This window comes from Neovison vison, chromosome 12 (genome assembly GCF_020171115.1).
Source record: "Neovison vison isolate M4711 chromosome 12, ASM_NN_V1, whole genome shotgun sequence".
Taxonomy (NCBI): Eukaryota; Metazoa; Chordata; class Mammalia; order Carnivora; family Mustelidae; genus Neogale; species Neogale vison.
This window is the reverse complement of record NC_058102.1, coordinates 123,266,356-123,410,534: the sequence shown is the minus strand read 5'-3', so window position 1 is coordinate 123,410,534 and position 144,179 is coordinate 123,266,356. Positions and strand designations below refer to the sequence as shown.

The following is a 144,179-nucleotide window of genomic DNA, read 5'->3' as shown; positions in this document are numbered from 1 at the left end:
CACCCAGGCACCCTAAAATATTATTTTCTGAAACAGTATTAGAAAATGGATTGTCAACAATTTAAAGGCCATGTTGTCCAATTCCAAGGGTAACTCCCAGAATCGTTTGGTATCCACAGAGCAGGTCAGCCAAATTTCTATGAGATAGGCCCCGGGGCAATTTTACAGGTTGAGAAATTAACCTTCCTTGCCTTAAAAAATATAACAATTGGATAATTTCTACTAACATATATAAGGGTATATAAATCTTTGTTTCAATATCAGCCAAGATGTTAGATACATTGAAGAATTTGGAGCATTAGCAAATATTTCTGGAACTTTAGATAATTAGATAATAATAGTTTTCAAGAACAAAACTCAATTTACTTAATCTACCAACAGGCTCTAAATTCACTGATTTTGAGTACAAACTAGAACACCTAACTTTGGGCTGGAGATCTTCGCTTGCTCTCATGCTACCAAGAACGATGGAAAATGGCTTATGCGTGATTTTCTTGATGGTAAGGACCTTATCTTATCTTTTCATGAGATATAAACATACTAAAAATAAAATAATTCCTACTCTCAAGCACACTCTACCATTCTTTTTTTTTTTTTTTAAAGATTTTATTTATTTATTTGACAGAGAGATCACAAGTAGGCAGAGAGGCAGGCAGAGAGAGAGAGAGAGAGAGAGAGGAGGAAGCAGGCTCCCTGCTGAGCAGAGAGCCCGGTGCGGGACTCGATCCCAGGACCCCGAGATCATGACCCGAGCCGAAGGCAGCGTCCCAACCCACTGAGCCACCCAGGCGCACACTCTACCATTCTAACACTCCTTGAAATCAGATAGAATCTTTTTGCATCAGCAAACATTTTTAGCAATGTCCTCTTCAACTTGATTCTCCTGGTATTAAAAGCATTCATATTTTGGAAGACACCTTACCAAAGCACTGTTAGCCTAAGCCTTTATTTGACAGTGCCTGGCAGGGAAAGATTCTCTAGAGGGGTCTTTTCCTGGGAGAGGAAGACAAGATGTTTTATAAGGCAAGAGAACATCACCAATGTGTAAAAGAACTGCTTTGGGATAAAGTCAAAGGAAACAGAAGGTGGAGAGGAACAAGTAGCAGAGGCAAAGATAAGCGAATGCCAGAGTGGGAAACACTCAAGTCTGAATTCCTTCACAGTTTTCACATCATTGGTAAGTGTGTTGAAAGTAAAGTCCAAAACAACATAAGAAAATCAAATTTTAATAACAAAGAACAACAAAACTCCATAGTATGTAAATAGCTTCTAGCTCAGTACATGTGTCATTTCTAATATGGATTTTGTTAAAATGCTCATCCAGCTCCAGCTGAGTAGAGAATATTAATTTTTGTTAACATTTTGCAGAATAATGGACTTATTTGTTGGTAGAAATCAATTTCAAACAATGGTTACATGAAGTCTTTTTGTGATTTAAAACAATATTAGGTTTGGTTACATGATTTTTGTGAGTATTTCTGTTTTGGTTGCCATGTAAACTGCAGAATTAACTTTTATGCATTTTGTATTTACTTGTTCATTTTGAAAATATATATTTATTAAACCACTATTATAAGTAAAATATTTTGCTAGAATATCATAGAAAATAAAGTGTTTGATTTAGAGGCTTTGACCTACTTGGGATAAAATAGAGATAAAAATATTAATGAGAATCATTGGCACAAGATAAACATCTATATGTTTATTTTCCATATTGTGAATTTTTTAATTTTTTATTTATTTTCAGCATAATAGTACTCATTATTTTTGCACCACACCCAGTGCTCCATGCGATCCGTGCCCTCTATAGTACCCACCACCTGGTTTCCCCAACCTCCCACCCCCCGCCCCTTCAAAACCTTCAGATTGTTTTTCAGAGTCCATAGTCTCTCATGGTTCATATGAATTTTAATTTATTTTACAACTAGTACATTTTTATCATTTCTAAAAACTAGAAAACCAGATAAAATGTTTTATATTTCATTTTATTTTATGTATGTAATCTCTTCTTCTTGATAGACAATATTAAGACTTTATCTTTAATCTTTCAATCCTTTCCCCCACACATATTAGCGAATCATATGTAGGAGGGAAAAAATTAAGCATCCATAGTTCTGTGATGGCTTAGAAGGATACTGTTTGTCATCGGAGCTCTTTGTTGTTCACAGTGCAGAATGAAGTTGTAGGAGATAAAAAGTTATTAAAAAAAAAAAAATCAAGACTGTAGTCCTAACCATCTCTTCTCTGTTTGTTCTCTATTAAGTCTGTTTCTTGGTCTCTTTCTCTCTCTCTCTTTCTTCCTCTTTCTCGCTCTTCTTTTTTTTTTTTTCCTTTCCTTATTTGGTTTGTTTCTTAAATTCTACATATCAGTGAGATGGTTATCAGAGGGGAGGTGAGTTGGGGGGATGAGAAAAATAGGTGAAGGGAATGAAAAGTACACTTACCATAATGAGCACTGAGTAATGTATAGAGTTGTTGAATCACTACATTGGACATCTGAAACTAATACAACACTGTATGTTAACTATACTAGAACTGAAATTTAAAAATTAATTTTAAAAAAAGGCACCACCATGGAAAGAAGACTGGAAGGAAATATACCATTCTTTGGATGATTTTTTTAAAAAGGCTCCAGTCTTATGTCTATTTTTACTTTTTTCTTTTTTTGCTTTTATTTTTTTTAAATTAAATTTATTTATTTTCAGCATAACAGTATTCATTATTTTTTCACCACACCCAGTGCTCCATGCATTCTGTGCCCTCTATAATACCCACCACCTGGTACCCCAACCTCCCACCTCCCCCCCCCGCCACTTCAAACCCCTCAGATTGTTTTTCAGAGTCCATAGTCTCTCATGATTCACCTCCCCTTCCAATTTACCCCAACTCCCTTCTCCTCTCTAACTCCCCATGTCCTCCATGCTATTTGTTATGCTCCACAAATAAGTGAAGCCATATGATAATTGACTCTCTCTGCTTGACTTATTTCACTCAGCATAATCTCTTCCAGTCCCGTCCATGTTGCTACAAAAGTTGGGTATTCGTCCTTTCTGATGGAGGCATAATACTCCATAGTGTATATGGAACACATTTTCCTTATCCATTCGTCTGTTGGAGGGCATCTTGGTTCTTTCCATAGTTTGGCAACCGTGGCCATTGCTGCTATAAACATTGGGGTACAGATGGCCCTTCTTTTCATGACATCTGTATCTTTGGGGTAAATACCCAGGAGTGCAATTGCAGGGTCATAGGGAAGTTCTATTTTTAATTTCTTGAGGAATCTCCACACTGTTCTCCAAAGAGGCTGCACCAACCTGCATTCCCACCAACAGTTTAAGAGGATTCCCCTTTCTCCACATCCCCTCCAACACATGTTGTTTCCTGTCTTGTTAATTTTGGCCATTCTAACTGGTGTAAGGTGATATCTCAACGTGGTTTTAATTTGAATCTCCCTAGTGATGATGAACATTTTTTTCATGTGTCTGATAGCCATTTGCATGTCTTCATTAGAGAAGTGTCTGTTCATATCTTCTGCCCATTTTTTTATATGATTGCCTGTTTTGTGTGTGTTGAGTTTGAGGAGTTCATTATAGATCCTGGATATCAACCTTTTGTCTGTACTGTCATTTGCAAATATCTTCTCCCATTCCGTGGGTTGCCTCTTTGTTTTGTTGACTGTTTCCTTTGCTGGGCAGAAGCTTTTGATTTTGATGAAGTCCCAAAAGTTTATTTTCGCTTTTGTTTCCTTTGCCTTTGGAGACATATCATGAAAGAAGTTGCTGTGGCTGATATTGAAGAGATTACTGCCTATGTTCTCCTCTAGGATTCTGATGGATTCCTGTCTCCCGTTGAGGTCTTTTATCCATTTTGATTATCTTTGTGTACAGTGTAAGAGAATGGTCAAATTTCATTCTTCTACATATAGCTGTCCAGTTTTCCCAGCACCATTTATTGAAGAGACTGTCTTTTTTCCACTGTATATTTTTTCCTGTTTTGTCGAAGATTAATTGACCATAGAGTTGAGGGTCCATATCTGGGCTCTCTACTCTGTTCCACTGGTCTATGTGTCTGTTTTTATGCCAGTACCATGCTGTCTTGGTGACCACAGCTTTGTAATATCAGAAGAGACCCCGAATTGCTAAGGAAATGTTGAAAAACAAAAATAAAACTGGGGACATCATGCTACCTGATTTTAAGCTTTATTTTTACTTTTGATGGCATATCCAAGAAATCATTGCCTTGGAACAATGTCATGAAGTTTTTCATCTAAATTTTATAGGTTTAGATTTATAGATTTAAATCATTAATTCATTTTGAGATGTTTTTTCTTCTGTGTGGCATAAGAAATGGTCCTATTTCATTCTCTTGCATGTAGATACCTAGTTTTCCCAATACTTGGTTGAGATTATACTTATTCTGTTGTGTATTCTTGGTACCCTTACAGGAAATTGGTTGAGGGTTTATGCATTCTGTTCCATTGGCATGTATGTCTGTTTTTATTCTAACACCATACTGTTTTAATGACTGTAGCTTTGTAATATACTTTGAAATCAGGAAATCTGATGCCTCCAGGTCTGCTATTCTTTATCAAGAATGTTGTGACTATATAGAGTCTTTTGTGATTCTGCATCAATTTTAGGGTTTTTTTTTTCTCTTTCTTAAAGCATGCTATTGGGATTTTGATACAGATTGCATTGAATCTATAGATATCCTTGGGTAATATGAACATTTTAACAATATTAAGTCTTCCAATCCATAGATATGAAATGTCTTTCCATTTTATTAGCTAGTCACAGAAGGACAAATATTGTGTGATTTCATTTATATGAGATATTTAAAAGTCAGACTCATAAGCAGAGTATAGAATGATGATTGCCAGAGGCTGAGAGGAAAGGAAAGTGGGAAGTTGTTGTTCAATGGATATAAAGTTTCAGTTATAAAAAATAAGTAAATCCTGGGAATGTGCTGTACATAATTGTGTCTTAGATAATGATACTGTATTATGTACTCAAAAGTTTGTTAAGAGTCTAGATCTCATGTTTAATGTCCATACTACAATTTTTCTTAAAAAGTGAGAAATATTGGGGCGCCTGGGTGGCGCAGTTGGTTGGACGACTGCCTTCAGCTCAGGGCGTGATCCTGGAGTCCCGGGATCGAGTCCCACATCAGGCTCCCAGCTCCATGGGGAGTCTGCTTCGCTCTCTGACCTTCTCCTCGCTCGTGCTCTCTCTCACTGTCTGTCTCTCTCAAATAAATAAAATAAAAAAAAAAATCTTTAAAAAAAAAAAAGTGAGAAATATTGGGGCGCCTGGGTGGCTCAGTGGGTTAAAGCCTTTGTCTTCAGCTCAGGTCATGATCCTAGGGTCCTGGGATCGAGCCCGACATAAGGCTCTCTGCTCAGCAGGGAGCCTGATTCCCCCTCTCTCTCTGCCTGCCTGCTGCCTCCTTGTGATCTCTGTCTGTCAAATAAATAAATAAGATCTTAAAAAAAAAAAGTCAGAAATATTGACTTGGATCATTTACATAGAAAAGGGCACTGAAAAAGGAAAAAAAAGACAGATGTGGAATATGAAAGGGAAAAAGAAAAGTGTAATGAAAATGAATGTAGGTACTGTGATAGAGGGAAATTAAGCTTTGACTATAATATGCAGTGTGTGTGAGAGAAAGAGATAAAGGACAGAAGAAACTTTAAGATGTGTGTGTCAACTATGCTACTATAAAGATTTAAATATCTTTTCAAGTGTTTGGAATATGTTGTACTAATATTTACTTAAATGAAGACCAAGAATCATATATTTACATGTTTTTATATAATGCCTGTGGAATTTCTACCCATTCCATAATCTTTCCCCTTTTGGGAGCTAAGATGGAAACATAATAGAAGGACTCCAGGCTTACCTTACCCCTCAAACACAGCTAGATCACTATCATATCATTTCAAATACCCAAGAAGTTGATCTGAGGACTGACAGAACAAGATGTACAACTAGAGGGAGAGAAGAAACCATCCTGAGGAAAGTAGAAGGTGAAGAGACATGGTTTGGAGGAGAAATGGATCAGGGGACTGCAGAGGGGCGGAAGCCTGGTCAGGTGTCCAAGGGAGCATGGAGTGCACGGGAATGTGCACAAGAAGAACACTTTCCCAAAGCCATCTTCTGGGAAAATAAGAGGGGTTGGTTTTCATGAGTTTTTGCAACCAGTAGGACTCAAAGAGTGGAGTTTTAAAGGTTGGCAGGCTTGGCTGGGATAGAGCCCTGAGGGCACCGCCATACTCCTGGAAAGAAGGCAGACAAGCAACACCATGGCAGATTGCATGATCTGAGAATCACCTAGAGTGCATGAAGAGAGACTCTTCAGTCTTTGTGGAGTGCATCTGTGGGAGGTGGTGTTCACAGAGATGCCTTTTGAGGGACAAAAGAGCCATGGGGTGTTGGAGGGGATGTGGAGAAAGGGGAACCCTCTTACACTGTTGGTGGGAATGCAGGTTGGTGCAGCCTCTTTGGAGAACAGTGTGGAGATTCCTCAAGAAATTAAAAATAGAACTTCCCTATGACCCTGCAATTGCACTCCTGGGTATTTACCCCAAAGATACAGATGTCATGAAAAGAAGGGCCATCTGTACCCCAATGTTTATAGCAGCAATGGCCACGGTTGCCAAACTATGGAAAGAACCAAGATGCCCTCCAACAGACGAATGGATAAGGAAAATGTGTTCCATATACACTATGGAGTATTATGCCTCCATCAGAAAGGACGAATACCCAACTTTTGTAGCAACATGGACGGGACTGGAAGAGATTATGCTGAGTGAAATAAGTCAAGCAGAGAGAGTCAATTATCATATGGTTTCACTTATTTGTGGAGCATAACAAATAGCATGGAGGACATGGGGAGTTAGAGAGGAGAAGGGAGTTGGGGTAAATTGGAAGGGGAGGTGAATCATGAGAGACTATGGACTCTGAAAAACAATCTGAGGGGTTTGAAGTGGCAGGGGGGGTGGGAGGTTAGGGTACCAGGTGGTGGGTATTATAGAGGGCACAGCTTGCATGGAGCACTGGGTGTGGTGAAAAAATAATGAATACTGTTATGCTGAAAATAAATAAATTAATTTTTTAAAAAGCCATGGGGGCACGATTTCCCTCCCCTGCACCTCAGCATAGGCACACAGATACCTGCTGAGGGCAGCTAACCCAGGCACTGGCTCTTTGGTCTGCTTTTGTTCCAAATCCCATGCCCCTGTGCTTTGGCACAACTGCCCTTCTCAGTCAAACCTGCATCTGTCCCAGTGCAGGCCACTGCCATGTATGTCCCTGGAGTTTGGAATTTTAAAAGTCCTCATACTTGGCTGAGATAGAGTCCAAAGTGTACTGCACTTGCTCCAAGGAGGTAGGCAACCTGGACACAGTGTGAAAACAGAAAAATGCTAGGATGCATAGGGGGGCAGTTATTCACTCTTCTGGGAGTGCTTTCCTAAGAGCAGCAACCACAGAGACTCTTCTCCCAGGACAAAAGAGCTAGCTAGCACCATTTCCCTCCCCTGCCCCTCAGCATAAACCAACTTCAGTAAACAACACAGCACCAACACTGGCTACCTAACCTGCTTACACCAGGTCCCAAGTTCCCCCCTCTACCCACCTTGATCTGTCAGTACTGCTTTTCCCAGGCAAGTGTGCCTAAGACTAGCACAGCAGGCCCCTTCCCCAGAAGACCAGCAGAAACCCTGGCACATACCATGTCTACCAACCACAGAGTTCTGCAAGCTACAGTTCTAGTGGCAGTAGCACCAGACCATGCCTAGTTAAAACTTGCCACACTCTGGTCAAGGTCCAAACACTATCATTGCAGGCAAGGAGAGCCTCTATAAATGACTGACCTAAGGGATAAAGCAGCGAAAACACAGCAGCAGAATGTGCACAGCACAGCCAGAGACACTCCCTGAAGCACTAGGCCCCGGACACTATATGACCTCTTCTACAGAAAGGCATTACATTCAGGAGCAGGAAACATAAGAGACTTTTCTAACACAGAGAAGAAGACCGAGATATAGACAAAATGCCAAGACACAGGAATTCATGCCCACAGAGAGAACAAGAAAAGTTTACAGCCAGATATCTAATGGAAACAGATAGAAATAATAGGCCTGATGGAGAATTTAAAGCAAAAATTATAAGGATACTCACGGGGCTTGAGAAAAGCTGGAAGATATCAGGGAGACCCCTACCATAGAGATAAAACAGTTGGAAATGAAAAATGGAACAACTGAGATTCAAAACCATCTGGATGTAATGACCACAAGAATGGAAGAAGCAGAGGAATGAATAAGTGATATGAAAGATATAATAATGGGAAATAAAGAAGCTGAATAAAAGAGAGAAAGGAGAATTATGGATTATGAGAATAGAGTTAGGATACTCAGTGATTGCATAAAACATAATAATGTTCCTACCATAAGAGTCCCAGAAGAAGAGAGAAAAGGGGACAGAAGGTTTATTTGAGAAAATAATAGCTGAACACTTCCCTAATCTGGGGAAGGAAAGAGACACCCAAATCCAGGAGGCACAGAGAGCTCCCATCAAAATAAGCAAAAGTAGGCCAACACCAAGACATATTATAGTTAAGTTTGCAAAATAGAATAAACAAATAAAAAACCCTAAAAGCAGCAAGACAAAGGAAATCCCTAACTTACAGGGGAAGACCCCTAAGGCAGATCTCTCCACAGAAACTTGGCAGGCCAAAAAGAAGTGACAGGCTATATTCAACATGCTGAATGGGAAAAAATATGCAGCCAAAAATACTCTATGTAGCAAGACTATCATTCAGAAGAGGAGAGATTAAGTTTCCCAGACAGACAAAAACTGAAGGACTTAGTGACCACTAAGCCAGCCCTGCAAGAAATATTAAAGGGGAGTTTTTGAGTGGGAAATAAAGACCAAAAGTGACAAGTAGAAAGAAACAGAGAAAGTCTCCAGAAACTTATGACAAAACAAGTAACAAAGCACTAATAACTAATAAAGCACTAGGAACAAGTACTAAATACATATCTATAAAAAATTATTCTGAATATAAATGGACTAAATGCTCCAATCAATAAACATAGGGTGTCAAAATGGATAAACAAACAAGACCTATCTATATAACCCCATAAGAGGCTCATTTTAGTGCTAAACACAACTGCAGATTGAGAGTGAGGGGATGGAGAAATACTTATCATATAAGTGGATGTCAAAAAAAAAAAAAAAGCCAGAGTAGCCACACTTAAATCAGACAAACTGCATTTTAAACCAAAGACTTTAACAAGAGATGAAGAAGAGCACTCTATCATCATAAGGGAACTAACTATCCAACAAGATCTAACAATTATAAATATTTATGCCCTCCAAATGGGAGCAACCAAATATATAAAGCAATCAGGAACAAACATAAACAAACTCATTGATAATAATACAATAATAGTAGGGGACTTTAACACCCCACTTACATCAATGGACAGATCATCTAAGCAGAAAATCAAAAAGGAAACAATAGTTTTGAATGATACACTGTACCAGAAGGACTTAACAGATACATTCAGAAAATTACCTCCTAAAGTAGCAGAAAACACATTCTTTTCAAGTACACATTGGACATTCTCCAGAATAAATTGCATCCTAGGTCACAAATCAGGCTTCAACAAGCACAAAAAAAATTAAGATCATACCATGCATCTTTCTACCCCCAGTGCTATGAAACTTGAAGTCAACTACAAGAAAAAAAAAAAACTGGGAAAGACCTCAAATACACACAGGTTAAACAACATGCTACTAAAGATGAATGGGTCAACCCAGAAATCAAAGAAGAAATAGAAAAAAATACATAGAAATGAAATGAAAATATGACAGTCTGAAACCTTGGAGATGCTCCAAGAGTAGTTATTAAGAGGGAAGTATATAGCAATACAGGCCTACCTCAAGAAGCAAGAAAAGTCCCACATAAACAACCTAACCATACACCTAAAGGAGCTAGAAGGAGAACAAAAAAGAAAGTCTAAAAGCAGCCAAAGATAGAAAATAAGAAAGATTAGAGCAAAAATCACTGATACAGATACTAAAAAAATGAAATCAAAACAAAAACATTAGAACAGATCAATGAAACCAGGAGCTGGTTCTTTGAAAGAATTAATAACATTGATTAGCCCCTAGCCAGACTTATCAAGAAGAAAAGAGAAAAGACTCAAATAAATAAAATCACAAATGGGAGAGGAGAAGTAACAACACCAGAGAGATACAATTATAGAAGAATATGAAAAACTATATGCGAACAAACTGGACAATGTGAAAGAAGTAGATAAATTCCTAGAAACATATAAACTACTAAAACTCAAACAGGAAGAAATAGAAAACTTGAACAGACCAATAACCAACAAAAACATCAAATTAGCAATTAAAAATCTCCCAAAAAATGAAAGTCCAGGGACAGATGGCTTCCCAGAGGAATTCTACAAAACATTTCAAGAAGAGTGAATAGCTACTCTTCCTCAAACTATTCCAAAAAATAGAAATGGAAGGAAAACATCCAAACTCATTCTATGAAGCTATCATTACCCTGATTCCAAAACCAAAGACTCCACTAACAAAGGGAACTATAGGCCAATATTCCTGATAAACATGGATGCAAAAATTCTGGACAAAATACTAGCAAATCAAATCCAACACTACCTTGAAAGAATCATTCACCACAATCGAGTGGGATTTATTTCCAATCTTTAAGGGTGATTCAATATTTGCAAATCAATCAACATAATACACCACTTTAATAAAAGAAAGGATAAGAACCATATGATCCTCTCAATGGATGTAGAAAAAGCATTTGACAAAGTACAACATCATTCAAGATAAAAACTCTTAACAAGTAATGATAGAGGGAACATACTTCAAAATCATAAAGGCCATAGGTGAAACAACCCACAGCTAATATCATCCTCAGTGGGGAAAAACTGAGAGCTTATACTCTATGATCATGACTGAGACAGGGATGTCTACTTTCACCACTGTCATTTAACATAGTATTAGAAGTTCTGGCCTCAGCAATCAGACAGCACAAAGAAAAGGCATCCAAATTGGCAAGAAAACAGTCAAACCTTCACTCTTTGCAGACAACATGATACTCTAAATAGAAAACCCAAAAGACTCCACTGGTATGCTAATACAGTAGAATCGCAGATCAGTGATGTCCAAGATCAATGTACAGACATCTGTTACATTTCTATACACCAATAATGAAACAGCAGAAAGAGAAATCAAGGAATTGATCTCTTTTACAACTGCAAAACTGTAAGATACCTAGGAATAAACCTAACCAAAGATGTAAAAGATTTGTACTCTGAAAACTGCCAGGAATGGCCAGAAATCCCTGTCTCGATGGATAAGATTACTCCAAACTTTGCTGGGAAAGAGAGAAGAAGGCAAGGGGGTCAATGCTCAGAGACAAAGACCCTTTGCTCTTCTTTCCTCCCACTTTTATTGGTGCTTCAGGATAATCACAAATCCTTATCACTGTTTCTTAAGCCAGTGATTTGTGACAAGCGGTCTTACTGAAACTAGGAGGATCTGTTTACAGGAAAGATATCCTGATATGCTAATCTGCATCGTCTACTAGTTCTGCTAAACATAGCCCAAGGGACAATGCATACATCTCTCTTCGATCACCTGGCTGCTTTTGGGCTAAGAAAGCTTCAGGGAAGGCAGTTCCGTGGGGGCACTCCTACTGCAGAGTAGTCATGTAGGCTTATGCCCTTTTCCAAAACCTTCCCTCACCCCCAATGGCCTCTGTGTTACATTTTATCAAGCCAGGTATTATGGCTGATTTCATGTCCTAGATTAACCCCAACAGAAAACTCTAAAACACTGATGAAAGAAATTGAAGATGACACAAAGAAAAATGGAAAAATATTCCATGCTCATGGATTGGAAGAACAAATATTGTTAAAATATCTATCCTGCCCAAAGCAAACTACAGATTTAATGTAACCCCTATCAAAATACCATCAGCATTTTTCACAGACCTATAACAAACAATCCTAAAATTTGTATGGAACCACAAAAGATCTGGAATAGGCAAAGCAATCTTGAAAACAAAGGCAAAGATATCACAACTCTGGACTTCGGGTTATATTACAAAGCTGTGGTGATCAAGACAATATGGTATTGGCACAAAAACAAACACATAAATCAAGGGAACAGAGTAGAAAACCCAGAAATGAACCCACAACTGTATGGTCAATTAATCTTTGACAAGCAGGAAAGAATATCCAATAGAAAAAGACAGTGTCTTCAATAAATGTTGTTGGGGGGCAGAGGGGTCAGTCAGTTAGGTGTCTACCTTCAGCTCAGGTCATGAATCAGGGTCCTGGGATCAAGCCCTGCATCGGGTTCCCCGCTCAGTGGGAAGCCTACTTCTCCCTCTCCCTCTGGTGCTCCCCCTGCCTGTGCTCTCTCTCAAATAAATAAAATATTTTTTAAAATGTTACTGGGAAAAGCAGGAAAGAATAACATAATGGGGGAAAAGATAGTCTTCAACAAATGGTGTTGGGAAAACTGGACAGCAACATGCAAAAGAATGAAATGGGATCACTTTCTCTACACCATACACACAAAAAATTAAATTTAAAATGGATGAAAGACCTAAATGTGAGACAAAAAGCATCAAAATCCTAGAGAACACAGGCAACACCTCTTTGACATGAACCACAGTAGCTTCTTACCAGATATGCCTCCTGAGGGAAGAGAAACAAAAACAAGTGAATTATTGGGACTTCTGCACTATGAAGGAAACAATCAACAACACTGAAAAGCAACCTTCAGAATGGGAAAAGACACTTGCAAATGACATATCTGATAAAGGGTTAATATCCAAAATACATAAAGAACTTATAAAACTGAACACCCAAAACCAAATAATCTAGTTAAGAAATGGGCAGAAAACACGAATAAACATTTTTCCAAAGACGACATCCCAATGGCTAACAGACACATGAAAAGATGCTTAACATCACTCAACCTCAGGGGAATGCAAATCAAAACCACAATGAGATATCACTTCACACTTGTCGGAATGGCTAAAATTAACAACATAGGAAATAACATGTGTCAGTGAGGATACAGAGAAAGGGGAATCCTCTTACGCTGTTGGTGGGAATGAAAACTGGTACAGTACAACCACTCTGGAAAACAGTATGGAGATCCCTCACAAAGTTAAAAATAGAACTGCCCCATGATTCAGCAATTACACGACTAGGTATTTACCTAAAGAATACCAAAACACTGATTCAAAGGGATATATGCACCCTGATGTTTATAGCAACATTATCTAATAATAGCTAAGTTATGGAAAGAAACCAAATATCCATCAGCTGATGAATGGATAAAGAAGATGTAGTACAAACACACACACACACACACACACACACACACACACACAAATACAATGGAATATTACTCAGCCATAAAAGATTGAAATCTTGCCATTTGCAATGATGCAGATGGAGCTAGAGGATATTATGCTAAGCTAAATAAGTCAGTCAGAGAAAGACAAATACCATGTAACTTCACTCATATGTGGAATTTAAGAAACAAAACAGATAAACATAAAGGGGAGAAAAAAGAGAGGGAGTCAAACCAGGAAACATACTTTTTTTTTTCCCTCAGACTCTTACCTATAGAGACGAAACTGAGGGTTACTAGAAGGGTGGTGGGCAGGGGGATAGCTGAACTAGGTGAAGGATATTATAAGGAGGACACTTATTGTGATGAGCCCTGGATAGTGTATGTAAGGGATGAATTACTAAATTCTACACCTGAAACTAACATTACATTGTATGTTAACTAACTGGAATTTAAATTAAAATTTTTTTAAATAGAGTATTTAGAGCCCCCCAAAACTAAGACTAAATTTCTGATATCTCCTTAAGCTAGTATTTTTGGACTTGACCCAGAAGTTATAGAAAAAAAATTTATGTATTTCTACATATATTTTAATTAACCCTTTGATATTAATATTTATTTTATTGTTTTGGGACTAAAATGTGTCCTGTGAAATTTATACATTTATTGTGAAGTATATTTGTGACCTAGAATACCATTGATTATTACAAATGTTCTAAGGCAGTGTTAAAGAAAGTATATATACCCATTTTAAGAAGCAAAGCTTATAATATCCATACATATAAGTATGTATTTAATTGCAAAATTAACCTGGTTTATTATATTAATCATATGTGTATTTTTGGAAATATGATACACAAAATATCCTGACATTTTTTTCTTTATTCAGAACACCTGGAAATGATAGATAAAACCAAACAAGCCCCTTTAAATTAAGTGCTGAGATTTCCAGAAGTAAGGAAAATTCTTCAGAAGACAAACAGAAGTAGAATGTAGGCAGCAGGAATCAGAGAGGTAGCTGAAGCTGAAGCTTATTGACTGTGTTTTTTTATGAGACTTTTAAGGGACAGGAAACATACCTTGTACTTACCCAAGGGAGCTGGAACTGAGAACCTACCACCCACATTTGTTAAAAGTTGTGGGGCTTCCAACACGCATAGAAGTGAAAGGGATGACGGTAACAGCACAAAGGACAGTAAAAGGAAACAAAAGTTCACCATTTCAAAATCAGTACACTCCATGTGAAGAGGTAAAGGCAAGCTTTGATGACTTAAAGGTACATAGTAAACCTAGAGCAGCTACTGAAAGGTAAAGCTAGCCATGGAAACCAAATGGCATTCTAAAAAAAAATACTCATTTGTTACAAAAGAGGGCAAGAAAAAAGAACAGATAGGACAAACAACAAACAAAGAGCAAGATGATAGATTTGAAGGTGCCCAAATTGATAATGACCATATATGGAAAGTAGATGGACTTAGAAGACTTGGTGAAACAGACCTGGACCAGAACTTCATTTATTACTTTGCCCCATATATGTGCACTCAAATGAAGAGTCATGTCATTATTTGGGGTCACTCATTATCAGCATCAACTTGGACCTTATATCCATCAGTTTATAAATGATCTGGGAATTTCCCTTTCCTCAGTCTACATTTGTCAAAATAAAAGGTCATAGTTCTCTTTAATAAAAGACTGGGAGAATCACTATCTCTACATTTGCTGTGGAGTTGCAGAATTTTTGCCAAACCAAGAAAAAGAAATAAAAAGCTATCCAAATCAGAAAGGAAGAAGTAAATCATCTCTCTTTGTAGATGGCATGATATTTTATATAGAAAATCCTTGGAATATCACTCAGCCATTGCCATTTGCAAAAACATGGCTAAGCGAAATAAGCCAGAGAAAGATAAATACCATATGATTTTACTTTTATGCAGAATCTAAAAAACAAAACAAAGGAGCAAACAACAACAACAAAACAGAAACAGACTCACACTGGTGATTACCAGAGGGATGGCAATAGGAGGAGGGCTGGGCAAAAGAGATGAAGTGGATTATGGGGTACAAACCTACAGTTATAACATAAACAAGTCATGGGGATGAAAAGTACTTTTCATAGGGAAATTAGGGAATACTATGAATAATATTGTAATAACTTAATATGGAGACAGATGGTAATTAAACACAGTGAGCATTGCAAAATATACAGAACTGTTGAATCACTATGTCTTACACCTAAAGTAATCTAATATTATCAACTATACTTTGGTCAAAAAAGAAAAAAGAAAATCCTGAAAACTCCACCAAAGGCTTTTAGGACTAATGAATGAATTCACGGAAGGAAGGGAAGGAAGGGAATGGAAGGGAAGGGAAGGGAAAGGAAAGGAAGAAGGAAGGAAGGAAGGAAGGAAGGAAGGAAGGAAGATAGATGGATAGATGGATGACTGGAAGATGAGTTTTGTGCCCCAGTGGAAAATCATGAACCTGTCTCTGAACTCAGTAACTGAGAAAGAGATCTGGTTCCCATGAGGAAGGACTCTGCAATAACTCGATAGATGATAGAGAGATGATTAGATAGCTAGATGATAGATAATAAGTAGATGATAGTTAAGCAAACAAACAAAAAACTCACTTGATCATAGTGTATGATTTTCAGTGTATTGTTAAATTTGGTTTACTAATATTTTGTTGAGGAATTTTGCATCTATAATCATCTGGAATATTGGAAGGTAATTTTCTTTTCTTGTAATGTCCTTATCTGGTTTTGGTATCAGGGGAATACTGGCCTCATAAAATGGTTTGGAAGTGTTCTATCTGCTTCAATTTTTTGGAACAGTTTGAGAAAGACTGGTATTAATTCTTTCTTAAATGTTTGGTAGAGGGCGCCTGGGTGGCTCAGTGGGTTGGGCCGCTGCCTTCGGCTCAGGTCATGATCTCAGGGTCCTGGGATTGAGTCCCGCATCAGGCTCTCTGCTCAGCAGGGATCCTGCTTCCTCCTCTCTCTCTCTGCCTGCCTCTCTGCCTGCTTGTGATCTCTCTCTGTCAAATAAATAAATAAAATTTTTTTAAAAATGTTTGGTAGAATTCACCCGTGAATATGTCTGGTCTTAGACTTTTGTTGGGAGGTTTTTTATTATGGATTTAATCTCCTTACTAATAATTGGTCTGTTCAGATTTTCTTTTTCTTCATGACTCAGTCTTTATTCTTTATTTCTTTTGAATACATATATTATGAATGTAATATTTAATGCATATGTAATATGTAATACATATATTATGTATCTGCACCACTCAGATCCCTCTTCAGTGAAGGACTTGATATCGCACATGTTCGTGCCAATGGCAATGACAGATAGTTTTAGTTTCCCGCATTTGCAGTTTTCACCTGAGCTGCAGAGACACCCTCAACTAAGGTCATGCCCTTCTCAAAGTGGTGTACACCCAATGACTTCTCGAATCAGGAGTAGTAAATGCTAGCACTTTGGGGCACTTGGGTGACTCAGTCAGTTAAGCATCTGCCTTCTGTGCAGGTCATGATCCCAGAGTCCTGGGTTGAGCCCTACACCACTCTCCCTGCTCAGTGGGAAGCTGGCTTCTCCTTCTTCCCCTGCCTGCCATTCCCCTGCTTGTTCTCTCTCTCTCTCTCTCTCTCTCTCTCTCTGTCAAAGAAATAAAATCTTTTTTATAAAAAGTGCTAGCACTTCTCCTCAACTTAAGGCAATTCTATAGGGCCATTTTGGCTCCAGAGCTCTCATGTGGTCAGCCAAGATTGGTGTTGGGTCTGCTGGATCTCCCTCTGCCCAATCCTGCTTCGATGCCCTCCCTTCCATAGGTGATTATTCCATGTACACCTCTAATTGACATCTGGAACCCTAAACTCTATCTCACAGATTGCTTCCTGGAGAAGCAAACTTGCAACAATTGGTACTAGGAATAGTCTGTGAAAGCAGGAGATAAGATGGGGTTTTGGAGCTGGGTGACTTGCCACTTTCCAGCAATGAGGACAATATCACTGTTAGTTGGCAAAGCATAGGTAGTTCCACGAAAAAAGTAACAGTCTGGTCATTCAGACTTTCACTGGTGATGAACTGGGATGGTATTTCAGTGGAAGAGAATGCACTAGCCGCTGTGGTGAATCAAGCATCTGAGAGATATGCTGAAAGTAGTAACTACAAAGATAATGAAATGGGTGAGTCTGGTTAAACCATAATTAATGCTGGAAAAAAAGATAACAAAAAAGCTTAGAGTGATTAGTGGCCAACTGAAAGCTAAATCTGAAATCCAGATGGTTTTCTTTGTAGTTTATCAAGTATTGGGAGGGCAGTGAAAGCTTAGGATCATGCCCAGGAATAAATTTTCAGTGTACAGTTACACTGAAACTCTAAAGAATGTTGAAGTTGAAACTGAGACAGGTCAGGGTTGGAGTTTGATTGAGAAGGAATGGTCCTGACACATGAGAAGGGTACATCTGGCTTAATGGTATCAAAATCTTGAATTCCAAGATTCCCCTGAACCTTCTGAACATGCACAAGGGTTCCACCCCTATTAAAAGCTAGCATCCTTTTAAAGAGAATGCAAAAGCCTTCTTGGGAGCTGAGCAACGTGCATCCTACCCAAGATCTGCCCCATCTCCTCTCTTGGTGTCTAGGTCTGTAACTAGGATTATGTCACAATATAACCCAGTCAGGAACATGCTGGACCTGATAATAAAAAAAATTAATTAATTAATTAATTAAAAAAAAAAACTATACCTCAAAAGACCTACAAGTTAGCTTACATATTCTAGAAAGAATAAGGAATATGCTCATGGGAATATCTTCTAAGGGAATTGTGATGAAATGGGCTGGTGCATAAAGATGAATGCATATTCTAAAGATCCAGGATTAAATATCCTGGCAAGGACCCCAGAAGATGATACCAGAAGCACGGACAAAAGCAATGGACCACACTAAAGGATTTGAAATACCAGAATTACCATAGAATACGGTAGAAAAGGGGATGCAAAGGCTCAAAGAAGTGTTCATGCTAGAGTGAATATATCATGTAAGGCCAGAAAACCTATCAAGTTATTCCATTCTGTTGGATATCCAAAAGAGGCATTATTTCAAGTCCATAAGAAATACACTGGTGAGAGATCACCAATATCATTAAAAACTTCAGTAGTACATTTCCTATGTAGTCTGGGACTGACAGCAGGAGAACCCTTTAAAGAGTCTCTCTGGTGACCATGGAGTTGATCGAAGCCCCTATATGTTAGAGTCCAGGTGCAAGTACATAATCATAGGAAACCAGTTGGGTGCAATTATAATGGGTAGCGAGTTTGGAAGGGCATTTAGATGGACCTGATACATAGGGAGTTGTGGAGATGGTTTAATAGAACATGGACCCTCAGGGGCAAAATGAATGGATAACCAACAAAGTTACTACTCAATTTGTCCCATCAAAAGAAAGAAAGAATTGATATTGAAGGCATTTGCCACAATCTTTTTAAAGTGATGATCTGTACACCAGCTTCCAGACATCAGTCAGGTTTTAAATATGGAACTCATTGCCTTAAAAGAAGACTGGGTCTCTAGGAAAAGGGATCTTGGAATAATAAAGCAAGTGTACACAGTCATGATTTTCCTTAGTGCTTCCCCAACAGAACCCACAAGTATTTACTCCTATAACTGTGACCTGGGAAAAGGGAAATATCCAGACATTTCTAGAACTCTTTAAAACACAGAGTCCAAGTTAACAGTGATACCCAGTGACCCAAAATGTTAGGACCCCTAGTATTTCAGGGGCATATGGGGAAAAGACAATAAAAAAGTTCTAGACAGGGTATTACCCTCAGTGTGTTCACAGGGTCCATGTACAAACCTGATGGTCACTTCCCTAGATCCTAATAGCAAAATTGGAATTGGCATTACTTAGAGATTAGCACAAACCGCACATTGAATTCTTGGCCTATAGCGTAAGATCTATCAGTGGAAAAGCCCAACTAGAAATCTCTGAATTTGCCCCCCATTCAAGTAAAGGTAATAAGATTTTTTTAAATGTCATATTGAACATGCGTCAGGTGCAGAAATGAGTGCCACTCTTAAAGATTCAGGATGAGGGAGTGATGGACCCCATTACCTAATTCACCAGTCTGTCCCCTGTAAAAATTAGATAGATCCTAGAGAATAACAGAAGACTACCACAGACTTAACCAAGTGCTAGATTTAATTATGGCTATGTTGCTAGATATGGTCATCATTGCTAGATAAGATTACTACAGCCTCAATTACATGCAGCTGTTGATTTGGTCAGTGAATTTTTCCATTGCTATGGAGGGTCAGAATCTGTTTACATTCCCATGAAATGGACAACAGTATATACTATTAATTTTCCCAAGGACTCTAAGTATCCCACCTTATGTTAAAATATTGTCTGAAAAATATGAGGACATCCTTCAAAATATCACATCAATCCACTATATTGAATATTATCGCGCAAAACACCAGGTGGCTGGCATGCTGGATATCTTTGTAAGAAACATATACTCCAGAGGTGAGAGATAACCCCTCTAATACTCAGGGCCCTACCACATCAGTAAGATGTTTAGGAGTTCAGTCAGGGGCCAACCAGAATATCCTATCTATGATAAAGGAAAACTTATGACACCTTATAACTTTCACCAAGAAGAAGGAAGTACAAAGCCTGATAGATATCTTTGGATCCTAGAAACAGCATATTCTATACCAGTATATGCTCCAACCCATACACTGGGTGGCAAAAACCTGGAGCAGGAAAGGACTCTACAGCACATCCAGACTGTGGTGTAAAGAGCCCTGTTCTTTGGTCTAGACTATGAGTTAGACTCTGATATTAAAATGACCAATATTGGGAAAAGTTGCCATGTGATATTTTTGGCAAGCCCCACAAGAGATTCACAACACAGAGCCTTAGAGTTCTGTAGAAAGGTTATTCCACCTTAAAATATGCTCTTGGGACCTAGTAAAGACAGGGTCCAAATGATGAGACAACAAATGATCACATGGCTACAACTGCCCATCTTGAGGAGGTTTCTGTTAGACCCAACATTGAGTCTTAGAGTTGGGAGGCCCAAAAACAATCCATCACAGTAGCAGCAGTATGCCTGGGATCAAACCAGAGCAGCACCAGAGAGCACAAATCAGCTCCATGAGCAGAAAACCCAGATCTCCCATCATCACCACAGTTGTACGAGTACCTGTGTCTAAGTCCCACTGAGGGATTCCTTATGTCCTGGTGACAGGGGAGGAAAAACCTCAAGCTTGAGTCACAGATTGGTCTTCTTGGAATGTGGTTGCAAACTGAAAATGGATGGCAGTATAAATCCACTCAAGTACAGCCTTAAAAAACAGGAGAGGGTGGCCCAGTCAGTTAAACATCTGCCTTCAGCTTGTGTCATGGTCCCAGAGTCCCAGAATCAAACCCTGCATCAGGCTCCCTGCTCAGCAGGGAGTCTGCTTCTCCCTCTGCCCCTCACCCCACTTGTGCTCTCTCTCTCACTCTCTCTCCTTCTCTCAATAAGTAAAAACAAAATCTTTTAAAAAAAAGAAGGAAAGAAAAACAAGAGGGAAGAAAATATCCTTGTGGCCAGAGCTTTTACAGTATACATTGTCAGTTATTTTATGGCAAAAGAGACATTGCTTAACGTTAAAATATATATTGGCTCTTGGAAAGTGAAAATGGCTTGGTCAGCTGGCCATGGACATGTAAGAGGAAGAAAGATTAGAAGATTAAATATAAGGAGGCCTGGCATAGAGGCATGAAGATGGGCATATCGAAATGGCAGGAGGTATGAAGACTTTCATGCTCCTGTCCATCAGAAAGCATTAACTATGGATGAAGTATGACTCAACCAGTGACGCCAGCCATCTCTGACATCAGTTTTTCCACTACTGATACAATGGACACATGGCCATAATGTCAGGGATTGAGGACTTTTTGTGGAATAAACATGGACTCCACTTACCAAATGTACCACACACCAGCAAAAAACTAAATCTGACTCACGAATATGGCACCATTTTCCAGCCATTCACTGGAAAGATGGACCTTTTCAACCCTGGAAGAGATAGGAATTTGTTTTAGTAAAAATAGATACAGCCAGTTCAGCTTACGCTATCTAAGTTCTGCAGCTGCTTTAATGAATAATCCCCTTCTTTCCTTAAGCAAACCCATAAATTCTCCAACCAGGTTATGTAAAAACCTTCAGGAAGAGGCATCCCCTGGCCAAACTGGAGACATTTTGGGTATCAGAATAAATAATGATAACAACATATTCAGTGATGCTTTAAATGACAGCAAATATACCAGAAAATTAGTTACTTTTGTATATGATGACATATGAAACACATAGTTTCAAAGTATCCCATTATAAAATACTTATTAATGACAAAAGAGGAATAAGTAATTTTATGGTAGACCTGGATGTCACTATTTTGATCAGTTGAATGACCAAAGTGAACCTCCCTAGTAATGGGACAAATTGAAATTACATGCCATTTGACAGGATCCCATGAAGAGAACAAAGCATTACTATCAAAGACGTATAACTTGAGTCTCATCATGGGCAATATTAAACAGATGCAAATTGATTAAAGAGATGCAAATTGACTGATACTCCACAAAATAAGTGTCCCATATTTCTGAAAGTGTCAAAGCCATTGTTATAAACTGAGACATGTCCCTCACAATTCATATGAATTTTGGATTGAAGCCCTCTGGTGTGACTGTACTTAGAGATAGGGACTTTAAGGACATAACTGAGGTTTAATGAGGTCACAAGAGCAGGATCCTAATCTGATTGGGTTTATAAGAAGAGAAAGAGAGAAAGGGAGTTAAGTAAGGAGTGAGACAGAGAGAGAAAGAGAAAAGGAGATCTCTTGTTCTCCATGCAGAAAGGAAAAGCCATATGAGGACACAATAAGATGTCCACAAGCTTAGAAGAGAGAGAAGTCTTATCAAAAACTGACATTGGGGGTGCCTGCGTGGCTCAGTGGGTTAAGCCGCTGCCTTCGGCTCAGGTCATGATCTCAGGGTCCTGGGATGAGTCCCGCATCCGGCTCTCTGCTCAACAGGGAGCCTGCTTCCCTCTCTTTCTCTCTTCCTGCCTCTGTCTACTTGTGATTTCTCTCTGTCAAATAAATAAATAAAATATTTTTTTAAAAAAACTGACATTGACCTTGACTTGCAGCCTCAAGAAATCTGGAGTTGCACTTGGACTTGCAGCCTTGATATTGGACTTGCAGCCTCCAGAAATGTGAGAAAAATAAATGTCTCTTAAGCCGGTCTTTCCTATGGCAACCCTAATAGACTAATACAGTGCAAAAATCAAGAAGACTAAGTAACTGTCTTTGCCTTTCTAATATGTACACATGAATCTTTCTTAAGCAAAAGAATTCCTAAGTTTTATTAGCTATACTATTTTTCTCAAATGTCTTCTTTATGAGTTTTGTAGAGAACATTGTGGTTAACTCCTCAAAATCCAATTCCACCTTTCTGCCACTATATATCAACAATATGGTTGAGTAAATTGCTTGAGCTCCAGGAAGATTTCTGATTAATATAAACCAATCATTGCAATCATAAAGCTCTTCTTGCAGAGTGGTTAATAACTTCAAGATTAAACCAACCACAGCATACCAATCCCCTGGCAACAGAGATGGATTTCTAAACTATTAGCCAAATTAAGGAAGAACACTTCTTCAAAGGTTAAAGAAGAGATGTTCTCTTTATTCCACTCGATACCAATGAGGAAATAGCCATCATCCTTAAACTCCAAGAAAAACAAGCCTTAAAAAGAAGCATATACTTTGTATACCAGAGAAGAGCAATAGTGAGGATATAGTTCCTGAGGACATTCTTGAACTACTGAATCAACCCATCTTGACTTTTATTCTGCTTCTGAACTTCTGGTTATGTGAAACATTTTCATTAATGATTTAAGTCAAATTGACTTGTGTTTTCTATGTTGCAGATTAAAGCATACTAACTGAAGCAGTAAGCAATTATTTTTTCAGTAAATACATAATGAATACCTACCATGACCCAGGCACTCTCCTATACATGAACAAAGCAGAAGCCATTGCCTTTCCCTCAAACAGCTTATTCTAGCCAATTATCTTTATTTTGATTCTCCATCCTTTCTACTTTATCTACAATCACTTTACATATTGCTCTGATCTTTTGTGTGCATGCCGGAAGACTTATTCGGGTTGTCTACTTCAGTGCTTAACTGATTTTCTACACCACTAATTGTGTTCTTTATCACCTCTATGACAGATCTTTCTTCTTCCCTCTATTTTGCTACTATGTTTTTAGTTTCTTTATAATCCTCTCCCAATGTGAATCCATTTGGTATCATCCACCCTCACTTTCCTCCTTTTCTATAACATTTTATCTCATATTTTCTATCTTCATCAGTTTTTTAATAAATAAAGGGAATTCCTTTTTTATACTATTGATGATGAAAACAATATCTTAAGTTGACCTCCTACAGTATTCTCCACTGAAAGCATCTTGTCTTCCTTGTAACTTCACCTGTTCTCTTTGACCTTCAATAACAACAAAAAATTAAGTCCTCTATTTTCCCCAGTTTTTTAAGTTATACAAACTTCATTTGTTATATGTTTCTATGTAATATACAATATGAATGTATATAACTACTGTGCATAAAATTTCTGTGAAAAAATGATAAGCAACAACTTTTTCAAAGAGTAAAAGCATGTTTTCTACTATCAAGGAATAAAAAGTCCAACCTGATTTTAAAAATCATTGTTCATTTCCCTGGCATAAAGAAAAAACAGCAAATGTAAAATCTTATGATCTCTCATAGAATGGATAAGTAAATGCAAACAAACTTTGAAAGAGCATAATGGCAGATAGGAATTGAATATTAATAAAGTAAGTCTGGAATATACCTTTATTCTGTTTTGTGCCAGGAGAAATGATACTCCCTCTCTTAACTACTCCAGCTCAAAGAAGAACCACATCTGAAAATCAGAAATTTGCCTTCAGAATTTAAACCCTAATGAAAACAGAATCACAACATGGTAGGATAATTAATGAAGAAGATAGGATACATATCATCTGTTAACACAATTTAATAGAAATAACATTTGTACTATTCTATATACTACCTTTGTTCTCTTAATTTCCTCATTTACTATACAATAGAGTAACTATAGTTAAAATTTAATCCTTTCAATCCCCATTTTGTAATGAAAACATAAATTAGAGTGATCTGGCTTAGTCTAGGCTACAAGAGTTAATTTCGGTGTAACTTCTGAAGATTTACCTTAATTGCAAATTGCAAAAAGAAATGGATTGTTAGAGTGGTATAATAAGAAACAATGAGAATAAATTTGAACATATGTCTTTAAACCATAGAAATATGTTTAAAAATAATTACATATTAAACTTTTCACTAAAGTAACATAGTTTTAAGAATACCTCTTAGTTATTCATAAAATGAAACAAAATATGTTTACTGTTTGATAATTATATCACTTAACATATAGCCCTTAACTTGGGTCTCTGCTCCTAAATGGATTATATTTTATCTACTTTGAACTGAAATTTCCATCTGCTGACCTACTCATCTAGCTGATACAAATGATTTTAAATATTTTGTCTCATTTGTTGATATTTGTGTTGCCTCCACTTTTAGTACTGCTAAAGAACTGTATCATTTTCATTTACTTTTTCTCAGATCACCCATATCAACAACACAGGACTAATTAGCTTAGAAGAACTACCTGTTCTGAAACCACTGAGGAGAATCACAAGAAGCCTCAAAGTAATCTCTGTCAATGAGTTCCCACTTTTTATTACCACCTTCTGTGATCATGCTGTGACTTTGACAACCACCCTTGAGGGAATATTTTTGCCAGCTTACACAGTGAATCAAAGGCAGAACTAGGAAGGGGATGGAGCCCACTATTTGTCGTCTTTATACCAGTGTATACAGTGTTTCCTATTCCAAACTGACCCTGCATGACTTTCTGCAACACGATAGGATCCCCACAGTGGTGTTATTTCTGGGAACACTTAAGTACAAAGAGAGCTCTTGACATAGCTTAACCAATGTAATATTTAATAGCGTCCATAAAGGAAAAAATCACAAATGGGTATTGTCTTGATTTTCTCAGTATTAAAAAAATAGTGTTTTTACAAATACAAAGGAGTATTTTGAAACTTATAAAATTAAAATGAGAATTTGTGATCTAAAATATTAAATCATATATTGTAGATAGATATCAGAATACATAGCTACCTGTCACAAATATTATTTTTTGGGGCATCTGGCTGGCTCAGTGGGTTAAAGCCTCTGCCTTTGGCTCAGGTCATGATCTTAGGGTCCTGGGATCAAGCCCCGCATCCAGCTCTCTGCTTGGCAGGGAGCCTGCTTCCTCCTCTCTCTCTCTCTGCCTACTTGTGATCTCTCTCTCTCTCTCTCTATCAAATAAATAAAATCTTTTAAAAAAACAAATATTATTTTTGGTTATGAATTGCTTTCTAAGCAAAATAGCATACAAGTGCTCCTACAATTTCTAAAAGTATAATGTACATTAGAAGAATCCAGCCAATTTTATTCCACATGATTTTAATAATATAACAATTTTTTTTAAAGAAAACCTAAAACCATGGGGTGCCTGGGTGCCTGGGTGTCTTGGTTGGTTAAGCAGCTGACTCTTGATTTCAGCTCTGGTCATGATCTCAGTGTCCTGGGATAGAGCCTCGAGTTGGCTAAGTGGGAAGTCTCCTTGTCTCCCTCTTCCTCTATCTCTCTCCCTGCGCATTCTCTCTCTTTCTCTCTCTCTCTCTCACACACAAATAAATAAATCTTTAAAAAGAAAATGCAAAATCAAGTTTTCTTAAGGTGTAATAGCAATGACAGAATCATCTAGAGAAGGTGAGATCCTGGCTGATAGGTGCAAATATTCCAAAATGTTTTTTCCCCCTTTTGCAATATTCAAACCATAATACAATGCCACCACCTATTGATGGAATGGCAGAATTGAAATTCCAAAATTGAAATTCCAAAATTACAAACAACACAGTATCAAATATTTATAGGAATTATAAATCAAGATACAGATCATAGTTCATTAATCAATGATTAGATGACATATATCAGTAATACATTTAGATGGTAATAGATTTGTTTACATCAATTGCTTCTTTGATGTTCTGGCATTCTGTGGAATGGCGCAATCTTTCTTTAAGTGCCAATTATTGCTTGAACATAAGAAAATATATAATTAATGTTAGTTTCTTTTCATACATTTAAAAGTAAATGTTAGAAGAAAAATATTGTAAGAATTATTTTTTCACACAACACATAGTCACACTGGATTGAATATTAGGGATCTGCAAAATACATTTTGGGGAATCTAAAATTCATTTTCCAGAAATGGATTGGATAACATCCAGTAAGCACATTTAAAAATAAACTTTATGCTATGGAAAATATACTCTCCAGTGCTTACTAACACTTGCAAGAAAGCAAGAGACATCCCACAGACCAAACCTAAGGAAGAATCCCAAGAGAAGAGCCATAAGCCAATGAGCTAAATATCTCCCAGATGCCCTGAAAGAACGTGTATCTGTGTTTGGATGGGGGATGGAGGGGATATTGCTTTCAAAGTTCTTGGGCTTTAAGATGTCAAATCAAAAGACAATAAGTTGAACTTCTGTGATGTTGTTAGATGAAACTGAAACTTTCAAATAGTTATATTTTTAGCAAATGTGCAGAATAGAAAAAAATACACTCACCAACTCAGGAAAATAACAAGGAAGTAAGGTTGTGTTCACCCAAAATCTAGACAGATCAGTAAAAAGTTGGGCTTGAGAATTTGTGATATTGGAGTTTTCCTCTGACAGGATGAAGTTCTTATTTCCGTTATCTATATGGTCCAAGAATGTTTCAGCTGAGAAAGCAGGATAAAGTGGTCTATAGCTGCATTACTATACAATATCACTGGAACATCTGGATGAATCAAATTGAAAATCTCTTTAAAGGACAAATAATCTACATTGTAAAGCTATACCAGATTCTCACAAATAAAGCTTCACAGAAAATATGCTTATAATACAGAATCATAGAGCCAACAAGGAAACATTTCATCATAAGTGAGTAAATTAAAAAAAAAACAACCAAATATTTTTGTTGGTACAAATTAAAATCAATCATTGATATTTAAAATTCAGTAAGTTTGTTAAAAGCAGGTAAAACAAAGCTAAGTAGAGAATTAATAAATAGAAGACTGTATTTCCCATATACAATGCTGCAAAGACATATACAATGCTGCAGAGACAATATCATGAAAGAGAAGTTGAGACATAGAATATGAAATGACTAAACCTAATGCGTGCTTCTTTGGATTTCCAGAGATAGTAAGTGGAATGACTGAGAGAAAATATTAAAAATTAAGTGGTTGACAAATTTCCTAAGCTGATGAAAAACATAAATCCCTTATGGACATCGGGTAGGGTGTGTGCTATGGTGAGTGCTGTGAAATGTGTAAGCCTGATGATTCACAGACCTGTACCCCTGGGGCAAATAATACATGAGATATTAATAAAAATAATTTTTTAAAATACAAGATTTTTTAAATTATTTTTTCTAATTTGAAAATGTACAAGGTACAATTAACACCAAGGTAGATAAATACAAAAGAAACATACCTACTTAATACAATGAAACACAGAAAACCAAAGGTAAAGAAGTGCTCTCATGTGCAAACAGAGAGACAAGACAGGCTTCCTAAAAGAAATGACAATTACATAAACTACAGACTTCCCAAAAGAAATGGTAGATAGCAGACAATGGTGGAATGTTATTATCAAGAAATGGGAGAAAACAACTCTCACATTATTCATTTATTATTATAGTATATTAATATTATATTATATTATATTATTGATGTAGGGTTGACACATAATGTTACATTAGTTTCAGGTGTACAGCATAGTGATTCAACAAGTCTATAAATTATGCTAATCTCACAAGTGTAACTTACCTTCTATTGCCATACAACACAATTAACAATATCATTGACTATAGTCCCTATGCTGTATCTTTTTTCCACATCACTTTTTCATTACGTAACTGGAATCCTGTATTTCCCATCCCCTTTACCCATTTTACCCATCCCTTTTCCTCCTTCACCTCTGGCAACATTCAAATTGTTCTCAGTATTTATGAGTCTGTTTCCACTTTTTGTTTATTTTGGGTTTTTTAGGTTCTACATATAAGTGAAATCATATAATATTTGTCTTTCTCTGTCTGACTTATCTCACTTAGCATAGTATCTTCTAGATCTACCCATGTTATTGCAAGTAGCAAGATCTTAACCTTTTTATGGCTGAGTAATATTCCATTTCATATAGCATTTCTTCTTTATCCTTTCATCTGTGGATGGATACTTGGGTTGCTTCTGTATCTTGGCTATTGTCAAAAATGCTACAATTCACAAAAAGGTGCATATATCTTTTCTATTTAGTGTATTTGTTTTCCTCATGTTAATACCCAGTAGTGGAATGACTAGAGCATATGGTAATTCTGTTTTCAATTTTTTGAGGAATCTAAATTGTTTTTGATAGTGACTGTACCAATTTACAACCCCAGCACAGTACACAAAGTTCCCATTTTTCCCACATTCTCACCAACACTTGTTATTTCTTGCCTTTTTGATTCTAGCCATTCTGACAGGTGTAAGGTAATGTCTCATTATAGTTTTGGTTTGCATTTCCCTGATGATTAGTGATGTTGAGCATCTTTTTATGTATCTCTTGGCCATCTGTGTCTTTTTTGGAAAAACATCTATTCAGTAGTTCTTCTGCCCATTTTTTACTTGGATTATTTGTTTCTAGAATGTTGAGTTGTATGAGTTCTTTACAGATTTTGGTTATTAATCTTTTACCAAATCTATCATTTTCAAATATTTTCTCCCATCCAGTAAGTTGCCTTTCCATTTTGCTAGTGGATGGTGTAGTCCCAATAGTTCATTTTTGCTTTTTTTTTCCTTGCCTGACAAGGCACCTCTGGAAAAATGTTAGTACAGCTGATGTCATAGACATTACCACCCCTGTTTTCTTTTAGAAGCTTTATGACTTTTTTCACATTCAGGTCCTTGATTCATTTTGAGTTTATTTTTGTATATGGTGCAAGAAGGTTTAGTTTCATTTTTTGCATATAGTTATCCAGTTTTTCCAACACCATTTATTTTTTTAAGATTTTATTTTTATTTATTTAACAGACAGAGATTACAAGTAGGCAGAGAGGCAGGCAGAGAGAGAGAGAAGAGGAAGCAGGCTCCCTGCGGAGCAGACAGCCCGATGTGGGGCTCGATCCCAGGACCCTGGGATCATGACCTGAGCCGAAGGCAAAGGCTTTAACCCACTGAGCCACCCAGGCGCCCCTCCAACACCATTTATTAAAGAGACTGTCTTTTCCCCTATTGTATATTCCTGCTGCCTTTGTCATAGATTAATTGACAGTGTGGGTTTATTTCTTGGCTCTCTATTCTGTTCTCTTGATTGATGTGTCTACTTTGTGCCACTACCGTATTATATTGATTATTACAACTTTGTAGTATATCTTGAAATCTGGAATTGTGATGCCTCCAACATAGATCCTAGAGAATGTTCCACATGCACTTGAAAGGAATGTGTATTCTATTGTTTTTGGATGGAATGTTCTGTTTATATTCATTAAGGCCATCTGATTAAAGTGTCACTCAAAAGACATTGTTTCCTTATTAACATTTTTACCTGGATGATCTGTCCATTGATGTAAGTGGGTGTTAAAGTCACCTACTGTTATTGCATTACTGTCAATTTCTCCCTTTATGTGTCTGTTAGTATTTGGTTCTGGAGCCCTCTGCACCAGGGGTGCTCTAGGAAGCTGTCTGGATTTGAAGTGACAGAGACCTGTGTTCTCAGTGCAATGCCTGGAGCTGTAGAACCAAGGGTGTCGTGGTATGTGCCATGTTGGGACCATATAGGTAGAATGGCTGGAGCTGGTGCGGTCTAAGTAACCAGGACTCGCTAGGCAGTGAGTCCTGCACTACCAAGATGGAGGGGGAAAATAACCTGGGACACTTGCCAACCTGTCTGACCCAGAGAGTTCCAGCAGCTCCTCCAAAGTCTGGCACAATTCTAGGTCTAATTCCTTTATATTCTTTTGCTCTTTTAAACCCACAGCTTTTTTTTCTGTGCCCCAGAGCATCCAGGGCTAGGGTGGGCTAGGGACCTTGCTCACCAAGGCAGCAGGCCAGCTGTGGCATCTAGAACTAAATATCAGATACTACCACAACTCACACAAATTCAGATCATTACTTATAGTTAAAGGAATAATTTTCCAGATAGAGAGAATAATTCTAAATTCATGGGCACCTTATATATAATACAGCAAAATATGGAGCTGTGTCTGTCACAATAAGAAAGATATTGACAAATCCTCCTTAACAGTGGGAGATTTAACATTCTCTCTAAAGGACTGAGCAACTAGATTTTTTAAAAAGGTTTTCAGACTGTGGATAGAGACAACAATGAATTAACCTTTTAATCTATTAATGATACATAGGATGACACATTAAAAAATCAGGGAGGAGGGCGCCTGGGTGGCTCAGTGGGTTAAGCCGCTGCCTTCAGCTCGGGTCATGATCCCGGGGTCCTGGGATTGAGTCCCACATCGGGCTCTCTGCTCAGCAGGGAGCCTGCTTCCTCCTCTCTCTCTCTGCTTGCCTCTCTGCCTACATGTAATCTCTCTCTGTCAAATAAATAAAATCTTTAAAAAAAAAATCAGGGAGGAGATACTCCTGTCAGTCGTGGACCAAACTTTTGCAAAATTTGACCATGAACAAAGCCTAAAAGCAAGTGTTTCCAAATACCAAAGTAACAAGATCACAAAATGTGTGTTTACTAAACAAAATATAATTAAAGTAGAAATTCATAATAAATAGATTAAGAAATACTTAAATATTTAAAATTTACTTGTAAATAATAAATTAAGGGAGAGAAATAATGAGAATATAAGTATGTTTAAATGAAGGATGATTATGAAATAGTATATATCAAAACTTGTTTAATTCTTACCAATTTGTAGCACTAAATACTATATTAGAAAGCATTAGAAAATTAAAAATTAATGACACTAACAATCTAACTCAGAAAATAAGAAAAAAAGAACAACAGACAGAAGATGATCATTTTGCAACTCCTAATGAAGTAAGTGATTCGGGCGAAGTTTTTAGTGGATGCCAAATCATTTGATGAAAAGCTGACATAAAATGGAATTGATACAAAACTCAAGTAGGGCCCATGGATTCCTTGCTAGTAAGTGGGATCACCTTTCACTGTGATCAATATTATTAATATTAATAATTAGACAGCCAGCTTTTTGATGTAATTAATAAGAAACAATTAGTCTTATAATATTCTCACAAAGAAGCAATTTATCAACCTAATAATTACTCAAAGTAAGTCAAATAAAATCTTTACACTTAAACTTCTAATTTATAGGAAATACCAAAACCTACAGTGATAATAAATACCACAAAAACGAGCCACAAAGGAAACATATATACTTTAAAAATCAGATGTTCTGGGACACCTGGGTGGCTCAGTGGGTTAAAGCCTCTGCCTTCGGCTCAGGTCATGGTCTCAGGGTCCTGGGATCGAGCCCTGTATCAGGCTCTTTGTTCAGCAGGGAGCCTGCTTCCCTCTCACTGTCTGTCTACCTCTCTGCCTACTTGTGACCTCTGTCTGTCAAATATATAAATAAACTCTTTTAAAAAATCCGATGTTCTAAGGGAAAACTGATCTGATCTCTTCAAAAAACTAATGAAATAAAAAAGAAGAGAGGGGAATGCTCTGTATTAAAATATCCTTTAGAGAAATACTACATATTGCCATTGATTGAATCATGGTCTGAAGAAACTAGATTTGAAAGAGATTGTATGAACTAATGGAGACGTAGATAATATTAAATAATATTAAATTATTTTAGGGAATGATTAATTTTGTTAGGTGTGATAATCCTGTTGTGGTTATGTAGAAAAGTGTCATAGTTTTAGAGATGGATACTGAAAGAATAAGGAGTATCTTGTGGGGTTTTTTTGGTTTTTTTTTGTTTGTTTGTTTTTCCATTTATTTATTTTCAGCATAACAGGAGTATCTTGTTATGACATCTTTAATTTACATTTAAAAATTTACCAAAAACAGATGAAACCAATGATTTAATTGTTAAATCTGAGATAGGTGTTTATAATTCCCTTTATTTTTTATGTGTTTGAAATTTTTTATAACAAGTTTCAAAAATAAAAAGCAAAGAAAATAGAAGCAGCCTCAGAGATCTACTATTCTTAGCTAATGTGAACCAGACATCAGCCCATCCAGGCTCCAGTCTCACCGAGAGCTGCCTCCCAATGTTGCACGATGTTTGGCACTGAAAGTTATAGCAGCAGAGGTCATTCATTCCTCAGCAAGCATGGCCTTGTACAGTGAGTGATCATGACATTAATTCAACCTTCTCTGGTCTTCAACTTAGTATTCGAACATAAACCGGGAGTCAAGCAAATTTGGACAGCTCCTTCTTGAAATAACCAAGAACACTGGGGAGACATTCTATGATTAAAAGCAGTTTCAACTCTAGGAACCAACTTTCCTTTCCAGTTATACCATTGCTGATTTGGCTTAAATCCTGCCAAAAATTTCTTTTCTGGCTTTATCCGACGGAAATTGCCATTCTTCTTTCAGAATATGGGGAAAAGAATTATATTCTTATATGGATAAAAATTAAGCAGTCCAATTTCATATTCATTTATTCAAGCCTCAATCTATCCAAAAGATATGCAGTATGTGCTACAAGGGACCCATAGATAGGCAAGCTCTAGAAGAAAGCATAAGTGACATTGGGAGAGAAAGGTCTTAAACATTAAAGGCAAAGTTTGTTGCAGAAATCCAGAGAAAAAACACTATCTATAGAATAAACCATGGGACAGCTATGAATAATGATAGTTTTGTTTCTACCTTATTTACCCTTTCATTTCTTTTTCTTGCCTTGCTGACTATGACTCCTTTATTAGGCTGAATAAAAGTGACAATAGCAGGCATCCTTTTCTTGTTGCCAATCTGAAAGGGACATTTTTCTAGTTTCTCCACTAAGTATGATGTTGCCAAAGGCTTTTTTATTTTTTATTCCTGTAATGTATTCTATTGGTTGCCACCAAGGTTCTTTTCATTAAATCAGTCAGTGTATCCAACCCCCAGCTATTGAAAATTAACTGACAGTTTAAGTTTATAGCTGCCTTTTCCACAAAGAATTATCTGGATCAAACTGGAGCCAGTGGGGCAACTAGTGTCTACTCATTGAAATAGGATTACCAAGACTGACCACTTTGTAAATACCGTTGAGACATTGAAGAAAGAAAATTGTAGGCTCATATTGAGTAATCAGCAATCTAAGACAAAGTATGAGACTCAAAATTCTCCATGGCAGCATTAAAAAAATATTTTTGCCATAAGGTAGTAAATAAAGCTAAAGGCTAGATTTAGAATTTATTTGTGAGACTATCATAAATTTAGAGGAGGTCAGATTCTCCTTGCCTAGGTCAGTGCCCTCATAATAAAGTGGGACCCTGAGGTTTGTGATGGGCCATGTAGCTTCACTTCCTCTCTACATGTGCCTATCCGCAGATGCCTTGGATATCTTCCCATTATGGCAGTTGGCTTCCCACAAAGAGAAGATCCAAGAGATCAGGCAAAAACTTCAATAACTTTTATAACCTAGTTTCAGAAATCAGGTACCATTACTTTCACAATATTGTATTGGCCACAAGTTCAGCCCCATTCAGTGGGAAGAAACCACTCAAGGGCCTGAATATCAAGAGGCATGATTCCTGGTTGCCATCATGGAGGCTGAGTCCCACAGACCACACTTTGATTTTTAATAACTCAAGTCTCTCCTACACATGAATTCTCATAAAGTCTCATACCCTTGCAGTATCAGCTTGAATTCCATGGACCTCATCCTCTAAATCAGGGACAAGCATGTATGTGCTTCCTTGAATGTAGTTTCTAAAGACTAATGAATGAAGAGACAGTTATCTGTTCTGCACACCCATTAAAATGGCGGGGCAGGGACAGGATAATCGCCATAGACTCTTCCATGTAAAACTGGAAAAACAGGAGGTACAGAGTTTGGGGCCCATAACATTCCTAAAATCTAGAATGTCAGACACGTGTTCATAGTGCCTTGATGAGGATTTAAGTTTTGGGAATCGTTCACTGTGTTTCTGGATCTGCCCTCTGAACTTTTTGTTCTGCCCTTCCTTCACTATAAAATGTGTCTCATGTTTATAATTGGGTCATGTTCTCAGCCTTCTTCCTATATAAATTTGAGGATTCAGAGTTCAATTTTTAATTTTATTGTCCCTGTTCCTTTCAGTTCAAGTTAGTGCTACTTCCATAGTATGGTAATTTTTTAAATTTTACATTACTGTTTTCAAAAGTTTTTATTTTAATTTCAGTTAGTTAACATACAGTGTAATATTTGTCTCAGATATACAATATAGTGATTCAACACTCAACAGTGTGAGAAATGAATTCACAACTATATGGTCAATTAATCCTTGACAAAGCAGGAAAGAATATCTAATGTGGGAGAAGATAGTCTCTTCAACAAATGGTGTTGGGAAAACTGGACAGGAACATGCAAAAGAATGAAGCTGGACCATCTTCTTATACCAAACACAAAAATAAATTTAAAATGGATTAAAAGTCCTAAATGTAAAACCTGAAACCATAAAAATCCTAGAATAAAACAAAATATGTTTATTTTTAAAATCTTTGTGGTTCTCCTAGGAATCTTACTAAAGTTTAATCCTGTAGCTAAAAGCCACACTGCAAGTCTCTTTGAGATAAGCCTTTTTCTAATTGGACTTCCCAGTGAGGCTATTGAAGTATAACACACTTTAGATTCTTAGAAGCCCTGCTATTTAAAGTAGAAGGTCCATGAGACACAACATTAAAACATTATAAGGATTTTGTCTGACTGATTTTTCTAAGGTCTTTACTGGCATATTCTCCTCTTCATCTTTAGACCATGTTTTCCTGAACTTTTTCTGTACTTAATCTTTGCCTGGGAGCCTTTTTTTTTTTTTTTCCTTGAGGTAGAGAGGTTTACTTTTATTTATTAATTTCTTTTCAGCATAACAGAATTCATTGTTTATGCATCACATCCAGTGCTTCATGCCATATGTGCCCTCCATAATACCCACCAGCTGGCGCCCCCAACCCCCCACCCCCCGCCCCTTCAAAACCCTCAGTTTGTTTTTCAGCCATTTTAAAATGTTTACATCGTTCATCGTATGGAAAGTCTAGGAATTCTCCAAACCAGAAAATCCTTGATTTTCATGTTTAACAGTTATTTCCTGAGCATATCTCTCTCTTCTTGCATTTTACTACTGGCAACAAGAAGCAGCCAACTGGCATGTTAAGTAGTGTGCCTGGAAGTTACCCAGTTCACTAAAAAAAATTTTCTACTCTCCATGTTAGTGCAGGAAACAGCATATTACACAGGGAGTCCCTTCACTCTAGTTTCCAGTAGTTTTTCTCACTGTCCTTTAAGCCCTCACTGTCCATCTCCTTGGAATCACCTGGCTCCCATAAACAAACTCTTTGCTTCCATTTCCCTAACATTCCTTTTAAAGGCCTTCCCCCTTTTACCTCTTTCCTCGTTTCAAAGCAATGCCCACATTTTTTAGATTTTTCTTAGGGTAGTATCACAGTCCCAATACCAAAATATCTACTGTCTATTGCTGCATAAACAATTACCCCCAAATGCAGTGGTTTAGAATAACGATGAATATCTTCTATCTCTTTGTTTCTTTATACAAGAATTTAGGTGTAGTTTGGCTGGGTAGTTCTGACTCAGGGTTACTCATGAGGTTCCGTCAGACATCAGCTGAGGCTGCAGTGATCTGAAAACACAAATGGGCTGGAGATTTCACTTGAAGATTGCTTGCTTACATGGCCACCAAGCTGATGCTGGCTATTGGAGGACAGTTTCAGTTCTTCTCTATGTGGGCCTCTCCACAGGACTATCTCAGTGTGTCATGACGTGTTAGCTGGCTTCTCCATGAATAAGAGATCCAAAAGAACTAAGGCAGAAATTTTAACACCCTTTATGACTTACCGTCAGAAATCACACACACCACTACACATGACATCATGTTAATTGAACCTGATAACTGAGAAATGGCAAGTACAGCAGAGCCTTGAAAAATGCAGGGGTTTAGGGGTGCTGAATCCTCATGCGATTGAAAATTTGTGTACAACTTTTGACCCTCCAAAAACCTAACTACTAAGAACTTTCTGTTGGCTGGAAGACTTACAAATTAAATAAGCAGCCAGTTACCACATATTTTGTGGTATGTGTAATAAACTGTATTTTTACAATAAAGTCAGCTAGAGAAAAAATTATGAAGAAAATCAGAAGAGCAAATTTATAGTACTATACCATATTTTAAAAATCCACATATTAAGTAGATCTGTGCCATTCAAAACTGTGTTATTCAAGGATCAGCTGTACTCTGGATGTCTGGTGAGAAATGTGTTCCAGACGATGAGGGATAAACTCTACAAAGATTCAGGGGCCTATCAAATCAGTGAAACGTTTCATTGGTTCATTGGTCTGGCGCTTCTGGACTTCCCTCCAAAATAATGGACAAGTTATGTACCTTGTACTTCCAACCACTAAGAAAAGAGAACAATGCTTAGTAGCTTGCTTTATGCCTCAGAGGCAGTACGTTCCATATTTGAGCATAATATTCTGTCTCATTTATCATGTGGTCCATGAATTCTTGAGTGGAGTCAGATGCAAAAATATACCTTGTTGCAAGGTCAGACCGCAGTAAAACCCCTCTGCCCCTTCAACCGTATAATCTTAGAGGATTTTTGGTTCTCAAGATACCTGTGGTAGAGAAAGAAGCTGGGTAGACCCCTAAAAAACCCCAATAGGAAAGTTACAGCACTGAACAAAGGCTATTTCCTCGTTTGTCCCCAAACTCAGAGTGCACCCTGCAGTTCTGTCAGCAGTTCTGACTATCTCTCCATTTGTCTCTGCAGGTGATATTTCTTCTGTCTTAACTATTTTATCATTGTTTATCTTGGCTCACTCTTTTATGTCTCTATTTACATGCTACTTTATCATGAGTTAGGGAAGGACTAGATAAAATTGGAACCCCTACTCCTCACCCAGAGCTCTCCTTTATCCAGAGGATTTAATGTAATATACCAAATACTTCATTTATTTGTTTTTTTTGTGTGTGATCCACATTATAATGTAAATTTGATGAGCATAAGAGTATTTGTCAATTTTTTAACTGTTGGATCCCCAAAGTATATATAGAAAAGTGCCTGTATAGCAGAGAGTAAGAAAATATTTATTGGGTGAATAAATGCTAGACTCCCAAATTTTAGTGAACATCTAATGAACATATTCATATCAATGCCCTTGAAACACTGATCATTATCTGTCATTCCATACAGCAGACAGAAGAATAACTCCATCCAAAGATGTTCATGTCCTAATCCTTGAAAACTGTGAATATAATTTGTGTAGATTATGTGGAAAAGGAGAATTAAGAGGAAACTAAGATTGCTAATTAGTTGACCTTAAAATAAGGGCATTATCCCAGAGTAGCTGGGTGGACTCAGTGTAATCCAAAGAGTCCTTAAACCTGTAAGAGGGACAAGAGGAGGAGCTCAGAGTGATGTGATGTTTGAAGAATGCAACGAGGTCTTGCTAGTTTTAAAGATGGAAGAAGGGGGTGACAAGCCATGGAATGCAGGCAGCTTCTAAAAGCTGGAATAGGCAAGGAAATGAACCCTTTGCAAAGCCTATAGAAAAATAATCCTTGGATTTAGCCTGGTGAGATCCTTTTCAGGCTTATGAACTTCAAATCTAACGTAATACATTTGTGTTAAGTCACTTAATTTTGTGGTAATTTGTTATGAGTGCAATGGAAAATTAATATACTTCCTCCCTGTTCTCTTTAGATCTATTTATTCTCTCCTATACCCTCTTTGTTACCAGGGACACAGTATAATACAGTGTTATAGGTTTGTCTTTTTTTTTAATTTTTATTTATTTATTTGAGAGAGAGGGTAAGAGAAAGCATGAGAGGGGAGAAGGTCAGAGGGTGAAGCAGACTCCCCATGGAGCTGGGAGCCCAATGTAGGACTCGATATCGGGACTCCAGGATCATGAGCTGAGCCGAAGGCAGTTGCGTAACCAACTGAGCCATTCAGGCACCCAGGTCATAGCCTTCTTTCAGGAGCAGTGTCGGCCTCCTCAAATCCAGTTTCTATGTAGTAGTTTCAGGAAACTTCAGTTCTCAGAAGATAAACTCTTGCTCATTTACTCCTATATCCATATCTGGAACCAAGCACACCTTATAGTTTTGATCCCCATTTGTGTTTCTAATCTGTTTCTGATACACAGAGATGCTAATCTTGTATTTAAACATAGTTGTTCCATTGAATTTTTAATATCCCCTTACTTTCATAGTAAATAACTAAGTTTTATCCATTCTATTACTAAAATGTCTTGTGGGATTTGCTCCTCATTGAAACTGTCACTGATAGTGTTCTCCTCTAAGTCCTAAGCATCTCTTCAGGGATTATTGCAGTTAAATTCCTAACTGGTTTAGCTGTTTCCAGGCTTTCCCATTTTAATTCATTGTCCTCTGCATACTGCCAGTTATCATTATAAGATATAAGGATGATGTTATTACTATACTGTTGAAAAAATCTTAACTAGCTCCTATTATATTTAAAGTCCATAGTATTAAGAACTGAGTAGTATTAAGGCCATAGGCTCTGAAATCAAATTTCCTGTGTTCTGCACTTTGTTTCAATTCAGCTTCTGGCTCAGAAAAATCTGGGTGTAATAAATCAAGAAGAGAGAGTCAATTATCATATGGTTTCACTTATTTGTGGAGCATAAGAAATAACACGGAGGACATGGAGAGATGGAGAGGAGAAGGAAGTTGAGGGAAATTGGAAGGGGAGATGAACCATGAGAGACTATGGACTCTGAAAAACAATCTGAGGGTTTTGAAGGGGAGAGGGGTGAGAAGTTGGGTGAGCCTGGTGGTGGGTATTATGGAGGGCACGTATTGCATGGTGCACTGAATGTAGTGCATAAACAATGAAATCTGATACACTGAAAAGAAATTAAATTTTAAAAATGCCTTCATTTAAAAACAATAATAATAATAGATGTTCCTTCACCATGTAGTTTAGGAGTCATGGTGAATAGCACATATATCTTAATTTTATTAAACATGTTTTTTAAATTTTTAAAAATATGTTTTCTTAAATCAAAAAAAAATCTGGGTGTGCATCCTAGTTTTTCCATGTATTGCATGACTCAGGGAAAAGTTTTTATCCTCCTAAGAGATCATTGTAGTACTTTCTCCAGAGTGGTGAATACTGTACTGTAATACACGGAAATTTCTTAGACAGTAACTGGCATGAAATGTGATCAATAAATATTAACTGCTTAACTATATAACGTAGTATTCAATGTTATTAAGATTCTGGTCCTTTATATTAGTCTGTCCAGGCTGCCATAACAAAACACCAAATATTGGGTGTCTTAAGTAACAAATTAATTTTCTCACAATTTTGGAGGCTGCAAGTACAAGGATCTAAGTGCCTTCAGGGTTAGTTAGTGGTGAGGCCTCTCTTCCTGGCTTGTAGACAGCCTCCTTCTTAGTGTGTTCTCACATTGCCTCTTGTCTATGTGCATGTGCAATCAGAGAGATTTCTGGTGTCTTCCTGTTCTTATTAGGACACCATTGGGTTAGGGCTCCATCTTTATGACCGCATTTGGCTTAAACACCTCTTTTACAGAACAGTCTCTAAATATACTTATATCAAGGGCTTCAACATATGGATTGGGAGGGGACACAATTCAGTCCATGACACCCTCCTTAACCAGACATTCCGGACTCATCTCTTTCTAGTGATACAAATGCCAGACTCCTGCCATAATAGTATTTTGTGGCAAAAATGCACATCCTCCCATTCTTTTCAGAGTTCTATCTGGTTCCAATGCAGAAATAACTGACCTTCCATCTTTGCTCCTATGTTACTTTGTTCAGACCATTAACATAGCTAACATGAGATTAGTATTTTTCAGGTACCTATTTCTTTTCTATATAATGTTTTCTGTTAAATTTCATAAACATTGTATAATGTAATTCTTATTAATGACCTTCCTTTATGAATGTAGCAGCTGAGCCTCAAAGAAGTTCTTTATTCATCTTATCAAATTTGAGAACACTAAAAATGTGCTTGTTTATGGGACGCCTGGGTGGCTCAGTTGGTTAAGCAGCTGCCTTCGGCTCAGGTCATGATCCCAGCGTCCTGGGATCGAGTCCCACATCGGGCTCCTTGCTCGGCAGGGAGCCTGCTTCTCCCTCTGCCTCTGCCTGCCTGTGCTCTCTCTCTCTCTCTCTTTCTGACAAATAAATAAATAAAATCTTTTTTAAAAAATATGTGCTTGTTTGTAGAGGATGGTACTATTCATTGATTAGGAAATACTGAAAGAGGAGTAGGTTTTATGGGAAAAGATGTTTTATTTGACACATACCAAGTACAAGGTGCCTATAACTTATCCAAGTATGCAAATATTCTGTACCCATTTAATATAGCCAGTCTTGGATTAACATACAATTTGGGACTTAGTCTTAGTCCATCATTGTTAGTACAAGTAAGTGTTTGGTGGCAAATAATCTCTTCTAGTGGTTAGTGAAGAATAATGTGTTAGTGAATAATAATGCTAAATTATTTGTTTATTCTATATGTTCAACATTCATTCTCTTCTCGTTTTTACCATATATCTTAATTTCTAAGCAGACAATTTTTTAAATCATAGAAGTGGACAGGATCTGAAGTGAATGACACGAGATAATCTAAAGGTAGTTCTTTTAATTTATAGATGAAAAAACACAGTTTAGTTAAAGTGGCTCATCCAAGGTCACAATTAGTACTCACATAAGAAGTAACACTCATATTAAGTTTAAGTTTGTACTTCTTAATCATATTCATAATCATAACATTCAAAATGTTTTCTCATTCCAATCAAAAGCCTATTCTACCAGTGATTCTCAAGCAGTATTCTGCAGAACATAAATTATGTGAGCTCAGTGAATAAAATCATTCAAATGTGTTTGAACTCTGAATACAATCCTCTCTTAGAGAGTTGCAGTGAACAATTAACCCAGAATTTAATTTATTTTTATTTTTTTTTAATTTAACCCAGAATTTAATGATAGAACCCCTTTTCCAGCATGTATTAATTTTAGTAGAAGATTCTTTGGAAATTATGCACTATGCCATATTTGAGAATGACAGTGGTCGGCCTAAATGCTTGGTAGGAAAATTTCCTGCTGAGATGAGGTCAGGCTAATGCAAAGGTAAGAATTTCATCTGTTTGGTAGATTTACACTGTTATTGGAAGATATAGAGCATATTACAAAAGTTTCATTAATAAATGAGTATGGGATCATTTGAGTAACTTCCTTAGAATGTATTAATCATATTGTAAGGTAGGTTTTTTAAAGATCTGATTTCTTTTAGGTAAATGGAATGTAAATACACTAAACTGGGTGTTTGAGGGCTTCCGGTTGGAGAACTGTTCTTTCCATGGTAATTGCTGGAAACCAGGTAATGAAGTCATTGTTCTTTGTTTGACAAAGAAATGTTGGGAAAGATGGGAAACTAAACACAGAGTTAGGATTTGACGGAGTAATTAATTCTGTTGCTGTGAAGTAGTAAAGAAGCCTCAAGGGAATTAATCATGATGGAAATCTCAGCCCAGTTTTACGGCTGTGCATTGACTTGAATTTGAATTAAAGGGAAATATTTCTAATAAAATTTACACATGAACAGAAAGTTTCTGATTTTTTAGAGCTGTCGTTAGGACTAAAGATCACTCATGCAAACTGTGTACATCTTAATGATACACATCACTTCAATCAAAACCATGGTGCTAAGAAAAAAATATGTGCTAAAATATGGAGCAATATAAATACTTCAAAGTAAATTTACATAATTTTCGAGTTATTTTGGTAAGAGAAAGGCATTATTGTCCTGTGCCAGTTGTAAATGCAACAAACTTGACTACTTTCAATATGTATTATGTTTATATATAGTGAATAAGAAAAATTTAAATATTAATTTGCATTTCTATTATCTTTAAGCAAGTTCAGATTTTAGATGTTATAACTAATGAATTAATCAACATAAATAATTTAACATTAATCAAATATTCCTTGTTAAAAATACTCCCTAATTAAAAAATTTTAAACGTTGCAAATAAAGAATATAACCTAAAAGTGGAAAGGACATACCAATGTACTGAAGATTTTGCCAGCTTATTGTAGCTGGAAACTTAGAAAAATCACAGATCAAGAAATATTCTATTTTTAAAACTACATTTGGAAGTTTAGCCTTTTTCCCATATCTATAGATACATAATCAAATATACAACTACAACTATAATCTATAACTATATTAATGGAAAGAAAAAAATTGTGGCAAACACCCCTGAACTTAGAGGTCTGCCTCTTACATGCTCTATGAACGCAGACTCTTCTGTGTCTTTCAGGAAGTGAAATAAATCTATAAATTATAAACAACCAAGCAAACATTAGATATTTAACTGGACCAGTCAGTGCTACTTCCCCTGATCCCTACTTCTCCTGCAAGATAATGAATTTTTAAATTCAGTAAAGGCAAGCATCACTCCTTCTACTAATTCTTTTTGATCCAGCAATGTTCAATGCGCCATACTAAGTACTATGAATAAGACAAGTCCTTGATCGCCATAAATTTATATCTCAGGAAAGCAAGTAATTCTTTGCAAATACCAGGACGAAGGTAATTATCATAAGCAAGTTACAGAGAAGTTATCACGAAAATTTCAGACGCTAGAATTTTTACTTCAAATTGTAATGACTGGAACCAGCTTTATTACAAAATGGCATTTACAATATGTCTTCAACAACAGGTCAGATTTGTTTTTGCAAAAATAGGGGTAAAGAGAATTCCAAAGGGAATAAAAATTAGGAGGGTTATCGGTACGGTTCAGGCACTTTGAAAATTCCTCTTTTAACTACAGCAAAGATTGTTGAAGTCAGACATAAAGTATAAATTAGCAAAGCCCTCTTACTTGCAACCTGTAAGGAACCCATGAGATTTTGCCGTTTTGTTGTCAATTCAAAGGTTAGCCAATATGCTCTCTTCTTTTTCACCAGCACAAATACAAGGTTTTACACAAACTAAATTCACCTGAATGCTTGTCAATAACTAAAACCTGGACTTCAGTCCAGGTGTTGTCCGCACACCCTACCCTCTGGAGAGGGTAATGCTGTGGAGATGAAAATGCTCTACCAGCTCCAGACAGGCTGTTTTCAATCTGTTTTCCCTATAAATAGCTTTGTAATTCTGCATTACACCACACCCTTTGGTTACATATAGAATAGCTGGTTGGGCTTTATGATTTGTCGAGGCATACAGGCTGACAGCCTTCAAATTATCGGTGGTTCTCCATACAGACATGGACGTTTCCTCCCTGAGACTCAACCATCCTCTTAAGAGTTGTAGTTCAATGTAATCAATAATACAAATTTTAAAGAAGGGGCTATGTTCCAGGCCCTAAAGCTTGGGCCTCAGAGCCTACAGCTAAGCCCAGAGCAGCGCGCGGAGGGAAGTGTTTCTGGATGGTAAAAACAGGCCAACGCCCAGGGAACCGAACCGCCCTGCCTATTCAGAAACCAACACCGCACCGAAGGCCCGGGGGGAGCTCCAGAAGGCTGGCCGACTGCACAGATCTCCGAAGCCCTTCCTGCCCCCCACTTCCGCTTCCGGGGAGGTGACACCCGGGTCCTCCCGGCGTGAGGGGCGGTAGCAAAAGGGGAGCCGGAAGTGGCTCGGCACTTCCGGTACGGGAAACTCCTTGCTGCCGCTCGGGCTGGCTTGACAGGCGCGGTCTCTGCAAGTAGCTCTGTCTCCTTTCGTCTTCCTCGCGTCCAGCCTTCCAGCTCCTTCGCCGCCGCCGTCCCGCACCTCCTGTCTCCGCAGGCGCCCCTTCCCCATGTTCCGGGGCAGGAGTCCTGAAAGCGAAGACCCGCTCGCCGGTACCCCATCATGTCCGAACTGACTAAAGAGCTGATGGAGCTGGTGTGGGGCACCAAAAGCAGCCCCGGTCTCTCTGACACCATCTTCTGCCGCTGGACGCAAGGTACCCTGGCTGGGCTCTGACTTCCAGCCGCTTCCTTTGCCCTGCGAGAGGCTGGCTGGACGCCTCTGGCGCCACAGCTCCCCGGCTTGCCCCGCACTGTGTCCCAGTTGCCCAGCTCAGCTTTGAAACTGGACTTTCTAGAAACGTCCTGCCTGCCTTGGGGGGAGTGGTTGAGTAGGAGAATGGTTACAGCTGAATGGGGCCACTAAAGCCCCGAAGCGCCTCTGCCACTTCTGAGCTCCCCTCGGGCTGGAGAGCAAGGGTGGTGGTTGGGCTGCAGTGTGTGACCCTGAGGGTGTGCCCTGTGCCTCGGTGTCAGCGTCTCAGGAAGTGTTGTGGCCCCCTGAATCTTGACCGACCCCCGCCCCCAACAAGGCTTCATGAAATGGGTGTTCGGTTTAATTTTGGAGAGCGCCAAGTCCGCACGAAAGTCAAAGTGGCTAATTCCAGAAGGCAGCTCTGCTCTTTGTATTTTAATTATGTGATTAGACGTAGTACTCGGGTGTACGAATTTAGTGTTGCTTGCTATCAGGTGCTCTTTTGACCCAGAGTATCCCCGGCTTTGAGACGCTTTACGTCTATTCCAGTTAAAAGCAATGTGGATAATAGTACTTCCTGTGCTGGTCTAATTATCCAGATAGGATTTTGAGTTTTGTAAGAAATTTTATTAATACGAATACTAATGAAATAAAAATTACCGTTTATTGAATTTCTGCGCTGTGCCAGGCTCTGCGTTAGGTACTTTATGCTAGTAATTATATGTAATTCTGAAGTTATAATAAAACACAACGTGGCACACTGCTTAAGGTTGACTTAAAGACTGGTGAAGTTAAGAGCCTTTGGAGTCAGAAGGATTGGTAATGTAAGTATGTAAAACATCACAGGCCGGTAAATAATAGCATTTCATTCTTATTAAATCAATTTTTTAGTAAATACCTGTTCTCAAAGGATTTGGGGGAATTTTAGCATAGTAAATCCAAGTTCCTACCTCATAGTGTGTATTTTATAACAAAAATGCAGGATTTATGTAAATCCCTTCCTCTCTCCCACATATGCCTCATTTAAGAGCTGGTAAAATTAGACTCATAATGTTTTACAGTCAGCTTATTTAGCCGATCCCTCTTGTTTTCACATCTTGCAGATGAGGAAAATGAGTGGTGGGGCCATAAACAGGCCAGAGTTGGGCAAATTGAAAGAATGGGAGTGAATTACAAGTCTCCCAATTCCTAATGCAGCTCTGTTTTCACTTTATTCCTTTGAGTTTCCAAACCTTAACATGTAATTAGTTTGGCTTTTTTTACTCATTTTAATTATATCACTGAAGTAATATTTTCTGAAATCTTGGTCTCCTGCATTTGCAGATTTTAAAGCTTGCTTCCCACTTTGACTGAGTTTATCCTAATAATGAACAGCCCAGAAGTATACAAGGCGGTGGAGGATTAAGAAAAATTTTACTTCCTGTGTAATTAATTAGCATTAATTAAGCATTTACAACATAGAATAAGATAGTATTCAGCCTTGTTTATGTTAATACTGAGATGGAGATTCCAGGAGAATTCAGACGCAGTTCTAATAGTGGTTAAGAGAAGGCTTTGGAACAGGTGTGCTTTGGTCCCAGATTCAAGTTATTTAATTTAGTTAAGCCTCAGTTTCCTTCTCTGTAAATGCAGATAATAGTAGTGTCAACCTTACAGGGTCGTTGTGAGGATTGAAGGTGTGTAACCCATGGAGGCACTTAGCACGATATCTGACATACGGTAAACACTCAGACAATGGACGTTCTTGAGACTTAATTTAAAAAGTGTTTAATTGTAAGCTAAGCCAAAGATCACTCTCTAGCTGTGACCTGATAATTACAAGAAATTATTTGATGAATAACCATTATTTGTTTACTTTTACTAATTTTTTATTGAAGCATCGAGGATACATGATAATTATTATCTAAAATACAACTTTATAATGACATTAGAGAGTGCTGGGCCAGGAAGTTCCTTAACAAGATTCATTCAGTCACTGCCATTTAAAAATAAAGAATTTTTTTTTCTTTTTAGAGTGTGTTTATATTGTGGATATATAATTCTTCACGGTTTTACATTGATCAGGATTTTCAGGCAACTGAATTTGTATTTTTAATTTACCATCTCTGAGAGGAAGGTTGTTATTGGTTTTGCGATGTTAACTGTTGTATTCATCTAGAGGCAGAAATCATTGCTGAAGATTGCTTCGGCCGTCATTTGGGATTATGAGACTAGGCACAAGAAACTGCTGTGCTGCACTTGCCTTACAGCGTTTGTAATGGGACACCAACTTTGGCTTTATTTCCTAGTCTGTAACTGCTCTGACAACTGTATTCTTAAGAGTTTTTTGGAAGCTATTTAAAAGTGTGAGATGTTTAGGGTGAATATTTGTAAAATTATGTTTAGGCATAGTCCATTTATGAACCTACATTGACCACATTAAAAGTTTTTTGATACATTAGAAAAAGCTGCAGGAGTTGCTGCAGCACAGAGTTGGGTTTTTTCCTGAATTGATTTAACAATGTCAGATAATACGTGAAATCAGTAAGCCACAGAAGTGGCACATAGTTGTTTTAATTCATTTGGCAGTTTTAGATAATTCCATTCTATAATTCCTTTTTCTTTGGGGGAACAGGGATTTTGTGGGATTTTGGTTTGGGGTTTTTGGTTTTTTTTTTGTGGGGTTTTGTGTGTGTGTTGAGGGGGGTTGCCAGTTTCTCCTTGAAAGACTGTAAGTCACATAATTGAAAGATTTGCAGCTGTTATTTTCTTTTCCTTTTTTTTTTTTTTTACTTTATTTATTTACTTGACAGAGACATAGTGAGAGAGGAAACACAAGCAGGGGGATTGGGAGGGGGAGAAGCAGGCTTCTCTCTGAGCAGGGAGCCTAATGCAGGGCTGGGTTCCAGAACCCTGAAATCATGACCTGAGCCGAAGGCAGTCACTTAACAACTCAGTTATTTTCTAACTTGGAAATTGAGTCTCTGCCCCTGCCTCCTTTTCTCCTGCTCAGTTGCCTATGATCATTTTTTAAGAAAAGTGTATATTTTCTACCTCTTACTCAGAAACACCATTTATTCTCCTTGCCCTTTTTCCCACAGACTACAGCAGTGTTCCAGGCCTCTGCAGGTTAGGATGGGAAGGCAGACAAACAATAAGCATAGCACAAATGAAGTCCATGTAATAGAAGGTAAAGAAATAGGGAGTTGTGGAGTGGGGTGGCATGGCTAGCCCTTATTTAAGATGAGATTTGAGCAAGCACTGGAAGCAACTGAGTTAGTTATGCACTTACATCTGAAGAGTGTTCCAGGCAAAGAGAATAGCCATTATAAAAGACTTGATGGAGAATATTCCTGGCTTTTTGTTCAAAGACCAGGAAGGAAACTAGTTCAGCTGTAAAAGGAATGAGAGAAGGGGAGAGTAATAAAAGATGATGTAAGAAATAATTTTCATACAATGGCCAGTAAAGCCTTATAGGCCATGGTAAGGACTTTGGCGTTTATTCTGAATGAATGAGAGGTCATTGCAGGGTTTGGAGCAGAGAAGAGAAACAACATGACAAGTTTGTTTGTTTGTTTGTTTAAGATTTTTAAAATTTATTTGATGGATCACAAGTAGGCAGAGAGGCAGGCAGAGAGAGGGGGGAAGCAGGCTCCCTGCTAAGCAGAGAGCCAGAGGGGCTCAATCCCAGGAACCTGAGATCATGACCTGAGCAGAAGGCAGAGGCTTAACCCACAGAGCCACCCAAGCGCCCCTGACATTACAAGTTTTTAAAGGACTGATCTGACTGCTGTGTTTGAGGATAGACTGTAGTGGCTTGAATGAGACAGCAAGATCAAATGAGAGACATTTGCAGGAATCCAGTGGGGTAGAGATGGTGGGTCAGACCAGGATAGTAGTACTGGGAATGGAAGCTAAGTGGTGCAATGGACCAACTCCCAGCAGAACCAAAATAAGAGTCATCTAGATCGGACAGGATTAAGTATAAATCTTATTATACATGAAAACATTTTGACTTATTGAGAATTTGTTTCATTTTCAGTATTGATTGTCCAGTTCAGTGTTTGGCAAACTTTTTCTGTAAAAGAGTCAGCTGCATTTGTTGTTTCTGTCTCAGTACTCATCTCTGCCATTGCAGCAAAAACAGCCCTAGATAATATAGGTATGGCTGTATTCCAAAACTGCATTCACAGAAACAGGTCAACCCCTGATCTAGATGATAAGCTCCAAGACACCTTTATTTTTTTCCTTTCCCCCCTCCCTTTCCCCTAAGTTTTAAGTTATTTTGTTTAACCTATTAGATTAACCCAAGAGGGAGAAACACAATTCCCATTTATACAATTCATTGTTTGGTGGGGTTTTGTGGGGGTGGATGGAGAATGGAGATATAGTTGGCTGAAAATAAGAGTTTGGACTTTTGGTATAGGACAGTTTTTGTTATGTAATATGAAAAAAATAAAATTTAACAAATAATTTGTGTAAGTGAGGGATCAGTTAAAATATAAGTATCAAATGTATTTACAAGTTAATACATTTTTTATGATTTAACATTCTACCAAGTAATAAAATGATAAGCCAGTATTATTATTGTTATTATTATTGAGAGAGGGCGAGCAGGCATGCGCAAGCAGAGGAAGGGGCAAAGGGAGTGAGAATTTTTAGTGGGCTCCCAGCCCTGGGCAGAGTCTGACATGGGGTTCTTTCTCATGACCCTGAGATCATGACCTGAGCTGAAACCAAAAATCAGACTCTTTTTTTTTTTTTTTTTGTAATTTTATTTTATTTTATTTTTACAGTGTTCCAAGATTCATTTATGTACCACATAAACAATGTACCACACCCAGTGCTCCATGCAATACATGCCCTTCTTAATACCCACCACGAGACTTACCCAACCCCGTATCTCCCTCTCCTCAAAAACCCTCAGGTGGTTTCTCAGAGTCCACAAATCTCGGTTCCTCTCCCTCTCCGCTTTCCCCCAACTCACTTCTCCTCTCCATCTCCCAATGTCCTCCATTTTATTCCTTACGCTCCACAAATAAGTGAAACCATATGATAATTGACTCTCTCTGCTTGACTTATTTCACTCAGCATAATCTCCTCCAGTCCCGTCCATGTTGATACAAAAGTTGGTTATACATCCTTTCTGATGGAGGCATAATACTCCATTGTATACATGGACCATATCTTCTTTATCCATTCGTCCATTGAAGCGCATCTTGGCTCTTTCCACAGTTTGGCAACTGTGGCCATTGCTGCTATGAACACTGGGATACAGAAGGCCCTTCTTTTCACTGCATCTGTATCTTTGGGGTAAATACCCAGTAGTGCAATTGTAGGTTCATGGGGTAGCTCTATTTTTAATTTCTTAAGGAATCTGCACACTGTTTTCTGAAGTGGCTGCACCAACTTGCATTCCCACCAGCAGTGTAAGAGGGTTCCCTTTCTCCACATCCTCTCCAACACTTGTTTACTGTCTTGTTAATTTTGTCCATTTGAACTGGTATGAGGTGGTATCACAATGTGGTTTTGATTTGAATCTCCCTGATGGCTAATGATGAGGAACTTTTTTTCATGTGTCTTTTAGCCATTTGTATGTCTTCTTTGGAGAAGTGTCTCTTCATGTCTTCTGCCCATTTTTTGATGTGATTATCTATCTTGTGTGTGTTGGGTTTGAGTAGGTCTTTATAGATCTTTGTTCAGCCCTTTGTCTGTAGTGTCATTTGCGAATATCTTCTCCCATTCCATGGGTTGCCTCTTTGTTTTGTTGATTGCTTCCTTTGCTGTGCAGAAGCTTTTGATAACGGACTGAACCAGGCACCTTGATATACCGTTATTCATTAATGATTCTTCCAAAAATGAGGATAATGTGGATCATTATCATTTCAGAGGTTTTTGTTGTTGGATGCCTCTTTTTTCTCTCAAGGATAGATACTCCTTTCTCCAGCTTACCTAAGTCATGTCACCTAAGATCCAATTCTTTTAAATTAAAATTTGTAAGTTTATATGACAAAATTAATTTCTTGGTACTTTGAATACATTATGTATATTTTAGTTCAAAGTATCTGTCATAATATCTTACATTGCATTATGCTTTACAGTTTTTCAAAGTGTTATTTAATCCTTGGAACAACCCTGAGAGACAGCAAAGGATAAATGTAGTTTTCTTCATTTTTATAAAGGAGGAAACTAAGGTACAGTTCAGATTTGACTCAACCAATATCACAGAGTTTACAATGACAAACCAAGTCTTTCTATGGGCTTTTGTTTACTTCGGAGCTTAGTGTTATGGAGGCAGAAGTTAAAAAACTGATTTGAATAACATATATATGGGTAGTAAGTCATATGAAAGTAAAAGATTGGAAAACTACAAAGATATTCATGGCTTAGGTTTAAATTTGTTATGAGCTATAAAACAGATTTCTATGTCTGTAGTACTGTGGGAATGTGATACTAAATTATATATTTACGATCATATGCTTTAGATGACTAATTTCAGATCTAATCAGAAAAAAACCATTTTGAGAAAAGATAATTCCTTTTAAAAGTAGGAAATAATTTGAGTGTAAGAATACAAGAGAAATAACTATTTCCTAAAAAACTTAAACTCAAGTGAAACCATATTATAAAGGGAGAAGCATACTTAACCTAGTCCTATTTTAGCATAGAATATTTAATTTACATTTAGTTGACTTTATTATATTTATTTTATAATAACCTTTGTGCATTATCAGCACACTGAAACATGTATACTGTAATTAAACAGAATTTGGAGTACAGCAGATCTGCCTAGAATTCTCTCCATGGGATTTTTCTATGTAACATACAAAAGCAACTCACTGTAGTTCATTTCAGCTATAAGCCTTGCCCATGGAGCTTGAAAACTGCATTACATTGTTAGTAATTTTAAGGAAGGTAAAATTCATTATTGATTCATGTTTATTACATACCTCAAATGTTTGATAGCTTCTAGTTTCACTTCTGCCCTTGGGCCCAACATCAAAGATCCTTTCCTGTTCCTGTAGGAACAGAACTGGATGGAGTAAGGGGCCTTTTGGCGTCATCTCTTGTTCCTAGATTGGATCTCAGATTTGGTTGTTTTGATGTGATAACCAGCACCCTTAGATTTCATTTGTCCTTATTAAATTTGTCCTGTGCATCTTACCTATTTCTCATCCTCCGTATAGCTTGTCTTCTATTTTGTTTCTTCCAGGCTGCTGCTATTGAGGGAGAAAATTGTGGTCAGCATCAATGCAAAATGTAGTAATCAAACCTTAGCTGAGCCCTCTGCGTTTCTCTCAGTTCTTTATCTTGTCAGCTTTTCTTAGTGCTTTTTAGAATTAACATTCCCTCAGTTCTCTTTTTCTCCCATTCCCCTCATTCTTATTCAGTAATACCACTTCCTCTTTGTGTATATATTTAATTTAGAAGCCTGCTAAAATTCACGTCTTCTGCCAGGCCAATGGCTTTCAAGTTTTTTTTTTTTTTTTTAACTTGGGGCCTCATTATACTCTGAAAAGTATTAAGTACTTCAATATGAAAAATAAAATTAATGAGACCTGAAGCATTATTTTACATTTCTGTAAGTCTCTCTGATGTCTGGCTCGTTAGAAGACAGCTCGATCCTCACATTTGCTTCTCTGTTCAGTCTGTTGCAGTCTGTATTAGGAAGAATATGCAGAAAATCCAGCCTCACAAAGGTTGGTAAGGTAGGAATCATACAAAAGCCTTTTCAGATAATTGTGAATATTCATTTTTGATACTACACCAGAACTTGACCGGTGGTAGTTTCTTAGAGGTTATTCGCAGTATGAAATCTGAAACCACATGAATGAATTTTTTGTACTCTGTTAATTGAAAACCATTGGTTTGTCTTGTACTTTGAATGAATCTTTACCTGTGCATTCATATCTGACAGCCATGCATCAGTCATTTGAAAGTTACTGGTCCACTGGTTTATTCAGATATTCCAAATGATAACACACTTCATTCTACAATATCAAAAATCACATTTATTACTGTCACCACTGATCTCATTAGAAAAATATCCAAGAATTGAGATGTTGTCAAGTTCACAGTGGTAGATGCAAGTTTTCCAAAATTTTAGTTATGCTCGAAAGCCTAAAATTTTATCACTGGCGAATATAACCGTCAGTTATTTTTCTTGATGTATCAGGCTCACTTCATTCCCTTCTTAGAAAGTGTTTGCCGCATAATCAAGTCTGAATAATCATAGTTTGTTAGTACCTCTTCAGAATAAAAACAGTGCTCTACAAAAAAGTATGTCCAGCTTGCAATTCAGAAAATTACACACATGCATTTTCTTGAGACAAAGATCAGTCATCATCAAGGTATGTTGCACAGGTGCTTTGTGGGTAGTTTCCACTTTGTCATGCAGAATAGTTTTAAAAAGGACACTTTATTCAAGTCAAAATTTAATAAAAATAGCATCAGCGAGGGCTTCTTTGTGTGTGTTTGAGAGAGGGTAGTTTTGTTTACTAGGATGGGGACTGCTAGTACAGTTTAATGACACACTTTGTGCGTGCTAAGACATTAGCAATCACACCTACTATTGCTTTTGTACCATGGCTGTGAAAGTCAACGCAGTGTAAAGGGCAAAAAATGTCTTAGTATCCTTATGAGAATTATTTTTACTCCTAGTAGATCCCCTGAAAGAGTCTCAGATGTTCAAGTTTCTATAAACCACACTTGGAGAACCTGTTTTTCTCCAGTCCTGTCTGCGCCCCACCACTCCACAAATCTTTCAAGACTTAGAGTCTTTAAACTTCCTTTTTCCCATGTAATCACTCATGCCCTTCAGTCCATATAAATAATAATTTTTTATCCAGCTATGTTGTAAGTTACCATATGTATTGGTTTAACAATTAGTTTGCATTTACTCTTTCTCCTTATATTCTGAATCACAGTTCAACCCTTTAAAATTTGCTTACGCTCTCCAGGGCTTTTGATTTCTTTTTGTATTCCCAGTGATGTGCTTAATGCAGTGTTTCATGTTTTACTCTACTCAGCAGCATTTGAAGCACGTGACTACTCTCTGCTTCCTGGAGGACTTCAGTGTGTTTTCCTCTTACCTTTCCAATCTTTGCCCATCTTTACTGATTCAGCCTCTGCTAATTTTTTGATGTTCCCATCTCCATTATTTTTGTTTTACATATTCTCATTTACTTGACTGCCAATGTTGAGGATGATTCAAATTGTGTTTAATCCTAGTACTTGCCCTGAGCTCCAGACCGGTATTTCCCCACTTCTAAGAATTGTTGCCAAATGGGAGCACCTCGGTGGCTCAGTCAGTTAAGCATCTGCCTTCCACTCAGGTCATGAACTCAGGGTCCTGGGATCAAGCACCACCTCAGGCTCTCCACTCAGTGGGGAGTCTGGTTCTCCCTCTCCCTCTGTGATCTCTCTCATTTTAACTCTTTCTCAAATAAATAAATAAATGTTGCCAAATGGTTATCTCAACTGAACTTGGCACACCTAGAAACAGACTCTCCCGTTATCTTCCCTTGCAGTATTTCAAAAGCATTCATTGAGCATTACTATACAGTATACTAGGAAAACAATGGTCAGCAGAACAGGCAAGATACCTATAAGGCAAATATTAAACATGTAAGCAAGCAGTAATGTAGTAATCACAGAATATGAAAAGTACTAGTTGTGCTTAATGGTAGGAGAAACCTACTTAGATAGGTTTATCAGGGAATATCTCTGAGAAGTTAACTCCTAAAATGAGAATGAGATGGATTCAGGTTTCTGAAGAGAGAAGAAACAGCAAGCACTAGGGCTGAAGTAAAGACATTGGGATGTTCTAAATTCACTGTAGATGAAGAATATGAAACTGAACTAAGGAAATGTGGGTTTGATAGATCACGGTGTCTTTTAAGGCCATAAAAATGAGTTTGGGTTTCGTTTTAATTGCTGTGAAAAGCCACTGAATTGTATTAAGTAGGCTATGACAAAATATGATTTCCAAGGCTACAGTATTCCTCTGGTAACTATGGTGAGCATATAAAGATTGGGAGCAGGGTAAGTGGGGAGGAATGGAGTCATCTAGTTGGAAACTTTTAACAGTACTCTAGATGAGAGATGACAGTGGTTTGAATCTCAGGGTAGACCAGAGGTGGGTTAGAATGGACAAATATAAATCATGTTTTTGGGTCTTGAACCAAGAGGATCTTGCCTTAAGGTGACAAAGGGTTAACAAGTGATTCAAGTCACAGTATGTTCAAAGGGTAAGAAACCTGACAGAAAATGGATATTTAAGGACCTGAAAGATACTCAGCATGCCTGAAGTCCAAGAGGAAGAGTGGCCAAGGATGAGATAGGAGATTTAGGTCAAAATCAGATCATACAGGACCATGTTAAGAAAACTAAACTCTCTTTATGTCTGGGATTGTAATCTGGGCTCTGTTTGAGAATTCTCTGATTATAACCAATAATGGAAATCTTGAGAGTGGATGAGTTACCCAAGGAGAATGTATGGAATGAAAAGAACATAGATCCTAAAGCCAAGACATGAGAAACATTAACATTGAAGAGGAGTTGACTGAGGGGACTGAGAAGAAACTGAAAAGAAAAATTTGCCACAAGAGGAACCAGTAAAGCCAAGGGGCAAAGATTTTTCAGAAGAAGCCCATGGTCAGCATTTCAGATGATTCTCTGGAGAGTAAATAAGAAAAGACTTGAGAAATTGCCCGTACTGGTCATAGATGAACTTGGTGAGAATGAATTTGGTGCAGTGAGAGGTTGAAAATTTGGGGGATTGAATAAATTGTAAGGAGAATAATATTGTAAGGTTAAGTAATTATAAGGAGATTAAAAGTGCATGTGGACAACTAGATGGGCTTTGAGAGGGTGGTGATTAGAGTTTTTGTGTTTTTTGGGTTTTTTTTGACAATCAACAATTTTTTCTTAACTTAGACTTGACTTTTTTAGAGGAATTTTAGGTTTGCAGCAAAACTATGGGGAAGCTACAGAGATTTCTCATATACCTTCTGCTCCCACAACGTGTATAGGGCTCCCCTATTACCATTACACCCCACCAGGGTGGAATAGTTATTAATTGATGAACCTGCACTGACATCATTATCACCCAAGATCCATAATTTACAGCTCACTCTTGGTGTTGTGCATTCTCTCGGTTTAGACAAATGTATAATGACATTTATCCATCAGTATGGTTTCACTGTATTTCCCTGCCCTAAAAATGTTCTGTGCTTTGCATGTTCATCCCTCTTCCCTTTCTCCCTCCACCAATCCCTGGAAACAACTCATCTTTTTAGGGTCTTCATTGTTTTGCCTTTTCCAGGATATCTTATAGTTGGAATCATACAGTATGTAGCCTTTTCCAGTTGGTTACATCATTGAGTAATAGGCACTTAACATTCCTCCATGTCTTTTCATGACTTGTCAGCTCATTTATATTTTTAGTGCTGAATTATATTTTGTTGTCTGGACGTACTGTAGTTCATTTACCCACCCATTCACTTACTGAAGAACAGCTTAGCTGCTTCCAAGTATTAGCAGTTATGTCTCAAGGAGCTGTAAACATCTGTGTGCAGGTTTTTGTGTTGACATAAGTTTTCATCTCTTTACTCAAAGAATTTTGGGAGGATTCTTAAGGAGGAGGATTTGTTTTTGAATATGTGAGAAACATGTTTAAGCACTGTTTGAAAGAGAAGGATTGAAAGGTTAAGAGAGCAGAGGTGGGATGGAATGGGATCCTCTATGCTGTTTCTTATCTCAATTGTTATCACCTACTGTCTCAAGCTAGAAACTTCAGAGTCTGCTCTAATTTCTTTGCCCCACTTGTACATGCTCATCAAACCTTAATTTTTACCTAAGAAATACTATTTAGGTATAGTTTCTCCTCTCCATACTAATGGCAATTTTATTAGGTCGCTAGCATCTCTGTATGGCTGTTGAAACAGTCTCATCCCCGTTCTGTTCCTTTTAAAAAGGAAAAAAAAAAAAGCAGTATGATCATATTATAGTTCAATTAGTATTTGTCATGGTCTGGCCTTTCCCAGTATTACCCTCTTGTCAGCTTTCCCTCCCATTTACCATCTCCCCCATCATACCCCCATACTACCCTTAAGCTACATTAAATTTCCCCCTGTCCTATAAATTTGTTCCTTTTCTTATCAAACTCTTTCCTTTAATAAAGGTAAGTTTTCTTTACCTGAAAGTTATTCCTCATCCTTGTCCTCACAAATTCCTGTTCAAGATCAGCCTCAAGATCACCTATTGTGACTTGACTCAGGCAGAGTAAATCGTTTCTTTCTGTATCCATAATACTGTTTTCATATTTCTGTTTTAATATCCATTTATTCTTTATTTGTTCATATGTCCATGCTCACCTGTACTGTTGGTTCCTGCAGACCCTCGAGGGACTTTGTCATTCACACATACACCCTAGATACTTGCTATAGTATCGTATATTCATTAAGTGTTCGTGGGATGAATGACTGAACTACAACCATTAGTGAAACTTTACATATTCCTACCATGTTGGAATTAGAAATGATCATTTTAAATATAACTACACAGAGACCTAGGGAGGTGAAATGATTTCCCTACAGTGATACCGATAGTAACTCAGTCCTCTGGACTTCTGGCCTTATACTGTCTGTAGGAACATTTACTAGTTGCTCTCAGTCAGTGCTGGTTGGGTAATAGTAAAATTGAGCTAGAGCTAGTATGGGCACATTCATAGTCTATGATGCCTTTAATTTTTAGCTTATAGAATATAACTCAAAGATTTGAATGAAAAATATATTCTATATGGAAAGGATCGTGAAATTCTGTTTGAAATAAGTAGATAGACTAGTCTTTCTTCAAATAAATTATTTAGTGTTCTTCTACTAAGGTCCACACTTTATCCCCTTAGTCCACTTAGGAGGATCCCTAGGTACAAATTTTGTGTGTGCATGTGTGAGTGTGTTTGTGTGTGTTTACATGCATTTGGGGCACAGGGTGGGAACAGAGACTCTAGATCTCTTTTCAGAGGTTCTGCAAAAAGTTAAGAACCACTGTGCCTGAATAACTTGGAGATATTTTGCTTTTGTAATAAGTGATCTTTCTCAAAGCAAAGTACATTAAAAATTCTTTGGGCTGCTGTTTGAATTACCTTTTTAATCTTTGCTACTTGCTTTCATTTTTAGGGTTTGTGTTTAGTGAATCAGAGGGATCTGCATTAGAACAGTTTGAAGGTGGCCCCTGTGCTGTTATTGCACCTGTTCAGGTAACATAGACTACTTTACCGACTCCTTAGAGGGACATGTTCAAACGTTTCATATTTGACTTTTCGTTTTCTACTGTGTCAGTATGTAATTAGATGATCAGTTATCTTGTAACTTTTGTTCATGTAAATAGCTATAAATATCCAAAAATAAAACATGAATTCAGAACATGGGCAGGTTATGCAGCAATAGCCTTTAGACGGTCTTTATTTTCAAGAAAACATAATAGGTGTTCTCTAACCTTCAGAAAATGATGGTGACATCTTTCTAGTACAGTGATCCTATCAAGTCATAATGTTTTATGCTATTGTTAGGTATATCATAGCAATAATACTCTTTTCATTTGTGCTTTCTGTAAAAATGATTTTCCTACAAAGTTGAGGATGAGTAATACTTCCATGCTCTGAAACCTTACACATTTTTAAAATAAGCTGTATTTACAGTTTTAGGCTGTTGGCTTTTAAAATAAAATTAGTAGTAACTGACTACAAACAGAATTTCCAAAATTTAAAAAAAAGAGGTTTTTCTTTGACAAGATAGTGTTAATCCGAGTGTGTGTGTGTGTGTGTGTGTGTGTGAGATTTGAATCCTAATGTATTGTTCGAATTTCAAAGGCCAATTTGCTGCAAATGTTACATTGTTAAAACCACATATTGAATTTTCAGTTTACTGTAATACTTTAAAGTGTCTGAACAGCAGTGTCACTTTGCAGCTGGTCTAAGAGAAGCTGGAATTGATTATGTTTTAATCAGCACGTTTTGAAAATACATATTTAATGTGATATTTATTATTCATTGGGCATAAGGAACACATTCCTGAACTTTGTTAGCTGCAAAGTAAATTTGTCTCTCAAGCCTTATACTCCTCATTATTAAATTAAAAATTTATCTCTGAAGGAGGAGGCGAAAAACATCTTTCATGACTGAGTCCAAAATGTATCCTTTATAGTTCATCATTTTTCTTTAAAGGGTAAATTTGATTTTTTTTTTTTTTGCATTAGTAGAATTACAAAAAAAAAAAATAAGAAAAATTTGAATGTTTGAATATTGCCTGGGAGTAACTGAATATAAAGAATAAAATTTAACTGTAAATTAGTATTAGAGTTGTTATACTATTATGCTGGGCACAGATTTTGGTTACTTGCAGAATCTTATTAACTGAATTTAAAGATTCCTTATCTTGTTGGTATTTAAATTAGATTATATTAACATTGCCCTTCCTGGGTTTTTACTAAAAGTCTATGAATGTAGTTAAATGCAAGGTATACCACAGTTTCCTGTTTTATAAAATTTTATAAAATTTATAAAATGTGAAGTTTTTACAAAATTTGGTATATTTCCACAACGATAGCTGTTTTTGCAAGGAATAATTGTAATGTTCAAAGCCCTCTTGTATCTTTGAGGTTGTAATTTAGTTTCATAGTCACATAAATCTTCTCAATCATAGAATTATGGGTTTCTTTTTTTTTTTCCTCAGTGTAAAAGTCAAAACTGAGCCATTAGACCTAATGAAGGGAAATGAGCAAGTCTAGATAGTAAAACTTTTTTAAACTATAAAAATTAGAATATGGTACTATAGCCAGAAGAGTAGGCATATTATGGAACCCAATAGTTAATACTGGACAAATGACATTACATATAGCATTTTACCAAGAATTTATCACACACTGCAAATCAATGGTAGAATAAAATGAAATTTAATGAATGTCACTGATAAGATTGGCTGCCAGTTTGAGGGGAAAAAATGAATTTAGACGATCTGATAGCATATATCAAATATGTTCTTGATATAATATTTAACCACAAAAAACTAAAACTAATGTATTGTCAACACTAGAGAAAGGATGAGTTCCAGGCTCAGAAAAATATTTGCAGTGAATATTAGCAGTAAGTGGATATTGTTGTTCTTATACAAAGAACTTGTACAGATTGGTTAGAAAACACTAAAACTCCAGTGGTGAAATGATGTGTATACAGTCATCACAGGTGGAATAGTGATCAAGAACTAGAGAATCAAGATGTTCAGTCTTACTAGGAATCCAGAAAAGTACAAATGAAACTATAACTAGAGTGTGTTTACTCTTTCTGATTTTTAAATATAAAATAATTGCCAGTGCATATTATGGGTAGGATGATGCTGGCATATTCCTAGTGCCATAAGTACATTTGTACTTAGATTTGGGGAGGATAGTTACATTATAACAGGAACCATAATGCAGATTTTTTTTTTTATGAAATCATTGAACTTCTGTGAATCTTTCTTAAAGAAGTAATCCTTAATATGGAAAAGGTTGTATTCAATAAGAAACTATTATAGTAGTAAAAGAAAAAATTATAAGCCTAATTTACTATAATGTAGTTTACACATGAAAGAATGTTTGAGTAATTTTGATAGCTCAATAGACATTTAGTGATTAAGAATTACAGTTATGACTCCTGTGGGAAAGCCAAAATGAGAAACATGATTGCGTGCCCATTATGCTTCTCACTTGTAAGAAAAACTAAAACAGGTATGAAAGACTGGAAGGAAGTATATCAAAATACTAACAGCATTTGTATTAGTGGTGAAATAATGGGTATCCCACCTAATTTTTCCCAAATTTTGTAATGTAGTTATACTCCACAATTTTTTGGTTGTTGCCGTACTGGGGGAAAGCCAGAAACACTTGATTGCAGCATTGGTAGATTTTACTAATACAAGAATGTTGTAGAATATTACTTGTGTGGGTTTTTTTTTGTTGTTGTTGTTAAAATAATTGAAATGATTGCTTATTAGGTGGCAGGTACTGTGCTAAGTGCATTACATAGATTATTTCATAAAATCCTCACTGCAGCCTTTTAAAGTTCATGCTATTATTATTTTTAGTTAGTAAAGTAGTGGAACCAAGATGCACACCTAGGTGTGTCTGACTAAAAGCAGTCCTCTTATCAACACACTACTGCTTTCAAACATGTAAGTGAGAAACATCGAAGTAACCTTTTTCTTGGATCTGCTTCCTAGAGGTTCAGATACAACAGGTGGCGCAAAAGGGTCTTCATTTTTAATAAACAAGTCAGGTGACTAGGATGGAAATGGTCTGTAAACTGCACTCTGGGAAGGAAACACTACTGAACTGCTTTCTATCAAATCGTTAGTATAACACACTTAAGGAAAAGTGAGAGATCAGTTTGTTTTTTCTTTTAAATCTTGTATTTTTTTTTTAGTCAGACCAGGAAGTTGGAACTCTTGATAAGCGGAAGAGTCTTGTAGTGTATTTTTATGTCACAAATCAGAGCTAATAGAGCAGAACCACCTTTGTATTTTGATTTCTTTTCCCCCAAGGAACCTAAGAAAAATGTAGACTTGTTCCTATTTCTAGGGTTTTCACTTTGTGAATGAGCAATTAAGTTTCTTTACTTTTCTGGTCATGTGTCTGTTTTTTTGAGTCAGTTGAGTCACTTTTTCTATGTGTCAGAAAATACGTATCATGAAAGAAGAATTTTATGGATCTAGAATAAGTTTATAGTAGTATATTCTGAATAATATGCTCAATTACTGTTGAATGTGGTGAGAAACTTTGAAATTTTTATAGTACTATTTAGTAGATCATGAAGGTTTTTTTTTCCATTTTAAAATAAAATAATAAGGTATGCTTACAATGCATTCTAATAATTATTGCTTTAATTGTGTAAAGGCATTTCTTTTGAAGAAGCTCCTGTTCTCTTCAGAGAAGTCTTCTTGGAGGGATTGCCCAGGTATGATCGTGGTTGGTCTTTAAACTTTTCCTTCACCTTCTAATTTATATATGATCTGTGCAGCTTTCACTGGCAATAGTTTAACTGAAATTATTTATCTTAAAAAGTATACTATCAACAGGATATTTTTTCTCGAGGTTTAGTTTTTTCAGTGTTTCAGAAATTTTCATGAACAGTGACATTTTAATATGTGTATTACCAAATTTGGTTTACCCAAGAGTCTAAGACAGGATAATAAAACTAAGGGCAAAATCCTTTGGCCTCTCACTAAAAAGTGGTGCCATTTCCCTGAACTGTTAAATGATAGCATACCATAAGGAATGGTCATTTGTGTTTATTTTGTCTTACTTGGCTCTCAGCAAGAACTGAGTTATCTTTGTATTCCTGCAACTTTTAGTGCAGTGCCTTACACAATGCAGATAACACTGCAGGCGAAGCTGTCCTAGCTTCTGCGCCGCTATGATTAGGTCAGAGAGCTGTGTGGTGCTACCTGATAATAACAAACATTTGCATTTCTCTTGACAGTTTACAAAGTCTCTCCTTCAATAAGTGAACAATTTCATGTGAACATCACGATAACTTTTAGAAGAATGGGGAATATATTATAATCCTGGTTTGGCATATAAAGGCAAAACAGTTTCCATTCCAAACCATACCCATAGAATCTAATGATTGTGAAGTTAAGGGCTAAAGTGTCACTCATGTATTTTTTATTAATTAATAGTTGAAATGCAAAATAAATTGTAGAAAATAAATCAAGAGATATGATTATTAACATCAATGTTATATTGATAAAACTTATAATAGTTGTTATACAGAAATATATTTACATTGATAAAATAGCGTTGTCAAATGTGAATGTCGTGGTGGTTATAAAATGAATGACCTAATTCTTGCCTTTAAAGAACTGCTAGTCTATTAAGAGAAGTAAAATTCTCCCCAGAGCATTAAATTTTACGTAGGATGTGTGTACATATCGTATCCCCTTTGAAAGTTTCAAGGGCTGTCCTACTGTTAGAGAGCTGTCCTGCTTGGAAAGGGGAGGTGGCTAAGGCCCAGGAAGACGTTGAGCATTTTCTCATTGCCCCTTTCTATAAAAGTCTAATGTTCAGATCACTGCAATATAGTATCAGGAGCTTCTGTATTATGCAACGTAACCGCGATGGTGTCTGCTACTGTAATGAATTGTGGTACAGTATGTGCTATGTGTCACCTCATTATCCTTACCCCTATGGGACAAGGAGATCAAAGACATTAGACTAACTCAGAAATGAGGAAAAAATAGAAGTCTCAGCAGGCCCTCCCACTGTGCCTGGTCCTGCAGTAAAGGAGCCCTCAGGGCTCCCGGTGCTCCCTTTGCCTCAGAAAGGGGAGTGATCGGTACCAGGTTATTCCAAGTAACCTATTCTTTCTCCTAATGTTTAATTCTTCATTTTTCTGGATTCTTTTTCTAATTAATGGCCACATTTAATACTGATGACATATTAATCCTTAAGCACTTTTTTTAAAAAACCTAAGTTGTTTATGGGGGGAGGAATCCTCCACTTAAAATGCTTGGTTTTCATTATTAAGTTAAAACATTCTTACTATTGTTATCCATGACAGGATTTTTTCTTTTCAAAGAAAACCATTATAACTGATACTTTGGTTATTTTTAGAGGAAGAGCGGAAGGAACTCCTTTGTCATACCTTATGTGATATTTTAGAGAGTGCTTGTTGTGACAACTCTGGATCATACTGCCTTGTTTCCTGGTTAAGAGGAAAGACAGCCGAGGAAACGGCTAGTATTTCTGGGAGTCGTGCAGAGTCTAGCTGCCAAGTGGAACATTCTTGTAAGATACATTTTTATTTCCTGAAGTCATTTCTTGTATCTTTGTTTTAATAAAACTGTTGAAATTTTTAAAGAAAAAAAAATTTAAAATTTTCATAACACTTATTTTTTTTAGCCTGAGCTTAATTCATGAGCCTTAGAATTTTTCATTTCCCTGTCAATTATGTTAGCTGCTGGAGGATATTGCACTTGTTTATCATGTCATTTTTGGAAAAAAGAAAGGATTTGTATCTCTTAAACTTCTCTATAAGTTTTAGTTAGTTTCTGCTTGATGACAATCTCTTCTGAGCTTTGGAACTCTAATACAGAAAGTTAAAAGAACATAATCCTATGTACTTTAGTTTTAGATGCTTTAATGTTAGTTTTCTTGCTATTGGGGGAAAAAAAGGATTTGGGGGGACATTAGAAAATTTCTTAAATATCTTTAGTTTCTTAGAGCAGAGATGGGGACATTATTCTTCATTACATATTATTTCTTTTCCTCCTGAACTTTTTGGACATTGTGTAATACAGTCTACATATATAGGTTATTTTTAGGTAGTTTTAAAAAAGGGTTTAATTATTCTTTCAGGTTTTTCATTATTGAAGATTTCTCTGTAAACAAAAGCTATTCTTATTCATAAAAAAACACATATTCTGTGGATTGTAGCCTTTGAAACTTCTTATGTAATCAACTTCAAAACTGCCAGAATGCAGTAGTAAAATGAAGACTTCTGGTGGTACTGAAGGTAGATAAAGAATCGCTTTTCTGTTTTTCTTTTCAGGAATGATCTTGCTAGTATGTGACTTCTGATAATTGGTAGTTCCATGTGTTTATATTGAAGAAGTGACTTATTCTGCCTATGATGCATTCCATTAATGATCATCTCTGCAGAAATTATTTTTAAAGAAATTGGACACCTGATTTACAGAGAGTAAATTTTGATTACTCATGATATATATATATCTCAGTTTCCATGTAGGATTATCCCTGAGGCACAATTGTCTCCACAGGCTGAAATGACTCTGTAATGTCAGTCTTCTTTCTGCTGTAGTTAAAGTGGCAAATTCTAATAGGTGTACATTTGCAAGGAATAATTTTTAAAATTTAAACACTTGAATAACTTTCTTTTTGAGGCCTTTTAAATATAGCCTTTCTAAAAGAATTTAATATACTTTGAGAGTCGATGATGACAGTTGAAGAAGAAAATTGGAAAATATTCCCGAGGATGATTGTCAAGAATCTTAAGATTGGTTTTAAACTATTTTCCAGGTTTTACTAGGTTGCATGAAAGCATGTTTAATAGTTTCACTTAGGACATTAAAATCCTGACAGAGGAACAGTTGGACTAATTAAAAGTTCTTTTAAAGGCTGTCTGCTTAAAGCCAATCTATACACGAAAATGCAAGAAAATAGTACGATCTTTTAACATTTTTCGTTAGTATTTTTGTAGTACAATCTATACATGCCATAGGGTACACTGTATAATTTCACTCTAGGTTAAATAGCCTTTATAATGTATTAACTTTGGTACTTGAGTAACTAATTTAGGTGGGCATATTAGATTTAATTTCTTTTCCAAAAACCTATTTTAGTAGTTTTCCAGTTCACTTTGCCTCATTTTAAAAGTGGACATGAAATGAAACCATATATTAAATCTGTTTTTAGGTTAAGACTGTAAAAATTTAAGAAGTTTTGTTAATTGAAAATTTGAGAATTTACCTTAGATGTTGTCAAATGCAAAGAACTTACATTAAAGTTTTTATTCCGTATAACAATCTGTTTTACCTGTTCTTTCCTTTATTCCCAGCTATGTTCTTTTTCTTGTGTTTTATATTTTTCATCATCTTGCCTGCTAAGCTTTTTATTTTGCTTGCCTCTTCTCTCTAAATTACTATCTTTATGTCTACTTTCATAGTGTATACCCAGTAGAATTATTTAGGTAATCAAGCACTGCAGAGCAATTAGTACAGTTTGGAAAAGGTTAGGTTGAATTTTTATTTTATCCTGAAATTTTACATGTGAACTGTTTTTCCCTTTGTCAGTAGTACATTGTGCACAAACATTAATTTCATTGGCTTGTGTGGTGTGTGTAGTTTTGGCTTTCAGTAATGCACACTTGTTTGCAATAGTGAATGCTCAGGTTCAATTTCAGTTTGTTTCCCATGCATGTCAAAAGCTTATTGAAATTAACCCATTTGGGCTGGTAAAGATTTTTAAAAGTAGTTTAAAGCATTTGAAAATTAAAGTGATTTGAAAAGGAGAGCCTAATGAAATATTTTTAATTGTAATTCAAAAAATCCTAATTTTGAATTCATAATGAATTTCTTATATTCTCTGATAAGAATTAATATTTAAAAGTACTAAGATTTGCTTTATAAAATATATATAAAATTGTTCATTGTGATAAATTAGAAGTATTTTGATTCATGTTTGAGATCTTTAAAGGTGTTATCTTTGTAAAGGGAGCCAACTCTCTGGATTCAAATCTCAGCTCTGCTGTTCATTGCATTGTGCTCCAGGGAGGCTTCTTCTCTGCCTTGGTTCCTCTTCTGTAAAATGGGGCTGATAGGGTTGTTAGATGATTAAATGAGATAAAACCTATAGAGCAGTTACAGAGGGGCCTGGCACTTAGTATAAAGTGCTGTATAAACATCACCTTAAATTAAATGATTTATTTCCTTTGCTTTTTTAATTTATAATTGTACTGTATTAATGATCATAATCCAAATGAGTTACTGAAAACTTCTCTAACAATTGTACCAACAAATGAGGAAACAGACTTAAAGCTGTTGTTGAACCTGTGTAGTTTCAAAGTGCTATTCCTTTTTATACACATTAGTTTAAAAATTAAACTTAACCTAAAGATTTTATATTATAAAGGAAGAAGATTAACTATGATGATTTTATTTGGATCTATGATTCGGAAGATTATTTTAAAGTGCAAGACACATTTCAGTGATGTGTGAAGCACTGTCAATAATTTCTCATATTTTATGTAGTATTCTAGCCTGACTGAATTGAAAATAAATGTTTATCATTTAATCACCCTTCTACATTCTCCGTATTATATCCATTTTAGTGATAACCATGGTAACTAAGATCCTGAAATAAAAATTTGTGTTATAGTAAAGTTGAAAATAAACAGAGAATTTTAAGGGAGTAAGGAAATAGGGAAAATTTTGATTGCTTGAAAGTATTTACAGCCTGCTGTGTGTATCTTGTGTCATTTATTTGCCATGTGTAGTGCTGAAAAGTGTCTTTTATGTATAGCTGCCTTGGCTGTCGAAGAGCTTGGCTTTGAGCGATTTCATGCATTAATTCAGTAAGTAACATTGGAACATTTAAAATACTTACCTTGTGGACACATTGCCATTTTAAGTCTGTTCATATTGTGGAAAGGTACTTAGATATATATAATTGAGGATTAATTTGTTACCAGTTTTTTAAATAGTAATTTATTAATGTTTACTTAAATTATTCTGATTCCTAAATTAGCTAACTACCAGAATACACCTTTTATAATATTAAAAGCTTCTTCATCGCTTACAATGAAAAAAATCATTCTAGCTTAATGTCTCTCTGACCTGAATGAATACAAAAATTTCTAATAGGATAAATATTTGAATTATTTTCTTTGCCAAAATATGCCTTCTGTGATTCTCGCTAAAAGTGCCATATTTTCACTAGAACATTAAACCTTTTATTGTAAAAGGTAAGGATAGCTACATTGATAGTATTACAAGTGGCATTTGAAATACGATATTACTTTCTTTTAAAAGAAGCCACAAATGTACACCTTATCTTTGGTATTCAGATATTTATTACGTAATTTTTAGGCTTTACAGAGTCAAGTTTTTTTTTTCTTGAACACCTCTTAAAGCTACTTCATTCTTTAAAAATGTGTAATTATTGTAGAATTTATTGATGCCAGACAGTTCACCTAAGTGATGAAGAGTTTTCCTGCCAAGTAGGCATTCTATTTTAATAGTATATATTTAGCAACATTTGTCAGCAGCAGCTTTTGCTTTTAATGGCTAAATCTGTATTTGAAAAATTTGAGACACAGAAATCTCATTTGTACATATACAGTTTAATGTATAAGACAATTTTAAAAATTTCGCATTTGTCAATGTAGTCATTCTCCTCTCTAATACTAATACTTAATTCTTTCCCCCCCCCCCCCAGAAAGAGATCATTCAGAAGTTTATCAGAATTAAAAGATGCTGTCTTGGACCAGTATTCAATGTGGGGAAACAAATTTGGAGTGTTGCTTTTTCTGTATTCTGTGTTACTGACAAAGGTTTGTTTAAGAAGATACTTCTTCTGGCTTTTATTAGTTTGAGTTTCGTACTAGTTTTCATGCTGTGATGAGTAATTTTATTTTTGGTACCGTTTCTAATCTCAGAATAAAAGTCTACTTAGGCTGATGATAAGGAATCATCCAGTTCTCTTTTCTTACCACTCACTTAGTACTTAACCACTTTCAAACTTAGTTTTACTCCTGATTTCTATGTTATAGAAGTTAACAGTGATATTCTAATTATGAAATGCTCTCAGTTCTTCTGAGTTTTATTTTCTTTCATCTTAGCAGTAACTGGCATTTGACAACCTTAATGCTTTCTGGAAGCTCTTTCTGACGCTCAGTCCCTCTCGTAACTGACCCAATAAATCACTGTGCTAGTTCCCTTTTATTATTGTCCTGTGATCCCATCTCCCCCAACCCTCACTTCCTTTTTTCAACAGCTTCATTTTCTTCTTTACCTGTTTTCTCCTGCTCCTTTCTCTCCCAGTCCAAATTTTCATATTGAAGAACTTTTCAGTCCCTATCATCTTCACGCTTTTTCTCTTATGGGCATTTTATTCTCTCAACTTAATTTTATGTGGTTAATTTCAACACGTATACTTCTATCCTACCTTTTTTTCCCCAACTCCTAATCTCCTATCTCTAACTGTCTATTAGTCTCAGTTGAGTATCCTGCGAGATGTGTCACGTCTGCTATCAGACTTCCTTCATTTGACAGATGTTCATTGGTCATTGACTCCCTGCTAGGGATTGGAATTATAATGTGAGAAAGTTTTTTTTTTTTTAAATTCCTCACCAGTACTGTGAAAAACAAATTGACACATTAACAATTCCATGCGGGTTCTGTTTTTAGGTGTTTATTTCTTGCATGCACAAAGCCATGGGGGTGGGGAGGGTGGGTAGAATAGAAGGTAGCCTGAATCTTGGGTTTGGTTTGTTTGTCTTTGGTGGAATCAAGGACAGACTTTACATAGTAGGGACCCTTTGGTGGATATAGTGTCTTGGTGGATGAGGAAAAGTTTTCTAGAAGAAAAAGCTGTGGGAAGATTTTCTGAGCCATGGAAACAGCAAGTACAAAGGCATAATGAATTTGGGTGTAACACCACAAGAACTGTAAGGAGTTCAGTTTTACTGCAGCATTTTATTTATGTAAAAAAGGCTCAGAATGTTAAGGCCCTTGTATTCTGTCCAAAAAAATAATTGCAGTTTCACTTGGTCAATATTAGAACAGAGCAAAAATTTTAGACAAGGTAATAACGAGATCTTTTGTTGATAAGTTTCCTTAAATTGAGGTAAGAGTTGTGTGAGAGGGAGTTGGTGGTGAGGTTGAAGACTGGAGTCAGGAAAACCAGAAAGAGTGCTTACTGAACGCTGAACCTAAGCTAGGGCAGTAGGCATGGAAATGGAGAAGAAAAAGACCATATTTAGAAGTGTGTTCTAAATTTGGAAATTTAAAAAGCACATTTAAGAGAAGGAACCACGAGTACTTTGTAGTTCGTTAGATGTGGTAAAGAGCAGTGAGGGTAGGACTTAAGATGTCTGGCCTCTTATGGGTTTGGCTTTGACTATACATTATTCCCCCCCGTTTTTTATGCTCAAAACTTTTATTTATTTGTGAGAGAGAGAGGGAGAGAGAGCGAGCACAGGCAGACAGAGAGGCAGGCAGAGGCAGAGGGAGAAGAGGCTCCCTGCCGAGCAAGGAGCCCGATGTGGGACTCGATCCCAGGACGCTGGGATCATGACCTGAGCCGAAGGCAGCTGCTTAACCAACTGAGCCACCCAGGCGTCCCTATGCTCAAAACTTTTGATGCCTCCTCTTCCCTTTACAGCCAATAAACCATCATGTCTAGTTCTTACTTGAGCTGGTCTTTGAGATGATGTCCCCTCCCTCACCAGGGATTATGTCACTTCTTCATATTACTCCTTTTGGCTTTATCATGGCCTGTTTTGTGTTGTTTACAAGGCAGCAAGTGCAAAAATCTCGTACTTGTTTGTATTGTCTTACAATATTTAGGCGTTCGTTAAATATTTGGAGTTTTGACTAATGCCTTTAATCCTTAGAAATGGCCTTAATCTGATAGAACCAGTGGTTAAAGTTAGGTGAATAGCACAGTGACAGACAGTTATTCTTCGTTCTTTCAGGGCTGATGAAAATGCCCTCGTCTTTGACTTACCTAGACTTCTGGGGATTTGGATGCGCTTTTGAGGAATTTAAAAAATACCAGAAAATTCATTTTTAAGAAAAGAAGCTTCCTGCCCCCCTACTTTGACACTTTATCAGTACATGTTTAAATTACTGATATTTCTGATGATGCAAAATCAGAATTCTATTTTCTTCTGTTTCAGATCTTTTCTATATTTAATTGATATCTCTATCAACACTCATGTGTATGTCTTTAATACTAATAAGTTTTTTAAAAGGCCTAAGTAAATACTTCAGATACCTTAGCAGATGTGTTAAATCTGAATTTACTTTGGCCTGAAATTAAATGAATATTAACTCTTAGGATTTAAAAACTTTCTCCTCCCTCCTGCTGAAATTTAAACCTCTCTCAGTACCCCTTTGGCCAACATGCCATAAGCTCTAACACCTATGAGATAGTCAGTGCTCTGGCAGAGCCAGGAAAGAAAAGATACTCTTAGAGGAACTCCTCTTACCATTTTCATCTCATATGTTCTCTCATATCAAATCTGGGTAACTTTTTAGGAGAAAAGTTACTTAAATAAATTTGTTTTATTCATTTATATAAAAAATGGTCAATTTATAAACTGTAATTTTCATTTTTAGTTTTTGAACTAAGTGAATGTTTTGGTTCCTTTAGGGCATTGAAAACATAAAAAACGAAATTGAAGATTCAAATGAACCTTTGATAGATCCTGTATATGGACATGGCAGGTAATTAACTAAAATCTGTTCTTTTCCTTCATGGACTTAAGTTTTTAGAAACTTGACTTTAAGATAATCTGAGTCAGATACTTTTGTCAGTGTTGACAGCGTAAAGTGTGTGGATTTGAGTCGTCTGTGCTTTATGCATTGCTTGCTTTATGTGTGAAATGATAATTTCCACTTCAGATTTATGTATGCATTGCACTTATCATGGCTCATACTTTCTTTAAAGATGACAACAGAATTTTACAAATTCTGCTTTATGTTCCTCTTAATTTTTTAATGTATGCAATTGACTCATTTCGACTTAGAAATAAGTGTATCCTTACCTATTTGTAAATGCTTTCCTGCTTGAGGGAGATATTTTTTTCCTTATTTTTCTCTGAAACCACCCCCCCGCCAATCTCTGTATAATTGTACTAAAATAGTCAAACAGTGATAGTTAACCCACTCTGTTACATAAGTCCTTCTCTTTAGATCTTTGTGCCTCAAAGGTTAAAATTCAATGGTCCATCAAACAAAAAAATAATAATTACATATATATTTATAGATGATTATAAATATAAAGTAAGTTATTAGTCTAAGTAACTTTTTTCCCATCCATTTAAACATAATATCTTAGATAAATTTGTTAAATTTAGATGAACATATAGAACAATAGATACCATTGTGATGATACACTAAGTGATACATTTCGAAAGCTGTTGTTGAGCATATAAAATAAAAATGTAAAGTATTCCTAATTTTGTTTCTTAACAGACATAATGTAGAAGTTATTACTTTATTCTTTACTACGGGATCATTTGATGTGAAAACTAGTTTATTCATGTTTTAATTACTTCTACATTTTTATTAATAGCCAAAGTTTAATTAACCTCCTACTGACGGGACATGCTGTTTCTAATGTGTGGGATGGTGATAGAGAATGCTCAGGAATGAGTAAGTATATTTTTTGCTGTGTTTACTCTTTGATGATGACTATTTCCCTAGAGTATCGTTGATTGTTGTTCACCTACTTAATGGCTCTGTGTTACTAAGAGGTTAACATAAGTGCTTTAATATAGAGGAGTCTTTCCCTGTTTTCAAGGCACTGTCACTTAGAGAGTGTGGAGTTTGAAGGCAGACAAACTTGGATTCAAATTCCAAGTGTTTAGACTTCAGTCAAGTTACTTCATCTACCTTTAGTTTTCTCTAGTATAAAATTGGGATTATATGACTTACTTCTTTAGAAAGTAATAAATAGATCTTTTTAATCTATAAATCTTGTACATTTATATAGTAATATCTGTAAGTCTCAGACACTACTGCATTTTCTTAAAATTGATAATTATAAGTAATGCAATTTGAAATATGAGTCTAGTGGTTTTTCCTATATTACATTTAGTATGTATAATTTCTTCTGAAATGTTGGGCAGATTTAATGTTATCTGAGAACTTTAAGTGATGACCCCCCATCACCACACCTCCATTTCTGGTGTCAGTTATTTCTTTGCTATAACTTCGTACATTCCCAAGGTCTTTGAAGTGAAACACATTATTGGCCAATTCATCCAGACTGGGTCAGTTTAAATTCAGTTATTTACTCACTGAACTTATATTAATTACTACATACCTCTTTTTGGAGTATGTAAAGCATAGGACAGGAAGCTTCTATAGTTTCTATAGTTCATAGGGAAATTTATTTATTCTATGAGATGAAACTTCACCAGATAGCAGAAGCAAATACTATGATTGAGCTGTTCCTTTTTACTTCCATTTAAATGAGTGAATCTTGATCTTAAATTTGAATTACTCTCAAGTTTTAGAAATAGGTATAGCTAATCAACAAAACAGGAAAGGATATAATATTAAGGGGGGGGTGAAGGTCAGTAAAAATTTATAATTTCAGGTTTAAAGCACCCTAGCACAATCCAACCCTTCATTTTACTATTTAAGAAATGTAAGAACGACCTTTCTCCCTCTATACATTAGATAAAATATGCACAATCATCACTTAGTGTTTAGGTGATTTCTGGCAAAGGACAAAAAACTTACGGACAAAGAAACTACAAATTTACCTTGCTCTGTTTTTTTAAATGAGCCCATTCCATTCTTGAACCTTACTTTGATTCAAAGCTGTAAAGGCACTTAATCCTCCCAGTTAAAGGCATGTCATTCTTTCTTCAGTAATATGCACTCACTATGGCTTCTACACACCCTCTCTTTTTCCTTCCCCCTATGGTCTCTGGAGCCTGGAGTATCTTAGATCATCTCAGATGATCAAAGGAATATCCGGTTCCTGCTAAACTTGGGTTGAAGTATCTCATCCCACTTGTCCCTGTCTTTGCTGCTACTCATAATTCTATGGCTCATAATTCTTTCCACCTGGACTTTGATGGCATTTCTCTGGCTCTTGATCCTAGTTACCATGGTCCTCCTTTCTCCTTATTCTGCAGATTCTCCTAAGCCTCCCCTCTCAGAGCTGGGCTATTCTGCCTCCCTAGGCTTTTCCTCCCCTATCCTCCCATAGGCTTTTTTCTTGCCATGAATTTTTTACTTTCCCGATAGGGTATTAGTCACTTTTCCAAGTTTTGGTTCTTGATGTGTACAAATTTATTCTTTTCTGTTGCTTGAAACATCAGCTTTCAAAGCTATTGTCTCGCTGTGAATTTTTTTTTTTTTCAGTATAGCTTAAATATCAAAACTAAGCAATTACTTGAATTATCTTGGAAAAGAAGGTAGTCAGGGTGTATGTCTTTCATTTTTCCTTAATTTTTAGGAATTATTAGGAATTTGTTTTCAGTCACCAAACTTAAAAATCTGTACATTACTCAGCATTTATTGTATGTTTTTCTGAACTGACAACATGGGAGGAGGTTATGATATATGTAATATACAAACAAAAAGTATAAGTAGGTGCTAGTTGTACAGTCCTTAGGCAAGCCACTTTACTTCTCCTAGCTTCAATTTCCTTATTTATAAATATGGAGGTTTAATGCCTTCCTCAAAGGGATGCTCTGAAGGTTAAGATCAGATTTCTAAAATGCCTCAACTGGCCAATGGGGAGAACTCCGTTTTCCCTCGAAAACACACACACCTAGTTTGGGGAAATCAGAACGTGCACCCAAATAACCATAATGCAGTATGAAATGAAGCTTGTTGAAATAAAGTATTACAGAGGAAAGAGAAAACCTTTCCCACTATGTTTATGTTGGGGTAAGCAGAGAGACTCTAAGTAGGAGTTAACGTTTTGATGGGGCAAGATGGAGCAAGTGAGAGGGCATTTTGAGAAAACGGCAGGTTGTGTTTAGGGGCTGGAGACAGTGGATGAAAGCACTGGACCTGTGAAGGAGACTGGTAAGAGGAAGGATCCTAAACATGGGGCTAAGTAAGAACCCAGAGTCTCTTGAATACTCAGAACTTTACATTTCAGTTGGCAGACATGAGGAAGACCGTCATTGAAGGCATTTGGAATGGAAGGAAAGAGGGAGCAACTAGTATTTATGTACTTGGGCTAAGTAGCGTTTTAGACTGCTGTATGTTCTTAATGTTGGTAGATAAAAAGGTGAGCCTCGGGTGATTAAGTTGACCGGTGTCAAGCAGCAAAGGCATCAACTGCTGTGTCCACACCCAGAACTTGTGCTCATTCCACTGTAGCACGTGCTGCTGTACCGCTCTGCCTCTGTCAGAGACCACAGCAGAGTGGACGTTCATGAGGTACCTGAGGGTAAAGTACAAATGACGAGGAGGTTTTCAGACAAAGCTTATTAAACAAATGAACACATGCAGAAGCATGGTAAGTGGACTTGAAACCAGGTCACAGAGAGTAAATATTTTAGCCATGTAAGCAAGGAAATTTTCCTGGTGGAAGAGGGAGAGAGGAACTGATTTTTGCCAAGGCAAAGAGATGGTGTGTGTAGGTTTTGTTTTAGGGGATAGAAATCACTTAAATTGTTTGTTGGCCAGGGGAAGGGAACCACCTTTAATCAAAGTAAATGGGGTCAGGAGTAACTGTAACCTCGGAAAGATGCATAGGTGCAAAACAGGAAGAAAGAACAGGCTGAGAAAAGAAAAAGGCATTCGAAGTGTGAAAGATTTCAATAGGGAGAAATTTTGAGATTTTGAAGTCTGCTGAGAATAAGTGGACCGAGGTGAAGTTGGAGGCATATAAAGGAGAGAAAGGGTTTGAGTCCACTGCTTGAAGAAGGAATAAGAAAAAAAAAAAATGGATCGTGGAAGAAATTTTGAATTGCGTAGTCAGCAGTAAGAGGGAGAGATGAGTTTACATAGAGTGATTTAGAGTGGATCCAACCAGTAAGGTTTATAGTTAGGCTTTTTCCTGCCAATAAGTATAGATCGGGCAGTTGGAGAGAAAATGCAAATTATGTGTTACCCAGGAAAGACCAAGAAGGCTCAGTGAAAGATAAATAGGGCATTTTTCTTGCCTTTAATTCGTAAGGATGTCAATGCTTGATCTGTCATATATTTTATATATACAAATAATATAACATGCAATAAACATTTTTCTCAGTTTGTCTTTGCCTTTAGTTAATGGTGGACATGTATATTAACATTTTTACTGTTATAAACAAATACTGCAGTGAACATTTTTGTTTATAAATTTTTACATATTCAAGTATTCTTATAGGATAGATTTCTAAAAATAGAATGATAAAAATTTAGGTGTGTTATATTTGTTACTAATAGCTTTATCAAGATAGAATTCACGTAGCACACATGTGATATTATTTAAAATTTATAATTCCATGGTATGTATGTATTTATTTTAATTCCATGGCTTTTAATACATTCTTAGAGTTATGTGACCGTCACCAGATCAATATTAGAACATTTTTTTATCAGTCCAAAAAAATACCCTTGTGCTCATTTGCAGTCACTCCCCATAATTGCCTTGCCCTTCAGCTCCTAGCAACAATTAATCTGTTTTCTGTCTCCGTAGATCTGTCAAAACTGGGGATTCTTATAAATAGAATCATGTAATATCTGGTCTTCTATGACTGGCTTCTTTTACTTGGCATGTTTTCAAGGTTCAGCCATGTTTTAGCGTATGCCGGGACTGTACTCCTTCTAATTGGTGACTATATCCCACTTAGTAGAGAGACCATAATTTATGTATTCCTTCATCTATTGTTGGGCATTCAGCTTGTTTCCACTTGGCCGTCCTGAATAATGTGTTTAGAAACATTTATGTAAAAGTTTTTGTGAGGATGTATTTTTTTAATTTTGCTTTGGTATCTACTTAAGAATGAAAATCCTGGGTCATATGAGAACTCATCTATTTAGAACATCTGTAAACCTGATAGATAAAGCCAGATTGCCTTCTAAGATCAGCCTTACCAACTGCTAATATATCAACTTTGCTTTTAAAAAACTTAACTCTTCTCCTGTATCCTGGCCACACTCAGAACTGTCCATCTTTTATATGTCATTTACTGATAATTCACATTTCTCTGATTCTTCCTGAGCCTCTGTTTGATCATCTTTTTGTGTGTTTGTCAGCTTTTAGTATTTTCTCTTCTGGGAATTGCTTCTTTCTAGCTTTTCGCATTCTGAGGGGAAAGGTTACTGTCTTCTTCATAGTTGCTAGGAACTCTATAAATTCTTTCTTTGTTTTAAAAATGTGATGCAAATATTTTCCCTCAGCCTTTTCTGTCTCTTAACTTTGTTAATGGGTGTCTGTTATCATCCTGGAGGTTGTCATTTTTAGAAAGATAATCATTTCATCTTTTCTGTTACGGATTTTGTTTTTTAGGTTTTTTTCTTAAATCAGTTTTGTATTTCGCCACAAGATTAAACTAATATTTTCTTCAAATTATTTTGTAGGATTTTTTTAATGTTTAATTCTTTAATCCACTTGGATTATTTATTTGTGAGTAGTATGAGATGGAGATCTACTTTTACTTTTTCCCAAGGAACTGCCCAATATTCCTAACTTGTCATTTCTCCACTGACACACCTACTTGATTTTCCCATATGTGTGAAACCTTCTTTGTACTCTTCTGTTCCACTTACCTGTTTGTGATTTCTTATGCCAAAACTACCTTATTGCCTAGTTGCATGTTCTTTGATATTTGTTAGCACGTTTCCTATGATTATTATAATAAAATATTATAATGTAAAATTATTATAGCCATTTTTATATTATCTAGTCCAGTTGAACTTTTTTTAAAGTTGCAGTTTTAAGAAATTTGTAAGAATTCGAATGAGTTATGTTAAATTTGTAGATTATTTTAAAGAAGTGCCATTTTTACAGTAGTAAGTCTTCCCATTTAGATTGGACTTTTTTGTACTTTTCAATGAAAGTATATAGTGTTGATCATATGGGTTCTGTAGTTTCCGAATCCAGGTACTTGATTCTACCTCAACTGTTAAAACTATCTTTAGCTTCTGCAATAGAATACAGATAAACCTGCAGTAGAACTCGTCACCTAATTTCATTTTTGCCCACCCGTTAGTCTTTTACAGCAGCTAGTAGGATATTTTTAGAAAGTAAGTCAGATCATGACAGTTTCTCACTTAAAACCATTCAATGACTTGGTTCCCCATGCACTTCAGCCCGTCTACTGCCACCCATGCACTTCACCTCCTGTCTACGGCCAGCTGCCTTTACTACTGCATGGCTTTTGAGCTGAGATTTTCTTTGCTTTGTTTGCCTATAGATCAGTTTTTCAGTGGCTTCTTTCCTACCTTTAATGTATTCTGTTGTATTTGTGCCCTGTGTTATTTTATGTATTGAACATTTACTGTTTACATTTATTTGATTATTTGAATGTTTTCTTCATTTTATGGGATTGACATAGAGTCAGCTCTTATAAATCAGAAACCCAGAGCTTCCTTTCTTTTTCCTCTTTAATAGAAATCATTATCACAGTCCCTCCAGGCTACAGTTAAATAGTTCGTTGAATGTTCATGAACTTGTGATACACAGACACTAAGAGACTCTAAACCAAAAATTTAGATCATTTTGAAATTTTAATATTTTTTAAGTAATGTGAATTGCAATTAAGTGGTTAGGTGGTATATAAATTTGAAGTGTTTGGTTTATCAAAATTTGAGGAAAAAGTCAGAAGTGCTTCTTTTCTCTATATTTTATTACTATAAAAATAGATTTAACTAGCTGCAGTTAAGTTGCCAGAAGCAATATGGGACTCCCAGTTAAATTTATTTGCAGATAAATCATTTTTAGCATAAGTATGTGCCATTCAATATTTGGAATATAATTTTACTAAATACTGGTTTTTTATCAGAAATTTAAATTTAACTGGGCATTTTGTGTTTTTATTTGCTAAATTGATCTAGCTATATGTCAACTCTGTAGCAACCTGACTTCTTAGGAATACAATAACCAGTAAATGGGTTTAAGAAGCTCTTCACTTTCAAAAATAGATTACACAAAGTTCATAGCTCAAATTGTGTGTGTGTGTGTATGCAATTTATGTACCAGTGACATAATCAAGTCTTCCTCAGTATCCTACTGCTTTTTAGTTAGCTAGTCTAACATTCTTGCAACTAAGTTCATTTTAAATTTATCTAACTACAGATTTTTTCCCCTTCCTTACTCAGGGATCTCATAGAATTTCATCCTGGCTTATTTCTCAACCATCAGAAATCTATGCTTGAAGAAAATTGTGGCACTTGCTTTTATTTCTTTGTGTTACTCCATTTGCCAAAGACCTATATCCCTCTCATCTGTGCCTGTGCAGTCCTTCACTGCCTACTTCACAGGCCATCCCTCCAAGGAGAGCTTCGCGATTCTTGGGGCTGAAAGTGATCTATCCTTACCTCTGAGCATTTTGTTTTCATGGCACTTACCACATTCTACTTTGATGCCTACTGTTTAAGTGGGGGGATGGGATTTTTTTAATTGTAGTAAGAACATTGAGCATAAGATCTACACTCATAATGATTTTTTTTAAGTCAAGTTATAGAATTAACTATTAACACAAAGTTGTACAGCAGATATCTAGAACTCAGTCACCTTACATGACTGCAATTTTATCTGTTGAATAGCAACTCCCTATTTCCTCCTCCTTCCAGCTCCTGGCAACCATCATTTTGCTCCACTTCTTTGAATTTGACTATTTCAAATACCTATTCTAAGTGGAATCATACAGTATTTCTACTTCTCTGACTTCTATATTTCACTTAGCATAGTGTCTTAAAGGTTCATTCCTGTTGCCATGTATGATAGGATTTCCTTCTTTTTTCAGCCTTGAGTAATAGTCCATCATATGTATATTCCATAATTTCCTTATCCAGCCATTCGTTGCTGGACTTGTAGATTGTTTCAACATCTTGGCTGCTGTAAGTACTGCTGCAGTGAGCATGGGAATGCAGATATCTCTTGCGATTCTGATTTCAGTTCTTTTGGACTGAGTACCCAGAAGTGGAATGGCTCTGTCACATGGTAGATGTATTTTTAAGTTTTTGAGGAACCTCCATACTGTTTTCTATAGTTGCGACACCATTTTACATTTCCGTCAACGGTGTATAAAGGTTCCAGTTTCTACATATCCTCACCAACAACTTGAGATTTTTTTTCCTTTTTTTTCTTTCTTTTTTTTTTTTTAAATAATGTCCATCCTAACAGGTGCGAGGTAATACATCTGTTGGGTTTTGTTTTTTTGTTTTGTTTTTTTTTCCCCCAATTTATTTATTTTCACAAAAACATTATTCATTATTTTTTCACCACACCCAGTGCTCCATGCAAGCTGTGCCCTCTATAATACCCACCACCTGGTACCCCAACCTCCCACCCCCCCCGCCACTTCAAACCCTTCAGACTGTTTTTCAGAGTCCATAGTCTCTCATGGTTCACCTCCCCTTCCAATTTACCCAAATTCCCTACTCCTCTCTAACGCCCCTTGTCCTCCATGCTATTGGTTATGCTGCACAAATGAGTGAAACCATATGATAATTGATTCTCTCTGCTTGACTGATTTCACTCAGCATAATCTCTTCCAGTCCCGTCCATGTTGCTACAAAAGTTGGATATTCATCCTTTCTGATGGAGGCATAATACTCCATAGTGTATATGGACCACATCTTCCTTATCCATTCATCCGTTGAAGGGCATCTTGGTTCTTTCCATAGTTTGGCGACTGTGGCCATTGCTGCTATAAACATTGGGGTACAGATGGCCCTTCTTTTCACGACATCTGTATCTTTGGGGTAAATACCCAGGAGTGCAATTGCAGGGTCGTAGGGAAGCTCTATTTTTAATTTCTTGAGGAATCTCCACACTGTTCTCCAAAGAGGCTGCACCAACTTGCAATCCCACCAACAGTGTAAGAGGGTTCCCCTTTCTCCACATCCTCTCCAACACATGTTGTTTCCTGTTTTGTTAATTTTGGCCATTCTAACTGGTGTAAGGTGATATCTCAATGTGGTTTTAATTTGAATCTCCCTGAGGGCTAATGATGATGAGCATTTTTTCATGTGTCTGATAGCCATTTGTATTTCTTGATTGGAGAAGTGTCTGTTCATATCTTCTGCCCATTTTTTGATGTGTTTGTCTGTTTCGTGTGGGTTGAGTTTGAGGAGTTCATTATAGATCCTGGATATCAACTTTTTGTCTGTACTGTCATTTGCAAATATCTTCTCCCATTCCGTGGGTTGCCTCTTTGTTTTTTTGACTGTTTCCTTTGCTGTGCAGAAGCTTTTGATTTTGATGAAGTCCCAGAAGTTTATTTTCGCTTTTGTTTCCTTTGCCTTTGGAGACATATCTTGAAAGAAGTTGCTGTGGCTGATATCAAAGAGATTACTGCCTATGTTCTCCTCTAAGATTCTGATAGATTCCTGTCTCACGTTGAGGTCTTTTATCCATTTTCAGTTGATCTTTGTGTACGGTGTAAGAGAATGGTCGAGTTTCATTCTTCTACATATAGCTGTCCAGTTTTCCCAGCACCATTTATTGAAGAGACTGTCTTTTTTCCACTGTATATTTTTTCCTGTTTTGTCGAAGATTAATTGACCATAGAGTTGAGGGTCCATATCAGGGCTCTCTACTCTGTTCCACTGGTCTATGTGTCTGTTTTTATGCCAGTACCATGCTGTCTTGGTGATCACAGCTTTGTAATAAAGCTTGAAATCAGGTAAGGTGATGCCGCCAGCTTTATTTTTGTTTTTCAACATTTCCTTAGCGATTCGGGGTCTCTTCTGATTCCATACAAATTTTAGGATTATTTGCTCCAGCTCTTTGAAGAATGCCGGTGGAATTTTGATCGGAATGGCATTAAAAGTATAGATTGCTCTAGGCAGTATAGACATTTTAACAATGTTTATTCTTCCGATCCAAGAGCATGGAATGGTCTTCCATCTTTTTGTGTCTTCTTCAATTTCTTTCATGAGTGTTCTATAGTTCCTCAAGTATAGATCCTTTACCTCTTTAGTTAGGTTTATTCCCAGGTATCTTATGGTTCTTGGGGCTATAGTAAATGGAATTGATTCTCTAATTTCCCTTTCTGTATTTTCATTGTTAGTGTATAAGAAAGCCACTGATTTCTGCACATTGACTTTGTATCCTGCCACGCTGCTGAATTGCTGTATGAGTTCTAGTAGTTTGGGGGTGGAGTCTTTTGGGTTTTCCATATAAAGAATCATGTCATCTGCGAAGAGAGAGAGTTTGACTTCTTCATTACCAATTTGGATACCTTTTATTTCTCTCTGTTGTCTGATTGCTGTTGCTAGGACTTCTAATACTATGTTGAACAAGAGTGGTGAGAGTGGGCATCCTTGTCTTGTTCCTGATCTCAGTGGGAAGGCTGCAAGCTTTTTCCCATTGAGGATGATATTTGCTGTGGGTCTTTCATAGATAGATTTGATGAGGTTCAGGAATGTTCCCTCTATCCCCATACTTTGAAGCGTTTTAATCAGGAACGGATGTTGGATTTTGTCAAATGCTTTTTCTGCATCAATTGAGAGGACCATGTGGTTCTTCTCTCTTCTCATATTAATTTGTTCTATCACATTGATTGATTTACGAATGTTGAACCATCCTTGTAGCCCAGGGATGAATCCCACCTGATCATGGTGGATAATCTTTTTAATGTGTTGTTGGATCCTGTTGGCTAGGATCTTGTTGAGAATCTTAGCATCCATATTCATCAGTGATATTGGTCTGAAATTCTCCTTTTTGGTATGGTCCTTGCCTGGTTTGGGGATCAGGGAAATGCTGGCTTCATAGAAAGAGTCTGGAAGTTTTCCTTCTGCTTCAATTTTTTGAAACAGCTTCAGGAGAATAGGTGTTATTTCTTCTTGGAAGGTTTGGTAGAATTCCCCAGGGAATCCGTCAGGTCCTGGGCTCTTGTTTTTTGGGAGGTTTTTGATCACTGCTTCAATCTCGTTATTAGATATCGGTCTATTCAGGTTGTCAATTTCTTCCTGGTTCAATTTTGGTAGTTTATATTTTTCCAGGAATGCATCCATTTCATCTAGGTTGCTAAGCTTATTGGCATATAACTGTTCGTAATAACTTCTGATGATTGTTTCTACTTCCTTGGTGTTAGTTGTGATCTCTCCCTTTTCATTCATAATTTTATGAATTTGGGATTTCTCTCTTTTCTTTCGGATTAGTGTAGCCAGTGGTTTATCGATCTTACTGATTCTTTCAAAAGAAAGATTTTGAAAGATTTTTGTTCTGGATTTTTCAATTTTTTTGAGCAAGGCTTGGATGGCTATATATTTTCCCCTTAGGACCGCCTTTGCTGTATCCCATAGGTTTTGGACCGAAGTGTCTTCATTCTCATTGGTTTCCATGAATTGTTTCAGTTCTTCTTTGATCTCCTGGTTGATCCAAGCATTCTTAAGCAAGGTGGTCTTTAGCTTCCAGGTGTTTGAGTTCCTTCGGAACTTTTCCTTGTGATTGAGCTCCAGTTTCAAAGCATTGTGATCTGAGAATATGCAGGGAATAATCTCAGTCTTTTGGTATCGGCTGAGTCCTGATTTGTGACCCAGTATGTGGTCTATTCTGGAGAAGGTTCCGTGTGCACTTGAGAAGAATGAGTATTCTGCTGTTTTAGGGTGGAATGTTCTGTATATATCTATGAGGTCCATCTGGTCCAATGTGTCATTCAATGCTCTTGTTTCTTTGTTGAGTTTCTGCTTCGATGATCTGTCTAATTCTGAAAGAGGCGTGTTAAGATCACCTACAATTAGTGTATTCATATCAATATGACTCTTTATCTTGATTAACAGTTTTCTTAAGTAATTGGCTGCTCCCATATTGGGAGCATAGATATTTACAATTGTTAGATCATCTTGGTGGATAGTCCCTTTAAGGATTATGTAGTGTCCTTCTGTATCTCTGACTACAGTCTTTAGTTTGAAGTCTAATTTATCTGATATGAGAATCGCTACCCCAGCCTTCTTTTGAGTCCCATTGGCATGAAAGATGCTTCTCCACCCCTTCACTTTCAGTCTGCGTGTATCTTTAGGTTCAAAATGGGTCTCTTGTAGACAGCATATGGATGGGTCCTGTCGTTTTATCCAATCTACAACCCTGTGCCGTTTTATGGGTGCATTTAGGCCATTCACATTGAGAGTGATTATTGATAGATACGTTTTTATTGACATCGAGTTACCTTTGAAGTCTTTCTTTCTGTAGACTGTCTCTATATTTCTGTTCAATGCTATTCTTGGGATTTTTCCTCTTTTATAGAACCCCCCTTAATATTTCTTGCAGTATCGGCTTGCTGGTTGCATAGTCTTTTAAGCCTTGCTGGTCTTGGAAACTCTTTATCTCTCCATCCATTTTGAATGTCAGTCTTGCTGGATAAAGTATTCTTGGCTGCATGTTCTTCTCATTTAGTGCCCTGAATATATCTTGCCAGCCTCTTCTGGCTTGCCAGGTCTCTGTGGACAGGTCTGACGTTATTCTGATGGGCTTCCCTCTGTAAGTAAGGAGCCTCTTTGCCCTGGCAGCTTTCAAGAGATTATACCTACAATTATAATTTCTCAATTTGACTATCAGGTGTCGTGATGTTTTTTTGGAGTGTATAATCTTGGGTGGAGACCGTTCAGCCTCTAGTACATGAACGCTGGTTTCATTCGCGAGATTCGGAAAGTTTTCATGAAGGACTTGTTCCACGACATCTTCTAGACTTCTTTCTTTCTCCTCCCCTTCAGGAATTCCAATAATTCTGACGTTGGAACGCTTCGTGGCATCATTTATTTCCCTAATTCTGCTTTCGTGGGATCTAAGCTGTTTGTTCCAGGCTTCCTCCTGATCCTTTCTCTCTATCTGTTTGTCTTCCAGATCACTAATTCTATCTTCTGTCTCAGTTACCCTAGCTTTGAGAGAGTTTAGATTGGATTGGAACTCATTGAGAGCATTGTGGACCTCCTCCCTGGTAGCTTTAAGCTCCGCCCTAACATTGTGAACATCCTGTCTGGTCGCTTTCAGTTCGGCCCTAATCAATTCTGTTTGGTCATCCATGGCTTTCTCCAACCTAGCTATTGCCTGGATAATTGTTAGCCTGAATTCTCTTTCCGACATATTGTCTATGTTGATAGCCGTTAGCTCTATTGCAGAAGGTCCATCCTCTGTATTTTTCTTCTGTTGGGCATTCCTCCTCCTAGTCATTTTGGTGGGAGAAGACTGAACAGATGTAGCTGGATGTATCAACTCTGGTGCAGTCAAGGTGCACCCTGGAACACTTCCTGATCTCCGTCTCAGAGAGAAGCCTCAGTCTGGGTGCAGAAGCTGAATAAATTCCCCCTTGGCCGCTGGCAGTGCTGGTTCCAAGTTGCAGACCCTGGGGGCGCAGGATCTTTTGCTTGTCCCCAAAGTCAAGGCAGTGGCGGCTGTCTGGGAGCTCCCGACCGCCAGAGAGGTTCCAAGCAGCGATCGCACACTGAGATTTTGTCGCCGGCCCGGGCTGGGAGTGCCCGGCTTGCGCGCACCTCTTTTCAGAGGCGGCTGTGGGTCGGGCGCGCGTCTGGGGCACTGAGAACGGGGCGCTGGTCCGTAAGCCGCAGGCTGGGCTTTTGCGCGCCTCTGTCCGGGGAAGAGATTCGCGGGCACTCGGCTTAGACTTTGAAACAATGGTGCGGGTCAAGAAGCGCCCCCGGGCCTTAGAAACCCAGGAGAGCTGGAGCGACGTGCGCGCGCATCTCAAACTTAGTGGTAGGGCTAGCGCGCGTTCTGCAGACCGGCGCAGCTCCCATCGCCTCACAGGAGCCGGAACCCCCGCGCTCTGGGGCGCGCTGGCGGTTTAGGGACCAGGAGCCGGTTTCTCCACCGCACTCTCTCTGCCTCCACGCCGGGGAGGCCGTCTGGGACCGGGGACTTAAGCCCCTGTCCCTAGCCGCCCCGATTCCCTCAATTTGCCCCGGCAATCCTTTGCTCTTTTGGAGTGCTTTCAACCAGTCTCCAAGTTAATGCTGGTCCCCAGACGCAGGGCACTCTCGCTCGTATCGGGGTATTACTTTTGCACCGGTTGCCTCTGGTGGCTCCCTCCCCCTTTTGTTTATCTTCCGATATCAGTCCACCGTTCCCATTCCGCTTTACCTGCTCACTGGCGTCTTCTGCCCCTGTAGAGATCCAGACGTGTATAATTCTGATCTCAGGCTGATTTCATGGGTGATCAGAGTTCTTTGGTAGGTAATCAGCTCACTTTGGGGTACCAGCTGAAAAGACGCCTCTTCCTAGTACCCCGCCATCTTGTCCAGATCACCTCTGTTGGGTTTTAATTTGCAACTCTTATGATTAGTGATGTTGAGCATCTTTTCATATATTTTTGGCTATTTATATGTATTCTTTGGAGAAATGTCTAATCGTGTTCTTTGCCCAATTTTTATTTGGGTTATTTTAGGTTTTTGCATTTGAGTTGTAGGAGTTTCTTATCTATTTTGGTCCTTAACCTCTTATCAGATACATGGTTTGCAAAAAGAATCTTGCCAGCTTCATCTTTGTAGTCCCCATGTTAGCTTTGTATTTTTGCACTCTGCAGCATTGTTGGGTTTTTTGTTTTGTTTTGTTTTGTTTTCAATACTTAGCACTCAGGGTATGCTTCTTAAATGCAGTGCAGTTATCTGGTGTCCAAGTCAGCATCAAATTTAAAAGGCCCAAATGGGCCTTCCATAGCTGCACTGAGAGCAGTGAGAAGAGACAGCTGAAGTGGAAGAGAAGAAAGGGGGAGGCAAACAGGACTATAAAACTTTGCATATATATATATGATCTCACTGACTGAAGCAGATGGGGTTGATAGGGAATCAACGTGATTATAAGAAAACAAAGTTAGAAAATTCTAAAATAAAATGACACAATTATTAGGATGTCCTGCAAATATCTCAGTAAGTGTTGAAGTCACCTTACAAGTCTTATACAAGTAAATTCTGTAAGTTTTAATATGTGAGATTGGTATATCCTCACTACATTTACAACTTTGTACACTAATAAATATTCTTAAGAATGAACATTAGCTATCAAAAATAAAAATTTAAGGGAGCCTGGGTGGCCCAGCAGTGGGTTAAAGCCTCTGCCTTCGGCTCAGGTCGTGGTCCCAGGGTCCTGGGATCGAGCCCCACATCGGGCTCTCTGCTCAGCGGGGAGCCTGCTTCCTCCTCTCTCTCTGCCTGCCTCTCTGCCTACTTGTGATCTCTATCAAATAAATAAATAACATCTTTTAAAAAAAAGAGAATCTTAAATAAATAAAAATAAAATTTAAATAGAGGATATTCTGTCTAAAGAAATAGTAATTTGAAATAATACCATTTAAACTATATATTTAAATATGTGCTTACTGACCTAATCTGAATAATTCATTACCCAAGAATTATGAACAGCTAGTTTTCTATACTTAATAGCATGATATTATTATAAATACACTATTTTAGGTGTATGTTTAAAATTCCAAGGCAGTAGATGGTGCAGTATCTAATCATAACAGTAGGTGGTGGTATCCGATTTTAAGAAATTGAAGTGTGGAAATGTTTCTCAACATACGTATTCTTTGACCTTGAAATCATTTAGTGCTTAAATCTCAGAAGAAAGAGGAAGGAAAAATTAATAAAGCAATAGAGTACCATTTCTACTTATTAGGGTTACTCACCCCTACTCTCTTTTTTTCCTTTGAATGCTATAATCCAATTATTCACATGTTGTTTTGTCTCATGCTGTTGACATTTGTATTTGTTTTGTTTGGGGTTTTGCATTTTTTGTGGGTTTTTTTTGTTTGGTTTTGGTTTTGTTTTTGCTCTTGACACTTTTAAAATGACTGAAGATCTTGGGGGCACCTGGATAGCTCAGTCAGTTAAGCATCCAACTCTTGATCTTGGCCCAGGTCATGATTTCAGGGTCATGAGATCAGGCCCCATTGGGCTCTGCACTGGGCATGGAGTCTACTTAAGATTCTCTCTCTACCCTTACACCTTAGGCATGATGTCTCTCTCAGAAAATTTTTTTAAAAAGTAAAATAAATGATTCAGAAATCCCAAAGAGCTTTGGATTGTATGAGTTATAAGCAAATAATGATCAATATTTTTCTTCTTAGAAATTATGACAGAAATTTGAAAAGGTGTATTAACTCATTTTAAAATAATAATACACCCATCACATGTTAATAAAAATACAGTAAATATTTTTTTTAATTTTTTATTTTTAAGATTTTATTTATTTGAGACAGAGAGCACGTGCAAGTGGGGACAGTGGGAGAGGGAGGGGCAGACTCCCCACTGAGCAGGGAGCCAAATGCAGGACTCGATTCCAGAACTCTGGGATCATGATCTGAGCTGAAGGTAGATGCTTAACAACTGAGCCACCCAGGTGCTCCTGAAAAGTAACTTTTCTAAAATGAGAAGAAAATTAGAAGAGTGACTCTGTAAGTCCTTTAATGTCTATGTTATTAGTGGAAATTCTCTTACATATTTATAGATTCAGTCTTTTGAGGTGGAACAAACATATCATTGGGCCTCTGGAAAACTTCACTCTACATTCATGAAAGCTTAAGAGGAAAAAGCAATATCTTTCTAGTGGAAATCATTTTGATTTCATGTAGTCTCTAAAAGGGTCTTGTGGACCCTTAAGAATCCTAAAACACAATTTGAGAACTATTATTATACCTCCTGAGTACCTGTAAGAAGCTAGTGAAAAAAATAGAAACTCTATGTATAATTGCATACACATTCTATTAATTTTGGATTTGTAAATCCAAAAGACTCAACAGCCAGTTCATAGCTTATACCATCTGAATGTTGTGTTTAAGATTACCTAGCATGACTAAGAATTGATGATATTACATTAATTAGAAAAATACAGTATCTTAATGGAAAAATGGACAAAACATGACCAGATGGTAAAAAGGAGACCAAGTTACAAATATGTTTTATTTACAGTGGGCATAATTTTTAACCAGGAAAAAAATGCTTTTTAAAAATAAATACAGACCCAAATTACTATTATAGTTCCATTTAATGTTTGTTAGCTGAAAGTGATAGTCTATAAAACACTCAATTATCGTTATAATTACATCTCTGTTGTGGAATAATCTACTCTTCATTTTCTGAGCTTTGTTCTTTATTACCCACATGCATGGCCTCAATTCTCCTCTCTATGCTGATGATTCCCAAAGCTCTGTATCCAACCTTGATCGCTCTTCTTTGTGTTTCTCAGCCTTACTTCCAGTTGTGAATCCATCTCTCACTAGAAGTCCTGAAATTTTCTTCATCCCAGCTTGTCTACAACCAAAATCCTGTTCTTCATTCGTACCACTTTGGGACTTCTTAATTTTTCCTTTTAGTTAATCACCATTTATCAGGGTCCCCAGACTAGAAACCTTTGAAGAAAGGTTTGACATATTCAAACATTAAATACATAGATTTTTTTTTTCATAGTTTGTTGTTTCCTCCACCTTGATTTTTCTTCGTATTTTCTTCTCAGTGACCTGGAAAATTCCTACATATGCTTTAAGATTCAACTCAGATGTCCCTTTTCTTTTCTTTTTTAAGATTTATTTAGGGATACCTGGTGCCTCAGTGGGTTATGCATCTGCCTTCAGCTTAGGTCATGATCCCAGCAGCCTGGGATCAAGCCCCACATTGGGCTCTCTGCTCAGCAGGGAGCCTGCTTCTCCATCTCCCTCTGTGATCTCTCTCACTCTTGTTCTCTCTCAAGTAGGTAAATAAAATCTTTATTAACAAATTTATTTAGGGGCACCTGGGTGGCTCAGTGGGTTAAAGCCTCTGCCTTCAGCTTGGGTCATGATCCTGAGGTCGGATCAAGCCCCGTACCGGGCTCTCTGCCTAGCAGGGGGCCTGCTTCCTCCTCTCTGCTTCTCTTCCTGCTTCTCTGCCTACTTGTGATCTCTGTCAAATAAATAAAATCTTTTAAAAAATAGATTTATTTATTCATTTGACAGAGCTAGAGGGGACAGAGGGAGAGAGAATCCTCAAGCAGACTCCCACATGAGCAGAGAGCCCCATGTAGAGCTCAACCCACAACCCATGAGATCATGACCTGAGCCAGATTTAAGAGTTGGATGGTCAACCGACTGAGCCACTTATGTGCCCCTCACATGTTGTCACTTCTGTATATCTTCCCTAATACACTAGGCAGATGTTTTTTTATCAGAAGATAAAGTGTGTGTGGGGAACCTGGGTGGCTCAGTTGGTTGGGGGGTTGGACTCTTGGTTTTGGTTCAGGTTGTGATCTCAAGGTCATGGGATGCTCAGGCACTCCCACCCCCAACCCTGCGTCGGACTCTGTGCTCAGAGCTTGCTTGAGATCCTCTCTCTGCCCCACCCCCTCATGGGTCTGCTCATTCTTGCTCACTCTCAAATAAATAATGAAATCTTTTTTCAAAAAAGTACAGTGTGTGTGTGTGTGTGTGTGTGTGTGTTAAGCATGTGTAAATAGAGAAAAGAGACACATCTTTTTCTTCTGTCTTTCTTGATAAACTTAGCCTTTGTAAGGCAGAACCTTGTTACATTTGTCTTTATTTCCTGAGTCTTAAGCATACTGTTTATAGGAGAAAGGAATGGTATCAAATACCCCTGTTTTAAATATTGTACAAGTAAGTTCACTGCTATCCAGTGATAAATTTTACAAACTAAGATGAGCATGTTCATTTGTTTAAGTCAAAGTCAATTCAAGTTAGCTTTTCTGCATGGATATTATTATATCTTTCTTCTTCATTTTTGCCAGGAATTCCTTGGGTTTCAGAGGGGATGATGTCTTCATTTTAAAAGTTAAAGTTGAATATAAGGTTTTCTAAGTACATTTACTGTATATCTGAAGCATCACATCACCCACCACAAACGTGATCTAATGGTATTTTATAATAAGTAGCAACATAATGTTAATTTGATGTAACCACTCAACAATAAATATGTGTGAAGTTTTAAAGTATACTTTTGGGGAAAAGTAAAACTTTTGGTGCAAAATATATATGTGTATACATCTATATATAAGTAGTTTTCAGATTTATGTCTGTTAATGCAGTACAAACTTCTCTTTTTAGAACTTCTTGGTATACATGAACAAGCAGCTGTAGGATTCTTAACATTAATGGAAGCTTTAAGATACTGTAAGGTAAGTTGATTTTAATGGTACTTTTCAATCCTTTTTACTCACATGTCCACTGTTTTGGACATTTTCTTCTATGACAACATATAGCTTACTCCTGTTACTATGTACTTCTTAGTTCTTTCCTGATCTCCTTTCCCAAACTGACAGGCATATTAAGGGCAGAGTTAAGTTGGCTGATCATGCTGAGTTTCCTGTTCGTGAGGTTCATTTCTTTTTAAGGATAGAGAGCAGAATCCAGTAAAAAACAGTTTATAAAAATAGAGACACCTATAATTGAAAGTAAATATATTTTTTGGTAAACCAAGAGAAAAGGATGTATTGTTTCTTCCTCATAACAGTATGCTTCATGGAAAAAAAAATTTGCTAGATGCCTGAAGTTTTAACTTTGTCTGTTCCAACTGAAAAACGACTTCACACTCGAAAAAACAAATTCCAAGCATTTCACAGCATTAAATTCTTTAGCACATGGCCTAAGGTTAGAAACTGCCATGAATCTCTCATTTATTGATAAAAGTTTCATTGTTTTCCTGCATCATCTGAAATAACTATTGGATATTCCAAATAGTTTTAAATGGGATTCAAATCATTAGTGATTAATACTTAATGAGATGGCCTCATTTTGGAGAAAGGAAGAAGTAGATCTAATTTTCTTTTCCATTTTAGAATGTTGGGTCCGTAGCAGTAGTTCTGGTGATGGTGATTTCATAAAATAACTGTCTTGCCCTCTTTCTTTCTTTCTTTTTTCCTTTAACTGGAAGTGTTCCTCTGTCATGACAACACTTGGAAAGGAGTGATATGGGTATGATAATCAGATAGGTTTCATCCTGTCCTTTCCATTAGTAGGGATTGTATTGTATCAAAGTAGTAACTCTTTTATTTCCTGTGACTTTAATTTACAAGCTAAAACTGTTTGGAAGGAGCCTGGCAGCTAGAGCATCAGGCTGCATCCCATTCTCCCAAGAAACACACACAAACGTCATTGATCCTAAAAGTGTGTGTGCATGCTTGTGTGCATGTGTACACACATACAAATGACAACTACGTAGAGGTGATGAATATGTTAATGAATTTGATTTTGGTGATCTTTTCATAGTGTATACATCTACAAAAACATTAAGTTGCACACTTTTAATATATACAGTGTTCATATGTGAAAGATATTTTAATAAGGCTGTTTTTTATAAAGCGTGTGTGTGTTTTGCAGGAGGATCGGGTGTGGAGATGAGACTGTGAAATCTTCACTGTGTAGCCTGTAATTTCCTGATCTAGATCCTGTCTGTCCCTCTTTAGTTGCTTTGCCCTGTCCACTGCTGTGCTCTAGCTCTGCTGGTTTCCTGCCAGATTCTCAAACACACCCAGGCCCTTTTCTGCCTGATGAGACTTCGTACTTGCTGTCATTTCTGCCTGGATACTCCAGTTTGTAAATGGATGGCTCCCTCTCCCCATCAGGTCCTACTTAAAGTGGTGCCTCAAAGACCTTTTCCTCAGCCATTCCTTCAGTGGAATTTCATAACAATAATCACTCTATAAAGATCTTTTCTGTTTAATTTTTTTTAATCTTGAATTTGCTTTTTTATTGTTATCCCCAGTGAGTTATAGACTCTCTGAAGCCAGTGACATTGTTTTTCTGGGTACATATTCGGTGTTCAGTAAACATTTGTTGAATGAACGGCCAATTTAACCAGAATTGTAAGGTTTTCTAAATCATGCTTTTGCTTTTCTTTAGCTGTTAGGAAGAACAGGGGAATGAATGCCAGTTTTCCTCCTAAGATCTTAGTGGGAAAACAGTACTGGCTGTATATTCTCCTATTACATATTGCTTTAGTGTTCTAGCAGTAACTGGTATTTTTAAGATTTAAAGATTCTTTTAATGGCAGGACACAATACAGTGGTACTCGGATAGATGAAAGGCAGAACTGTCTATTACTTACACCTCCAAACAAGGGAAGGCTACCAGACAGGGCCACAGAGGGGATTATACCAGTGGACAGCGCAACAGTGAGGGGCGACCGTAGGTGGCAGCTTTGGTATGGGTGTTGGGATGGAGTCAGCTAGGTTTCATGGGCTCTGCTTGGATTGGAAAATTTCAGTGAGCTCTAAGGCTTAAGGCTGTTTCTTCTTGTCTGACACCTAGCTGCAGGGAGCTTAGAGCCATACACCATGGCCCAGAGTGTGGGAGACCTGGAAGGGAAGTGGTTGGGATGGTGTGATTATAGCTTTTGGAAAAACTATTGTTACCCTGGTGTGTTCATCTGTACATAACTGTAGACGTTCCTCTGAAAACCTGTATACATTTACTTTTCACCAAACATTTAGAGAAAAGTATTAAGGAAATCATTGTGTTTGTATTAGTTTTGTGAATCTGAACATTTCCCTGTTAATATTGTAGCAAATTGCTCTCTAGAAATTAACATTTTCATATCATTTTGACTATATGTGTTCATTAACACAAATGAAAGTCTCTTTACACACACATACAGTGAAGAGGATGACTCTGAATGCTTTTGATGGTGCCCCCTCTTTTTTAAAGATTTTATTTCAGAGATAGAGAAGAAAGCACACCAGTTGGGGGGAGGGGCAAAGTAGAGGGAGAAGCAGACTCCCCACTGAGCAGAGAGCCCAATGCCTGGCTTAGTCCCAGGACTCGGGGATAATGACCTGAGCTGAAGTTAGACACTTATCTGACTGAGCCACCCACCCTTTTTTTTTTTTTTTTCCATAACTCACATAAAACTCACCATTTTAAAGTGTGCTGTTCAGTGTTTTCACAAGGTTGTACAACCATCACCACTTACCTAATTTCAGAATGTTTTTCTTAACTCTCACAAGATACTCTAAACCCATTAGTGGTCACTTCCTCACTCCTCCCCAGCTTCTGGCAGCTTTATTTCTCTGGAGTTTTGCCTGTTCTGGACATTTCATCTAAATGGAATTGTACAATGTGTAGCCTTTAGTGTCTGGCTTCTTTAACTAAACATAACGTCTTCAGTGTTCATTCTTCTTTGAACTTATATTTAATACTTAGTTCTGTTTATGACCAAATATTCTGTTGTATTATATGCCAGTTTTGTTTCTCTGTTCATCACCTGATGGATATTTGGGTTGTTTCTTCTTTCATGCTACTAGGATAGCACTGCTAGAAACGTGCATGTGTATAAATTTTTTGTGAACCTGTTTTCATTCCTGTTGGACATATACTTAGCAGTGAAATTGCTTGTCATATAGTGATTATGTGCTTTATTTGCTGAGGAGCTGTCAGCCTGTTTCTCCAAAGTGGCTGCGTTATTTATGCACTCTTACTTATTTATATTAGTGTAAGACACTTAATGAGTTCATTCATTTATCTTTTGATCCTTCTATGTATTATACTCATATTTTACTTCTATCTTAATTAAATACACACAAATATACACTCATTTTCTAAAAGGGAAATTAAATAATCACTAAATTTTTCACCACAAGAGGCAGCTACCACGTGAGGAGTCAGAAAGCCTGAGTTTTAATCCTAGCTCTGTACTAGTTACCTGTTTGAAATCAGACAAGGCACTGATCCTTTATATTTCTGTTTCTGATGTAAAATTGAAGGACTTGTGCTGAGCACCTCTAAAATCCCTTCTACTATGAACCTGTGATCAGATCTTTTCCTTTGTCTTTGTCCTTTGCTCTTATTTTCTGTTGTCCCCAAACCATCATCCTTCCTGCTCTTCTGGTTCACCATTGCCATTAGCACATCCCGTTCATCCTTCTCATCAGAGGACAAAGATATTGGTGTTTTTGTCCCTGAATACAAGAGAATGCCTATTTCCCACTTCCTAATGATAATTTAAATTCCAAAGGGCCATCGTGGTGTTTGAAAGCAGGGCATCCTATCAGGGCTAATGACGAATAAGGGAAGAATTATCCTGACTGCTGCAAGTAGCCACTTGGCATTTCCCCATTCAAGGGAGTCTGTGTGAGAAAAGAAAATAGAGCAAGTGGGATTGGTAAGGTTGTTTTTAAGTTGTAATCTCTGTCCTCATAAGAGTATAGAATTGATTGATATGAACATGATGGGATTTCCCAAGTCTACTTGTTTTGTTGTTGTTGATTTTAAACTTTCTCAGTCACACACACACACAAAAAAAAACTTTGGATACTGTGTTTTTTATAGATTAAATATATAAACTTGAGACAGGCTATAAGTATAACTTTTTGTACAATTTAAGGAGACTTCATATTGTAGAACTCTGAATTACCTCCAATCATGAAGAGTCAAGTAACAGGATTCCTTTATATTCTTAGATATTTTGTAGTATATATTTTGCTTTAGAGAGATTATTATATTGTCCCAGGTTCTTTGAGACATGATGTGCTTAAGGATTTTTCTCTTTCCTTATTTATTAGTAAATATATTCATTTGTTAATTTATAATTGATCTTCTGATAAAGTAATTTTATCAAGGTTATAGTTTCAGGATTTGATCACCAAGCTAAAAATCTAGAACATTTTGTCTAGCAATTTCAGTCAAACCTGAGAATGATTCTTAGGGCTAAACTAAGTTTTTCCAGCTGTGTTAAATCTGTATTATTATTACTCTGATGTAAAGGTGCGATATAAGCTTAGCCCTGACCGTCTTTATAACATTGATTTTTACATTCGGCATTTGACCTTTAGGGGTAAGGCATTCTGGCACAATACATTATTTCATTTAAGTATGAATTGGACACTTCAGTTACGCTTCTAATACTCATGGGCAGATACTCAGCAGGCAGTATAAAATTTTCATTTGTTTGTTTATCTTGCTACATTTGTTCTAGGTTGGTTCTTACTTGAAATCTCCAAAATTCCCTATTTGGATTGTTGGCAGTGAAACTCACCTCACCGTATTTTTTGCCAAGGTATGCTTATAGCAGGATTTTTTTTTTTTTTTTTAAGTATGACATCAGGCAACAAGTAATCTAAGTCCATATTTAGTTTGGATCTTTGTGCAAAATTCAGTGTATTCCTACTAATAAGTGGATTGTTCCAAAACCTAAAAAATTAATAGTAAAGAAAATATTATTACATTGCTCTAGTTTTACAGTTATTTTAGTAAACTCTGTCATGATTTAGTTATAATTTCTTTATCTTTTGTGACTTCAGAGCTTTGGCTTTTGATATTTTTCAGAAATCACTGTTAAATAACTAAATTTAAAAGTTTTGGATTGCTCTTTTGTAGAAAAGATAAGAATCTCATTTATATAATATAAAATAATTTTAGTTAAAACATCTAGGAAAATATTTTTAAATCTATTAGTAGTTCAGTGGTATAGAAGTGATCTTTTTAAGAGGTAATGTTTCCTACAATTTTGATATATAAGGTTATAATATTGACATAGATTAAATGCATTTGAATATGTTTATTTTAAAATTCTTAAAACAAACCTGTTTCTAAATTTCCTCCTTTAACAATAGTACTTCTTTCTCCACATAGAGTGGTTAGAGCTTTGGAGTCAGACAAACTTCATTTGAATCCTAACCTTACCACTTCCAAACATCATTCAGCCTCTTTTCCCAGGTCTTTAAAATAAGGGTTTCTGGTAATACCTCGCTCTTAGATTTGTTATCAGATTTAAATATATAATGTTTAGCAGTACCTAGTCCAAGTTAAGTGCCCAAGGAATCTTGGCTGTTGCCATCAGCCTCCTCACTGCCATCGTTATTCTGCATTTAGTAAACATGGAGTTGCTGATGTTGGAGGAAAGAGAGAAAATATAGAATTGTTTATTTTGATGTTCTTTATGTCTAGAGGACTTTGCTGATTACCCCATACACTTTTTTAGATTGTACCTGTTAGTGTAATTTTCCTTGTGTCTGAAAAAGTATGACTCGTATGCATTGTGCCAAGGAGTGAACTGATAGTGCGAAGTTGTGTGGGTCTGTTTCCTCACTTACTACGGGATTACTTTTAATGTGCTGCCAAAATCTAGTGATTGGATTTAGAGTGAGTACTTACCTTAAACAGAAAAAGCTATAAAATATAACTCAAAAAGTACAGACTTTGACGGAACTACTGTAGTAAAAAGTACTGATAAGTTACATTTAGTCTGAAAGCTTTTGCTCTTTATTTCCCTCCTAAAGTAGAAAAGAAGTTAAAAAACATAATGCAAACTATAGAAACTGGACAACTTTGAATTCCAGAGGGAGGATTTCATCATTTGACTAATTTTTGTGTCAAGTGTTCTAAATTTCCAGAAAAGAAAATCAGTTCCAATTTGCATGCAAAAATGTAGTTTCAAGCCAATTATTATTTTTATCTCCAGCTCCATATTTAAGCACAGGAAAACTAATGAATTCTATGAAACACTATAAGTTTCAAATACAAAAGATAATGAGATGAAAATACTTTAAATCTTAAATTTTATGATTGACATTTAAGAAATGATTTTCTTATCAAGTAGCAGAAGAGATTTTACAGAAGCTTAATAGAAGGAATGGTGTTGGCTTAGCTATGTAAATACAGACACTTTGTATTTTAGCATCTAAATATCAGGTCTGTTGACAGATACCTTCTTTTCTATGAAACATACTCTTCCTACCCACCTGCATGGTTTTCTTTATATTTTCCATAGCATTTGATCTGTTGTGCAGTTGAATTTATCACATGGTGCATTATTCCTATTTCCCGTACCTTCTGTGTGTGTGTCCTGTGACCAGCAGTGAGGCTTGTTCGGGACAGGGACCCTGTCATTCATCTTAATCACAGATCTCAACCACGTGCAACAAAATGTTGAGTGAGAGACATGAAGTGCATAGAGAGAAACAAAAACCCCTACCACACCAGTTTCAGGCCTGAAAGAGCAAGCTCCGTGTACGCCCTCTCAGTCAGATGAGGTTTTCAAATCTCTGTTCATTTGCATCCCTGGAGCTACTGATAAACCAGACAGGAAAATGCACACACACAGAAAGTGATTAGAAAGAATTTTATGGTAAGATTTTAGTTCTTCAACTGTTATAAGTCCTAAAAATCACAATTATCAAGTACCTTATTTCTCTTTTAGAAGTTCTGAACTTTAAAATGATTGTTTTGGTACTTACCTTTGTATCTGTGGGTCTGATACATAGTCTGGCACATAATATAGGGGATTCATTAGTTCAGTGAATAAAGTCTGTGCCTAAATTTTCCACACTTAGGTTCCAGTGATAATTATATCTTCTTAAAAATATTTTTTCATGACTCATTCTGAAGCTTCTTAGAAGCATGGATACTTCCTCTTCAGTGAATTTTAAAACAACTGAATTTAGATTGTTTGAACATGGTTCTTTCAAGAGTTATAAGTAAAGAAATTTTCCCTTTGAGATAAAAGGTTGAAGATCACCTAAGTAGTAAATGAGATTGGTGATGCTTCATAATATTTATTAGGTCCAGTTTAAAAAAATTTTTTTAAAGATTTTATTTGTTTGACAGAGAGAGATCACAAGTAGACAGAGAGGCAGGCAGAGAAAGAGGAGGAAGCAGGCTCCCCGCTGAGCAGAGAGCCCAATGCAGGGCTTGATCCCAGGACCCTGGGATCAAAGGCAGAGGCTTAACCCACTAAGCCACCCAGGCGCCCCCAGTTTAAAATTTTTTCTAAATAAAGTATTTTGTAGTCTTCAAATGTAGAAAATACTGTAAATTTTGTTGTTCTGTACATTATAAGACCTATTATTTGATCTTTCTTTGATATTTCTATATTTGAGCAAGTAATTTTGGTTTTGTTTTTGTTACTCAAAAAGTAATGTGGAGGTTTGTTTTTCTTATTTATTTTTGGTTTTGGTTTATTTATTTTGGGGAGGTTCACTGACTTGATGTTTCATGGCCTGAAACAAAGAGCAGCATAATATAAATCCTGAGGTCTTTTTCTGTAAACTGATATGTTTGTATGGATATGTGTTTCATTTGCTGACCTATTTGTACTGATTATGATTAAGGATAAAGCATATTTAAAGGTCACAATTTTCAAAGTAAACTGTAATTTAACATTTTAAAATGCTTTTGAAAAGCAGTGTAATTCTTCATGTGATACACCGGAGGTGATGGTAGTTGCACCTGTCATCATTCCCATGTCTATTCATTTGTCAAATATTTACTAGGCATATATTATGTGCCTGGCACTATGCCAGGTGCTGTGAAGACCGTGGTGCAAAAATAGATGGGCTCCTGTTATTACGGAGGTATATATTCTAATGGGGGAGGCATTCATCAAGGAATCATTTATAAAACTATAAAATTATAACTGATGAGGGCTGACAAAGCACAAGTCTATAAAGCTCTAAGAATGTACCTTAGTTTTGGAAGACTAGGAATGTTTCCTAAGGAGAACTGATGTCTACAGTGAGCATCGAGGCATTAGTAAGGTGAAACAATGGGAAGAGGGGAAAAAAGCCTTCCCTAGACCAGAAATAGGAGCTCAGCACTATGGTGGGAACAAACTGGAAGGGAAGAGTAGGAGCATGGAGGATTCAAAGGGCAAGATGTAAGATGAGGGTACAGAAGCAGAAGCAGGTCTTTGACTAGAAAGACTGTTCTGGGGAGATAGGAAGGAAAGAAACAGGATTAAATTTGCATTTTGGAGGACTATGGCTAATTATGGAAAATAGACCTACTGGAGGATAACCTAGGGAGTGGGTAAAGAAGACTTGTAGTATTCTGGGTAAGCAGGGGATATGGTTTGGCCAGGGTGATGACGGTAGACATTGATGGAAGTACATAAATTTGAGATTTATTCCCGAGGTAGACTGACAGGACTTGGTGACAGATTGAATGGGATAGATGAGAGGTAGAGAAAGTTAATGAGATGAGTGCTTTTAATGATTAATCTTAGAGTCTCAGAAAGAGCTCAGCAGCTTTGCTCTTGTTGAATTCACCCACTCGTGATTACAGCAATTAATGCTTCATTTGGCCACTTGGCCCAGTCAAGAGTAAAGACTGAGACACTGTAGTTCCAGGTCTTAATGGGCCAGCCACATAATGCCACAGTGCAGTTTACAGGCCCCGCCCACACGGGCAATGCCTGGAATGCTCACATGAGAAACGAATCAAAGGAATAGGGGAAAAGGAACTCAATAAAATAAATTTTAAAAAAAGAAAAAATGGAGATAGTATAGGACAGATCAAAAGAAAACTTCAAAAAACCAGACACTTTAAGAGAAGTTATTATATCCATGAAACTCTGGAGGCTATGAGGAAAGGACATTTGACAGACAAACTAGAAACTGAAATCTTACTGAAAGAATTGAAAGACAAATTGGAGAAAGCTCTCCCCTACATCATTGGCTGCAGCTTCCTAACCGAGGACTATGCTGTTGCCCTTCAAGGAGCTGTGGTATCTATTAAAATGTAAGTCACTTCCTGTTACTCTTAATCTCTGAACCCTACATTGGTTCGCCTTCATTAAACATAAAAGCCAAAGTCCTTAGAATAACTTAGTATGCTTTGCGTCACCTCATCTGATTATTTCCCATTGCCTTTCTAATCACATTTCCTACTACTCCCCCTACCTGTCTTCCTTAGCCATGCTGATCTTTCCTCCATCCAGTTCAGGAACGAGGCAAACCCTTTGCACGTGCTCTTCCCTTTGCTTAAAATGATCCTGCCTCAGATGTCTGTAGAAAGGGCTCTTTTCTTCCTTCAGGTTGGTATTCACTTTCCCTGGCTACCTTTTCTAAAATGTCAACCCCTTATCCCCCTGCCTTTTCATTAACATTCTCACAAATATAGATATATTTTAATTGAGGTGAAATTCACATAACAAAATGAACCATTTTCAGGTGAAGAATTTAATGCATCTTAGAGCATGGTGGTTGCAAAACATACATAGAAGCCATCCTGTGTAAGTGGGAGTTTTATGCTTAGGTTACATGCTAGTCCTCCTTGGTATTAACTGCGGGGAGTGCATAGGAACTGAGAGTCATCAAGCAGCAGGGGTCCCACAGAACTCTGTAATAAGGGGATGTGGGTGAGGTAAAATGCAGTGCATAAATGGACTTCTTCAAAGAAGGAAGCTTAATTTTCATTAAGGTGGAGAGTTCTCCAAGTCATCTGAGCCATGACAGAATAAAATTTTCAGATCTGTACATTGTGAGAGAGCTTGCCTAATAGGTATGGGTAGTATGTTAAAAGTCATCATACTATAGTATTTTTTTTTTTAATTCAAGTGCCATGGAACTTTTGGTAAATTGAAAACTTAAGAACTTACTGTGCAGGTAAAAGAAATGATTTTGAGTAGTAGATGCTTGAATACAGAACCCCTATTTTTGAACTTACCTTTCTTATTTCCCTTGATTTCAAAAAAATATCTCTTATTCTTTTTTTTTTTTAAAGATTTTATTTATTTATTTTACAGACAGCGATCACAAGCAGGCAGAGAGGCAGGCAGAGAGAGACGAGGAAGCAGGCTCACTGCTGAGCAGAGAGCCCGATGCGGGACTCGATCCCACCTGGGATCACGACCTGAGCCGAAGGCAGAGGCTTTAACCCACTGAGCCACCCAGGCGCCCTCTTATTCTTAAAATAAGGCTGAGTAACATGTTTAAATCAAATTTTAGGAGTCAGGTCTTTTCATACTGAAGCATATTTACTTTAAATACCCAAGTATCACCTGAGAGAATATTTGGGCAGTTGTCCACTTACCTTTCTCTTCTCTCTAACCATCATTTTACCCCCTGATTCCTTGTCTTCCTTTTTTTATATTTTAGTTTTAAGATTAAATTATTTGGGTCCTTCTCATTATTTCCTCTTGAATTGGAACTGATTTTGAAATTAATTTTTAGAGCAAATTCAAGATGAGGGCTTTATATTTGAAAATATGATTCTCTGATTTTGTTAGAATTTTGTGTATATAAAGTAGATAAAATAAATGTCTTATTTGTTTTTATTGTGCATCTCAGTCTCAGTGTGGAATGACAGCTGGTGGTTTAATATAAAAAAGGCTGGAACCCACCTATATAACATCTAGTTTCATCTTTGGAAGATCAGTGACTAATTTCCCTTGTAATCCATTTCATGCTGTCTTTTGAAGTTGGAGAGATGAGTTTTACATCCCTTTTTGTTCTCTTTTATGGTTATAAAAAGGACTCGCTGTGTATGTGCAGAGTATCACCTTTGACCTTTGGTGTGACAAAAGCAGTTTTCCTTTTAGGTAAGAACACATGAAAACACATGACCATTGAAACTCAGAATATAGAAAGGAACTGAATTGAATGCAAAGGAGGAACAAAACATGGAACTGTTCCTTCATGAGCTGACTGCTCTTTCTGTGGTGTCTGTTACTGGGAGTCAGTTTAGAATTCTTTCTCCAGGGCAAGCTCCTTTTGTGTGTTCATCCTTGGGTGTAACGTTAGGAAGACTACTGCGATTAAGTGTTAGGTTTCTTTTTTCAAGAGTTTAAAAACTGGACAGCCCTACTTGATCATTAACATACATTTCTCTACATGTTATAAACACAGTTTTAAGAAAAAGTGAAACAACACTTTAGAGACTTTGTTATAAAGAAAATTCAGCCTCTGTGTACCGTTCCTCTTGGGTCAAAGTCTTGGAACTTGGAAGGCGGGTAAATTCACAGTCAGATCTTCTGTAACACGTAGAATGTTGCAGTTTGGATTTTGCTGTATTAATGCAGTTAGTCACCCCATCCATTTATCTTAAGTAAATTTGTGAGTTTGTGTTTGTTTCAGTGTCATGCCTTCTCTACTACAGAGAGGAAATGGATTTGAAACTGAATTATTTACTTTTATAGTTAAAGTCATAACTTGTCGTGTATGCTTTTAACACCTTTTCTCTAATGTAAGAATAGCATCTGGTATTTGAATGACTTGGAATGTTTGGGTAGAAGTCTTAATAAATGAACTATTTTCAGTTTTTAAATTATTGAAAAACCGTGAATTTTTCAACCATAAGCTGTTTGCTAACTGCTTAGCACACTTTGGAGCTACCCCCCATCAGCTCTCTGTAGGGTTATGCCAAGGATTTGTGCAGTCTTAGTAAAGCATTTATTTTTGGCTGTTTTTATCAGAGATCTTTCAAAATGTATTATAAATATTCTTGCCTCATTCAACAAAGTGACAATTAAATTGCTCTTACGTTCTCTTTCATACTACTCTGAACACCTTTAGGCAGCTGTTTCTGTGTCTGGTTTTTATAATTTTTAGGATTTTGCTTTTTCTCTTTGTTCATCATGTCAGTCATGTCAGCCTGCTGGCTAATGGCCATCCCTCTTTCCCTTGCAATTCGTGTCTAAGAGTTTTTTGTTACAGTAGAGTTAGATAATCTTCCAAAGGTAATATGTTGTTGATAAAAAGACCTACAGGTGTTCTGTCATGAGTAAAGTCTATGAGTGTTAATTAGAATCAGCGTTGATAGGTCAACGTCTCTAGGTGTCTGTGTCATTGATGGAAATAATTGCAGTCAGTACATTGGATAGCAGAATGGAGCAAAAGGTCTTACATCATGTATTTAATGTATGATAGTGTTAAGAAGTTTGTGGTTTTCTTTTTCTGTACTTTTATCTGTGTTACCCTCTGCCCAGAATGTGATCAAAATCCTGCTCATTGTTCATGTTCTAGCCTTGACATTTTTCTTGTTTTGTTTTTTTTTTAAGATTTTATTTATTTGACAGACAGAGATCACAAGTAGGCAGAGAGGCAGGCAGAGAGAGGGAGAGGAGGAAGCAGGCTCCCTGCAGAGCAGAGAGCCGGATGCGGGACTCGATCCCAGGACCCTGAGATCATGACCTGAGCCGAAGGCAGCGGCTTAACCCACTGAGCCACTCAGGTGCCCACATCTTTCTTGTTTTGACTCCTGCTTCTCTTACTCCCTTGCTGCTCCTAAAATTTCTTCCAACTGTCTACCTTCTTGTGATCACTGATGTTAACTGCGCTTTACCTGTTTTTGCTACAGGACCTAGTATAGCTAACATGAGGCATTGTCCTAAGTCCTATTGAAATGCATAGATGAATGATGCAGTGTAGTCGTTTTCTGTTTGCACTTACTGAGTGGTGCCTGTGTCAGGCCTTATGCTAACCATCTTGCATGTAGTCCTGATTTAATCCACAGGTAACCCTGTGAGGTAAGTACCATTTCTCATCTACATCTAATGGTCTGGGGCCGGTGAAAAATAACCTCTCCAAAGTTACATATTAGCGCCAAAGCCAGGATTCAAACTCTTCTGACTCCGTAGCTTTTCACTATTTCTGTTCCTTAGGATAACAAAAAAACAAATAATTACACCAGGACAGAATAGAGACTGGAAGAGGGGAGAGGTGGGTGCACAGGATATGATACTTGAATGTAAAGGACATGCTAAGTTTTTGACTTAATATGAAATGAGGGCTGTATTCGAGACTTGGAGAAAAGAATAAGCAAAAAGAGACGAGATGGTGGGATGTGATGGTCCACGCTCTATTTGGGGACTAGTAGTTCGTTCTGTATGGCTACACCGTCCTGGTTGTGCCAAAAGATGAAGAAGGAAGCGAAGGTTGGGATCAGATATAGGACTAGCTGGAATAATCCTTTATTCCCAAACTATCTTCGTTCTATAATGTCTGCATGCTTAGCTTGATATGGAAGGCTTAACATGAATTTCCAAGGCATGAGTGTAAAGCACGTACAAGGAAATTGAATAACCTTCATAATGAACAAGAACTTTTCCATAAAGCTCTGATAATACTTAGAGTATTAGAAATTTGAATATTGTGACTATTTTTCTTAGTCAAACCCTGTTTAATATAAAAGAAAGTATTTATGGGTGGCGGGGTTGGGGGTGGTACAGTCTGGGCTGTCCCTCACTTTGCATTGACACTAATGCAAGCCTGTCAAGCTTAAATTACATAGTGGTGTGTGGCCTGCAGTGTAATTCTTGTAGACATTCATTTTCATATGAACCACAGAAGGTCTGTATATGTGGAGATTCCCCTTTATGTGGCTTATATTATAATCGATGTTGGAGGGTAAACATGAAGGGAAAGACAAGAGGAAAAGGTAGGCCAGCTATGAACAGGAAGAGCCAATATACATAGCACAAACAAAATAAAGCCCCAGCCAGAATATGAGGTTTTAATTCCATTTGTCAGTTTCCTGAAGTAGTGACCCTGAAATCTCCGTGACTTATTCCATATTCAAGGAGGCAATGAGAGCAGTCCACCCCCGGTAGGAGGCATATTTGACCACTAGAATTGTCTAGATTTGCATGCGTGCATTGGTGATCATAGAAGCATTTCAACAAGGTGAGTGTTGTTATATTTAAATTGTCTGTAGACAGTGTACCCTGTATTTGCCTATACTGAGTACACCACTCCCACCGTCCCCTTTCTCCTCAAGCACACGCCACAGCTTGTTTCTCTCTTAATTTACATGGTGGCTGCAGGTGTGTTCCATGTACCTTCTTCTAAGATCTGGAGTGAAGGAGCAGCCAGTCAGAAGGTGCGATTCTCCTGGTAAAGTGAAAAGAGAGACACTGGCAAAGCCACAGGTGGCCCTTGAAGCTTTTAGGAGCTAGCAGAATGTCACTTTTGCTTATCCTGCTCCTGGCCAAACCTGACATCAGTGAGGGTAGGAAGTAGACCCGTCCCACAGAGGTACTTCACAAGCCCATAGCCACAGGCCATGATAAATAATGCTCTGACAAGGCAGGGAGGCATAAGAAATTGAGAACAATAATACCATCTAGCTCCATAAGTTACATTGTGTCCATGTGATGTAAGAGAGTTTAAAAATGATTCAAATGATACAAAGTCTTTACTTAGAAATGAGGAGGAATTTTCTGACTGACTTTTATCCAGGTGATCATTGAATATTAACTAACCATTTAAAGAAGTCAGAAAATCAGTTTTCTTGAATTATGTAGGTATTGATATGCTGAGAGAGGAATGGCTTGGGTGAGCTGTTCTCTTAATGAAATTCAGTAGTTAAAAGGCTAACAGCTTTTCTCCACCTGGTTCTTCACATAAGCAAGAGAACACAGAGAATGTTTATAGATATCCAGCAGAGTCTTTATTCAGAGTGGATGCCTTAGGCCTTAGGGATGAATTCTCTGGCAGAAACCAGTTGAGAAAGACTGGTAGGATTATTAAGGTGAGTTGTGTAATTATGATAATAGGGAGAAGAAGAAGCCATTCATTAGTATTAATAATAGTAGTGATTCTACTCATGCCTGTATGACTTCCTCCTCCTGTCTTATTTCTACTTGTACATTTAGAGTTTGGTTTTTTGGAGAAGGAGCCTTGAAGGGCTTTTCTTTCTGTTCCTCCTCTGACTTCTCTGCTAATGCAACACAAATCAGCACTACATAGCAGTGGGCTGTTGTGGAGAGAGCTGAGGGCTTTTGCACATTTGAGGAGAAGTAATAGAAGAGCAAGGAAAAAGTCCACTGCCCTAGCTACTGTCAGATGACATGGCATCACCCGAATTGTTTCTAACAGTGGCACTGAAGAATATTATGTACTTGGTAATTGATTTGAAATCTGTCTCTTAGTGATTCCCAAAATATTTCCAGAAGTATAGTGAGTTTTAAAATCAGTATGAAATATCAAGTGATTTTAAAATGAAACGTTACTTTAAAGTTTAGAGGGAAATTATGTACCAGCTAACTTTTTTCTTTTGAGGGACTCTTCATGGCACTAGGTAATGTTGCCTGTGAGCTAAAAGGTAACATATATTTGTGGCCATTCCTGAAGTTAGGTAAAACTCTGAGGTTCTTTGATTACTTAGGAGATTTATCTTGATAATGATGAAAGGTATAATGAATAAACTGTAAATACCTTTTTTCAGTAATGAGCTACCTATACCTAGCCAACAAACTGAACACAGGCCTTTTATTTCAGTAGGTGTTTAGAAGGATAGCTCGTGTTACATTTTAAAAGGTGTATGGTGAACAGCGAATAATTATAGTAATAGTGCAGGCAGAACTGCATGAAAAAGAGATACTTGTTTCATGACTATAGGATATTAGATAGTCCCATTACAGCGTGGCTTTCTTTTCCCCCTTCTCTTCTATAGCAGTTTGCCAGTTAAGGAAAGTTGGTTGAGGCTAGATTTTTTTAAAAGCTATATTGTTTAGCAATCCCTGTTGGCCAGTAAATTGGCTAAATAGAAATTGTTTGTTCTGAAATTCCTCTGATAAAAGCATCAGATTATTATATTTAACCAAGTAGAGAACTACTTTTAGAGTAAAAATAATTTTGATGATAAATCAGAGTTTAAATAATGAAAACAATATTTAAATATTTAACTATTAGATTTAGTATCTTTTCCCAGAGGGGGTACCTAAAAGAGTTTTTGATGCAATATTGTCGCCCTCGACCCGCAAGGACGACAAGAAGCCCCGGTTCGGATGTATCTTTCTATTTCCGCAAGTCTACACACTTATATACGTTTACACGACCAATCAGCGAGCAGGGTGACCAATAAGGGGCCAAGCAATGAGGAGAGCCAATGAGAGTCCTAAGCTGATTAAATTTGAAACAGCCAATGACTATGTCCTCCTTTAGGCAGGCTTCACCAGAACGTTCGTTGTTACTTGCAGTGTATTTTGCTGGCAGTGAGCCAAGCGCCATCGTGTAATGGTGGGGATTTTCCCGGCCGGAGGCAGGCCCCGACATCTCCCCCTTTTTTGTTTTATGGTAGAGATTGTGCCTGTCTTAGGTCGTCAGTAGCAGAAAACATCCTTACCCGTCATCAGACACAAGATATCGATGATCTCTGTCCTGTCTTAGGTTGGTATGTTTCTCTACTGATCTTACCCATCTTTGACTACCGATCTAGCATGCTTAGCCATATTTGGGGAGATGTCCCAGCCTCTATTGACACAAGGGCTTGTACTATAGCTCGGCTCTGCTCTCGCTGCTGTGTTCTCCATTGGCGAACTTTTCTGAATAGAAGCAGAATGCCAATAAGGAGGAGGACAAGAAGACCAATTGTGCCAGCCCATTGTTTGGTAAACTGGAACATATTGCTGAATGTTTGAAATAGCTCTGGGAGGGAAGCTGGTTGCACACGCGTACTTATGTGAAATTTTGAAAATCGTCAGACCAAGCACCCTGCAAATACTGGGAGAGCTGTCGGGAGACATTCTGTAAGTCACTCATATTAGTATAGGCTATGGGAGTTACACAAATTGCCGGGAAGGGTGCTATACATCCCAGTCCCAATAGGGCCTCCAATATGTCCACTTGTTCTTGAACCAAATCCACTCTCTGGTTGCCTATCAGGATTCCTGCTTGCAGATGTGCATTGATCTGAGTCTGTGTTTGAAGGGCAGCCGCCGTTCCTTCTGCAAGGATGTTCACAGCTTCCGCAGTGGGTCTAGTTGCAGCAAGCGAGACTACTGCTGCCATGGCAGCTGCTGTAGGTATAGCCAGTGCTGTCACAACGGCGGCTATGATACCAAAGTCTCTCTTCTTTCTGGATAGCACCACCGGTAACTTGTTCTCTGGAATGGAAACTGGGATAGGAACATGGGTAGGGATACGCATAATCACAGCCAGCTTGAAGGCCGTGACATTCCAGCACTGGGAAAGATAGCAATTCTTAGTGCAATTCAACGTATCATTCAGCTTGCTAGCATTTGTTACGAGGGAAAGGAACAGTGGCGAGCGCATATGGGAGTGGGCTGATAAGTAATATTATTGGGACAAGACACATTAACTCTTGTCTCAAAGGTACTAGAGTCATTTTGTTAATAAGAACAGTTGAGGGATTTGCCACCATTTAACATGGACACTGCTGAGATATCAGTCCATGCTCCTAGCAAGTTACAGACCTGCCATGCATCAAAGGGAGAGGAGGGATTGCCTTGCTTTGGATTTTGAAAGGAATAATTGTACCCTGTAAAGGTATTATTTTTCTAAGTAGGAAAGCGTGGAGTGAATGTAAAGCTATGCATATCATTGATGTAAACTGAGCGCAAGGTACTCTGACATCCAGACCACTCCGGTGGCCATACCCTGTTATTGGTGCACCTGGGCAACTTAAAATGTTGATATGGCCCTGAGGCATTAATAGGTTTCACAGGGGCCAAACCCTGGATCACAGGTGGTCCCATTGAGGTATGTTTAGCAAGCCTTCATCTAGGAACCATGGAGCCGCCTTTTCCACTGTATTCAAAAAGGCCCGAGCAGTTTTTGCTTTTAGTGGAGCTCCATTGGCTTTCGGCAGGTCTTTTAAAGACCCTTCCAACCGCACTTTAGATACTTCAGATCCCATTATGAACACACAGACAACAGACGTGGACGTTAAAGACACTAACTAACACATTAACTTTTTACACGCATATACTTCAGTTGACCTTTACTCTCCGCTTTACCGTGGAATTCCCGCTTTTGAACATGGTCTTTACCGCGGAAGAAAATCCCGGCTCTATGGCCGCCCCGCTTCTTGTTGCGGTCTTGTACAAGATTCCCACCACTTTAATCGTGGTCCCTTAAGAAAATCCTGGCTCTATGGCCGCCCTGCTTCTTGTTGTGGTCTTGTACAAGATTCCCACCACTTTGATCGTGGTCCCTTCCCCGCTTACCTGCGGTTTTTCTCCTTACAAGGTTTACTTACTCGTTAACGATTCCCGGGTGCCAGCACCATTTGTCACCCTCGACCCGCAAGGACCACAAGAAGCCCCGGTTCGGATGTATCTTCTCTCTCTTTATTTCCGCAAGTCTACACACTTATATACGTTTACATGACCAATCAGCGAGCAGGGTGACCAATAAGGGGCCAAGCAATGGGGAGAGCCAATGAGAGTCCTGTTATATGCTGATTAAATTTGAAACAGCCAATGACTATGTCCTCCTTTAGGCAGGCTTCACCAGAATGTTCATTGTTACTTGCAGTGTATTTTGCTGGCAGTGAGCCAAGCGCCATCGTGTAATGGTGGGGACTTTCCCAGCCGGAGGCGGTCCCCGACACAATATATGTGGAAATTTTGTTCTACTTAATAAAGCTAGTGATGAAGAAAATAAAATGCTTACGGCTAGCCTTGTTGACTTGGATAACTTGGAATTACATCTTTGGAAACTATAACTGAATGGTTTCCTGAGGATGGGGGCGGGGGTTGATGTATGGTTTGGATTTTATTTTAGGAGGTAGTTCCTTAATTTTAATACTGTTCATCAACATAAACATATAGTAGCATATTTTTCTCTCTTCCGTTAGATTGTGACCACACACACACACACAGAGCCTAGGTCTTTCTTTACCATTTAACAGGCTTGCCAGCCAGTATTCAAAACATTGTGGGTGTGTGGGTAGTTGTATGCAAAATATGTATTAAATATAGAATCTAAAAACTATTGCTATATGAAGTCCTAGAAATGGAAATTCGAAGGGTCAAGTTCTCGCATTCTTCCTCGCAGTTTTACAGCTGTTACATGAGAGTTCTTTCTGACTTCATCTTTTACATTTAGCAAGAAAAATACAGCAATTGTATCACTCTCTAAAATATTTTGTCTTTAGATTATAAAGGACACTTTATCAGTTGAATTAATTCTTCCCATTCAAACTTGCTATGCAAGTATGAAATATATTTGACATTTACTATATTACCAGATTCACCACTGTTAAAGATCTTTAAAATAGGAATCTTGTTCAGAAGTGTTTAAGTTAAATAAATTGGCCAAAATTAGTATTGGCATTTGTCATTTTAAACCAAATTAGAAGTTAAAAAGAGTCCAGCATGGAGCACTTTAATGGGAATAGGTGGATTTATAACTTTTCCAGATTTCATCCATAAACCTTTAAACAGTATATAAATTTAAACAAGCTTTAACAAAAGATCATTTTCTCTAATAATCTAAAAAGCATGTAAACAATCAAAAACTGCAAAAAATCAGATTGGAAGACCGTACTGGCTTTGATTTGTGGATATAGACTATTGGAATGTTTTCATTGGAATTTCTTGTGGGGGGCGGGGCTTTTCCTTTTTCCTCACTCTAGCAAAAACACATCTTAAAATGAGTGGTATGATTAAAAACAATTTCTAGTGGGTTTAGCAGATTAGCTATGAGTGTATCATTGAGACAAAAGAAGCAAAACAAGATATAAAAAAATCACTGATGACAAAATTTATTATTAGTAATGACTGTTATAGTTGCTGGGCTCATTATCTGGAACCTGACCAGAGCCACTGGTTGTATTTTGGGAGGAGAAAAGGGATCTGTTTAGGTGGTCTGCATCTGGGTGGTTGGCTCATATCCAGTGTTTTGAGCTACTTCTTTCACACTTCTGAACTTCAACCAAGAAACTGTCTAAATTCCTTTTCTACCATCCTCCATTCTGACATCTTTGAAGTAATCTGCTGTCCTCCATTTCCATGTCTTGCTTTGTAGGTTCTCCAGCGCTGGCCTCCTCCAGTGCTCAGGTCCTGCTCCCATTGGCCTGTGAGCAGCTTGCAGTTGGCAGCGTGGAGTGCTGGTGGTGTGCTCAGCATTGGGAGAACGCCATGTGCTCTCCTGGGATATAGAACCGTCACCTCCTAACCCCTCATGTTCACAGTCAGATGCATTCTGCCATCAAGGCTGATTTCCCTTCCTCACTGAGGCTTTTCTCACAGTTCTAGTCCCCCACCTATGGCTCTACTAATTCCTTCTAGGATTCCCTACACTCTTTGTCTTTGAGCTGAGAGCCAGAGAATCTTTTGTAAAACCTATTAAGGTACACCCAGATGTGTCAGAAAGTTGTGGAATAAGTGCCAGTGCACTTGGAGAAATAATATATTCTCAGTGGGTCAGCCATATGTAAATTTTACAGTTTTAAATATCATACAATATTTATTGGAACACATCCATGCTCATTTGTTTATGTATTACTGTATCATCTTGCTGCTGAGATCATGTGGCCCTATTTACTCTCTGGCCCATTACAGAAAAAGTGTGCCAGCCCCTATTCCAAATGAAGATTTGTTAAAACCAGATTACACTGGGAGTTGTGCCCACGCGTCAAACGATCTTCTAGATCAGGCCAGCATATATAGCCTCTTCAAACAAGAAGAATACATTTTCTAAAGCCCAAGTTTTTTGTGTGTTCCTAACCAGAGGCAAGAGATACACAGTGAACATTTTTCAGTAAGTCTTAAATTTGTCTTCTCTGTGTTAGCATAGTACATTTTGTTTATAGCACTTGGAAATAAGGCATCAGGTAGTTCACTTTCAGTTCTTTCACACACCTGCATTTTCTGACCTCTTTAATGCCAGAGAATTTGATAAAAACTTTTTCTGTGGTTAAAACTGGAATCTTCTTTGTTAGCTTTATAGTAATTTCCCAGAATTTAACTTTGTAAGAATATTAAAGGAGTGCTTCAACCATATTCTCTGCCACCTCTTTCCATAAAAAGATTTTCCTTTGTGACTGAGAAAAACAGTACTTCCTTTCCCACTATTAAATCGTATTTATATTTAGAAAATTCAAAGTCCTGTTTTAACAGGTGTTTTAAGTTTTTCCTCATCACTTAACTAATAACAAAGGTTAAAATGCAACACATGGTTAATAGAATGTATCCTCCTCTTGGGCCAGTGTAAGTTTACCCTTGGGTAAAATCTCATCTGCAGCTCTGCCTTCTTATCCAGAATTTCAGTGATAAATCCCCAAATTCCAACAGCCATTCTAAAGGGAAGAATTGGAAAGAAGTGAGGTTGGAAGTAGTCAAGGAAACTAAAACCTATGGTGAACTACATGGAGAAACTTCTGTAATTACGGTTGAAAGTGATAAAAGCAGGTAGGGGGATCATGGTAATAGTCCCAGTGTTAGTAATTGTGCCCTGAATCAGAGAGCTGACATGCAGTCCTAGCTTCAGTACAAAGTTAATGGTAGGGCTAAGGCTGTACTGGTGATGTATTCTAAAAAGGAAAGCGTTTTTAAGAAATTAGGCTAAATAAACACTACACAAGAATCTCGCATTATCATCCCAAATTACGAATGAATTCTTCCTTTGACCCAGCAATCCTGCTCTGGTGCTCTGTCCTACAGATAAAACTGCATGTATGAAATTACATGTTCAGGTTTCTTTGGTGCAGCAGTGTTTTTCACAGCAAAAGATTAGACATTATCCAATTATCCATCAATGAAGGACTGAATCATAAGATCAGAAAGTGATTGAAAGGCCAGATGAAAATATGCCACATGACATACATCTCCGAAGTAATATTGAAAATGCAGGAAAAGGAGACCCTAAAAGTTGCTATCAAGGGATAGTAAATGCGAAAGAATTGTACATTCCCAAATCTTACTATGTTATAAAATAGCACTTTTTTACTTTATTTTAATACGGGAAATACGTGTAAGGGCTTGCATCTCTTGTTTTCCCATCTGACTTCTATTCCCGTACAAACTCAAGTATCTTATCTCATGAAAAGACCTACACTAATTGATTCTTAAACTTTGTTCTTTCATCTCCAAGGTAAAGAGGGCATGATGTGGTGATTAGGACAAAAGTGAACTATAAAATTTTATTTCCACAGAGGAACAGCATTTCAAATGGTATTTAACAATTTTATCCTAGTACTTGTTAAAAAGGATTCAAGAAGGTAAAAGGGGATAGTTAGAAACTTGTTCTCTGATGAGGTTTGTGTGAGTGACCACAGTTTTAGACAAAGGCTCAGATCAACACCATGAATAGAGGAAAACAGTTACAGCCCAGAACCTAGATTTCTGCCAGTAAAGTAGAATTTCATAACAGTTTAAATATGTGGAGCAAAGGTTTGTGAAGAGTCTAAATTAATGTTGAGTTTTGTGATCATTTTTGATAAACTATAATATTGCTTCCTACATAAAATTGCTTACTATAATGTAATTATCTCTTCCTATAGAGAATTTTATGGGAAAAAGAAATCTACTTTCTAGACATTTCGTGGCTAGGTATTGCTATAATATACTTACTAAAGTAATAAATACTAAATGCATTTCTATGTAATTATTTACTATCCTATATCTCTGGATTTCATTTTTAAATATTTGAAAACTAGGTATCTTGTAAGTTATATTTTTATTTGAACAATAATTAAAGCAAAAGTATGTCATTACTTTTTGCAGGTTGCATTTTATAGTAATTATTTAATATTAGACTTCTCAAGTGTTTTTATATGACGCTTCAATATCATGCTCACGACGATTGCCTGTGGTTGCAGTATTATTCTGTTTTTCCAATGTATGGTGAAGGCCCAGAGAGTTTGTGGCTTAGCTAGTCACACACATGATAGAAATATCACTCAAAATCTTCTGTCTCCAGATTTCCTCACCCTAGCCTCATACTTGTTCTGTTTATTTGTGAGGCCATGGTATTACTGTGTCTAGTTGATAGCATGCTTTTTGTCTTTTCAGGATATGGCTTTAGTTGCTCCTGAGGCTCCTTCAGAACAAGCGCGGAGAGTTTTTCAAACCTATGATCCAGAAGGTAAAAGATTTTATTATTTTATTATCAATGGCTAAGTGTTTTATATCTTTATATATTTGAAATGAATTGATACCTGAGTTTTATTCAAAAGCATTTTTGGATTATTGAATAGGTGGCATTTCTTCAAAATTTTAAATTGGAAATGTGAAAATGGGAACAAGTAAGGATGCTTAATGACTGTCAAATTCTCACGTGGTGTAGGGTTTGCAGGTTTCTTGGGGTAACAAAGTTATGGTTACTGCATCTTGACTTCTGATAATCTGTGTTAAACAGGAAAATAGCACCTTCTAAACAAGCTTTGTGAAAAGTTATTCCCTTATTCTGTTATTCAAATTATTCTGTTATTCAAATTAATATTAAATAAGTCTTCAGAATACCTTCTTAAAAATTGAATAAAATTGACAAATATTCTGTAAATTTTAGGTATACAAAGTGTTGCTTTGATAATTTATACATTGCAGAATGATAAGTATAGTAGCTTTAGCTAACACCTCTGTCATGTCACATAATTATCATTTTTCTGTGGTGACAACAGTTAAGATTTAGTCTCTCAGCAACTTTGAAGTTTATAGTACAAAATACTGTACTGTATACAATATACACAATACAAAATATAATCGCTATGCTGTGCATTAGCTCTCCAGGACTTACTTATCTACTAGTTCCGAGTAATGTCTTAAACACCTCCCCTGCTCACTTACCTCCCCAGCTCCTGGTAACCGTCGTTCCTCTCTACTTTTTAAAATTCAACCTTTTTTAGATTCCACATATAAGTGACAATGTACAGTATTTCTTTTTATCTGTCTGACTTATTTCACTTAATGTAATACCCTCGAGGTCCATCTTTTTTCAGAAGGTAGGATTTCCTTCATTGTCATGGCTAATCAATGTAACATGGATATATAGAGATAGGAACCACATCATCTTTACCCATTGATGGACAGTAGGATTGTTTTCATATCTTGTCTGTTGTAAATAATGCTGCAGTGACTGGGGTAGCTAGTACAGGTACCTCTTCGAACTATTGATTGCAGTACCTTCAGATAATACCCACTAGTAGGATTTCTACATCGTATAGTAGTTCTGTTTTCAATTGTTTGAGGATTTTCTGAATATGTTTAAAAGGTGTACCATTTTATATTTTCATCAACAGTGTATACTTGCTCTTTTCTCCACATACTCATCAACATTTATTTTGTGTCCTTTGGATAAAAGCCATCCTAACAGGTGTGAGGTGATGCCTCATTCTAGTTCTGATTTGCACTCTCTTGATGATTAGTGATATTGAATATCATTTCACATGCCTTTGGCTATTTATATATTGTCTTTAGAAAAATGTCTATTCAGACCCATTGCTCTTTTTAAATTGTATTATTTGGTTTTTGCTGTTGAATTCTATGAATTCCTAATGTGTTTGGTGTGTTATCAGAGGTTTGGGAAGATTTTCTCCCATTCTGTAGATTGCCTTTTCAGTTTGTTGTTTCCTTCGCTGTGCAGAGGCTCTTTAATTTAATATGACCTCACTTCTTTATCTTAGGGGTTTTTTGTTTGTTTTAGTGTCTTGTCCGGGAAATCATTGCCAAGACCAGTGATGAGGATCTTTTTTCCTTAGAGTGGTTTTACGGTTACAGGTCTTACATTTAAGTCTCCGATACATTTCAAGTGAATTTTTGTGATTGTTGTAAGGGGTCCAGTTTCATTCCATTTCATAGCCATCTCATGTAGATACCTGGTTTTTCCAACACCATTTCTTAAAGAAATCAATTGACACTTTCCTCAGTGTATGTTTGACACATCCTTATCAAAAATTAGTTGACCATATATGAGTAGGGTTATAGTTGGGCTCTCTACTCTGCTAAACTGGTCTCTGTCCCTGTTTCTATGCCAGAACCATACTTTTATTATAGCTGTGTAATACAGGTTGGAAATCAGGTAGTATGACACCTTTGGCTTTATTTCTCTTTCTCAGGATTGCTTTGGCTATTCAGTCTTCTGTGGTTCCTAATTTTTTCTATCTGTGAAAAATTTCTTTGGAATGTTGATAGGAATTGCATTGAATCTGTAGATCACTTTGGGTACTATGGACATTTTCACAGTATTCTTTCAATCCCAGTATATCTTTGATGGTATCTTTCCATTACGTGTCATCTTTGATCTCTCATCGATGTCTGGTTTTGGTTGTATAAGTCTTACATCTCTGTGGTTAAACTTATTCCTGAATATTTCATTGTTCCAATGCGATTGTAAAATGGGATTGCTTTAATTTCTCTTCCAGATAGTTCAGGTCTATAGAAATACAGATGGTATCAGTATGTTGATTTTTGTATCCTGCATATATACTAAATACACTTATTCTAACAGTGGTTTCAAGGAGTCTTAAGGGTTTTATAAATACAAGATCATGTCATCTGTATGAATGCCTTTTCTTTCTTTTTCTTACCCAGTTGCTAGGGCTAGGACTTTCAGTACTGTGTTAACAAGAAATGACAGGCATTCCTGTCTTCTTTTCTGATCTTAGAGGAAAGGAACTTTTTTTTTCATTGTTGAGTATGATATTATAGGTTTGCCATCTGCACCCCTTATTACACTAAGGAACATCACTTCTATATGAAATTTTGAGTGTTTTTCTCATGAAAGGGTTTCAATTATGCCAAATGCTTTTTCTGCATATTGAGAATGATCATATTTTATTTCATTTTATTACGGTGACATATACCATACTTACTGATTTCTGTGTGTCAAACCATCTTTGCATCCCTGGAATAAACCCTGCTTGATCATAGTGTATGATCTTTTTAATGTGCTGTTGGATTTGGTTTACTAAATCATTTTTTATTGATAACTTTTTGCATCTGTATTCATCAGGGATATTAACCTGTAGTTTTCTTGTAGTGCCCTAATCTGGCCTTGGTATCAAAATAATACTGGTCTCATAATACGGTTGAGGAGTATACCCTTACCTTGAGTTTTTTTGGTACAGTTTGAGAGGAACTGGCTTTAATTCTTTAAGCATTTGGTAGATTCACCAGTGAAAATACCTGTTTCTGCAGTTTGTTTGTTAAGAGGTTTTGGGTTACTTTGTCAATCTCCTCTTTGTTACCGATCTGTTCGGATTATCTGTGTTTTCATGATTCTGTCTTGGTAGTTTATATAGTTCTAGAAATTAATTTATTTCTTCTAGGTGGTCTAATTTGTTGGTGTATGATTGTTCACAGTATTCTGATACTTAGTGTTTCTGTGACATCAGTTGTAATGTTTCCTCTTTCATTTCTGATGTTGAGCCCTCTCTTTTCTTGGTGTATATAGCTAGAAGCTTGTCTAGTTTTTCAAAAACAAGTTGTAGTTTCCTTGATCTTTCCTATTGGTTTTCTGGTCTCTATTTCATTTATTTCCATTTTGATCTTTGTTATTTCCTTATTTCTGCTAACTGTGGCCTTAGTTTGTCTTTGTTTTCTAACTTCTTGAGGTATAGTATGAAGTTAATTGAGATCTTTCTTACACTTCTTTTAAAACTGCTTTTGAGGGCACCTGGGTAGCTCAGTGGGTTAAAGCCTCTGCCTTCAGCGCAGGTCATGGTCTCAGGGTCCTAGGATGGAGCCCCACATCGGGCTTTGTGCTCGGCGGAGAGCCTGCTTCCCCCCTACTCCGTCCCCCGCCTGCCTCTCTGCCTACTTGTGATCACTGTATGTCAAATAAATAAATAAACTCTTGAGGGTGGGGGGGCTTGCTTTTGCAGCATCTCATAGGTCTTAATATGTTGTGCTTGCATTTTCATTTGACTGTATTTCTTGATTTTACTTTTGAGTTCTTTAACCCATGGGTTGTTCCGGAGCATGTTGTTGAATAGCCATGTATTCCAGATTTTCCTTGTTACTGATTTCTAGTTTCATTCCCTGGTAGTCAGAAAAGACCCCTGGTATGACCTCAACCTTCCTAAATTTGCTAAGACATTTATTTGATCTATCATGTGATCTATCGTGGATGTTCATGCGCACTTAAGAATATGCCTTCTGCTGCTGTTGAATGGAATGTTGTGTATATGTCTAAAGTGTCATTTAAGTCCATTGTTTCGTACTGATTTTCTACATTAATCATCTGTTTGTTGTTAAAAGTGGGGTATTGAACTCCTCTACTCTTATTTCATTGCTGTCTAAAATTCTCCCCCATCTGTTAATAAGTGTTTAATATATTGAGGTGCTCCAATATATGGTACATAAAGGTTTATAATTGTTCTGTCTTCTGAGAAATTGATCCCTTTATCATTATATTGTGACCACCTTTTCTCCTGTTAGTTTTTTACTTGAAGTCTATTTCATCTGATATAAGTATAGTTACCCCTATTCTCTTTGGCTTCCATTTACTTGGAAAATCTTTTTTTGATTCTTCTGAGAGTCCTTCAAGATTAAGTGAGTCTTTTGTAGGCAGCATTTGGTTGGGTTTGGTTTTTTTACATGTAGCCACTCTTTTAATTGGAGAATTTAAACCATTTAGAGTAGTATTTTGATAGGTAAAGACTTATTATTGCTATTTTCTTAGTTGCTTTCTAACTACATTTATATAGTTCCTTTTTTCTCTTGCTGTCTTTGTGACTTGATTTTATAGCAGTATGCTTTTATTCTTCATTGTTTATTACAGGTCTTTGCTCTGTGATTACTGTGAGGCCTTCGTCATATGTCTTAGAGCCATCCATTTTAAGCTGATAACAGTTTAACTTCAATTACATCAGAAAGTTCTGCCCATTTATGTGCCCTGCCCATAATTTATTTTGATGTCCCAGTATACATCTCTTTATACTGTGTATTCATTAACATAATATTGTAGCCATAATTATTTTTAACACTTTTGCCTCTTATATGCTAGAGTTCAGTGATTTACACACCATTACAGAATGAGAATGTTCTGTTTGTTCATTGAGGTATAATATGCTAGAGTTCAGTGATTTACACACCATTACAGAATGAGAATGTTCTGTTTGTTCATTGAGGTATAATTGACATAAAACAGTTTTAGCTGTACAACATAATGAGTATGTATATTGTGAAATGATCACAGTAAGTCAGGTTAACATCCATCACCATACTTGGGTTTTTTTCTTGTGGTGAGTTTTAAGGTCTATTCCTTGAGCATCTTTCAAATATACAATACGGTATTACTTGCAATCACCCAGCAACACATTACATTCCTAGAAGTTATAACTTGGAAGTCTACACATTTGATGCCCTTCAACCTGTACTTCCTCTGTCCCCTACCACCAACCCCCCCCCCCCTGAAGCAATGAGTCTCTTTATCCGTGAGTCATGTTTTGTTTTTAGATTCCACACATAACAGAAATCACAGGGCATTTGTCTGATGTATTTCACTTTGCATAATACCCTCACCTTCCATCATGTTGTAGAAAATGGCAAGATTTCCTTTTTTATTGATGAGTGATATTCTATTTTGTGTTAATTTTTTTTTTTTCCATTCACCCATTGATGGACACTTAGGTGGCTTCCATATTTCAGGTATTATAAGTAATGCTGCGGTGAACATGGAGGTGCATATATCTTTTCGAGTTAGGTTTTTAATTTTTTAAGGAACTTCCATGCTATTTTCCAGAGCAGCTGCACCATTTTTTATTCCCATCAACAGTGCATAAATGTTCCTTTTTCTCTGTATCCTTGCCAACACTGGTTATTTCTTGTTTTTTGATAATAGCTATTCAACACATATAAGGTAATATTGCATTATAGCTTCAATTTGCATTTACCTGATGGCTAGTGATGTTGAGTACCTGTTCATATACCTGTTGGCCATCTGTGTATCTACTTCAGATAAATGTCTATCCAGATCCTCTACCCATATTTTAATCAAATTAACGTTAGGGGATTTTGCTCTTGAGTTGTAGGGGTTGTTCATGTATTTTGGATATTGACCCCGTATCAGATGTATTATTTGCAAATATTTTCTCCCATTTGGTAGGTTACCTTTTCATTTCATTGATTGTTTCCTTTATTGTGTAGCTTTTTAGTTTTATGTATTTTTGCTTTTGGTGCCTTTGCTTTTGGTGTTAAATTCCAGAAGTCATAGCCAAGACATGTCCTAAAGCTTACCACCTATGTTTCATAATAGGACTTTCATGTTTTCTGATACTCAGGTATTAAATGGATTAAGTTTTTATGTATGGTGTAAGACAGTGGTCCAGTTTCATTCTTTTGCATATAGCTCTCCAGATTTCCCAGTGCCATTTACAGAAGAGACATACTGTCCTTTCCTTGTTGTAGATTACTTTGTTGTAAATTAATTGGCCACTTGTGGGTTTACATCTCTGTTCTTTGCCATTATGTGTCTGTTTTTACGCTAATACCATACTGTTTTGATTACTGTAACTTTATAAAGTACTTTCCTATCAGGAAGCGTGATGCCTCCAGCTTTGTTCTTCTTGCTCAGGATTGCTTTGGGTATTTGGGGTCTTTGTGGTTCCATATAAATTTTAGAAATGTTCATTCTAGTTCTGTGAAATATGCCATTAGTATTTTGATAGGGATTGCATCAAATGTGTAGAGTGCTTTGGGTAGTACAGACATTATAACAGTATTAATCCTTCCAGACCATAAGCACAGGGTAGCTTTTTACTTGTATCTTCACTTTCTTTTCATTAAAGTGTTATAGCTTCCTTATTAAATTATATTCTTCTTGATACAGTAGTAAATGGAATTGTTTTCTTAGTTAATTATTAGTGTATAAAAATGCAACAGATTTTTTTTTTATATTCTGCAACCTCACTGAATTTGTTAAGCCATTTTTTAGTAGAGTGTTTAGGGTTTTCTATATAGAATGTCATGTTCTCTGCACATAGTGACAGTTTGACTTCATCCTTCCCAGTTTGGATGACTTCTCTTTTTCTTGCCTAACTGCTTGGTTAGGACTTCTAATACTATGTTGAATAAAAATGGTGAGAGTGGACATCTTTGTTCCTTACCTTAGAGAAAAGGGTTTCAGCTTTTCACTATTGAGTGTTATAGTAGCTGTAGGCTTGTCAAACATGGCCTTTATTATGTCGAGGTAGTTCCCTTTATATCTGCTATATTGAGAGTTTGAATCATGAATTGATGTGAATTTGTTAAAGGTTTTTTCTGCGTCTATTGAGATGATCATATGATTTATTTTAGCCTTCATGCTGTTAACGGGGTATACTGAGTTGTGGATGTCAAACCTTCCTCACATCCCTGGAATAAATCCCACTTGATTGTGGTATATGATACCTTTAATGTATTGTTGAATTTTATTTGCTAATACTTTGATGAAGATTTTTGCATCTGTGTTTATCAGGAATATTGGCCTACAATTTTCCTTTCTTGTGCCATTTTTGTCTAGTTTGGGTATCAGGATAATCATGGCTTCCTGAAAGCATTTGGGAATATTCATGTCTTTTCTACTTTTGGAAGAGTTTGAGAAGAATTGGTATGTATTCTTCTAACATATTTAGAATTCACCATTGAAGCCAGCAGGGCCTAGACTTTTGTTTGTTGACAGACTTTTTTGATTAGTGATCGTTTCCTTATTCACAACTGGTCTGTTGTAGATTTCTAGGAATTTATCCATTTCTTCTGTCTAGTTAATAGTCTCCTCTGATCATTTGTATTATATGGTATCAGGTGTCATGTCTTTGATTCTGATTTTATTTGAGTCATCTTTTATTTTCTTGGTACATCTAATTAAAGGTTTCTCAGTTCTCTAAAAAAAACAGCTCTTCATTTCATTGATATTTTTCTATTTAGCCTCTATTTCATTTATTTCCACTCTGATTATTGTTCCTTTATTATTTTCTTTCTAGTTCCTTGAGGTGTTTGACATAAACAGTCTTCTATTACACTTCCAGTAGAGAATTTTGAATTTGACTGTATATTCACCTTTACCAGTGAATTTTATACTTACATTTTAATGTTACTAATTCAGTGTCCTTTGATTTCAGCTTTAAAAGCCTCATTATTTCCTATAGGGTAGGTACATGGTAATAAACTACCTCAGCTTTTATCTGTCTGGGAATATGATTACCCAGCAAAATTGTCATTCAGAAAGGAGAGAAAGTATTTCTTTTGAGCACTTGCTCTCTGAGCCTACAAGTTTTCTGCTGAAAAAGCTACCTATAGCCTGATTGAGATTCCATTATATATGATGAATCTTTTCTTCTGTTGCTGCTTTCATAATTCTGTCTTTGATTTTTGAGAGCTTGATTACAGTAGTATGTCTTGGTGAAGAAGAGCTTTCAGGACCTTTGAACTTCAGGTACCTAGATGTCCCCTCTCGTTTCCCAAAGTTTTCAGTTCTGTTTTTTCCATATGGGACTCCCATGCAGAACTGTGGAGAAGACTATGTCCCAAATGAAAAAAACAAGACAAAACTACAGGGGAAGAAAAAGGGCTAAACATAAGGGAGATAAGCAGTCTACCCAATAAAGAATTCAAAATAATGGTCATAAAGACACAGTGGATGAAATCTCTGAGCACTTCCTCAAAGAGATAGAAATTATAAAACATAACCAGCCACAGAAGAAATGGTAACTAAAGTGAACAATACACCAGAGGAAGTCAAAAGAATGGGGTCAGCAGTCTAGAAAACAGTAGTAAGAAGCAACAATGCTGAATAGCAAAGAGAAAATTAAAAAGTGAGGATGGGTTAGGAGACCTCAGCAACATATCAACCATAATTACATTCTCATTGTAGGGGTCCCAGAAGGAGAGAAACAAGGTGGGGAAACCTATTTGAAGAATTAACAGCTGAAAATTTACCTAATATGGGGAGGGAAATATATATCCAGGTCCATAAAACACAGAGATCCCCAAACAAGATGATCCCCTGGAAAACAAGATCCACACTAAGAAAACAGTAAAGAGAATCTTAGAAGCAGCAAGAGGAAAAGCATACAAGGGAAAGATTATCAGCTAATTTTTTCAGCAGAAACTTTGCAGGCCAGAGGGAGTGGCTAATGTTCAAGTGCTGAAAGAAAGAAAGGAAAAAAAAAAAACAACTTAGAGCCAAGAATACTCAACCCAGCTAGGCTATCATTAAGAATTAAAGAGGAGATAAAGGGGTTCCTCACCACTAAAATCTTAACAAGAAATGTTCAAGGGACTATTTTAAGTGGAAAAAGGCCACTTAAAAAGAAAAAGAAAATTATGAAAAGAATTGGACACAAAATCAATACACAAATCTGTTGTGTTTCTATACACTAATGATTAACAAGAGGGAAATGAAGGAAACCATGCCATTTACCATTCTATCAAACAGAATAAAATACCTAGTAATAAATCTAACCAAGAAGACAAAAGACCTGTTCTCTAAAAATTGCAAGACAGGGGCACCTGGGTGGCTCAGTGGGTTAAAGCCTCTGCCTTCGGCTCAGGTCATGATCCCAGGGTCCTGGGATCGAGACCCACATTGGGCTCTCTGCTCAAAAGGGTGCCTGCTGGGGTGCCTGGGTGGCTCAGTGGGTTAAGCCTCTGCCTTCGGCTCAGGTCATGATCTCAGGGTCCTGGGATCGAGCCCCACATGGGGCGCTCTGCTCAGCAGGGAGCCTGCTTCCCCCTCTCTGCCTGCCTCTCTGCCTTCTTGTGATCTCTCTCTCTCTCTGTGTCAAATAAATAAATGGAATCTTATTTAAAAAAAAAAGGGGGGGGTGCCTGCTTCCCCCCGCCTACTTGTGATTTCTGTCAAATAAATAAAATCTTTTAAAAAATAAAAAAAAATAAAAATTGCAAGACATTGAAAGAGATTGAAGAAAACACAAATAAATGGAAAGATATACCAGGCTCTTGAATTGGAATAAGTAATATTGTTAAAATTATTGATATCACCCCAAGCAATCTATAGTGTGTTCAGTGAAATCCCTATCAAAATAGCAATAGTGGCTTTCATAGAACTTGAAGAAAAAAATCCTAAAGTACATATTAACCTCAAAAGCCACAGCAAGCTTGAAAAACTGAACAAACTTGGAGTTCTATATTTTATATAATAATCCAAACAGGATGGTATCGCATACAGACCAAGGGAACAGGATAGAGAGCCCAGAAATAAACCCATGCTTATATATGGTCAATTAAACTATGACAAAGGAGGCTATACAATAAGAAAAAGACAATCTCTAAAATGGTGCTGGGAAAAGTGGACCACTTTCTTAAACCCTACACAAAAATGCAAAATGGATTAAAGACAAATATGAGACCTGAAACCATAAACTCCTAAAAGTGAACCCTCAGAAAACCTACATAGTCAGTAATTTGGATGTCAACCTTAGTGATATTTTTCTGGATCTGTCTCCTCAAGGGAAACAAACTATTGCATCTACATCAAACTAAAAAGCTTTTGCACAGCAGAGGAAACCAGCAAAACAAAAAGGCAAACCCTGAATGAGAGAAAGTATTTGCAAATGATATATCTGATAAGGGAGTGTTATCCAAAATATATAAAGAATTCATACAATTCAACACCAGAAAAGCACATCATCCAATTTTTAAATGGACAGAGCACTTCTATACACATTGTCCAAAAAAGACCTACAGATGGCCAACATACAGATGAAAAGATGCTCAACATCACATTACTGGAAATGGAAATTTAGGAAATGCAACTTGAAATCATGAGATATCACCTCACATCGGTCAGAATTATCTTGTATCAAAAATGCAAGAAATAAGTGTTGACAAGGATATGGGGGGGGAACCCTCATGCAGTAGGAGTGTTAATATAGGCTGGTGCATTGTGGACAGCAGTATGGAATTTCCAGAAAAAACTAAAAATACAAGTATTACATGACTCAGTAATTCCATTTCTGGATATTTACCAGAAGATAAGGAAAGTATCGATTTAGAAAGACATAGACACCCCTATGTTTACTGCAGCATTATTTACAATAGTCAAGATAATGGCAGCAACCCAAGTGTCCATAGAAGAATGGATAATGTGGTATATATCCAGGAATATTACTCAGCCATAAAAAAGAATGAGATCTTGTCATTTACAACAACATGGATCCAAAGGGTATAAGGCTAAGTGAAATAAGCCAGACAAAGGAAAATACCATATGATTTTACTTAGATGTGGAATCTAAAAAACAAAGGAGCGAGCCAACACTACAATAACAACAAGGGTGACAAGAGAAACAGACTCATGGAGAACAAATGAGCGGACGTTGGAGGGGCATGAAATGGGTGAAGGGGATCATGAGGTATGAACTTCAAATCTAAAATTTAAGCCTATTTAAAGGTAGCCTATTTAAGCTCATTTAAATGCTATTCCCTTATGTTTATGAGATACAGTGACTCTGATTCTAGTGTGCATTTATGTAACCTTGAGAATAATTTCACTTGGAGGTTGTTTCCTGTTCATCAGTCCTTAGGCGTTCTCTAGAAATTCCTTTTGTTCAGTTTAGTCCTCTCTATTCCTCTTAATGGTGCCATTTTCTCCTCTGTTCCCTTGCTGCTTCCCTCCTGCCACCCCCACTTACCCCGACCCGTGTCGTCCCCGCCCTCCTTCTGCTCCATGTTTTGTAGCTTTTCTATCACATAATACAGGGGGTTTTGCAGGCCAACCCGTAAATTAACTACTCCTTTCTTTCTGATTTTTCAAGTGCTTACACGGTGTTTTTGGTTGAACTACAGTGCCTGAACCTTGTTGAAACTTGAAGTTCAGGCTAGCTTGAACAGTCAGACATGACACTGCTTGTTGGGCAGCCATGTGTCAGGCAGCCCTTCCTCCTCAGGCGCTCCCATCTACTGGGGAGCCAGACGAGCAAACCAGTAGTAATACGAAGGCAAAGAGGCCAAGGAACGCTGAAACATGACAAGGTCTTAACTTCATGATGGTGTCCTAAAATCATGATGAGATATCATCTCACATCAGTCAGAATTATCTGGTCAAAAATGCAAGAAAAAGTGTTGACAAAGATATGGACAAAATAGGGGGGTACCCTCTTCGTTCCCTTGCCTGGGAACAAAAGTTGCGTACTTTTTTCTGCTGGTTATATTACATTGCAGCTATGTGTTATTAAATTTTTAATAATAAGGTTAGGTAAAGTATAACATCATTTAGTAAAAGAAAAATTATTATTTGACTAAAACTGTCATTAATTTACTTTTAGATATCAGTTTTATTTTGTATTCCAAAAAAAACTTGACTTTCTCACACCCACAATGGTTTGAAAATGTTCCAGTCCTGAGTGCTGCCGTGTCCCCGCTCCCCCCCGCCCCATCCTCCATCTTCTCACAAGTTGTCTCCTGCTTTCTCTGTTAATTCTGGGCTTTGCTTTCCTCCTGCAGCACAGTTTAACTGGTGACCAGACTTGCCAGGCTTTCCCTTTTCTTCCCTTGTCTTTCAGAACAGAAATCAGGATTTGGTGCAAATGGTGAAGCTTCTCTGGAAACGACTCCCTTTAGTCTCACTTGCGCTCTCCTTCACCAGTGCTTTTTACACTGAGTTATTCCTCCTCTCAGCCACTTGACACTTTTGACAGTCTGTTAAGTTAAAGCTTCTTTTTCTTCTAAAGACACAGCTTTTTCCCTTTTCAAGGGTTTTAAACACAACTTAACCATACCAGAACACTTGCATGCTACCTGCTCCAGAGCATAGCTGGTGCAGTCTTGTCCTCGCTCCGCCAGTTCCCCGTGCACTCAAGGTCTAGAGTGCGGCTCTGGTCCGGCTGTGATGGTCAGCGAATGGTCCTGGCCGGTATTTCCTCTGTTGTTCATACCAAGGGCTTATCATTGCCGCATCTACTTCCATCACCTCTCAGGAAATCGGTGCCTAAATACTAGATGTCCTAAGCTTCATCTGCTTTCAGACTTAAGCATTTCTTTTTCTAAAGATTTTGCCCGATACTTTATTTGGTATGAATTCAAGAATAAAATAACATCAAAATAAAGGTTTTAAAAAGGTAAGCAATTGTCCAAATCACCTCTTGTAATCGGGGGTATAGTAAAAGTCTTCAGTGTATTATGAAAATTACACTACAGTCTAGCTTTAAAATACTGTTTGCCCTAAATGTAGAATCACTGGGCTGGTAGTTACTGTTGTTCTCAAGAATGTGTGTGATTAAGACCCTCATAGGTATCTTAAAAATATGCTGGACTATGTATGCTTGAGGTTAATCGTGTTTGAGTGAAGAAGGTTGGTTGTTGTCCCAATTTTTGTTTGCCTACTTTATAGGGCCAGTTAGCTCCTGGTTTAGTCTGTATTATGTTAAGAAGTGGTAAGACTGCCCACCGTTCAGGGTTCCTGAGGAACACTGTAATACAGACTGTTTATCAGGTGGATATACACATAGCCCAAAAAATAAGGAAACCTATGGAGAGAATTGTCCCTTTCAACTAGTGGCCCAGTAAAGCCTGTTTTACATTTTGAATGCTAAGGTTTTAGCTGTGACTTAGCTATACAAATGAGTTTTCTACCTTTTAAAATGATCAGATTTAAGCTTACAAAGCTTGAGTATTTTCACACTTACCTTCAAACAAGTTCTTTACTCTCTATACCTCAGATTACTGGTAACTTGAAATCTGGGAATTAAACCTTCACTTCTAAAAATTATACATTTTTACTTATCCTAAATAAGGGGGCCCCAGGTGACTCAGTTAAGTGTCTACCTTCGGCTCAGGGCATGATCTCGGGGTCCTGGGATCAAGTCCTGCACTGGGCTCCCTGCTTAGCAGGGAGCCTGCTTCTCCCTCTGCTGCTCCCCCTGCTTGTGTGTGCTCTCTCTGTCAAATAAATAAATAAAATCTTCTTTAAAATCTTTAAAAATAGATATAGATATAGATACCTATATCTATATATCCTAAATGATTCTTTGTTTTTTAGTCAAGGCCAATTTTTCTTCAAATGGCTAAGCATCTGCTTAAGAGGTTTCAGACTATAAAATCTTAACTTCTTTCTTCCCTTTCTGAAAGAGTATATGCCACATCCCGAAAGAACCACTGCACTGTATTCTGGAGTAAGACAGAAGTGGGCCTTTTGTACATCTTGTTCTCCATGACAAGACTTTGTTTTTAAATATCTAATTCCCGAAAAGGATATTGTGTGGAAAGTTGACTTAAAGCTGGAATAGTCTCCAGGAATGAGTAAATGGGTAGAGAAACTCAGACACTGCACATTTAAGGGAATGAACTTGCTTGTTAAAACTGTGATTTCAAGTGCCCCTACACGCCTTTGTGTGTCATGTGCTATTGCATCATCCAAGTTTGGGCCCTTTCCCAATGCTATTTCCTCAGCAAGCCCAAGAAAAGGAATATTTTCCATAAACTCATCTTCATCAACCATTTGTTTCTGTCCTGAATTCTCAACTTTTTAATTTTTCCCTTTAAGTCTATGGCTTTTACGTAAATGAAGTCTGTTATAGGGCTAGCTCTTGGTCTTAGAGCAGCATATCATTAACATTCTTCCAAAAAGAATGACATTATAACTGACATTGTAACTAAAGAAATTTGGTGGTAAAGACTTATTTTAATTGGCTTTCTTTTTTTTTTTTTTAAGATTTTATTTATTTATTTGACAGACAGAGATCTCAAGTAGGCAGAGAGGCAGGCAGAGAGAGAGAAGGGGGAAGCAGGCTCCCTGCTGAGCAGAGAGCCCGATGTGGGGCTCGATCCCAGGACCCTGAGATCATGACCCGAGCTGAAGCCAGAGGCTTTAACCCACTGAGCCACCCAGGCGCCCCTTAATTGGCTTTCTTAAAGGGAATTTAAAGGTTCACATTGTTATTCAAAGACATACGTAATTACTAAATAATTATGATAACTTTAAATAGAAAAATACTTTTATCTTTGACATTTATAACCTTCTTTAAGGAGTAATTTCACTTTTAAGTTTCCTGAGAATTCTCAGGTACAAGTCATGTGGGATTTTTTTATTAGAAAAATAAATCATTGCCTCTGTGCCCAGAAAAGTCAAAGAAGAGAGTATCTAATAATAGGCACAGTTGCCTCTCACATGATTTTTCTCCTAGCATTTCTTAAAGCAAACTCTTACTCAAGATGCTAATGCTATTTTTCTCCCCCAGATAATGGATTCATACCTGATTCACTTCTAGAAGATGTGATGAAAGCATTGGACCTTGTTTCCGATCCTGAATAGTAAGCGAAACAGGAAGTATTATTTAACTGACTCAGAAAGAGTCTATCACATTTAAAACATGACACAGTTTTGCCTTTTTTAAAAATCTAAACCTGAGTATAGGAAGCTTAGTTCTTTATATAAAGCAAAGATGTAAGGAGAAATCAATATTTATAGCAGATTCAACATACTTAAAATGACCTTTTCCCCACACTTTTCCTATTGTTTTTTCTCACTATAAAACCTTCTCCATTTTTAAAAATTCTGTGCGTATCTGAAAGTAATGACAGATATCGATGATGTCCATATTGCTAGTCGTCTCACTTAAAGGACCGGCAAGCTTCGGATTTGGTCTTAAAGACATTTGATCGAAGACATTGCACGTTGTATATCATTAAATTGACTGATCTAAAACCTTTCTGTAAGCAACCCCAGTATGTTATGGAATATAGTTTTCAGTATTGCTAAATGTCCTCTTTTTATACTTTGTACATTGATACATCTCTAACTTTTCATAAATGTGTGCTTTTTGATATCGATGAGAATCTCTTTTCTTAAGGGGATATATCTGTTGCTCAAATATGAAAATACAGAGATCACTATGATCTATACTAACTTTTCCTTCGGTAGTTTTTAATTTTTAGTCTGAAAGTTATCTGACAATGAACAAATTAGAGCTTACAAAACATTAAAGGAAAAGATTCAGCAAAAGCACCATCAAACATTTAAGTACACAGAGTTTTTAGAACTTGATATATAAAACTGTTTTTAAATAGCTTGCTACATTTTCTTTGAAAGTATGAAACACATTTTCAAATTGCTCACATCTGAATTAATTTATCTATTACTAGAGCTCTGATATTATTCATTCTTAATAGACATAATCATTTCTAATTTAAAGAAGAGGAACTCAATTCAGAAAAATGAACTTGTCCAATAAATGGTATAACTGTAATTATGTATTTTGTAAAATCGCAAATCGTTACTTCTTCTAAATGGATTTCCAAATAGAAACCATCTTGTTTACATCACTGTAGTTTGCAAAAGAGAATTAAACTCAAGCAGTTTTGATTGTTGACAGTTCTTAAGAGGGAAAGGAGAAAAAAAAAAAAGTTTTTTTTTTCCCCAAAATCTTACGTATGTGGCTATCTATCTTCTACTTAATTTTCCTTTTTTCATCAGGATACATAACATACCTTCAATTATAAAGTTAGTGCACTTGAGTTAGATTGTTTTTCCTAAAGGTAGCTGACAAATTGGACTGAGTTTTTCATTCTGTATTTTGGCCTACTCACATTTATAATATGTGATGGCCTATAAACAAATAGCACCACATTAAGATTAATGAATTAAATACATTAAATATGACCTTGCCTTAATTTGTTTCATGCCCTAATCTAACCTAACATGCCCAGTCTTACTCAGACCCGCTCTACCATCATATCCTTTGCATTATGTAACAAGGTATATTTAACCTGTCATTTAAGACCTGGGAGAGAGGGGTGCCTGGGGTGACTCAGTTGGTTAAAGCCTCTCTGCCTTTGGCTCATGATCCCAGGGTTCTGGGATCGAGCCCCACATTGGGCTCTCTGCTCAGCAGGGAGCCTACTTCCACCTCTCTCTATCTGCCTGTCTCTGCCTACTTGTGATCTCTGCCTGTCAAATAAATAAATAAAATCTTTTAAAAAAAAAAAAAAAAAAAGAAAAGAAAAAGATCTGGGAGAGAACATAGAAAATGAAAATTTTCTGCAAAGACCATTTTCATTTTTACAACTCTGCCTTCCCAGTCCCACGTAACCCCTTTCACCAGCCTGGGCTCCACCTACATGGCAAGCAGAGCGTGTTCCCGGTAGGCTGTTCCTGGAACAACGCAGTCTGCGCAGTCCGCGCCTCCTGCGGTCATTCGCTGCGCTTCAGCATTCTGTGCTTCACGCTATACCCTTCAGTTACATTGTCTCAATTTTAGCTTCCTTTGCATTTGGTTCTTGAAATTTAGCCTTTTGGGAGATGTTTTTGATTATCTGATGTGCCTTTGACACAGTTTCTTTTTCTCTTTGAGCTTAAACATTTTTTTTTTAAGTTCAGTGGCTCATATGATTGTTAAATTCAGGCATACCTATGAAGCAAAGAGAATTGCCTTTGGGAGGTTATAAGCCTGCGTTTACAACCCAAGCTTTTTAAATTACTTTACCTAATAAGGGGCAATGTTTCAAAGTCATCATCATTTAAATTCTAAATAGTAACGGTACTCTGGTTTAAAAATAACCAAGTTTTGGCAAATTAGATGTCATTCCTGTGTATTTGTCACTAAAGGTCTAAAAAGAACAGCTCTTAAGATTTTTGGCAGTGAGATGTGTTATAGTACTACTAATTTAATCTCTGTGAAAGAAGGAAAATAAGCTTTTTCTCCTTTGGTAACCACTGTTTTTCTTTTTTTTTTTTTTTTTTCCCTCCCCATAGTATTAATCTCATGAAGAATAAACTAGATCCGGAAGGATTAGGAATCATCTTATTGGGTCCATTCCTTCAAGAATTTTTTCCCGATCAGGTAACATAATTGAAGACATACTATATGTTTTGTTCTCCTGGGATGAGCATTTCATGATTGTTTCAGCATTTCTTTTCTACTCCTGTAAAATGGTATAACATGCAGCTAGAAGACGAAGAAAGTGCGGTTAGGATGTAAATACTTTCCCATACAGAGAGGATAAAAGGGTATGTGGGTTCCAGTACAGTAATGCAGAATTTCTGGGGAGGGAAGGTGGGAGAGCGAGCAGGCACCGGCTCGTCAGCGAGGGCACTGGTTTTTAAAGGAGCTGAGAAGTACGCGCAGTAAGAAGAGAAGGACCCTCTCTACCCACCGGCACCGTTTTCCTGCTCTCAGGTCATTCTTACTCATAAATGGTACTTACCTTTTCGGAACTTTTAAAATACATAAATAAATAGAGAAGGTAAAGGAGTCTGTGTGCAGGGGAAACACCTAAGTTGCAGGAGGATTTTAGTTGAGTGAAAGTAGAACCTTGGAGGGGAGCTGTACTGTTTCATGTTAGGACGGGTCTTCCACTGGGCTTCGACCGGCGCTAGTCTCTGTACTCCTGAGTCACCACTACCTCGTTGACAAAGCCAGTTCTGTAGCCCATGCCTGTCTTGTCTTCGTGTTTCCTAGCTCCGTGAAGGATGTTACTGCTAAACCAGATGCCAAATTTAGGCCAGGCATAGTGGGATCATTTCATCAGATACTATAATGGTTTAAGTTAAAGATCTGTGTTTCAGTAGAAATGCCAATTTCTATTTCACCTCTCTTATAAAGGAGATGTACTGCCAAGCTTAAAGTCATGGAGGGAAAGGTCAAGATAGAGTTGTTAATTTTATGTTTTGGGTTTAAATTATCTTTAACAGAGTAGACATTACTGACATTCAGTCTTGGTAATTAAAAGAGAACCCATATTTTCTAAATCTAGATCTGTTATGGTTAATGCGAGTAAAGAAAGGTGAAATTCAAAGTACGTATATAACAGAATAGCTAGATGTCTTTAAATTTTGGTAAATACTTCATGAAAAACCTTATTTTCTGACATTAAAATGACTATTGGATTGTGATATCCTCTCTCTCTTAGATATCTTAATAAATGTTTAGTAAATTATAGCATTAACTTTATAACATTAAATTAAAAATTATTGCACTAAATTTGGGGGCAGATTTTGAAAAGTGCTTGGGAAGTATAAACAAAGTGGGATAGTTACCAGCTCTTGGAAATCTGCATCTCAGATGTGATTCATTACATGATAGTACTTATAAATATTCTAAGAACTTATTAGTTCAAGAAATTAAATTTTTAATTGTATTATTCCTTGAGATAATTAAAGAGAATTTTAGTCCCCTGGTCTTTCAAAATGTAATCTCCAAAAGCTTGTTAGAAATGCAATTTCTCAGGTCCCTGCTCCAGGGGATTCTCATGGTGCCAGACTTGCTGCTTCAGAGAAAGACTGGGCACATTCCCGCCCGCTCACCTGCTTCTGAACTTTCTGCGGCGCATCTCTTCTGACCACGGCCCACACCACTGAGACCTCTTTATACTGCTTTGTACCTGACCAATTTTGTGAAACTCAGTAAACCTTTAATCAAGTAAAGTTGCAAAATGGGTCAGAAGGGCAGCCAGGAAAATAGTTGTCTAACTTCAGTGATCTCTACAAACATTTAAAGTAGGTGCGAGGGAAGAGCACCGTCTTTGCTTAAAGGAGACGCAGAGTGGAGAGGGAAGGAGGTTGGGGGGCTGCGGAGGAATACAGAAGCATTTCAAGGCAATTTATTTACAATAAGAATAGCAGAAGCAACTTACATTTTTTTAAAGCTCATAACTGTGTCCCTTATAAATTAGGTACTATTTTCCCTCCATTTTGGCCATAAGGAAATTGAGGATTAGAGAATGTAAAACAGTCGCTTGAGGTCATACAGCTAGACAGTGGCTAATCGAGCAGCCCCGGGATAGGTACTGTGCCACTGCGTGACAGTTATCTTCTGTTGATGTTTTGCATTTTCTGCCAGTTGTTCATGAGTGGAACTAAAGAATATAAATTGTGTATCTATTCCAGTGAAATATTTACTTTCTAAGTTAAAGTACATTAACTCTGAAAATAGCCAAATTATCTAAGTAACTAATTCCATTGACTCATGTATGCAATTAAGAAAATGATCACATTTTTGATTTTTCTATTTTTTGGAAAGCATTTTGAGTAAGATACAAGAGTTATAAGCTTAAATTTATTAGATTTTTTTTTTTTTAAGATTTTATTTATTTGAGGAGAGAGAGCATGTAGGGGAGAGGGACAGAGGGAGAAGCGGACTCCCCGCTGAGCAGCAAGCCTGATGCAAGGCTCCTCCTCAGGACCCCAGGACCATGACCTGAGCCGAAAGCAGACACTTAACTGACTGAGCCATCCAAGCGTCCCGATTTATTAGATCTCTTTTCTCAATTTTCAAGAATTCAAAATAGCCAGCAGAGTCTTTTCATGGGAAAATGACTATTATGTTTGTCTACAACAGAAAAGTCAGACAACTGAGTAGTTGGAGAAATGGCATAAAAGCTAGACTAGTTCTGTATTTTAGGGTTCTTGGTTGCAAATCACAGTCTGAGTTGACACAAGTGGGAAGGAAAGGGAAGAACAGTGAGGAACCGCGTATAGGCATTCAGGCACTGAAGCAGGGAGGACTGGGGCTGTCTGTCCCTCTCCCGTGGATTCTCTAGAAAATCGAAGCCACTGTTGCCAGCAGCTCTCTCCTCTAAGTTACAAAATGGAACAAATCCTAATGCGGACGGGGACCAGCCTTTGTCCCATGCATATCCTTATATCAGTCAGTTAAGGCAAGGACACGAGGCCCTAGGCCCTGAGGGAAATCAGTGGAGCCAGGTACCTTAGGTGGGGCCAGACCGTTGATGGCCTTGAATAAGAGGTTAAGAGAATTGGACTTGATCTTTAGCGAAGGTTAAGGCAGTAAGGCTAACATGATCAGATTTCCTGTAAGTTTAGTAGAATGGGAATTTATAGGATTTCACTTCTTTAGTGGATATTATTAAAGGCTCTAAGTGTAATTCGCATCTTCATTACCCACCAGGCTCTTTCCACTGTTTAGAAGTTGACAATATTTAGATAGGGGAGGGTAGGTGGATACCCCTTTCCATTGTAAGCCAGTGGAAAATATTGGTACATAGATGTCTGCAAGCTGACGAAAAGTGACATTACTGCTCTTATGTATTTATTGAGAGGAACAAATTATTCACAACCAGAAAAAGGTAAGATTTTAGGAAATGTTTTTGTTTTTTAGAACCTTGTCCTTTAAAAAAAAAGTAAACCAGAAGAGCTTATAATAAATATCAGTACTTCCCCAGAAGCCACTAGTTAAGTTTTTATGTTTTTTAGTAGATAAGGTCTTAAGTTTCTTGCTTCAGCAAATGGTCCCCCATCAAAGTATATGGATTTAAGAAACTTGAATTTTCCTTTCAACTGCATTTTCCTTTCGAAGTATAAAAGAAAACTTTAAAGTTTTAATAGTATTTTATTTATAATAGGGCTCCAGTGGTCCAGAATCTTTTACTGTCTATCACTACAATGGATTGAAGCAGTCAAATTATAATGAGAAGGTATGAGCATTCAGAGTAATTTGTCTTCGCCTTAATTTGGTAAATATGAGTCTATAACAAGATTTGGTTCCCATAAAATTATCCAAGAGTCTTTTACTCTCTTTACTGCTACAGCATATTTCAGAACTGGTTGTAGTTTGATTTGATCAGTATATGTTAGTCATTGAGATCTTCATTAGTGTTTTGGAACAATAGTTTCACTGTGACAAAACAGCTACATTTACATACATTTTGTTACTCTCGGCTGTATCGATATTACTAGATCAGATTTTGCCCATAAAATAGGTCGTTTTATCTGATAATTGTAATAACTTGAGTTAAATGCTTTGTGGACCATTTTTCAGAAAAGGTTGTACTGTGGAGAGTTGAAAAATATGAGTTGTAGTCTCATTGTATTAAATTGATTTCATCATAGAGAGTAATATATTAATGCAAATAAGAATTGCAAATGTGTTTTTATGGAAACTCCCTGTTAAAACTAATAAAGTTATTTCTTTAGGTTGCTCAGATAGATTAGAGCTTTTATATTGGAAGAACATAATTAGAACAATCAAGTGTACCAAATACTGTATATATAAAAATACATATACTTTGGAAGAAGACAGTCTGTATCTATTCCTTTTAAATTATACATTTGGAATTTCCCTTCCTACAAAAAGAGATTAATGACTGACTCATTTAATATACACAGTAAGCTCTTTTAATGAGTTAGGGTATTAGTATATTATTTCACAGACAGTCCTAAAAGATTTTTGCAATTAAATCAGAATAAAACTTGTTTCTAATATCCATCTGCCCATGTATATTTTATATGATCATCACCACTGCATATAAACTATTTTTGGCTATTTTTACCTACCAGACATTTTCTACTGTTTGATTTTTGTTTCTGTCCTGACAGCCGCCTTAATTTTTTTCCCATGGTTTTTCATGTAATATGGAATACACTCATGAATAGCATTTTATAATTACAAAAGCAGATTTCATTGACAAACATCCAGTTTGCTCCTATCTGTGGAAATTTTAACACTTTCAAATTTTAAAAGGTGAACTCCTCTTCTGAATATACAGCTCTTTTTCTATTATAGCTTCTAATCTCATGAGACAGCATGACCGTTCCAGTGCCTCCGTATTAAAGCAGTAAGAACTATATGTTATATAAATAAACATTTCTTCCAACTGATATGTTATTTAAAGGATGATATTTTTTCTTTATCAGAAACAACCTGCATGTATTTTAGGATTCACATGTTTTTGAAGTCATGATCTTAATATCTAAAAATCAACTGCCAAGCTATGTGTTAAAATGTGTATCACCATCTTGTTTTCAAATACATTTTTACATTAACTAGTAAGCAAATATTCTTGCTTATGATATCTATCAAAATTAAAGTTCCATATGAAATAATATGCAAGGCCTGAATAAATATAATATATATATATATATATATATATGCAAGGCCTTATTTGCTAGACCTGCAAAGTTTTCTGTCCTTCTTAAGACTGACCTCTGTGGCTTTCTTTGTTCAACAGGTAATGTATGTTGAAGGGACCGCAGTTGTTATGGGTTTTGAAGATCCTATGCTACAAACAGATGACACTCCCATTAAACGCTGTCTCCAAACCAAATGGCCGTACATTGAATTACTGTGGACCACAGATCGCTCTCCTTCACTAAACTAATTTGCCTATTTATAAGGAAGATTGTAATAGCAGATGTTGAAAGAGGGATGCAAGACTGGCAGTTGGCTACATGAAGCTATACACTGGTATCACTGATTAACTGTAAATAACAATTAAAAACACATTTTCAGTGTTTAAGATATGTTTAAATTATTTGTTTTAAAGCTTTATGTTAAAGGTTACCCTATTTTAAGTCTTTGTGTGAAATTTACTAGCAAAACTAAGCTTTAATCAGAGTTCATCACTTTTACAGTCAGATAATTGGTCATTTATTGAATTATAAACATCCTAATACTATACAGCATTTGTATATTGAGTATCAAAGTTACTATTTATAAACTACTTTGGGTTTTTATTTATTCAGGCATATTTCATGGTTTCAATGATTCTGGCTTGCAGTCTATCAGCCTCCACATTGAAATGCACAAGAGTTAAATCTTTGTTGTTTCTTCTCTAAAATCTGGTTTCCATTAGGAATACTGATAAATTATCAACCTGGATTCTTTGCCAATTGGCTTAGCTCTGGCATGTTTATAAAAAGTAGAAACTATAAGGGAACATTACCATTTATTCACTGATATATAGAGGATGTATTTCAAAAAAAATGATAGGTAAGAGAATCTGTTTGATAGTCTTAACACTGTTAACTCACTGTATTGCCAAATACACTTTTCCAAATTTGTCCCAGCAGCCCTGTAAGCCAGCTTTCTTGTATATTTATGTGATAAATGCATGAGAACATCTGTTATTACATTAGTATATTGCATTATTTATTATGATCCTGGTGGATGGTCTAAATAAACACTTTTTTTTCTTTAACTGTAGCTTGGCATTTTTTACATTAGTGACTCAAAAGAAGCTAATACTTAACGGTGTTTATGCCCACCAATCCTTAAACTACATCATAGAACAAATGCCTAATGGACTTCTACAACCTTAAAAAGGAGACCAAACCGTACACTGACAAAAGAGTTCTGTAACTTACTTGTCAGCCAGGAACACTAGAAGCTCAGGAGGCAAAGTTACAGAAATGCCCACCCTGTTTATTTTAGAAAGAGATTTTACTTTATTTCAGTAAGTTTGTTGCCCAGCAATTTGAAAGGTGAATAGCTAGAATTACTTTCTTTCCTTTACTTGAGAAGCATTTGTCAAGTGTACTTAGGAATTTAAGAACTGAATTTCATGGACACCTGTGTGGCTCAGTTGGTTAAGCGTCTGCCTTCAATTCAGGTCATGTTCTCATGCTCCTGGAATCGAACCCCACATTGGGCTCTCGCTCAGCGGGGCCTGCTTCATCTCCCTCACTTCCACTCTCTCAAATAAATAAAATCTTTAAAAAAAAAAAATTTACCTTCATTATTTAGATAAATATGTTTGCATTAGCTCTGTGAATTTGGGTTTTATTTAAATTTTATTTTTATAAATGTTAATGGTTCTAGTATAAGGAGGTTTATAGCATAAGCAAAAAGTGGAACAAGATTTTATATATGATTTTTGGTGACATTATGTTCAAGAGTGTGATACTAGCTACTAGAATTACAGCTGTACAATGTCTTTGTTATTAATGTTGGCTGCTTCCAAATGTATATAAAACACAATGTGCTAACTCTGGTCCCAAATTCCATAGGATTATGAAGAAGCATAGATTTTCTCATAAACATTGAGCCTACAAAATAGTGTTTACTTTTTTACGATTATATAACAAACCATCCCAAAAACTTCATGACATAAAACAATTGTTCTGCAAATTCTTTGGCTGTGGACTTTAAACAGCACAGTAGGGAGGGCTTATCTGCTTCTCAATCTAGAGTCTCAACTTAGAGAGTGGAGGGATCTTTACTCACATGACTGGACCTTAGCTCCATCTAAGGGACAGATATGGAACACATAAAGCTGTGGATACATTTTCCTTCCACATGTATGTGAGATGCTTACCAAGATCAACCATATGCTGGGCCATAAAGCAGTCTAGAGAAACCCCCAAAAGTTGGGTAATTAAGCAGCACATTTCTGAATAACCCGAGAGTCAAAGGGAAATCAGAAGTTAGAACATGTTTTATTGAATGAAAATAAAACAGCAAAAATTATGGATGTGACTATAGCAATGCTTAGAGGGAAATGAATGGCTTTAAATATATTATTAAAATAAAGGTTTGAAAATTGGAAAGCTAAGCTTTCATCTCAAAACAAACTCAAAATAAACCAAAGAAAGTAAACAAGATAAAAAGATGTATTCACATACAAAAGAATGAATTTGTACTCCTACCTCACACCATATGCAAAACATAAGTTAAAATGATCAGAGATCCAATTGTAAGAGCTAAAACTATAAAATTCCTAGAAGACACAGGAGTAAGTTTTCATAAGCTTGAACCCATAGTATGGTTTCTCAAAATACCAAATACAACAAGATTGGACTTCACCAAAACTAAAACCTTTGTGTGTCAAAGGGCATTATGAAGAACAGAAATATTTTCTCCCCATTGTATGGGGAGAAACCATATGTATCAGGGAATTTGTATCTAGAATATATAAAGAATGCATAATTCAAGTAAAAAACGTAGTTTTCAGTGGGCAAATGATTTGAAGAGCTTTATCTCCAAAGATGATACATAAATGTACATCTAGTAAACACATGAAAAGATGCTCAACATATAGCCATTAAGCAAAATCAAAATCACAAAATAACCATGTCACACCCACTAGGATATTTAAAAATCAAAGAAGACAAGAGTTGGCAAAGATTAGAGAAACTGGGATCTTCATGTTGATGAGGATAGGAAATGGTGAAGTCACTTCAGAAAAACGGTTGTACAGTTTCTCAAAAAGTTAAACACAGCATATGATCCAGGCATTCAATCCTACTACATAATTTGTACAAAACATTTACACAAAATCTTTTATGTGGGTATTAATAGCAATGCTATTCATACTAAAATGGCAACAACCGAATTGTCCATCAAATGATGGATGGATAAATATAGTATACACGTATACAACTGAAAATTATTTGACAGAAAGAATTCCACATGCTACAATATAGATGAACCTTGAAAACATGACAATAAGTTAAAGAAGGCTGTCACAAAAAGATCATCTATTATATGATTCTATTTCTGTGAAATGTCCAGAATGGGCAAGCCATAGAAACAGCAATGGGATTAGCAGTCACCAGGGGTTGAGAATAATTGGAATACAGAACTGAAAGCAAATGCTTCCAAACACTGATGAGAAAATAATACAAATTGTAAACCAGTACCCCCAAGAAATAGACAAAACAGTATTTATTTTATGAAGCCAAAATGGTGCTGAAACAAGACCAAAACCTGACAAAGACTTTACAAGAATACAACCAAATATTTCCTATGATCATCAGCACAAAGATCCTATACAAATATTAAACCCATGAATAAATTTGTATGTGTGTGTGTTTCTGTATGTATACAATGTGCTTATATGTAATACAACTAGTGAGTACTGCAGAAGTATTAAGTTTATGTAAGATTAAAAAATCTGTAGCTTAACAGATAAATAATGGTAAGAAAATAGAAATCAATTTTAAGAACTGGAAAAAATACAAACAAATGGAGGCTAAATAATGTGCTAGTACACATCCAAAATGTCAAGAAATCAAAGAGAGAAGCAAAAAATATCTGGAGAGAAATTAAAGTATAAACACTACAGTTTAAAATGTTTGGGCTATAGCAAAAGCAGCTCTAAGAAGGAAGTATATAGCAATACAGGCCTATGTCTAAAGAAAACAGCCCTACATTAGTAGAAGGAAGGAAATACTAAAGGTAAAACAGAAATAAAAGAAAGAAAACTAAAAAAATAATAGAAAAGATCAATGAAACTAAGAGCAGATTCTTAGAAAAGATTTTAAAAAATAGTGACAAAACTTTAGTCAGACTACTCAAGATAAAAAGAAATTCAAATAAAATCAGCAGTGAAAGAAAATTACAACTAACACCAAAGAAATACAAAAGATTTTAAGAGACTATTATGAACAATATTATCTTCCAACAAACTGGATAAGCTAGTAGATGTGAAAAAAAACACAAACTTCTAAGACTGAATCAGGATGAAATAGACTATCTACAAAGACTTATTACTAGTAACCAAGTTGAGTTGGTTAAGAAAAAAAATCTCCCCACAAACAAAAGTGCAGGACCAGATGACACCATTGGTCCATCCTACTTAACGTTTACAGACAAGTTAATACATACATTTCTCAAACTATTCCAAATAAATACAAGAGGAAGAAAGGCTCCCAATCAGTCTAGGAAGCCAGCATTAACCTGATATCCAAACCAGACAAAGACACTACAAAAAAAAAAAAATTACAGAACAGTGCCTCTGAGGAACATAGATACAAAAGCCCTCAACAAAATATTAGCACATTCAAAAAATACATTAAGAGGATCATTTAACACAACCCAATGAAATTTATTCCAATGATTTAGTATTTGCAAATAAATTAACAAGATATGCCACATTAAGAAAATGAAAGATAAAAAGCATATGATCATCTCAATAGATGCAGAAAAAGCACTTGACAAAATTCAATATCCATTCATAAAAACTCTCAACAAAGAAGGCATAGAAGAAACATAATAAAGACCATTATAACAAACCCATAGCTTACATCATACTTAATAGTGAAAAACCAAAAGCTTTTACCCAAGAATATCAATAAGAAAAAGATGTCCACTCTCTCCACTTTTATTCAGTATTGTACTGGGTGTTCTAGCCACAGCAATCAGACAAGAAAAAGAAAAGCATCCAAATTGGTAAGGAAGAAGTAAAACAATTTGCAGATGATATGATACTATAAATAATATACTATATATACTATATATATAAATAAATATATACTACAAATAGAAAACCCTCAAGACTCTACCAAAAAAAAAAAAAAGAAGAAGAAAGAAAAAAAATCACAGGCCCAAAATCATATGACAGTTTATTCAGTTCCACTCAGTAAACTGGAACTTAACCCCTAATTCAACCTCCACCAGAAACACAGCCTTAACTGGTCAGTCAGGAATCTTCTGGTCAGCATCAATGAGGTGACTTGCCACACAGGCCATCTTCATCTCCAAAGGAAGAGTGGGATGCAAAATAAGATCCCCTGATCTTCCTTGTAAGGGAAGGTGATCTTGCCTTAAATAATCCTTTTTTATTTTGCTAGTAACTTTCTTGGCCTACCCTCCTTCCTATAAAAACCTTCCATTTTGTACAGCTCCTCAAAGCTTCTCTCTGTTTACTAGATGGGATGCTGCTTGATTCATGAGCCATTTAATAAAACCAGTTATATGTTTAAATTTTACTTGTTCGAATGTTTGTTATTTAACAGATTTAATAGCAGTAATGGGATCCTAAGTGAACTCCAATAGCATTCAGTGACAAGAAACACAGGCATGGAACTCAAGAAGCTTTTGAGTCCACTTTCCTGCTATTTCTGAGAGCTGCAGGTAAACTCCTCTCAGTTGTGAGCACCACTGTTATCTTAAGTTGAGCTTCCAAACTAGTTGTATTTCTTCACAGAGCAGGTCAGCTTGAGAGGACAGACGGTTAGGCCAGGAACCCAAAATGAACTGGCAGTTTTGCACAGGGCCCAACTGAGGCAGCAGAAGGGTCCACCAGAGCTAAGCCCCTAGCCTTTCATACCACAATTCCCCAGGTGGAAAACCTCAGTAAGATTCCATGGGAATTGGTGGTGCATAAAGGGCTTCTTGTGTCCCAGACACAGTAACATCTCTTGATTACTGCAGAGACATTAAGGTGCAAGTTTGTCTTGTTTTGTGTAGATAAAAGCTATTGCTGGGGCGCCTGGGTGGCCCAGTGGGTTAAAGCCTCTGCCTTCGGCTGAGGTCATGATCTCCGGGTCCTAGGATCGAGTCCCGTATCGGGCTCCCTGCACAGTGGGGAGTCTGCTTCTCTCTCTCTCTCTCTCTCTCTGCCTACTTGTGATCTCTGTCAAATAAATAAATAAAATCTTTAAAAAAAAAAAAAAAAGCTATTGCTAACAGGGATCTTGGAGGCCAAAAAGCTGCAAACATTGGTGAGCACAGGCTAAGCACGTAAAGGCTGTTAAGGGGCTCCCCACCTTTAGAAGACTCCCATAACAGAACATGTTGCTCACAGCATGGGTTAGAATGACACTATGTCACCCACTGAACTCAAGAAAACTTCTGTGCAATGAGCTCCACTGTGAATCACACACAATCTCCAACCCTGAGGCACATCTGTTCTAGGTGTTAGTTTGGCTTTGAGAAAACCAAAGGCTTAGCTAATGGGATGCTTACATTCTCAAGAGTCAAGCATACCACTTTCCAGTACACCTATAGTCCCAGAAATTGCAGATAACTAGCAAAAACAGCAAAATCTTACTAAGCTTGTTTCAAGTTACCAAGAATTACTACGCTTGGTAATTCAAGATAAAAATAAGTACAACACACCTAAATACAGGATGATAGTTCGTGTAACCAACAGAGGTATCATCTGTCAGATTGCTTATGCACGCATAGAAGGAGATATGATAGTTTATGCTCATGAACTCCCGGCTTATGCTCATGAACTCCCAAAGTATGGTGTGAAAGTTGGCCTGACAAATTATGCTGCAGTATATTGTACCGGCCTGCTGCTGGCCCGCAGGCTCCTTAATAGGTTTAGCATGGACAAGATCTATGAAGGCCAAGTGGAAGTGACTGGAGATGAATACAATGTGGAAAGCATTGATGGTCAACCTGGTGCCTTCCCCTGCTATTTGGATGTAGGGCTGGCCAGAACTACTACTGGAAATAAAGTTTTTGGGGGCCTCAAGGGAGGAGTGGTTGGAGGCTTGTCTATCCCTCCCAGTACCAAACGATTCCCTGGTTATGATTCAGAAAGCAAGGAATTCAATGCAGAAGTACATCGAAAGCACATCATGGGTCAGAATGTTGCAGATTATATGTGTTACCTAATAGAAGAAGATGAAGATGCATATAAGAAACAATTCTCTCAATACATAAAGAACAACGTAACTCCAGACATGATGGAGGAGATGTATAGGAAAGCTCATGCTGCTATACGAGAGAACCCAGTCTATGAGAAGAAGCCTAAGAAAGAAGTTAAAAAGAAGAGGTGGAATCGTCCCAAAATGTCTCTTGCCCAAAAGAAAGATTGGGTAGCTCAGAAGGCAAGCTTCCTTTGAGCTCAAGAGCAGGCTGCTGAGAGCTAATAAACCAAACCACAATTTTCTATGAAGATTTTTCAGATAAAGACAATAAACTTATTCATCAAGCAGGAAAAAAAAAAAAAAAAAAAAAAACCTTGGCTTGGTAACCATTAGGTGGAGAGGGAGGTGGGCAAAATAAGGCCAGACAGAAACGTGGGTTAATTCCATTTGCACCTAGGGTCCTACAAACCTGCTGCCAGTCCTCAGGGGAATTAGGACATAAGAATGCAATGGTCATTTTGAGGAACATTCCAATTAGTAAGATCACTTAAGAAATGCACTTGAAGGCAAGGGTTCCAGTTAAATGGAATGGGATACCTATTTTAACCGGCATGAAGAAGCCTCCTGAAGGTTTCAAATTTCCAAAGTACTTTCACTGAAATTCATTAC

At 37.0% G+C, this 144,179-nt stretch overlaps 2 protein-coding genes across 6 annotated transcripts; both read left to right on the top strand.

Moving 5' to 3' along the window:
* Nucleotides 1-44,452: 44,452 nt before the first annotated feature.
* MINDY3 (MINDY lysine 48 deubiquitinase 3) lies at nt 44,453-137,386 on the top strand. Of its 5 annotated transcripts, XM_044229276.1 has the most exons (15): nt 44,453-44,754; nt 57,953-58,032; nt 61,704-61,764; nt 63,423-63,596; nt 66,849-66,900; nt 67,764-67,878; nt 70,704-70,777; nt 71,628-71,707; nt 90,226-90,296; nt 95,090-95,170; nt 113,591-113,663; nt 128,692-128,764; nt 131,205-131,292; nt 134,813-134,884; nt 136,418-137,386. In XM_044229276.1, the coding sequence occupies exons 1-15, from the start codon at nt 44,661-44,663 to the stop codon at nt 136,565-136,567; spliced, it is 1,338 nt and encodes a 445-aa protein (XP_044085211.1). In that variant the 5' UTR covers nt 44,453-44,660; the 3' UTR covers nt 136,568-137,386. The 5 variants fall into 5 exon arrangements, with proteins under 5 accessions (XP_044085211.1, XP_044085213.1, XP_044085212.1 ...); XM_044229278.1 differs by lacking the exon at nt 95,090-95,170; XM_044229277.1 differs by lacking the exon at nt 134,813-134,884.
* A 5,610-nt stretch (nt 137,387-142,996) lies between these two features.
* Nucleotides 142,997-143,838, top strand: LOC122891277 (60S ribosomal protein L5-like). Its single transcript, XM_044226821.1, has one exon. The coding sequence runs from the start codon at nt 143,040-143,042 to the stop codon at nt 143,763-143,765; it is 726 nt and encodes a 241-aa protein (XP_044082756.1). The 5' UTR covers nt 142,997-143,039; the 3' UTR covers nt 143,766-143,838.
* The last annotated feature ends 341 nt before the right edge of the window (nt 143,839-144,179 follow it).

Coding starts and splice junctions, on each gene's coding strand:
- MINDY3 (XM_044229276.1), top strand. CDS start 44,661: ATGTCCGAACTGACTAAAGAGCTGATGGAGCTGGTGTGGGGCACCAAA. Junction 67,879..70,703: donor ATTCTGTGTTACTGACAAAG/GTTTGTTTAAGA, acceptor TGGTTCCTTTAG/GGCATTGAAAACATAAAAAA. Junction 70,778..71,627: donor CCTGTATATGGACATGGCAG/GTAATTAACTAA, acceptor TTTTATTAATAG/CCAAAGTTTAATTAACCTCC.
- LOC122891277 (XM_044226821.1), top strand. CDS start 143,040: ATGATAGTTCGTGTAACCAACAGAGGTATCATCTGTCAGATTGCTTAT.